Source organism: Dama dama, chromosome 18 (genome assembly GCF_033118175.1).
Source record: "Dama dama isolate Ldn47 chromosome 18, ASM3311817v1, whole genome shotgun sequence".
NCBI classification, from domain to species: Eukaryota; Metazoa; Chordata; class Mammalia; order Artiodactyla; family Cervidae; genus Dama; species Dama dama.
This window is the reverse complement of record NC_083698.1, coordinates 111,240,012-111,361,907: the sequence shown is the minus strand read 5'-3', so window position 1 is coordinate 111,361,907 and position 121,896 is coordinate 111,240,012. Positions and strand designations below refer to the sequence as shown.

Genomic DNA, 121,896 nt, shown 5'->3' with positions numbered 1-121,896 from the left:
TATGCAGGACCTGGGCCCAGACCCCGTCCTCCTCTCTTCCTATAGGCTCCGCGGCCTCAGCTCTCACTCCCCAGGCCACATGGACCCAGTCCAGCTTACTGACGGGTTGCTCTAGGATGGGGTGCTCCCCTTTTCCAAGCAGCTGGGCCCAGGGGCTAGGGGTCCTTGGAGTTGCCACTTCTGTGCTGGGGACCAAGAAGCTTCCCTAGAGGGAGGGGGGGAAATCACCTCTCTGCTCTTTCAGTTAGGGATTTCATTCAGCTCTCTACCAACTTATACTAAAAGTAACAATGGCTTAAACCTGGTGGAAATGAACTTTTCACTTATACTGAGGGAAGGCCCAAAGTCAGCAGTTATGGGCTGATGTGGACATCAGCATCAGGACCCAAAGTCCTGGCGTCTTGCTCTGCTTTCCCACCTTGAGGCTGCCTCAGGGCCCAGGAGGCCTGCAGGAGTTCCAGGCATCAGATCCACATTCCAAAGAAGAAGCAAGAAGAACAAAGGAGAGGCAAGAGGGACTCAAGGTCGCTGTCTTCCTGCTTTTGAGTTTTTCAGAAGTCCTGCTTCCCCCCAAGTCCTGCTATGTCTCACTGGTCAGAAATTAGTCCAGCGTCCATACCTAGGAGCAGCGGAGCTGGGATCTGGAATCTCTAAGCTGGGCACACTGCTGCTCTGTTTAAAGGTAAAGTCAAGGTCCTATTAATGTAAACAGTGTATGTGAGCAAATGGCTAAGTCTCCCTTAGGTGATACCGTGGGAGGGAAAGGTGAATACCAGTCAGTTCAGTTGCCCAGTCGTGTCCGACTCTCTGCGACCTCATGGGCTGCAGCACACCAGGCCTCCCTGTCCATCACCAACTCATGTCCATTGAGTCGGTGATGCCATCCAACCATCTCATCCTCTGTCGTCCCCATCTCCTCTCGCCTTCAGTCTTTCCCAGCATCGGGGTCTTTTCCAGTGAGCCAGTTCTTCCCATCAGGTGGCCAAAGTATTGGAACTTCAGCTTCAGCATCAGTCCTTCCAGTGAACACCCAGGACTGATCTCCTCTAGGATGGACTGGTTGGATCTCCTTGTAGTCCAAGGGACTCTCAAGAGTCTTCTCCAACACCACAGTTCAAAACCATCAATTCTTCGGCACTCCTCCGAAGGTGACTATAATACGAGGCTATTTTTATCAGAACCAAACCCTGTTCCTTGGGCCCAGATGACCCGTCACAGCTGGGGCCAAGCGATGGGCAGCAGGGCCATAAGGTGACTGGATGCTTAGGTGTCCCCCTGGACAGGCAGGGAGCTGAGCCGCAGACACCCTGTGAGGGAAACGGAAGGCGGGGCTCTTGCTGTCGGAGAAAGGATTTGGTAACGCCTCAAAGGGAGAAGGTTATAAAGAACCCGAGGCTCTGGACTGGGTTGGAGGTATGGTATCAACTCATCCGTCTCGATGTAGCCATGGAGACGTGTGTGCACTGGGGTGAGTGTGTCTATATGTGAGCATGCTAACTCTCTTCAGTCGTGTCTGATTCTTTGCGACCCCATGGACTATAACCCGCCAGGCTCCTCTGTCCATGGCATTCTCCAAGCAAGAATACTGCAGTGGGTTGCTGTGCCCTGCTCCAGGGGATCTTCCCAATGCAGGGATCGAACCCGTGTCTCTTACATCTCCTCTATTGGCAGGCGGGTTCTTTACCAGTAGCGCCACTTGGGTGTACACCGATGTGTACCTAAATCTCATCTTTCTTCCAGACAGCCTGGGGGCAGTGACACCCCAGTAGCAATAAAGAGTGAGTACCTCAAATTTGGTCTCCAAAAACGTCTTCTCCAGTCAAGGGTGCCCGGCTCCCTAGAGGAATGGCGAGTCTGCGAGGCGACAGTGTCCCTCCTCCCCCGCCCCTTCCCTTCGCCCTTCTTTTTTCTCTCTCTTTCATCTCTCCCACTCCCCCCATCCCCGCGAAATACCCCCCAGTTTCACCTTCAATGGCCCAGAATCCTGGAGACCAGGTGCTCAGAAGCACACTACAGAGCTGGCATTTTCTGCTCACTCAGAGAAAGCAGGGATCTGGGGAATATGGAGGAAATTATTCAGATTACTTGGAGGAAATTAAAAAAAGCATTTCCCTCACTGAACCAAGGTGCCATCCTTCTTTCTCCACCACACTCTGCCGGCAGCCTGCAGCTGGGTGTGGGGTGACAGGCGGGCAGGGTGTGCCTGGGGCCTGGTTCCCCATGAGACTGCACCTGGCCACTTTTCCTATGGGGTTTGCATGAGACTCATTTGCAAAAAAAAAAGAACAAAAAAGGATGCCCTGCTGATGTTTAAGGCAGTTCCTGTTAAAATGTAAATGTGATGCTTAATTCATCCACCCCTTTCAAGCTTGTGGGGTGAGTGGAGACAAGGTGGGAAGAAACAGGATTGATGGAGGGGACTGGGAGACAGGCCTGGGGGGGTGGGTAGGACCAGTGTCCCCACAGCCTAGGAAGGGCTGGGACACTCCTGGGGCCTTCTGAGAATGCCCAGGAGGACATGCCTTTCATCCGTTGGAGCAGTGTCTGGAGCAAGGCCCTCCAGGGCCAAGTGACCCGGGGCACTCAGGTCTTCGCTGCAGGGTGAGGGTCTGCACGCAGGGGGTGTAAGCACGGGTGGCCTGGCTCACGGGACCTCCTGCCCAGGGCTGGGGCGAGGGGACCCGGAGAGGGCGTGGGGACCCAGGGCTGGGACACAGGTGGGAAGGAGGTGGGACTCCTGGAACAGGACGGGGACCTGGGGTGGGGTTGGAGGCTGGAGCGGGGCTGGGGCGGGGCCGGGGCGGTGGCCCGCCTGGCAGAGGAGGCAGCTGTGTGCACCAGGATGCGGGCACAGGTGTGGCGCCCAGGGGAGGGCTGGTCTCCCGGGTGACTAGGGCAGTCAGGCATCTGCTGGGTCTCCCGGCGGGACACCCAGAGGCCGGAGGGCGCGGAGAGGAGGTGGTGCAGGCATGGCGCGCTCGCTGCGGCCCATGGCCCTGCTGGTGATGCTGGCCCTGCTGGAGGGGCTGCCGGCGGCCCGGGACCCCCAGGAACCGGACATATTCTGTGGAGGTGAGTGTCGGGGTGCGGCACAGGCCGGGCATCCCCGCGGCACAACAGTCCCCCGGCACCCCAACAGAAAGCTCTCTGGGTTCCCGCTGAGCCCTGGCCCGGGCTCAGGTCCAGAGGTTATGGCAGCGGCTGTGTAACCTCTTCCAGCCCCGCTGTGAGCCTGGGTGCTCAGTTCCTGTCTGTGGGCCTCATTTGGGGGCAGTCTTGGGGTATCTGCAAGGAGATCCAGCCAGTCCATCCTAAAGGGAATCAGTCCTGAATATTCATTGGAAGGACTGATGTTGAAGCTGAAACTCCAATACTTTGGCCACCTGATGCAAAAAGCTGACTCATTTGAAAAGACCCTGGTGCTGAGAAAGATTGAAGGCAAGAGAAGGGGACAACAGAGGATGAGATGGTTGGATGGCATCACCGACTCGATGGACATGAGTTTGAGTAAACTCCGAGAGTTGGTGATGGACAGGGAGGCCTGGTGTGCTGCAGTCCATGGGGTCGCAGAGTCAGACATGACTGAGTGACTGAACTGAACTGAACTTGGGGTGTTGGCTCAGCTGTGGGGTCACGCTGGCACGTGTGACCCAGGGCACTTTAGTGACGTCTCTCCTGGGATGACAAGTTACTGGGACCTGTTAGTCACAGCTGATTTGAATACTTGCGTGCCCAGGTTTTGGCTGTATGCTTGCCCGTTGGACTGTAGAACCTGCGGGTGGTTTTCAGTCTTTTCAGGGTGGTCCTTTAGTCACAGCGAGGGGTGGGGCGTCATTAATGAGAATCGGGGATTTGGGGAGGAGCACGTGGGCTTCCACTGGCCATCTCAGTGGGGATGAGACCGTGGAACCAGGAAGCCACTCGTGCCAGCAGAAACGTCTGTTGGCTCCGGTCAAGCATGAGCCCCGCTCTGCTGTTTGCTTCTGCGCGGACCCATCATGCGGCCACTGGTCTCTGGGTGGATGGGGGAGCCACGCCCGTCCGGGCAGTCAGAGGGCAGTCACTGACCTGTTCCTGCTTCCCTGGCTGGGCTCCTGGACGCCGTTGGGGTGGGGGACGGGAGGAGGGAGTCCCTTAGGGCCAGGGCCTGGGGACAGGGTGCAGAGGGACAGGTGGGGTGGAGCCGTAGAGCCCACGGTGGAGAAGGGACCTCAAGCTGGGGGCCATGGAGGGAGATGGGAGAGGGCGGTGTCCCCGAGGCCTGGGGGCAGGTGATCTGCTGAGAATCCCCAAGGACTCACTGGAGCCGTTTCCCGGATCCTCAGAGCTGGGCCCCACCCGCCTCGGGTTCTCATTGCGTGCTGAGTTCCTTCAGTCATGTCCAACTCTTTGTGACTCCACGGACTGTAGCCCACCAGGCCCCTCTGTCCATGGGATTCTCTGGGCAAGAATACTGGGGTGGGTTGCCATGCCCTTCTCCAGGGGATCTCCCCAACCCAGGGATTGAACCCACATTTCTTATGTCTCCTGCATTGGCAGGCGGGCTCTTTACCACTAGCGCCACCCTGGAAACCCTAATGTAGAGAACATGCAAACAATTGGATGTGTCTGTGTTCCAATAAAGCTTTATTTATAACAGCACGCAGAGGGCCAAGTCTGGCCCATGGGCTCCAGGCACCCAGCCCTGCTCAGTACAGGCTCCAGGCCCTCAAACGACTGAATCTCGTGGCCGCCTCCACGCAGCCTCTCTGCTCACCTCTTCGGGTCCCTCCCACTCTTTTGTTTTGGTGGGAGCTCCACCTAAGACAGGTGGATCGAATTATCGCCCACATTTGACAGAGGAGGAAACTGGCAAAACTGAAGTTTTTCTCCCAAGGCCATTCAGCCGGTGGGGGGCAGTGCCAGGCCAGTCCGCGGACCCGGGTTCTGCAGCCTGGATCCCCGTGCTGTCCTGCGTCTCTGAGTGACTCCAGAACCAGTGGACATTTGTACCTGTGAGCTTCTCCAGGGCCCATGGAGAGAGGTTGTGAGCCCTTAGAGGAGAAGCTGTGGAAGCAGCAAGGTGCCTTAACAGTGCCGAGCGTGAGAAGATGGGAAGGGATGCCCATGACGGGATTCAGAGGAGGACGAGTCACGCCCCACCCCCGACCCCCTTGGCAGCGTGGGCCCTCCTGCCCTCTGCCCTCCTGGCTTTCTCCCACCTCCTCTTCAGCTCCTTTGTGGTCCCCCTCCCATGTCTGAATGCTGAGGCTCAGGCCTGCCCCATGGTGACCCCCTGGTTCCCCACCACCCTCGTCCAGGACCTTAGTTACATCCTCCCCTCCCGGCGCCCCTGGAAGCAGAAGCCCGATCCCTCTTTACCCCCGAGAGCAGCTGAAGCCTCGGCCGTGGCTTTGAGATCGGCTGATGCGACTTTACTGCACAGGACAGCGTGAGGCTCGTGTTCGTGTATGTGTGTGTATGTTCTCTGTGGTATGTGTGTGTATTGTGCATGTGTGTGTATGTGTGTGTGTGTATGCGTGTCTCTGTGTTTATGGGTGTGTGTGAATGTATGTGTGTATGTGTGTCTCTGTGTATATGGGTGTGTGTGCATGTATGTGTATACATGTCTTGTATGTGTTTGTGTGTACGTATGTGTGTATATGTGTCTATGTGTCTGTATGTCTCTGTGTGTATGTGTTTGTGTGAATGTCAGTGTGTCTCTGTGTATATGTGTGTATATGTGTGTATGTGTACATGTGTCTGTGTGTCTCTGTGTCTCTGTGTATATGTGCATATGTATATGTGTGTGTATATGTGTCTGGGTATGTGTGTATGTGTATATATGCTTACGTGTATGTGTATGTGTGTGTGTGTTTTTAAATATTTGATGCTTAAATTTTGGCTGCAAGGTCCTAATCCCTGAATGTCAGGCCACCTGTCTGTGAGCTTGGGGAGCTCACCCTGGCTGGTTAGGTGGCCAGTTTTGAAGTCTGGCCCTTCAGGACAAAAGGCAAACACCCAGCTGGCCCCAGGGTGGGAGGGGGCCAGTGGCTGAGGGCCTCTGTCTGTGGCAGCCTGAGTCGCAGGACCCGAGACCACCCTGCTGAGCCTACCCTACCAGGGCGTCGCCTCCGAAATGGACCTCGCCCCACACCACCTCGCCTGCCCAGACCCCTGAGTGCCTCCACCTTCCACCTGGCTGAGGAGCGGAGGACCAGGCTGTACCTTTGACTCCTTCCTCTGCTCCCCGCCCGAGGCTTGCCCGGTGATTCTCCTCCACGGCCATGCGGAGCCGTCCACTACTTGCAGGCCAGGGCAGCCACCGGCACCTCGGGCCTCGTTTATTCCCAACTGGCCCCCACTTCCTGCCTGCACCCTCACCCCCATTCTCCGCACAAAGCCAGCATCTATTCTGTTTTACTACCGTTTCCCCCCCAATTTTTGGCCATGCCTCAAGGCATGTGGAGTCTTAGCTTCCCAACCAGGGATGGAAGCTGTGCCCCTTGCACTGGAAGCTCGGCGTCCTAACCACTGCACCCCCAGGGCAGTCCCTCCTGTCGTAGGACTTCTTCCTTCCTCCACTCTCACCGACCCTTTCTTTGATCTACTGGGCTCATTTGGAGTGGGTGGGAGGCCCCTGCTGGGTGTGGGCCTGCCCTGGCCCTGCTGCACAAGCGTCGGCATGGGGCATCTGGTCCTGACCCCCTCCACCATCACCTGCTATTCTTGGGGCGCCTGTAGCATGGAGACGGTCACTGGGTCCCCCTCCTCTTGCGCTTCGACCTGTGGACTGAGCAGGTTTCCCTCTCCTGGCCCTCCTCCTCTGCGCCCCCTCGCTTCATAGGGGGAAGTCCTCTGTCCTCCGCAACTCTTCACAGACCTTCACGCGTGTGTGTCAGCCGTCAGCCAGCAGCGCCACGGAGGCTATTGATTTAGTGACAACCATCGCTGCTCGGGATTGATCTAATGTTTCCATTACACTAAAAATGCTTTAACAAGTTCATTGGGAATTAGGCAACGGCAAAGAGCGGCTCGGTTCCTGTCAGGTCCCCTGGAGGAGGGGACTTGTAGGGGACCTTGAGGGATGAAAGCCACCTCCCTTTGGTCAGCCTGGTGGCGTGGGACTGCCTGCCCCCAGGAAAGCGGAGCCCTCGGTGTCCCCACCAGGCCTTCTGCTGGGAAAGGCTCGGTGTGGCTTGCTTGGGGCTTCCTAGTCACCATGTCCCCAGGGCCCTGATTCTTTCTTCATCACCACCCCAACCCCCCCAGCAAGTGGCCCCGAGGGTCCTTGTCTTTGAGAGACCTCAGCTCCTCTGTCTGAGTGGGGAGGTCCACGTGCTCCACTAGGCTTCCCGTCCCTCCCGCTCACGTTTTCCCCGTTGCTGACCTCAGTTGGGTTCCTGGGTGCTTCCTCATCCCAAGACCGTGTGCCTCGGGCTCCCACAGGTAGCTGGGTGATGCCACTGGCTCTCAGGGAGGCTGGGGATGTTCAGAGCAGTGATGGGGCCAGGCGGCCGAGTGGGCAGCGCTCAGGGCCACCGTCTCCCGGCGGGGTCGCTGTCCAGGGTGCTGAGACAGCGCCCTGGCCGTGGGGTCCTGTTCGCAGACGGCAGAGCCTCCCCCACCTGCGCCTGGCCTCGATGCCCACCTCCTCCCGAGCCCAGGTCCCCAGCCTGGCATGGAGGGCTGGCCTTTTTGCACCCCTTTCCGAGGCAGCGGTCAGCAGTTGGTCACTCAGGGCCCCGGGCCAGGACCGCTGCCTAATTCGCGAGGTGTGGGAGAAAGGCTGAGGCAGGGCCCCTGTCCACAAGCCAGGGCTTCACGACAGCATGGCGGCCCCACCTGTCGGTCGTCCAGGAGCCCTGCGGGGGCCCAGATGTGGACGCTCTGTAGGTCTGGCTCTCAGGGCCCCCTGTCCCCAGGCCCCAATGATACGGCGCTTCTTGCGGCCCTCAGGATTTGCACTGGGGTCCCCTCTAGTGGGCATCCCAAAACCAGCCCCAGAGGCCCGTGCTGGCCGAACCCCGGGGAGCCCGGGTGTGGGCAAGGTCCCTTTCCCGGGGGGGTGACGTCCCGGGTGGCAGGCATTCAGGACAGGCCAGGCCGCACTGGGTAACACCCGCTCCCAGTGCTTCCCATCGTGAGGTGCTTCTCCGCGCACCAAGGGCCGCCTGGCCGTTGGCAGCTGTCATGGGCGGGCGAGGGCGGAGAGCCCCGGAGGGTCCTGGCCAGCATGCAGATGCCGGGATTCAGCCGTGACTCACCTGAAGCCAGGGTAGGAAGACAGGGGAGGCCAAGCCCCACTTGCCACATGCCTGGGACAAGCCCAGCTGGAACTGTTTACTGAGTGCTGTTGCTAATGCCGTGTTTCTGAAGCTGAGCCAGGCCTGAGCACAGCTCCCTGGGGCCATGGTGATTCACAACAGTGTCATGGACATCACCCTGGGCCCACCTCATTCATTTAAAACACCTGACACCACTGTGGGGTGTTTCTTCACGTGCACTTTCCCCGTGTTGTTATATAACCTACTCGATCTGAAAAGCAAAATACCCAAGCCAGCATCTGGCATCCACCCCCAGTGTCTAAGTTCTAAATTCTTCTTTGATTTGTGTGTACACTGTCAGCCAGCTACTGCTGCATAACAAACAAGTCCTAGTGGCGTTTTCCCCTCCAAGTCTGCTGGTTGAAGGGAGCCAACCGCCTAGAAGGTCTTCCCTTGTAGCTCAGATGGTAAAGAATCTGCCTGCAATGCAAGAGACCCAGGTTTGATCCCTGGGTTGGGAAGATCCCCTGGAGGAGGGAATGGCTACCCACTCCAGTATTCTTGCCTGGAGAGTTCCATGGACAGGGGAGCCTGGTGGGCTGCAGTCCATGGGGTGCAAAGAGTCAGACATGACTGAGCAACTAACTCATGTGTGTAGGCTCAGCAGGCGGCTTTCCCGGGTAATGTGGGTCCAGGTCTGTCCCACACGTGACTCCTCCTCCTCCAACATCGGGCTGGGAGGGACGTGCTCTTCTTTGGCCAGGTTACGGCAGCAGGAGGACCAGTGGAGCTGTGAGATGCCCCGGGAAGCCCGGGCTCAGACCTGGCAGGTTGTCACTTCCACCTCAGTCCCCAGAGTCAGACGGCTGACCCAATGCCCCACGTGGGCAGAGAAGAACTGCAAGGTTATGGTGCAGAGCCAGGGTCGCCATCAGAGTGGGGTGTTCCCCCTCCGTCCTTCTGTAGTTGGGCGTGTGTCTGCAGAGCCTCTGTTCCCTCAGGGCGGTTTATATCGCTGCTCTGGAAGCACCAGCTTAACCAGCCAGGTAACTTCACCACCGAGTGGGATTACCTGATGAGACCCACCCCCACACCCACCTCCCGCTTGCAGCCAGCCCAACCCCACCTGCAGGAACCGTGGTCTTGTTGGAACCGACCTGAGCATCCTTGGGTGCTTTATCGGGAAGTCAGTTTCCTCCTGGGGACAGCAGGTGTCTGCATCCTCTGTGGGAGGCAGGCGTCCTTCTGGCAGGAACTGAGGGACCCCTGATGATGGGAGCGCATCCACCCACCCTGGCTCAAGCACCCAGGATGATACCAGCCTGGGCTATGTCTTCATCAGCTCGTTAGAACTCAGGACAGTTTTGCATTTAAGCTTTCTACAACCAAACCTTTTATGATGGAGATTTCAAGGGCCGTAGCATTCTCTACGGAGCCCTCCCAGATGACCTGGCTCGTGTGAGCACTCTCGCGCTGTCCTTGGACGGCCCCACCTGCCTGCTCTCGCCCGCTCTGCCCGCCCTTGCTGGCTTGATTTACCATCTCTCCACACAGAGGGTATTTGGGTGGGACCATGGTAGGTTCTGGAGATGCACCTGCTTTTGAATCTCTGCCCTGTGGTCCTGTGTGACCGGAAGCAGATTTCTTCCTTGCTCAAGCCTCAGTTTTCTCCTCTATCGAATGGGATGATGACACAGCAGCTGCCCTAGAGCTTCTGTGGGTCTTCATCGTGATGGTGGGCAGAGGCCTCAGCACAGAGCCTGCATGCAGCGGGCCCACCAGTGGAAGCCCCCACACATGCATGTGGTCCCCAGCTCCCCAGACAGGCCTGGGTTCAGTGCCCTAATGGTCTTTTCTAAACTGAAGTATCGTTGACTTACTATAGTTAGTTTCTGCTGCAAAGCAAAGTGACTCAGTAATACATATACATACATTTCTCGTATTCTTTCCCACTATCTCAGGATACTAATAGAGTTTCCTGTGTTGTATAGCAGGACCTTGTTGTCTGTCCATCCTAGATATAATAGCTTGGGCATGAGTTTGAGCACGCTCCGGGAGTTGGTGATGGACAGGGAGGCCTGGCGTGCTGCAGTCCATGGGGTCACAAAGCGTCGGACACAACTGTGCAACTGAACTGATATAATAGCTTGCATCCCTCACGATCTTTAATCACATCAGGGTGTTTTTAATTGACAGGGACTAGAGGGCCGGAAGTCCCACTCAAATAGCTCTGAGTATGTCTTACAGCCTGTTTTATGCTTTGCCCAGAATTTTCTTAACATTCCCAAGTCTCAGAGAAATTTCATACTCAAGACGCACAGAATAAAAACTTTCAGAGTAATCAGTTGAGAAGGACCTGAACCAAAGAAAGAGATTCTAAGAGATTTAAGAGGCGTTTGTGTTGGTGGCACTTCCAGTCACCTGAAGGCTGGCCAGAGACCCTGGTATTGTTAGCACCAGAAATCTTCCAGCGGCGTACCTTCCCATATTTCTCCCAGAGTAAACAGCATCTGCCGGCTGTAATTATCTCTTCCCCTGGTGACCGAAGGCTGCTGTCCTGAACGTCAAGGATGATGGAGTGAGACGAAAGGTAAATAGAATTACAGTGAAGCTGGAACATTCCCTGGGAAACAAACACTGCCGCTGAAAACCCTAAGGTTCTTCTTTCTCTTAAAGGAGTGTGGGAGGAAAATGCCTGTCAGTTTGGGTTGTGAGTAACCAGGGTTTGCCTGTTCGATTAGAAAATATCATGGATCAGGTTTGCCTTTTCTACCGCGCATCTCTCATCTTTGCACACCTTCAGGTAGTTAACATGAATCCTCACAGCGCCTCTGTTTTTAGATCTGGAAAATATAATTTGGGTTAAAACTCGATGGGGAGTCGCTGGGGTGCTGGGTTGCCGTGGTGACGTGCTGGGGCGGGGAGATGCGTGCGGGAGCCTCTGGGTTGGGCTCTGTCTTTGCACCAGCTGGTGGGCCTCCTCTTTCCAGGCCCCGCCCCCACCTGCTGCCTCCCTGACTCACTGCCCAGCACTGAGATGTTCGTGGGGTCCCCGGGAGCAGCGCAGGCTTGCTGGCAGAACTTGGATTTTCTCCATCTACAGAGGGACCGAGAGGCTCCGAGGCCAGGCTGCACCCTTTCTGGCCCCAAGGGGTAGATCTCAGTTGGTCTGAGCTAAACATCATCATTTTATTTCCATGCCAGTGACTGAGCTGGGCCAGGTCACAGGACAGTTCTGGCTAAGGACAGTGGGAGTCTGCCAGGGGCATCTGGAACTTTCCTTACAAACAGGAGCTCACAGGCAAGGAAATACTTGTTCAGACTCTAGGTGTCACATCTGAGGCTTGGAAGCTGAGGACCACAGGTGACACTGCACGCCTGTGCCGGAAAGTCAAGAGGGTGGCAGAGAAGCGGAACCAGAGTCGGGGAGCTGCTGAGACGCTGTGCTCACCGATCTGGGGTGTCTTTATATCCGGAGACAAACTTTATTCCCGAATTGCGCTCCCCTAAATTCATATGTCAAAGCCCTCCCCCCTTGTACCTATGAATGTAATTAATTGTATTTGGAGGTAAGGTCTTTTTAAAAATTGTGCTTGTTTTTTCTGGCTGTGCTGGGTCTCTGTTGCTGTGAGGACCTGCTCTGGCTGTGGCGAGCAGAGGCTATTCTCTAGCTGTGCTGCGGGGCTTCTCACTGCCGTGGCTTCTCTTGTTGCGGAGCAAGGGCTCTAGGCGCTCAGGCTTCAGTAGTTGCAGCAGGCGGGCTCAGTAGTTGTGGCATATGGGCTTCATTGCTGCGCTTCTAAGCCCATGTGGACCTTCCCAGACCTGGGATCAAACCAGTGTCCCCTGCACTGCAAGACAGACTCTTCCCCACTGGACCACCAGGGAAGCCCGAAGTTCCGCTTATAAGGGACTGGTCAAATTGGATTATGAGCTACTGCACGGCTGTTAGCATAATGGACACCATCTTGGGCCCATACACCCCACCTGTGCTTCTACTGACCCCACCCAGGACTCTGCTCTGCAGTACCTTTCTCCTCTGTCATCAGGGGCTTTGTGGTGGACAGGGACTGTGTAGCAGTCGTCAGGTCCAGGTGGCCTCGGGGCTCTCAGCCTCCAGACGATCGCGTAGATGGATGATGTGTTCCTGGCACCCCCGAGACTGGCGCCCCACTCACAAACCTGCCCAGCCCGAGGCCTCCTCTCCAGCCACACTCCTCTCACGCGCTCCTGCTCAGGCATGTGGACGGGCTTCTTTTTCCACTTCCCTCAGACGCACTGACCTCACTCGGGCGTTTCGCGTTTGCTGGTCCCTCTCTCCAAGGAGCCTGGACACGCCTCACCTGCACCCAGCCACCCTCACCCGCCGTGTGCAGCCCGCCCACCCTCAGAGGCCTGTCCGTGAACTGGCCGTGCTCCCGGGCTGGGTAGGCATGGGCTGGCAGCCTCGGGCCCCCCTGCGCTAGCTCGTGCGCCCGAGTCCTGCAGCGGCCCCCAGGGAGTGTCTGGGGTCTGGGTGCTGGCCCTTGGCTTCCGCCTGTTCCCACCTGACCTCTCGGTCAGCGGTCCTTCTGGGCCCTGAACAGGACGGTCAGACATCCCAAGAGGGCCGAGGTGAATGCTCCCGGGCCCCTTGAGGCCTGGCCCTGCACACGTCACTCCTTCATTGCTATTGGCCAGCCCAGCAGTGTGGGAAGACGGAAGGACATCAAAATACATCCTTTCTTAATCACAGAACATCTCAGAGCCCGTGAGGGTCTCCTTTCTGGAGCTGACCCATACTCCCCTGTCCTCTGCAAACCCCAAGTGGCTGTGGTCAGGACGGTGGTCTTCTCTTACCCTCCATTGTAATTCCTGCAGCAGGTACGGGGCCGGAAGAGGGTCAGGGTTTTACTATTTCTTGAATGATCAGATGAATGAGACACAATGATGTCCCCAAGTTCACTTAAAAAGCAGCTATTTTGTTAATAACGATCCTTTGTGAGGCAAATTATCCCCCCTTTAAACATCTGAAATGACTTGACAGGAGCGGGTAGAAGAGTTAAGGCGATTGTGGTGCATCCTCTCGGTGGGATTTCACACGCAGCTTTTGTAACGGTCACCGCTGAGCAGCAAGTCGAGAATATACTGATGGTAGAGAACTGAAGGAGAAAAGCGGGACAAAGAAGTCACAATCGCGCAATAGCGTCATTCCATCGCTCAAATTCGGATACACCCATCGTTCCCCGGCCGATACAGCTGCTCCCGAGGTGGGGTGATCACCCCCTCCTGGGAGCTGGCCGTCTCCGGCGCTCGGGAGGCCCTGAGGCCCAGCCACGCACGTCCCGTGACTCTGCCTGCCCCCGCCCATGCCGTCTGCCTTCCTTGCGCTGTGTCTCTGCCCCTGGCACAGCTGAGACGTGGTGCCGAGGGGTGTTGGGGGGCTTAACAGTAGAAGTGCATTTCCTCACGGTCTGGACGCCAGAGGTCTGAAGTCCAGAGATGTCGGCGAGGCCACATTCCCCCCGAAACTTCTGAGGAGGGCCTTTCCCGCCTCTGCCAACATAGAGCGGGGGCTGATGACCGTCAGCTTGCGAGCGCGTAGCCTCAGCCTCTGCGTCTGCCACCCCGAGGCTCTCTGTCTGTGTCTCCCTCTGGGCGACGGTCTCTGGGTCTCTCCTCTCCTTCCTAGACCCCAGTCACCCTAATGACCTCATCTGAGCTTGACCATCTGCCAAGACCCTGTCTTTAGATAAGGTCACCTCCACCGGGGCCGGGGCCAGGCACAAATCCTGCTGGACACAGTTCTGCCCACGACCCTGGGAGTGGGAGGGGAGGAGGAAGGTGGCTGCAAGATGCAGGGCGCCTGAAGCTGAGGCTCGCTCCCAAGCCCAGCCGGCTTCCCGCACGCCTGGCTGGCACTCATGCCTCCCCTGGGGGCTCTCGGCTGCCAGGGTCTCCAGCCCTGCAGGACTCCCCGGGGGGCTGTGCCCCTCCATGCCCCAGCTCAGGGTCACTGGTGTGGCTCGTCACTGGCCTCTCAGCTCGTTTCCCACCCACCCCTCGTGGAACAGCATCCCCCCAGCCCCCACACTTCTGGCGTCTTGTGGACAAAACATTCAAGAAAGACTTAAGTGCTGGCCACCACGTCCACTCGCAGGAGACCGAGGGTTCCTTGACAGGCAGGGTCGGGGAGCTGCCCTCTTCAGGACAGCCCCCACCTCGGGGGTTAGGGCTCATCTCCCCGGAGGAGCTGGGGCCCCACTAAGCAGAGACAGGTAGCTCGGTGGTGGGATGCAGGCAGAGCCTGGGCCCCTCCTGGGCTGGGACCCGGGTCTGTGTCTTGGCATCTGCCCAAGTGAATCTGCTGGTCGTCCACGCTGGTGCACAGAATTGGCTGAGCTGCGAGCGGCTCTGGGGGTTCAGGTGGCCTCACTCACCTCACTGGCGAGGTGTCTGCAGCCCCCACCCCGCACTGCTCATTTCTGTGCCCCTTGGTGAGCAGGCCGCCCTCCAGGCAAACACAAGCGCCCTGAGGGCCTGGCTGGGGATCTATTCCTGGGACTCCCCTGTTCCTGGCATCACCCTGCAGACCACAGGTCCTTGAACGCGGGTGACTCCTGAGCCTCTAGGGCGTGTGCCCAGCAGGGTGCGGGGTCTGGACCCCCAGGTCACGCGTGTTCTCTTGCGGGAGTGGTGTCAGCAGAGGGGGCCGGCAGACTGCAGGCTCCCTGAGCACTGTCCCCACCCTCAGGGCTGGGAAGGGGGGTGCCCCCCACCTGCCCTCTGAAGCCCCCAGGGACCATCCCGACGGCCCCGAACACCCGCCACGTCTCCTCCCCATTTCCAAATCTCGCTCCCAGAAAGAGAGAGAGGAGAGGCCGGCAGAGAGGAAGAGGCAGACAGAGGGAGGAGACAGGCGGGCCCAGCTGGGGGGAGGGCTCGCCCTCTGGCAGGCAACGTGACCTGCCAACCCCCCCAGGAGGCTCCAGGCCCGCCGCCTGCTCTAATAAACTCGAAACTCCAGTGACTTAAGTGAAGATTTCAGATTAACATTTAAATTAATGCCGGACTAGAAATCTGGAGGCCCAGGTCGCTGATGTGACTGTGTTAACTTGTTCTGTGACCTGGGGCGAAAATGTGAAATGATCTGTTCTGCTCGCGCAGCGCCTTCCCTGAGCCGGGGAGGTCAGGACGCAGGCCTGGACGACCTCACGCCCTCCAGGGCTATCCGGGAAGCCCGGCCTTCCACGTGGGTGGAGCTCACCTCTGCCCTGAGCCACTCTGCTTGACCGGCAAGTCTGGCCCCTGGAGGCTGGGACTCCAGGCAGCTGGTGCCACAGAAGAGAAGGCAGGGCCGGGGGCGTGGGGACCACGGCGTCCCTGCCGTCAACTCCGCTTTCCTCTTCCCGGCCTGTCCTGGTGCTCCCCAGACTTGGCCCGAGCTGAAAGGGGCAGGACATTAACAGGACCGATAGCCCGGGGATAGGCACAGTGGCTAGGTCCGCCCCGTGGGCTCCACAGAGCCTGGAACATCCTAGACCTGCTGGATCCTGGAACATCCTGGAACCCAAGTCTGCAGACACAGAGCAGAGAGCCAGGCAGGACTGGGGGCCCGGGAGGGTTGCCGGGTCCAGCTGAGGGTGGGGGCAGTCCGCTGAGTGGATGTGGACACTCGGTGGCTTCTAGGTTATCCTCACCCCCTGACGAAGAGAGAGCTAAGTGAGTCAGAGCAAGTGAAGCAGGCACCCCAGGGCAGGCTCGGAAGCCCCGGGCTGTGAACAGGGACCCCGCTGCCCTCCAAGCGGGCAGCTGTAGCAGGAAGGGCTGGCGGCACTGCTGGAGCATGGAGCCCCCTGGTCCCCCGGGCCCTGCTCCGTGGGGCTCCTCAGGCTGTCCTCTGGGCAGGGGGCGAGCCACATCACTCCCTGGAAGCCACCTCGCAGCCCTGTGGCCACACCAGCCACTGCCCCTTCGCACTGACCATTCCCTTCCCTGCGGCCGAGAGACTGGTTCCCACTCCCTTCCCCTCCTAGAAGCAAGGACTGAAGGGCATCAGGAGACTCGAGGACATCCTTCCTCACACCTGTCCGTCCCCAGGGATCCTGAGTGGTCCTCAGCTGCAGCCAGCGGTCACCCGCGCTTTGTTCCCAGGAGGCCTCCTGGCCGAGATGCCGGGCCATCCGCCAGCTGCAAGGCCGGTGGGCTCGGCGGGTCAGGGACCCCCCTGGAGACCCTTTCCTGGGACTGTAATGGACTTGGAAGGGCAGCGGCTGAGGCCCCTCACAGAGGAGGGAGGCTGCCATCCAGGGGGCCAGGAGAGCTGCCCCGAGTGCCCAGGGCACTGGTCCAGAGCGACAGGAGGACATCATTGGGTCAAGGGCCTTCAGGAGGGTGCTGGGATGCCTGCTCCAGAGCCAAGTTACGAGGCCCAGAAAACTGGGATGGAGGCATGCGGCTGCAGGCTGGGCATGGAGGAGCAGGCATGCCAGGCTCTCCTGGCATCGGGCAACCGCCCGCTGCCCTTCCAGCTCCTGCTGTCTCCTTGGACTGATGGGCTGTTCTTGGAGGCCTGAGGATGGAGAAAGAGCGGGTGCTGCTCAGGGGGCCAGCGCCTCCATAGTAGGTAACCCTAATGATCAAGGATGGCTCACACTGCCCAAGGGTCACCCGGTCAGCAGCTGGGCTGGGTGACCCACGGCCTGACTCTCAATCACGGACCTGCCCGCGTCCGCACAGACGTGCTCTGAGCGGCCTGCGGAGAGGAACTGGGGAACGTCCTCCAGTCTCTCTAAGGCTCACTGTGACACAGGGTCACTCTCCAGGCTCCGAGGAGTGTCGAAAGCGTGGCTCACGACCCAGCACGGGGCAGGCAGGACGTGTCTGTAGTGTCGGCGTCGGCGAGACTGTGGTTGGCCCTTGCTGCCAGTGACGCAGGCTGAGCCCACGCCATTCCACTCTGGTGTACAGTGGGTTGCTGTTCAGGCGCTCAGTCGTGTCCGACTCTTTGCGACGCCATGGACAGCAGCACGCCAGGCCTCCCTGTCCTTCACCATCTCCCGGAGTTTGCTCAAGCCCAAGTCCATTGAGTCGGTGATGCTAACTAGGAAACAGAGCTAAAACCAAGGTCGGCCGTGCCGGCGTTCAGATTTGGGAATTTAAAGGTTATGCTGTTCACCCCTGAAATGCAGTGCTCAAATCAGACAGAAAACGTGTTCGCGCCTCGTTTCACACCAGGCGAGGGGCTGTGAGCAGCCCAGGCTTTGCTGGGCTCCTCCGACATCCGTGTCAGAATGGGGGCAAAGACAGAACGTTTAAAACCAGCGTCCTGTTGAGCAAAAGAGGTTGATGCTGGAGGCATCACTTCGTTTACTTTTTCTTGCTAAGAATTTTCAGCTGGGCAGGCCTGCCTGGGAAGAGGCACAGAATCAGCTATAGAGCTGGGTAGAAGGAGGTCGGTTTCAGAGGTTCCCTGAGATTTTAAACTCAGCCAAAGAGTGTCTTTGGGAGCAGGGCCCCATTTTGGACAACATGTTTCCTTTGCTGAGGTTCTGTGGGTGTAATGACTGTGACCCAGTGGGGCTTAGGGAACTCTGAAGGATTCGGAGCGGAGGTCTCTCTATTCTTTAACAAAAACAAAAGGTGTGTTTTACATGAAAATGTAAAACGTATGTGGTTTATGAAAAACACAGGGGGCCAAAGGATAAGCAAAGGAAGCCTCGGTCTGGCTGTCTTTGAAAGTTCTGCACGTCTCAGCCTGTGCAGAAGCGACCGGAGGAGGGGAGCCGTCCCAGCCCTGGGGACCGCGGGCTCGTGACTCTGCAGCTGGACGGGGGCTCGGGGCGGGGGCCCTTCCAGGAGTAATGCGCGCTTCTTGCCTTGTTTAGCGTGCAGAGCGCTGATGGACGAAGTGGAGTACGACGTCACCAAGGCTCGGCAGGAGAAGACCAAGGTGGGCTCCTTCCGAATGAATCCTGACGGGACGCAGGAGAGGAGAAAGGTAGCGGAAAAGAAATTATGTCCCCGTGTATAATTGCGGGTGCGGGCAATTACCAGCCATTTATCCAAACAGCAGTTGGTCTTAATCTTCTAACCTTTCTCTTGTTCAGGGTATCAGCTCTAAATTGCTTCTGAGTCCTGGGGGACCCAAAGTAATCTTTAAGCTTGAAATTGAAGTCTCTCTCCCAGCACCTAAATTTTGTGTCTTGTCAAGTCGGAAGGCGTTCTGGCACTATTGCGCATCAGGATAAAAATAGCGCTTCCACGGTTCTTGGGCGAGGCCTGCAGGGGACCCCGAGCGGCTGCAGGGGCTGCCTAGGGACCTCAGAGGCTGAGCACCTCCCCCCGGCTCCCCACCCCTGCCGCCACGATCCGCAGATGATCCTCCTGGGGGTAAGGATGCGAGACCCATCTCTGAGACAGACCCAGTAACTCATCTGAGTGGAAAGATGGATATGCTTCCTCCAGGGATGCCCCCGGGAGGGCCCCCCGCCCCGCCCCGCCCCGCCCCAGCGTGAGTGTCTGATGGCAGGGGTCTGAGGACCCAGGAGGGAGGGGCTAGATGGGGCCAGGGCGAACCTGGGCTCCTGTCTCCTCCCCCCACCCCGCACTCAGGTGGTAAGTGCCCAGACGAGTAAGAGATTTCACAGTCATCCTAAGCCAAACATAGGGCTTCCCTTGTGACTCAGTCAGTAAAGAATCTGCCTGCAATGTGGACGGACCTGGGTTCAGTCCCTGGGTTGGGAAGATCCCCTGGAGGAGGGCATGGCAACCCACCTCAGTATTCTTGCCTGGAGAATCCCATGGACAGAGGAGCCTGATGGGCTAGAGTCCATGGGGTCGCAAAGAGTCGGACACGACCGACCGACTGACACACACAAGTGAATCAAGGCTGGAGAAGGTGTTGCACCACGTCACCCAACGTGCTCTGGGCTGAACGGAAGTTGGGTTTGGATTTCCTGTTGGTTTGGCCCAGCGCTTGGACAAATGGCCGAGGTGGGCCGTCCGCTTTTTCCACCTCTTTCTGGAGCATTTGCCCATCAGAGAGCGTGGGAGTGGGCTGGTCAAGGCCCAGCAGGACACTCTGAAGGGCGTCTTTAATAGATGTGTTGGGTCAGGAGCCACCCCGAGAAGGGCAGGGCCTTCCTTCCCACATCAACCCTTCTCCCATAATTTCGCCAGGTAATTCACCAGAATGATCAGATAATTCTGATAACTCAGGTGCTTCCCCGGGAAGGACCATGACAACTTGTGTCACCGTGCACCCACAGCAGCTCCATTCAGGCCGATTCCCCATGACAAGGTGGCCCCGGCGGCTACAGTGATCTGCGCAGGGGAGCAGCCCTGGCCCCTCCACCGGCCACACCATCTCCCACCATCCAACAGGGCAGCGAAGGTGTGTGTGCTGGGGCCAGTGCAGCCTCTGAAGTAAAGGGAGGGTTGCTACGGTAAAAGGTTAGACTGGGGGTTACCTGACCCACTGCTGGCCGGACGCTCCAGGCCGGCACGGGGAGGCTCCACGGTGCCCGAAGAGGCTGGGCTTCCAGCCATGTGTCCTGGAACCGTGTGGCTTTGGGGTCAGGGCTGGCAGTCAGCCTCCCGGCCTCTGGCCCACATGAGGCCAGTGACCACGGCAGCTCCCAGGCCTCACAGAAGCCAGCGGCCTTCCCTCCCACCTGCTTAGGAAACGCTCCCCGGCTTCAAAGACCTGCGGCCATTTTCTCGGCCAGTCGGACTTGAAAGGCAAGGCCTCGTGCAGTGTGAAGTCGGGGCCTCACCTGCCGCCTTGGACGCGGGCCTGGCGGGCCTGCCAGCGGGGCTGGTGTGCAGCCATCTCTCGGTCCTTCTGCTGCAAGCAAGCGCGCAGCCTATGTGTGCTCAACTTGGTGTTTGAGAAGCGCGCGCGCACACACACACACACACACAAAACAAGCGCCCGGCGGGATTGGGCCTGCGCTCCGCTGGGAGAGGCCTAGACTCAGGGTGCGTCCCGACGCACTGGCCAAGGGCGCGAGCCCCCCCTCCCGCCTGTCCTGCGTTCTCATTTCCTGGTTTGGTCCTGTTTCTCCAAGGACGGGGGAGCACTGACCGGCGTGCTGTGCCCTCCAAACTGAGGGTCTGGGGGTGGCGGGGGCCGGGGGGGGGGCGGGAGACAGGCCTTCGTCGGAGGGAGGGGGAGGGCCCTGCTGAGAGGCCTGAGCTGGCATTTCCAGCGCGGTGTGGACGGTTTATGCACAGGTCCATGCAGCCTGCTCGCCCATATCCAGCCTGGCGCCGGGGAGGGCGGCGTGGCGGGATGGACGTGGCTAGCTGCTCTGGGCTGGGTCACGCGTGGTGAGTGGGCTGCAGCCGGCCCTGCCCAGCGTGCTCCGTCCCCCGTGAAGGTGGGCTCAGAAGACGAGGCGCGGGCGGGGGCAGGCCCTGAGGGGCCACGTGTCCCCCAGACGGCAGCTCCTGCTGCCCCATTGCTGCCGCAGCCCGAGGACCAGGGTGTCCCGCGCGCCTCCCCCACGGCCTTTTCTCCGCCCTCCACACTCTGCAGAGGCAGCAGCGGGGCCTGTGCAGAAATCCACCCGCCTCGTGCCATTCCCTGACTCTTCCCTCGGGCATCCCAGCCGGGAAGCCGAAGCCCCTGGTCCAGGAGCCGGGGGAGCCTGGGAGACGTGCTGGGGGCCCCGGGGAGCCTGCGCTCAGGCTGCACCCGCTCCAGGAGGCAGGCCCGGCTCTGCGGGGCTAGGACCTGCCCTGGCCCCGCCCGCCAGCTGGACCCCCCCTGCTTTGGCTCTCCCGTGCCCCGTGGCCCTGGGTCAGCCTGGCCTTGAGCCCTGCTCCCCGCTTTCCTCTCTCAGCTCCGTACACCCCTGTGCAGGGCGGCCTGCCCTGGAGGCTGCTCGCTGGACCATGGACACCAGGACACGCCCCCTGCGTGGCCACTGTAGGATGCTGGGAGGTGGGGACATCCAGAGGGCCAGCCCTGGGAGGATGGGGTGGGACTTGGGTGGGGTCAGGTCAGGGTTGAAGTCAGGTTTGAGGTTGAGGTGGGAGATCAGGGTTGGGGTGGGAGTTCAGAGTTGTGATGGGAGGTTGGTTGGGGTGGGAGGTCAGTTTGGGGTGGGAGGTCAGTTTGGGGTGGGAGGTCAGGGATGGGGTGGGAGGTCAGGGTCGGGGTGGGAGGTCAGTTTAGGGTGGGAGGTCGGGGTTGGGGTCGGGGAGCTGTGGCAGATGCGGCCTTTCCCGTTTCCCCGGGGGCTCCCACTGACTCCAGGAACCCTGCTCTCTCCTAGAGTTTTCTCCGGTGAGCAGAAAGGGGTAGACTGGGGGTGGGGCAGTGCAGGGAAGGGGTCCAGTACTCCTGGGTGCGGTACCTCTCAGGAGCGCTCCCCCCGCTCTGGACCAGCCCCAGTGGACTTGGGCCCCAGCCACCCCCGGAAGATCCACCTTTACCTTCTGCCCCCACTTCCGCAGACACTGCCCCCACCCCGCACATGTTTGGAGAAGGGAGGGGAGGGGGCAATGACCCTCCAGTGAAACCCAGACCCAGACAGTTACCGTGAGGCCCTCTCAGGCAAAGTGCCCCTCTGGTCCCCCTCCCCAGGAGGGCCACCGGGCCACCATCAGCTCCCCACCCAGCATAGTGGGCCGGGAGCCCTGGGGGAGAGGCCCCATTTTCTCTGCGTGGTAACCAAGCAAGGCCTGGATGGCGTTTTGCAGACTCAGTGGACAGCGGAGCCTGGGGTGCCCAGCCTGGCTCTGGGCCCCGGACCCGGGCAGGCCTGAGGGGAGGGGCGTGCAGTGCTGAGATGAGGAGAAGTCTCATTTGCTGGAACATCCTCATGGCAGCACGGAGGCCTGTTTGCCAGTGAGATGAGAGGCTGAGTGTTGGACAGTCACGGGCCAGCTGGGGGACAGAGGGGAACTCAGTCCCCTACTGATGGTCAGACTGCGGGCTGCCCCCCAACCAGCGAGCCACCAGTCAGCACCCAGGGGTGAGACTGGCGTGGAAACATGTATGTGAAGTGTCAGAGTGCATCTTGACAAAGGAAGCTATTGTCTCCTGACACTTTATGTAAGGAATTGCATTGGAAAAAGTGGGTCACGTCCCAAACATTGAGAGCCACGGCCCCAGATGGCCCTTCTCAGCATGGGACCGCAGCCTAAAGGTCTTTCATTCTGGAGGACTATTTGTACCCAAACAATGCCACAGGAATTGCTATTCCCCATGCGGAAACCAACAGAACCTCTCCTCCAGGGGTTACAGCAGAAAGCAGGGCTGGGTTTTGGTGGTCTGCGCTGTCCGTGGACCCAGGGACCAAGGTGCCCTGGGGGCGACGGTTGTCTCCCCAGCCCAGCGGGGGCCCCGGCAGCCTGGCTCCCAGCTCCCAGTAGCCATAGCTCAGAGGTTATGCTCTGGCCCCGGGGCCACCCTGAGCCAGGACGCCTGGTGCGTGTTCAGCCCGCGCTGGGGATGATGGAGAGGAGGAGTTCTCAGATCTCAGAAGGGAGCAGCGTGAGCACGTGTGACGGCGGTGAGAGACGATCTGGCCTTCGTCCCCACTCCTGGCATCAGAGCTTGATGGTTTCAAGCTACTCATTTCAAAAAGGCAGCCCTGGGAAGCGCTCAGCCTCAAACAACGGGCCAACCAGCTAAAGCAGCGTCTCCTGTCCTACACAGGAGGTAGTCTGCATGCCGGTGGCCCCGGGGGTGAGTTTGGAGGCCCAGGGACCCCAGGGGTGACCGAGCCCCTTTCTGCCTTTCCTGTCTGCCGATCTTGGCAGAAAGAGAGCTCGGCCTGGTGGGCGGAGTCTCCTCGTGGCCCCCAGTGAGCCACCCGTCTCCCCGTGTCACCCGTAGACAGCCCTCAGAACAGAAAAATGGAAAAGTGTTGCCTTAGGTTCCTTTTCAACAAGTGGGGAATTTGTCCAAAAGACCTGACACCCCAGCCCCAAGACAGTCCGGATGGTATCTTACAGTCAGGACACCGGGAGGGAGTCCCCGGGAGGTCAGGCCAGCCCTGGGGTGGGGGCTACTGCCTGAGGAGAGGAGGGGCGACAGAGGCAGTCTGTCAGCCTGAGGGTCGGGGGGCGGTGGTCTTGTGGCAGGTGGCCACCCGCTGGTCCACACTTCTGCCTTGTGCTGTGAGCGCAAGGGCTCAGAGACAGTGTGGAGACCCTAATGTGGCAATGGGACTGAAACGGGGTTGGGGGACAGTCCTGAGTTCTCTTGAATTTTCCTGCAAGCAATAGAAAGAGATGGTGTGGATGGCTGCAGGACTGGAAGCTACACTGGCAAGCAGGAGTTGGGGGACAACCCCAATGTTGTTTTAGGGATGTTGTCAGCCCGTAGTGTGTGTGTGTTCAGTGGCTAAGTTGTGTCTGACTCTTTGCAACCCCATGGACTGCAGCACACCAGGCCTCCCTGTCCATCACCACCTCCCGGAGTTTGCTCAAACTCATGTCCATTGAGTGGGTGATGCCATCCAACCAACTCACACTCTGTCATCCCCATCTCCTCCTGCCCTCAATCTTCCCCAGCTTCAGGGTCTTTTCCAATGAGTTGGCTCTTCCCATCAGGTGGCCAAAGTATTGGAACTTCAGCTTCAGTCCTTACAATGAATATTCAGGCAGTGGTTAACACCTTAATCAATTTATTACTTTGACAACTGAAGATAAAATTATGTTCACATGGACCCGTGAATCAGCATGTAAGAAAATCAGAAAGGTGCAGTGCAGTTTTCAAGTACAAAAAAGAAGTGACTACTCAGTATATACAGATACTCCCCATGAGTGAGCATCTGGTCTTGGGAGACAGGGGCACAGAATATACACCTTGATGATGATGGGGTCATCCTGGCATTGCTGTGAGGCTTCGTTTGTTGTTGTTTTTTTTTTTTTTGCTCATCTTTCTAATGTTTTCCCATCGTGAACAGATGACTACTGTGTAATTTTTAAAAATTGAGTTATGTTGTTTTTTTTTTTTCCCTGAGAAATCAAAAGAACTCCATGTCATTTCAGGAGTTCCAATTCTCAAAAGTAGCCTTGCTCTCAGTGAGGTGGAAGGCACACGTAGCTCTCTGCTACACAGAACACGTGACAGAAGCAGGCAGGTGGCCACCCCCCGTCTGTGTGGCCCCTGCTCCTGGTGGCCCACCTGGTCAGCTATGGGGGGCTGCCTTCCATCCCTGTCCTGTGGAGGTTCAGACAGTCCCGGGAAGGCAGCGCTGGAGTCAGGGGGCTGTCACCTTTGTCTCTGTCGCCGATTCTTCCCTCTAAAGCCGCGGGGGCCCAGGACCCAGTCTCTGAGATGAGCGGATCTCCTGTCTCAGGCGTCCAGAGGACATGTGCAGAATCTGTGTGTTCAGTCCTCGGCAGCCTGGCTGCTTTCCTCCCAGGCTCCCTTTCCCCTCTCTCCCGGAGAAGAAAGAGGAGAAGGAGCGGCCTTTCTCGTTTTCCAGACTACACTTGGGGTTCGCTGCATCTCTGTCATTCGTTTGGTTGACGGCTTTGACTGTGTGTCATCTTCTCTTTTACCTCTCCTTTTATTCTTTTATTTTTTTAAACAAGTTATATTTGAACTTTTTTCTATAAAGAATCCTTTTTTAAAAAATCTATTTATTTTAGGCTGCGCTGGGTCTTCGTTGCTACATGCGGGCTTTCTCAAGTTGCAGCCGGCAGGGGCTGCCCTCTGTTGGGGGCACAGACTTCTCACTGCGGTGCCTTCTCTTGTTGCAGAGCACAGGCTCGAGGCACACAGGCTTCAGTAGTTGCAGCTGGAGGCTTCAGTAGCTGTGGCTCGCAGGCTTTAGTTGCCCCGTGGCATCTTCCCAGACCAGGGTAGAACCCGTGTCCCCTGAACTGGCAGGTGGAATCTTACCCGCAGAGCCGCCAGAGAAGTTCCTCTTTCACTTTTTTAAAAAGAGAAACCCTCTGGCTCTCGTGCTGATTTGTTGATATGGTGCCACGGGCATCTTTTCCGTGTGAGTCCAGGGACAGCTCCCACGATAAGAGCTGCCCTCCTGCCCACCAGCGCCGGTGGGCGGGGGAGGCCGCTGCCGTGGTCATTCGGGGACCCAGTCCTCGGGGTCTGCTGCATGTTCCGAGGGAGGGTGGGGAATTCGGGGCAGGGGACTCCTGGGGGAGGTCCAGAGGGCAGACTGAGAGTGAAGTGTCTCCCTTCTGCCTGCACACCCAGCTCTGTCTTTGGCACCCGTGCTCACCTGATCAGTTTCCAGGGAGCTGGGGTCAGGTGACCACATGGCGGTTCCGCCCTGTAGCCCCTGGGGACAGGCTGTGCTGCGGGGGCTCTCTGGTCACCAGGCATCTAGGGTGTCACCCAAGTGAGGGTTCCTCAAACCAACGACCTGCAGCCCCAGCACAGAGCAGCTCAAAGCCTATGATCTCCCCACACAGTGGGGTCTGTCACCCACCTTGGGCTTGTCGAAGCCCAGCCATGCTCCGCAGACACTAAGGTCCCGGGAGGCCCCAGACGGACGCCACTGCAGGCCTGCAACTGGCAGGGTCCCATTTTACACGTGACACGATCTCAGCGCCTCTAACCGGGTAAGGCCGGCCGGCCCAGATCTACAGATGATCCTTGCACCCATCACATCTCAGCCAGGGTTCTGCTGAGTGTAAGAACCCCTGCGGTGATTTTGAACAGAAAGGAATTGAATGCAGGGTTTCGAGGTTTAGATGCTCCCATGCAGCCGCCAGGGGAAGGAGGGTCTGGGGCCCACGGCTGGGGGGCAGAGGGTTCAGGAAGGTTGGCGCTGAGCAGGCGCACTTGTGGCCGCTCCGGCCTTGGGGCCAGGACCCCGGGACGAGGGTGGGAGTTTGGATTCCTCAGCCATGGGTCAGTGGAGGGCATTGCCTGGCCAGCTCGCTGGCACCTGCCCAGCTGGTGGACGTCTGGGCCCTGCAGGATTGTTGGTTTCTTCCTCCCCTGGGGCTGACAGGCTGGCGTCCCCCCCACTCTGCAGACTCCACACCAGCCCCTCACCCCTGCCAGAGGCCTCGAGCTGTCTGAGTCACCCTGGGCCTGTCCCCGGGGCGGCGCTGTCCCTGGCCAGACTCCCAGGTTGGAACCGCCCTGGATGGCCAAACCCTCTTCCTCTTCAGCCAGAGCCGCCCCCCAAGAGGCCAGGGTGCAAAGGCAAACCTGGGGGGCAGCAGCAAGTGTGTGCAGGTGTGTGTGACATGTGTGTGCACGGACGTGTGCACATGTGAGCATGCGTGCATGCATGTGTGTGCACCGCATGTGCATGGGTGTGACCGTGCGCACACATGCACGGCACAAGCCCGTGAGGGGGCAGTTGCCCATCTCAGAGCAGAGAGGGGAGACTGGGTCGCCCAGCGTGTGGGGCGGTGGGAGGTACCAGGGTGGGCAGGCCTGGCCAGGACCCACTCAGAGGGGGATGCTGGCGGCCCCGAGCGCAGCAAAGACACAGCTCTGCCCTCGAACCTTGAGCCCTCGGCCCAGGCGCTCGGTGCTCTTCCGGGCAGGGCCACCAGGGGGCCCTTTCCCCCAGGGCTTCTCGTCCAGCCGGCGCCTCAACAAGGGTTAACCTCCCCCCACCCCAAACCACGGGGATTAAACATTCACGGCGTCCCCAGGGCAAGCAGGGTAGAGGGGTGACGCAAAATTAAAAGGGAAGGAGATTATTTTTAATCCTCTTGGTAGGTGTTGAAACAATGCAGGGACAGCCAAGCCGCTGAGTCGCCTTAGACTGAGGCTGGAAGGACAGACGTTGCCACTGGAAGCAGGTAATTACAGACTGCCTGTTTTTCTTTCCTAAGGAAGAGAATTGCTTTAATCCCATAGAGATTGCTTCTCCAGTCAAAGGTGCTCAGATTTTCACTGCGCTTGACGCTGTTGGCGAGTGGAATTCACAGTTGAAGTCGACCTCTGCCTCTGGGGGTGGACTGTGGAAGCGAGTGTCCCGTGAGTCCTAAAGGACACCCTGACGCGGTGTGGGTCACTCTGGGCCTTGTTCCGGGAACTCTCTCTTCCCAACTGTCAGCTGAGTGATCTGCAGCCTCTGCTGTCTGGGCACGTACTTAAAAATTCAGGAAACAAGCATTCATTTTGCTTTGAGAGTCTTTTCGCAGATGGCATGAGCTTCCTTTTTTTGTTTAATCCAAATTTTACACTTTTTTTTGGTATTGGGGTATAGCCAATTAACAGTGTTGTGGTAGTTTCAAGTGAACAGCCAAGGGACTCAGCCACACATGTACATGTATCTATTCTGCCCCAAACCTCACAAACTTTCCTTTCTTCCCCCTCTCTCTGACGGATCCGCACGTTCCAGGATTGAATACAGAGCAGTTCCTTTTTATGTACTTATTTTACTGAAGTATAGTTGACATTGTACAGGAGACAGGGATCAAGACCATCCCCATGGAAAAGAAATGCAAGAAGGCAAAATGGTTGTCTGAGGAGGCCTTACAAACAGCTGTGAAAAGAAGGGAAGCAAAAAGCAAAGGAGAAAAGGAAAGATATTCTCATTTGAATGCAGAGTTCCAAAGAAAAGCAAGGAGAGATAAGAAAGCCTTCCTCAGCGATCAATGCAAAGAAATAGAGGAAAACAATAGGATGGGAAAGACTAGAGATCTCTTCAAGAAAATGAGAGATACCAACGTGCAAAGATGGGTTCAATAAAGGACAGAAATGGTATGGACCTAACAGAAGCAGAAGATACTAAGAAGAGGTGGCAAGAATACACAGAAGAACTGTGCAAAAAAGATCTTCACGACCCAGATAATCACAATGGTGTGATCACTCACCAAGAGCCAAACATCCTGGAATGTGAAGTCAGGTGGGCCTTAGAAAGCATCACCACGAACAAAGCCAGTGGAGGTGATGGAATTCCAGTTGAGCGATTTCAAATCCTGAAAGGTGATGCTGTGAAAGTGCTGCACTCAATATGCCAGCAAATTTGGAAAACTCAGCAGTGGCCACAGGACTGGAAAAGGTCAGTTTTCATTCCAATCCCAAAGAAAGGAAATGCCAAAGAATGCTCAAACTACCGCACAATTGCACTCATCTCTCACACTAGCAAAGTAATGCTCAAAATTCTCCAAGCCAGGCTTCAGCAATATGTGAACAGTGAACTTCCAGATGTTCAAGCTGGTTTTAGAAAAGGCAGAGGAACCAGAGATCAAATTGCCAACATCCGCTGGATCATTGAAAAAGCAAGAGAGTTCCAGAAAAACATCTACTTCTGCTTTATTGACTATGCCAAAGCCTTTGACTGTGTGGATCACAATAAACTGTGGAAAATTCTGAAGGAGATGGGAATACCAGACCATCTGACCTGCCTCTTGAGAAACCTGTATGCAGGTCAGGAAGCAACAGTTAGAACTGGACATGGAACAACAGACTGGTTCCAAATAGGAAAAGGAGTACGTCAAGGCTGTATATTGTCACCCTGCTTGTTTAGCTTATATGCAGAGTACATCATAAGAAACGCTGGGCTGGAGGAAGCACAAGCTGGAATCAAGATTGCAGGGAGAAATATCAATAACCTCAGATATGCAGATGACACCACCCTTATGGCAGAAAGTGAAGAGGAACTAAAAAGCCTTTTGATGAAGTGAAAGAGGAGAGTGAAAAAGCTGGCTTAAAGCTTAACATTTAGAAAACTAAGATCATGGCATCTGGTCCCATCACTTCATGGGAAATAGATGGGGAAACAGTGGAAGCAGTGGCTGACTTTTATTTTTCTGGGCTCCACAATCACTGCAGATGGTGACTGCAGCCATGAAATTAAAAGACGCTTACTCCTTGGAAGGAAAGTTATGACCAACCTAGACAGCATATAAAAAGCAGAGACATTACTTTGCCAACAAAGGTCCGTCTGGTCAAGGCTATGGTTTTTCCAATGGTCATGTATGGATGTCAGAGTTGGACTGTGAAGAAAGCTGAGCACCGAAAAATTGATGCTTTTGAACTGTGGTGTTGGAGAAGACTCTTGAGAGTCCCTAGGACTGCAAGGAGAGCCAACCAGTCCATCCTGAAGGAGATCAGTCCTGGGTGTTCATTGGAAGGACTGATGCTGAAGCTGAAACTGCAATACTGTGACCACCTGATGCAAAGAGTTGACTCATTAGAAAAGACCCTGATGCTGGGAAAGATTGAGGGCAGGAGGAGAAGGGGATGTCAGAGGATGAGATGGTTGAATGGCATCACCGGCTCGATGGGCACGAGTTTGAGTAAACTCCGGGAGCTGGTGATGGACAGGGAGGCCTGGCGTGCTGTGGTTCATGGGGTCACAGAGAATCAGACACAACTGAGCGACTGAACTGAACTGATAGTTGATTCACACTGCTATGTTGATTTCTGCTATACCCCAAAGTGACTGAGTTATGCATACATTGATGCATTCTTTTTTGTATTCTTTTCCATTACGGTTTATCACAGGACCTTCTTGTTTGTCCATCCCATGTACCCCTGTGTGTGTCTGCTCACCCCAAACTCCCAATCCCGCCCTCCCGCACCCCCACCCCCTGGCAACCCCAGTCTGCTCTCGAGGTCTGTGAGTCCACGGCAGTTCCACTTGCTGGCCAACTGAAGTCATGTCAAGGTTCTGAGCTGCCAGCCCTGGCCTGTTCCTTCCTCCTGCCTTCCGAGTGGTGGATGGGACGAGAGGCTGAGATAGAGAGGCAGAGACACGTGCTGCCTGGGGCTCAGCCCGTGTGGGGATGACTGTGGCAGGGTGCAATGCTGGGAGACCTGACTCTGCAGTTATCTGCACGTGGTCACGCCGAGTCCAGGTTATCTGTTATCTGTAGGTGGTCACACCAAGTCCCAGGTTATCTGTAGGTGGTCACTCCAAGTCCCAGGTTATCTGTAGGTGGTCACGCCGAGTCCAGGTTATCTGTATCTGTACGTGGTCACACCAAGTCCCAGGTTTTCTGTAGGTGGTCACGCCAAGTCCCAGGTTATCTGTACATGGTCACGCCGAGTCCCAGGTTATCTGTACGTGGTCACACCGAGTCCCAGGTTATCTGTAGGTGGTCACTCCAAGTCCCAGGTTATCTGTAGGTGGTCACGCCGATTCCAGGTTATCTGTATCTGTACGTGGTCACACCAAGTCCCAGGTTATCTGTAGGTGGTCACACCGAGTCCCAGGTTATTGTACATGGTCACGCCGAGTCCCAGGTTATCTGTATGTGGTTACACCGAATCCCAGGTTATCTATTATCTGTATGTGGTCACACCAAGTCCCAGGTTATCTGTAGGTGGTCACGCCGAGTCCCAGGTTATCTGTAGGTGGTCACGCTGAGTCCCAGGTTATCTGATATCTGTACGTGATCACACCATGTCCCAGGTTATCTGTAGGTGTCACACCATGTCCCAGGTTATCTGTAGGTGGTCACACCATGTCCCAGGTTATCTGATATCTGTAGGTGGTCACACCATGTCCCAGGTTATCTATTATCTGTAGGTGGTCACACCAAGTCCCTGGTCACCACTGACGCATGGTCTGTGTGTGGTTTATTCTTAGGTCCTCTAATGGCATGGACGACCCCCAGAGATGTCCTGCTGTCTTTAATCTGTATGTCAGCAGGCTTGAATGGATATCCATTGCAGATCTTTTTGGTTTTATTGCGTGGTAAAGAAGAAATTAGCTTATTTTGTTTTCTGACTATAGACTGAGGAGGAGATGGTTGGTAACATAACATAAAGCCATGGCATAAAAAGGTGTCCTGGTCTCCGAACAGTCAAAGAACCATTTAATAGGACAATGACCCAGAGAAAGAAACAGCCCTCAGGGCCGAGCATGAATTGGCAGGCAGAACAGATGGAACTGTTTTTGTTATAAAGCAGCTATTAGAGAATATCAGGCGAACTTTCAGAACCAATTTTTTTCCCCTTTTCTAAATTTCAACATCATTTTCACTTACAGAGGGTCCTACCAGACGCTGATCTGATTGAAGTAAACTCCTATTTGTGATGTTGAACAGATGTTGACACGCATTCTGCTTTATTCGCTCAAGCTGTCGTTGAGATCCAAGCTGACTTGGGTCTCACACTTTCACACAAGAGTCTCCAGGGAGTTGGGCAATTTACAGTGCATGAGTAGGACTCCTTCTCCCAGGTCTGTCTGATATATCCGGGGAGATGCGGGGCTCAGGGCTCAACCCTCCGGAGACCTGACAGCAGTGTCCCCCTTCCCTGATGACCGGGCATTTCCCTGGATCTCTGCCCCTCTAACCACCAGCCACGTGGCCCTACGTCTTGCTTGGATTCCCGGCTGTGTCTGCCTGATGGACTGTGAGGCGCTGAGAGCAGCCAGAGTTCCTGAAGGCTCAGCTGAGGAGTGACTAGGAAACAGACAAATCAGGAACCAGCCCACCTTGGAGTGCGGACAGTGCATCACCAGCCACCACCCCCAACGAGGGGAGCTGGAGTCCCAGCGCAGAGGGAGAGGATGAGAACGGCGGGATGGATCGGCCGATGAAAGCAGGGGCCCCCAGCCAAAAGCACGCACACACCGCTACCTGGCCATGGGCTCAGCGCATCCTCAGTCTAAGGCTCAAGGAGACCTCCTGCCGTCCAAACGCATCTTTAACCTTTTAAGTGTTATCTGGACCTCCCTAATTCAAATGTCACGGCTAGTCTAATAATGTACATGCTAAGTTCACACGATCTTGAGGGAAAGAAATTCTTTAATTTAGCTTCATGTTAAACAACAGTGGCAAGTGAAAGTGAAGTTCGCTCAGTTGTGTCCGATTCTTTGCGTCCCCATGGACTATACAGTCCATGGAATTCTCCAGGCCAGAACACTGGAGTGGGTAGCCTTTCCCTTCTCGAGGGGATCTTCCCAACCCAGGGGTCAAACCCAGGTCTCCCGCACTGCAGGCAGATTCTTTACCAGCTGAGCCACAAGGGAAGCCCAAGAAGACTGGGGTGGGTGGCTTATCCCTTCTCTGGGGGATCTTCCTGACCCAGGAATTGAACCTGGGTCTCCTGCACTGCGGGCGGATTCTTTACCAGCTGAGCTATGAGGGAAGCACTGGCTAGCGTCCCCCACAAAAGAAGTGCACGCATGCTCAGTCATGTTCAACTCTTTGTACCTCCATGGACTGTCGCCCGCCAGGCTCCTCTGTCCATGGGATTCTCCAGACAAGAATACTGGAGCAAGTTGCCAATTCCTTCTCCAGGGGATCTTTCAGATCCAGGAATTGAACCCACGTGTCTTGCATCTCTTCATTGGCAGGCAGCTTCTTTACCACTGGCGCCACCTAGGAAGCCCTGACATGGACCCCATTCCTTGAATTTCAATTTAAAAACATAAACATGAGGAGAAGGCAGAGAAGATTGATCGTCAAGAATTTAGGTCTAGTATGACCCAATCTTTTTTTTTAAGAGTCTATCTATGATGAGAAGCCTATTCACAAATAAAATGTGAGTGGTCACCCAGTATGCAGGGCCTGCTGTCTGCAGAGACCTGGAGGCTGGTGTGGACCTGCCGGCGAGGCAGGGGGCTGGGGCCGGGCTCGGCCACCGAGGATGACACCACGTGCTGCCCGGGGTCAGCCCGGACCCGGGGTCAGCCCGGACGCCGCCGCCAGCAAGCCCAGGGGGCCAGACGGCCTGTTTCCCCATCACAGTGACTCAGCAGAGGCTTCCGCTAGGAACCTGGTCTGCGGCCGTGGGTCTCTGTTGGGGGCGACCTGGAGCAACACTGGAGATGTGGCTAGTGGGGAAAGTGGGGGGCCAGGGAGCTACCCGGCCTCGCCGGGAGAGGCGGGCACTGCGGGCACAGGACAGCCGCTGCCACAAAGGATTCGCTGGTCTTTGCTGTCCCCAGCGCGGAGCTTGCGAAGGCCTGTTCAGTAGGAGTCGTCTTCTCCCATCAGTTAGTCGGTGCTCCCTGTTTGTGCGGGGTCTTGGGTGCTGCGCCGGCTTCCCGCTTGGGGCGAGCTGGGGCTGCTCTCCAGTTGCAGTGTGCAGGCTTCTCACTGCGGTGGCGTCTCTTGTTGCAGGGCACGGGCTCCAGGGTGCATGGGCTTCAGGAGCTGTGGCTCCCAGGCCCTAGAGCACAGGCCCAATAGTTGGGGTGACCCAGCCTAGCTGTGGGAGCTTCCCGGACCAGGGATCGAACCCGAGTCTCCTGCATAAAGTCAGTGGATACTTTACCACTGAGCCACCAGGAGAACCCAGGAGTTTTAGTTACTTGGACTTGGAATTCCAGTGTTTAGAGAAAGCTGGGGCTGTCACTTTACAAAGGATGGCCACCTGGAGTTGCATGGCTCTCTTACGACTGAAACCCCAGCTGCCGCGGTTGGACCTCAGCTGTGGTCAGGTCCAGTTTGGAAGGAGTGACACCCCTGCAGAACACACAGGGTGGAACGTGCATGGAAAAAAATCACATGTGAATCTGGGGATTAGCTCTGGGCTGAATAGCACCCCCCATTCACACCCACACAGAGCCTCAGAGTGTGACTTTACTGACAACAGGGCCCTAGGAGGTGTCTGTAGTTAATGAGGTCATGCTGGACCACGACGGGCCCTGATCCGGTGACTGGAGTCCTTACAGGGGGACCAGCAGAACCGGAGATGCTCAGAGGGGAGACGCAGGCGGGACACCCGGGACAGCCAAGGGCACCGAGGCTGGAGCAGGGGGAGGAGGGACTCTGCTCAGAGGCACGGTGTACTCCTCTGTCTCCCAGGCTCAGAGGCCAGTATTCCCCGCTGGGGGCAGTCACTTCCCTGGCAGGTGCAGAATCTTTGCCTGTAACTGGGTCTCTGACAAAGGAGAGACAGACGCCTGGAGGAAGCGGAGGACTGTGCTTGGAGGGCGGAGGGCTGCAGGGGGCTCTCGGTGGGCGTGAAGACCACCTCCTCTCCTGCGGGTTCAGCTCTGGATGCAGAAACTGCCTCAGCTTGCACAGCCTTCTGGGGGGGTGGACGGGGGGCTCCAATGCGTGGTTTTCAAGGGCTGGACCCCAACACCCCTTCTCTCCAGTCCCATGTGATTTCTGCAGTGGGGACAGCCCCTGAGTCCCCCTGTCGAGCTTGACGTGGGACAGAAGGAAAAGTCGGGCCCCTGCTCATGATAAGAGGAGAGGCCGAACGGAAGGGTTGGGGTGGACACAGCACCAATCGAGAAGCTTTAAAATTTATATGAAGAGAGAATATACTCCCCTGTCCACTGTTGAAGTTCAGTTAAAAAAAAATAATTAGGCTCTTTGGGCTCTTCTCACGCTCTTCCTCCCGAACTTTCTGGAACATCAGAGGGAAGGAGGCATCTCTGGCCACTCGACTGGTCGGAGTTCAGTCTGTCTGGAGAGCTCTACGGAAAATGTGGGGTAAGGAGTTGCCTCTCATGGTCCAGAGGCCGCTGGGTCCACTAATAAGCTCCCCCGTGGGCACTCTCCCAGTGTTTCAGGGGAGGAGTCGAGTTCTCGATGGAGGGTCAGGCGATGCTGCCCAGAGGCTGGGTCTCCGGGGGCTCCTGGGGGTGGGGTCTCCCAGACAGTGGGGAGCAGTGGGCTGGGAGCCCCTGATGGGTGTTCAGCAGTTTACAGGTGGTATGGGACGCACTTGTGTCTGCTGACTATTTGGGGTTTTCAATTTTTTTTTCTTCATTGAAAAACTTAAATTACAGAAGTAATGTGGTAATTTTAACTTAAGATCCACACCAAAAAGTTTGTCAGTGACCCTTCCAGTCCCCCCTGCTGGCTTCCCACCCCCTCAAATAATCCAGGGTGAGGGCACTGCGTTTTTCAGCATCCTCCACGCTCCTCAAACCTGTACAAACATACGCATCTCATACGGATTCATTTTTGTCTTTTTATCATTTAAAAACAATAGTAAAATCACGCTATATATATATTCCCCTGAAGGGCGTGGAAATGTTAAACTGATTTAAATGTTAAGTTTAAATGCGTTCCTAGCCCTGTAGACTGGATGGTTTTCCACCGCCTCCCCCGCTTGACATGGCAAACCCTCACCTCCCCCCAGTGTGACCGTGTTGAGGTCTTCGAGGCGGGGATTCAGGTTAAGTGAGGTCATAGGGTGGGGCTCAGTCGCATGGGACTGGTGTCCCCGTAAGGACAGACAGAGACGCCAGCCCTCTCTCTGGGCCGTGAGAGGTCACGGAGAGGAGTGGCTGGGGGCCAAGCAGGAGGGGAGTCCTCAGACTCAGCCGGGCCCTGGATCTCGGATGTCCAGCCTCCAGAACTGTGTGAAAACACTTCCACTGTGTGACCCACCCAGCTGGTGGTGTTTGGCTGGTGGTGGCCCACGCTAAGACACTCACTTAATGAGCGTCCGTCACGGACGGCCTCCAGGTCAGTGGACAGAGACCCAGCCTGGCCGCTGGGACTGTTCTCCTACAAACGCACACACAGGCTGCTTCCAGTCTGTCGCCACTACAGCAACAGTGCAGGAAGCCTCCTGATTACGTGTGTGTGTGTGTGTGTGCACGCGCGTTAGTCGCTCAGTCGTGTCCGACTCTTTGCGACCTCATGGACCACGTCCTCCAGGCTCCTCTGTCCATGGGACTCTCCAGGCAAGAATACTGGGGTGGGTTGCCGTTTCCTCCTCCAGGGGATCTTCCTGACCCAGGGATCGAAGCCGGGTCTCCTGCATCGCAGGCGGATTCTTTACCGTCTGAGCCCCCCAGGGAAACCTGATCACATATGTGTGGTTCCCGTGATTTCTGCAGGACAGACTCTCCACGTGGTAGGGCTCCCAGGGCACGCACGTCTTGACTCGAATCCTTGCCGCCAGCTTTTCTCCCCACAGGTTGTTGCCACATTTTGTGTTCCTGCTGGCCACGCGTGTGAGCTCTTCTGTTTTTGCCAGGACTGGATGATGTCATTGTTTATTTCCTGGTAATATATGAAAAATGGCATTTCACTCCCATCTTAATTTCCCCTTCACTGGCTCCCAGGATGTTAAGCAGATTTCCTGTGCTTCGAGTTGCTTCTTTGTGACCTTTCCCTGTGTTCTGTGAGACTGTTTGTCTTGCATGTTGTTACTTCCCGGGTGACTGTGCAGGGCGGCTGGCTCCATGCCACCCACGCCTGTTCTTGGTGGCATCTGTCCGAGGCCGTGGCACCTTTGCCCCACACACGGTCTCTTTCCTTGATGCTTTTGGGTGTCTCATCTCGTTCAAGACTGCGTCCCCATCTTTGTACTGATTGTTTTCTGAATTTTCTTCTGATGGTTTGTGCTTTCACGTTCCAACATTGAGTCTATACGGAACTCGGTTTTTGGATGTGGTGTGAGGTGTGGTCCAGCTTTCTTTCCTTCTGGCAAGTCATTTGTGTTAGCACTGTTTATTAAACAAACCACACTCCCCCTCCCTGTTGCATTAGAATGACACTTTGTCAGCTTTTCAAGGATGCATTTGTCAGAAACTGAAATACAGGCATTCCCTCGCAAGATCCGAACATCCAAAGTATTTTTGTAGCTTTTTCAGAGCATTTATTAAAGCCCGTGATTTATCCTAGTTACTTGTGTTCTATCATACCTCTCTGACCTGAAGGACATGCTTTATCTTGAACTCATGTTCCCTATACCTCATAGCATAATATTTGGCTAGTAGTGTGTTCATTCTCAATTTCTGTGAAATAAAAGAATAACTGTTTGCTTGACAGATATGTCACTTCTCCTTTGGTTCTGTGAGGTGTTTGGGGACTGTTTCCACTATTTTGTGAAGATCCTGGGAAGATGATAGAATGTCAAGGAAAAAAAGAGTATCTGAGGACTTCCATGGCAGTCCAGCAGTTAAGACTCCCAGTTTCCACTTCAGGGGACGCGGGTTTAATCCCTGGCCAGGGAACAAAGATCCCACATGCTGCACGGTGCGGCCAAAGAGTTTAAAAATGAATAAATAAAAACTTAATAAAAGAGGATCGCCACCGGTAAGCGTTCTGGGCGTATGATCTGATGATGTTGTGAGTGTGGTGTCAGGCGTGTGCTGAGCAAGCGCAGAGGGGCCCAAAAGGAGCCTGTGACGCCAGCATCCGCGTCTGCAGACCTGGGAGGGCCGCCCTGTGCCGTCAGCCCTGCGCACCCCGGGGCAGCCACGCACACGGCCAGCCCCTGGCCCTGCGTCCCCAGCCCCCGCGCCCGTGGCGCCCACGTCCTGTGCCATCACTGGTACTGCTGGACCGTATACACCACCTGGACAGAGGCACCGCGGTCCGATTAGGTCAAACATTCTGGCTGAGCGAGAAAATGCTGACGTTAGCATCTGGGCGTATAGAACGCTTCAACGCCACACTGTCCTTGGGGAGAGGAGATAAAACAGATGATTCAGTAACCATGGACAGATAAAAATAATAGAAAGTGATGGGAGAGAATTAAAGATTACAGTAGCTTAGCACAGAATTAAGGTTAATTAACCAAACTCTGGCCACGCATGCGTTTCAATTGATCAGTACAAACAAAAGGAGTGATACCGACTCATGGTACCGGCTAGTGGCCTGGTGGCTGCTCCCTCTGCCCGGCCTGAGTCCTCCCGGGCCCCTGAAGACCATGGGAACGCCCCCCTCTCCCACTCGGATCCCGGAGGGAAGCTGGGAGTGTGGCTTCCGCAGCGCCTCCGTCCACAGCTCCCCTCCAGCCCCGGGGCGTCTGGACTCACTCAGTAGCTCTTCATTTCTGAGACTTGTGTCGCAAAGCACCACAGATCGGGCCTCAGGGACAGACTGTCTCCCAGCTCAGGAGGCCAGAAGTCCAAAACCAAGGTGTTGGCAGTAGGTTCTTTCTCGGGGACTCGGGGAGAAATGGATTTCCTGCCTCTCGCCGCTGCAGTCCTTGGCGTTCCTCGGCTTGGAGATGTGTCCCCCCTGGGTCTCTGCCTCGGTCAGCACGTGGCCTTCCCCTCTCTGGGTGTCTGTGCTGTCCTCCAATTCCCAGCAGGGCATCAGCCGCCCTGGATCAGGGCCCACCCGAAGTGAATACGCCCTCATCGTATCTCCTCACCTCTGCAAAGACGCTCCTGCGCTCACAGGTGCCAGGTGTGTGGACGTGCGCATATCTTTCCGGAGACAGTTTGACTGCTGCAGGTTTAGACTTGGCGACCCCGGGGCCTCCCAGCCCTGTCTGTCTTTCTGATTCTTCCAGGCTGAGTGGGCTTGCCTTCCCACCCTGCCCTTCTGCTGAGGGTCCTCAGGTGACCAGGGTGCCGGAGGGTGGGTGGGGACCCTCTACAGCCCCTCCTCATGTTCGTTCACAGGGTGCTAAGGCCGAGGGCAGCGGGGTTGGGGCTGGGGCGTCCCACCCCACATAGAGTGGTGGATGGAATCAACGCTAAAGACTTTAGGGGAACAAACCCTGACCCTGACCCCCATGCCCTCAGGAAGCTCAGCCCCCTTCCTGGCCTCAGTCTGGGCCTGCAGCTGAGCGCCCTGTACCTCTTGTCTCTGATGTTTGCATTCATTTGCAGTGTGTGAGACTGTTCTCCTTCTGGCTGGTTCAGACCATTTGGCAAGAATAACTTCACGAGCCTGGAATTAGACGCTGCACAAAAGTCTAAATACATAATGCATTTTGTAATTCTGTCACACTCAAAACAAGCTGTCAAAACTGTCTGGCATGACTTATCCTTAATAAATCCCTCGTCCCGTTAATTGCTCCTTATTCCACTGAATCGGAATTGTTCAGCTCCACAATCGGGGAGGGATAAAGGGATGCATTTGGAGGATTGCGCCGTTTTCCCAGCGCAAGAGGAGCCAGGCCTGGCAGTGGGCGCCGGGCAGCCCTCAGCGAGGGAGCTGGGTGGAACGCAGCACGACTTTGCATCTGCGCTTTCAAACGGTTCTCTCCTTGGAAACTTTGGAGGGAAAGCAACTTGCTGATGGTCATGAGAAAGACAGCTGAGGTGTGAGGCTGAGTCCGCTGACACTGGTTGTTCTCTACAAACAGTAGCTTTGGGTTCCCCCCATGGTGCCAGGGCAATGCACTCCATGAAGGCTCGGGAGGGGTCATGCCCTCTGGCCCCCCACACTCAGAGAAGGGCTTTAGCCTCAAACGGACCTGACTAGCTTCTGGCTTCAGCATGTACCCAAGGTCTGTGACCTGGAACAAGAGACCAACTTCTCAGTGGTGTGTCTGGGGAAGTGGGATGGGGCCCCTAGCCTTGGTGAAAGGAGCCCGGACAGGGGCAGCCTTATGGATGGAGAGGAGGGCATCTCATTGGGAGAGGCCCCAGGCAGCAGGCCACAGGAGCCACAGACATTTGCTGTGTCTGCTGTGGGGCCGGCTGTGTGGTACCAGCGGGAGAGGCAGGCCTGGCCCCCTGAATTCACTGAGTAAATCTCTCAAGGCCTCCATTTCCTGGCCTGCAATACCAGACAACAATACCCACCCCAGCAGTGTGTGTGTGTTGGGGGGGGTGGTTCCTATATCAAAGCATGCAGTAAGCTCCACAACTGTAGTGACTGTGGTGTCACCGTGGGTGGGAGGAGAGCAGGGCCTGGGTAGAAGACGCTCTAGGCTCCCTGGGGGCCATGAGGCTCACTCAGTATCGGCATGTGTATCCACGTGTGTTTGCACACGTGTGTGTGCAAACACATCTGGAAGACCTGTTGTCGGGTCCTCCGGGAGAGAGGCACTGCGGGCCGCCAGAGCAGGGAGGACGCTGGGGTGGTGGGAGCTGGGGAACCTGGACCACATCACTCAGGGGGCGGGGCCGGGTGGGGATGGGGCAGCGGTCAGGAGCCCACCAGGAACCAGGGCTCAGCGCACCAGAGGGCTGGGCAAGAGTCTTCTGGAAACAACCAGACAGATTTAATGTGGACACTGAAATTCGAATAGCATTTCATTTTCACGTGTCACAAAATATTCTTTGGATTTTTTTCCCAGCCATTTGTAAATGTAAAAACCGGTCTTGGCTCATGGACACAAACCTCGAGGCCAACATGGCCCTGTGTGATTTCAGGTGGGGGCCAGACCACAGGTTTTGGGAGGACAGGGGCCACCTTAATTTTGTTCACTGCTGTCTCGTCACATCTAACCCAGGATCTGGAACCCAATAGTTCAGTTCAGTTCAGTCGCTCAGTCATGTCCAACTCTTTGCGACCCCATGAACCGCAGCACACCAGGCCTCCCTGTCCGTCACCAACTCCTGGAGTCCACCCAAACCCATGTCCATCGAGTCAGTGATGCCATCCAACCATCTCATCCTCTGTCGTCCCCTTCTCCTCCTGCCCTCAATCTTTCCCAGCATCAGGGTCTTTTCAAATGAGTCAGCTCTTTGCATCAGGTGGCCAAAGGATTGGACTTTCAGCTTCAACATGAGTCCTTCCAATGAACACCCAGGACTGATCTCCTTTAGGATGGACTGGTTGGGTCTCCTTGCAGTCCAAGGGACTCTCAAGAGTCTTCTCCAACACCACAGTTCAAAAGCATCAACTTTTCGGCACTCAGCTTTCTTCACAGTCCAACTCTGACATCCATACATGACCATTGGAAAAACCATAGCCTTGACTAGATGGACCTTTGTTGGCAAAGTAATGTCTCTGCTTTTTATATGCTGTCTAGGTTGGTCATAACTTTCCTTCCAAGGAGTAAGCGTCTTTTAATTTCATGGCTGCAATCACCATCTGCAGTGATTGTGGAGCCCAGAAAAATAAAGTCAGCCACTGCTTCCACTGTTTCCCCGTCTATTTCCCATGAGGTGATGGGACCAGATGCCATGATCTTAGTTTTCTGAATGTTGAGCTTTAAGCCAACTTTTTCACTCTCTTCTTTCACTTTCATCAAGAGGCTCTTTAGTTCCTCTTCACTTTCTGCCATAAGGGTGGTGTCATCTGCATATCTGAGGTTATTGATATTTCTCCCTGCAATCTTGATTCCAGCTTGTGCTTCCTCCAGCCCAGCGTTTCTCATGATGTACTCTGCATATAAGTTAAATAAGCAGGGTGACGATATACAGCCTTGACGTATTCCTTTCCCAATTTGGAACCAGTCTGTTGTTCCATGTCCATTTCTAACTGTTTCTTCCTGACCTGCATACAGGTTTCTCAACAGGAACCCAACAGGTGCTCAGTAAACATCGGTCACCTGATAGATTTCACCATTTGGGTCTGTGGGCCTCTCCTCAGAACGTTCTCCTTGGAACGTTCTCCCGGCTTCCACAAGGGTAGGGAACTTGCCCTGTCCTCAGAGGAGTCCACTCGTCCTGCTTCCCAGCACCGCGCTCGCTGAGTGGAATTTAGCCATGCAGGTGGCCTCTGTGATCCTGGAGCCCCGTGGAGAGGTCCCGAAACTCTCACTCCACCCACGGCTCAGGCCCCACCCACAACACAGGCCCCACCCACAACGCAGGCCCCACCTATGGCCCAGGCCCCACCCACAACGCAGGCCCCACCCACAACGCAGGCCCCACCCACAACGCAGGCCCAACCAAAGGCCCAGGTCCCACCCACAGCTTCCCTTTGGAAGCGATAGGGGAACTTTCCTTACTCCCAATTTAGAAGTATAGAATATATTTAGAAATATAATCCTCCTCCAAGATCTGGGTGTTAAAGAGCAGAAAGATAACATATATCCAGATGCACAGAAATCAGGAAGAAAGCTTTCACTTTACCTCTTGGAATTGTTCATTTTTATCCAATAGTGAAAAAGAAAGCTCGGCTCAAATGGAACAAAATGACCTCAGGCTCAGCTCCTTTTGGAAGCGTCAGCAGGGGGCAAAATGGAGACTGTACTGTGACCGAGCAGAGCCCCCTGGGCGCTGAGCAATGCCGCAGGCCCTGTGATAAACCCCAGCCGTTCATCCTCTCACCGTTTCCCTGGAGCAGGTTTCCGAGGAACTCGGCACACAGGCTTGGAGGGAGCCGCTCCTCTTTAGGGAAACTGCTGAGGAACTTTGCCCTGACTGAGCTCGTAGTTTATTTTCACAGGTGTCTCTCTGTTAGGCAGACTGGGGTTCGTGGTCTGACCAGAAGCATCAGTAGATAAAACCAAATAGGACTTAGTTAGCCTACATTATGGAGAAGGAAATGGCAACCCACTCCAGTGTTCTTGCCTGGAGAATCCCAGGGACAGAGGAGCCTGGTGGGCTGCCGTCTATGGGGTCGCACAGAGTCGGACACGACTGAAGTGACTTAGCAGCAGCAGCAGCAGCCTACATTAAGGAACACGGCCTGAGAAAATAATCCAACAGGAGAAAAAGTACCTCATGTGCAGAAATGCTCAGAGCAGAATCATTCATCTCGTTTTAAATGTGGGCAACTCCCTACATGTCCAAAGTGAAGGGGCTTCGAGGAGGGTGTGGATTCTCATGGGTGCCCACCACCCGGATGATCGGACGATCATGGGGCTGGGGGCTCCTGGAAAGGCCTGTGATGGGGCAAGGGGGCAGTGGGGACGCAGGAGGGGGCTGGGGCCAGGGCTGGGCGGGATGCTGAGATGGTGGGCAGCTCCCCTCTTGTGTCTGAGCCCGGTTGCTTGAATGTAATAGCACCTCGTTGCACACTTGAATGAACAGCGCCTCCTCGCACACTTAGCTTGTGAAGGCGTTGGTTTGCGGAGACTAGAGTTCACTGGCGGTCCTCAAGGAGGAAAACCAAACCAAACAAGCCAAATGTTCTCTGGGACAAGAACAAAGCTAACTTATGAACCGTCTCTCTTTTTTTAAATTAAAAAAAATTTTTCTTGGCGGTGCTGGGTGGTTTGTTACCACGGGGGCTTTCCTCTAGTTGTGGCAAGCGGTCACGACTCTAGTTCCGGTGTGCAGCCTGCTCATTGCGGTGGCGTCTCCTGTTGCGAGCACAGGCTCAGCAGCGGTGGTTCACGGGACCAGCTGCTCCGCGGCTGGTGGGATCCTCCCAGACCAGGGATGGGCCCGTGTGCCCTGAAATGGCAGCTGGACTCCCAGCCACTACACCCCCAGGGGAGTCCCCTCTCTGTCCTTCTGTGGAGAGAGGGGGGGGGGGATCTCAATCAGGCCCATGTTTTGCACCCATTCTTTTGAGGTTTTAAGAGATGCTACAGACCTAGAACCCAAGAATTAGCAATAAAGCAGAAACACTGATGACCCTTCTCCCTGGACAGGGGGTGGTGGCTCCCTACACACTTCAGGAGTTTACTGATCACTGGCCTCCATTGCACCTGAAGCTACAGCACGTCTGGTCACCACCCCAGGACTCACTGGCTCAGAACTGGGTGCTCCTTTTTTCTGTTTTTTGGCATTTCCCTGCAGCATGTGAGATCTTAGCTCCCCAACCAGAGATCAAACCCATGCCCCCTGCATTGAGAGCTTGGAGTCTTAACCACTAGAATGCCAGTTCAGTTCAGTCGCTCAGTCCTGGCTGACTCTGCGACCCCATGGACGGCAGCACACCAGGCCTCCCTATTCATCACCAACTCCCAGAGTTTACCCAAACTCATGTCCATTGAGTCGGTGATGCCATCCAACCATCTCATCCTCTGTCATCCCCTTCTTCTCCTCCTGCCTTCAATCTTTCCCAGCATCAGGGTCTTTTCCAACAAGTCAATTCTTCGCATCAGGTGGCCAAAGTATTGGATTCCAGCTTCAGCATCAGTCCTTCCAGTGAATATTTAGGACTGATTTCCTTTACAATTGACTGGTTTGATCTTGCAGTCCAAGGGATTCTCAAGTCTTCTCCAACGCCACAGTTCAAAAGCATCAATTCTTGAGTGATCAGCTTTCTTTAGGTCCAACTCTCACATCCATACATGACCACTGGAAAAACCATCGCCTTGACCAGACGGACCTTTGTCGGCAAAGTGATGTCTCTGCTTTTAATGTGCTTTCTAGGTTTGTCATAGCTTTTCTTCCAAGGAGCAAATGTCTTTAATTTCATGACTGCAGTCACCATCTGCAGTGATTTTGGAGTCCAAGAAAATAAAGTCTCTCACTGTTTCCATTGTTTCCCCACCTATTTGCCACGAAATTATGGGACCGGATGCCATGATCTTCGTTTTTTGAATGTTGAGATTTAAACCAGCTTTTTCACTCTCCTCTTTCACTTTCATCAAGAGGCTCTTTAGTTCTTCTTTGCTTTCTGCCATAAGGGTGGTGTCATCTGCATATATGAGGTTATTGATATTTCTCCCAGCAATCTTGATTCCAGCTTGTGCTTCATCCAGTCCAGCGTACTCGGCATATAAGTTAAATAAGCAGGGTGACAATATACAGCCTTGACGTACTCCTTTCCCAATTTGGAACCCGTCTGTTGTTCCATGTCTGGTTCTGACTGTTGCTTCCTGACCTGCATATAGATTTCTCAAGAGGCAGATGAGGTGGTCTGTTATTCCCATCTCTTTAAGAATTTTCCACAGTTTGTTGTGATCCGCACAGTCAAAGGCTTCGACATAGTAAATAAAGCAGAAGTAGATGTTTTTCTGGAATTCTCTTGCTTTTTTGATGATCCAGCAGATGTTGGCAATTTGATGTCTGGTTCCTCTGCTTTTTCTAAATCCAGCTTGAACATCTGGATGTTCTTGGTTCACGTATTATTGAAGCCTGGCTTAGAGAATTTAGAGCATTACTTTACTAGTGTATGAGATGAGTGCAATTGTGCGGTAGTTTGAGCATTCTTTGGCATTGCCTTTCTTTGAGATTGGAATGAAAACTGACCTTTTCCAGTCCTGTGGCCACTGCTGAGTTTTCCAAATTTGCTGGCATATTGAGTGCAGCACTTTCACAGCATCATCTTTTAGGATTTGAAATAGCTAAGCAGGAAACTAGGGAAGTCCCCAAACTTTTCTGGGGGGGTTTCTGAGACAAAGGAACTTCCGAGCCAGGAGAGATACAGGATCTCAAATGTCGTGTTAAAGCTGTTTTAAAGCGGCTAGCGTTGGGTGACCTGAGTTTGGCGCATCAGAGAAAACACGACCCTTTTCTGTTCTACTCTTTCTTACTCCACAGCCTGGGCGCCGGGCTGGGGCAGGAGGGTGTGCCCTGACGTGGACTCCCAGTTTGGGACGCTCGTCCTGGCACCAGGACCTCCCAGCAAAGTCACACTGGGGACCTCACCCCTGCCTGGTGTGGGTTTGCAGAACTGCATGAGAGAAAGATAATGCCACGGAGAATGGGCTCATTGTTTGCTGTTTTCAGTGTTCAGCCTTGTAATCTCCCCTCAAGCCAGGGGTCCAGGAAGGCTGTGCCCCTCACTGTCCTCCGTGGCCCCTTCAGTTTTCTCTACTTGTGCATGAAAGATCTGTGCCCTGGGTCTGCGTGTGCTCACTCATGAACTGCTGTCTCACTCAGCTCAGCGCTCGTCATGGTAATTGGGGGGGGGGGGGGGGGTGAGGTCCACCAAGAGGTGCTGTCCGGTCTGAGGACCCAGGCCTCTTTGCGGGCCACCCCACACGTGTTTCTAAGGACGAGCCTCTGGCTCAGTCTCTCTGTACAAATGGCCCTTCCTCCAGTCTCTGCTCTTTCTTAGGCAGAGCACAGAAGCAGAAAATAGAAATCAGAGTGGGCAGCCCCTCTTGCCACCGCCACCCCGAGCGTCAGCAGGATCCTAGGCCGTGATGCCCCTCCCCGTGCACACGGCACCCGAGGGGCTCGGGGACAGGGAGAGTGGCAGCAGGTCTGGGGGGTCGTTGGGTCCTGAGGCCAAAACTGCTGGGCCTCGGACCACGCTTTGAGTGCCACGGGTCTGGACGCCCGTGGCTGGCCGCTCTCAGATTCTGAGAGGATGGGAAGGGACGAGGACAGTGAGAGGTCCTCAGGCTGGCTTTTCAAGGCACTGCGTCGGAGTCCCAGGACTGTCTACTAGCCCACCGGTAGGGAGGCTGCAGAGATGGGCCTGTGAGCCTTCAGCCTGCTTCACTTGTAAGGCAATCTACATGCTAAAACAGTCGGCGTCCATCCGAGGGAAGGAAATCAGGTCCCTTCACATCTGTGGGGTGTGCCAAACTCTTGGAGGGTCTTCCTGCCAGTTACCTTCCCTGGTCAGGCACACGAGAACAGCTGGCACTTCCACCCCAGGTTTAAAGGCCAGGCCTCCGGCGAGCGAGGAGCCAGCGTGTGGTCCAGCACTCCGTAGGTTGTAGGCGGGGCCAGGCCAGGGTGGAGCTGTTTGGGGGGCCTGTGTAGGGTCCCCCTGGCTCAGACGGGATCACAGCACACGTGCCAGCCCACGGCGCATGTCCCTCTGTGTCCCCTTGTGACGGCAGGCACTCGAGCAGCCTGGGTCACCTCTTGGGTGTGAGAGGTGAGACTCGCAAGACCTCAGGCCGGGACTGAATACAGTCTGGGACTGTGTTAGGAGGTCAGCGGCCAAAGTCCCATGGACCAGGCAGCTTAAACAGCAGAAGAGTATCGTCTGCAGTCTGGGACTGGGAATCCCAACCAGGTGTGGGCAGGGCCGGTTCCCCCCAGGCCCCTCTCCTGTCCGTTCAATGCCCTCGTCCCCTCCACCCTGCTGTGTCCGCACACGTTGCCCCTTGGCGCCTGGCTGTGTGCTGAGCCCGTCTCGTGAGGACGCTGGTCAGATCAGGCCATCGGGACTGGTCACCTCAGCTTACCTTGCTGTTGCCGTTCAGGCGCTCAGTCGTGTCCGACTCTCTGTGACCCCGGGGACTGCAGCATGCCAGGCTTCCCTGTCCCTCACCAGCTCCCAGAGTTTGTTTGATGTCCTCTGAGTCGGTGATGCCATCCAACCATCCCATCCTCTGCCGCCCCCTTCTCCTCCTGCCCTCCGTCCTTCCCAGTGTCAGGGTTTTACTTTACTCACCTCTTTACCGGCCCCACCAGCTGAGGTCTGGGGGAGATGGCCCTGCAGGCCACTCGGTGGGAGGCAGCACGGGGTGCCGACTGAAACGGCCCCTGTGGGGCCCCGGCAAGTCGCCCCTGTCGGAGCCTCAGTCTCCCCACCTGGGAGGGGGTCTCCAAGGCCTTCCCGCCCCCGGTGTCTGCGCGGCTGAGTCCTCAGCATGATGGCCTGGCCGCGTCATGGCCGCAGAAGGAAGCCTCTGGGCCGGGGCTACTCATCCAGGACAGGGGGAAAAACACTCACGTCACCCCCTCGAAACTATCATTTCAGGATAGAATAAGGTAAGATGTGTCCCCAGACTGACGTTTAACAAACAATCCAGAAGGATTTGGCCGTAGCTCACACTGGCCAGGAGCTCCCTTTTGAACCGGTCCTCAGGACACGGGGCGTCTTTGAATCTGCACAGGTTTAAGTTTAGCCGCCTCCACACTGCGTGTCCTTCATCTGAGGTCCAAGGGGAGACCATCCTCAGCCTTTTGGACGTGTCTGAGCCCTTTTATCCACAAGTGAGAAAGACAGGGGCTGTGCTGGGCTTGGATCCTGTACAAAGAGGAGGACGCTCAGAAGTGCACACATGGACACTCACATATACACACATGCACATGGACACATACACAGAGACACTCATGCACATACACACATGTACACAGAGATACACTCGGACACGCAGACACATGTGCATAAGACCCACGTGCACGCACACACATGCACACATAGACACACACAAACACATACATACAGACCCACGTGCACATACACACATGCACACAGAGATACACTCAGACAGAAAGACACATGTACATAAGACCCACATGCACATACACACATGAACACATAGACACACATGGACATACAGACCCATGTGCACATACACACATGCACACAGAGATACACTCGGACACGCAGACACATGTGCATAAGACCCACATGCACACACACACATGAACACATAGACACACATGGGCACACACAGACACATACATACAGATCCACATGCACATACACACATGCACACAGAGATACACTCAGACACACAGACACATGTACATAAGACCCACATGCACACACACACATGAACACATAGACACACATGGACACACAGAGACACATACATAAGAACCACATGCACACACACACATGAACACATAGACACACATGGACACACAGAGACACATACATACAGACCCACATGCACATACACACATGCACACAGAGATACACTCGGACACACAGACACATGTACATAAGACCCACATGCACACACACACATGCATACATAGATACACATGGACACACACAGACACATACATACAGACCCACATGCACACAGAGATACACAGGGACACACAGGCACACATGAGAACAGACCCACATGCACATGTGCACACGCACATAGACATACAAAGACACACAAGCACCCAAGGACACACACAGACACACATACATACAGACCCGCATGCACATGCATACACACATTCACACACATGCACACATATTCACTCACATACACACAGCCGTGCACCAAGAATGTTTCTGGAGGATGGAGAGCTGGGCTTTGGGGTCTGGGGGAGGCGTTCTAGGGGAGGCATCAGTCTTACTTTTTACTCTATGCTTTTGTTCCTTTCTGATTTAAAACAAAAATCAAGTGAATGTTTTACTTTTTCTATTTAAAACTATTTTTAAAGAAAGGCTTTTCTTTGCGGCCAGCGGGAACACATCTGTGTGCTCATGTTTCCACAATGAGAGAGATGAAACACCTCGGGTTTCTGAACTGATCCCAGTCTTCGTCCTTTTCCTCTGAGAGTGCTAAGACTTTCAAACGAGATTTCACAAGGATGACGCAACCGGGAAATGCCACAACAGAGTTCCCGTAGGTGACTTTTCACTTCTTTTATTCCAGGAAAGCAGTTTGCAGAAGTGGTTAGAAATGGATTCTTACTGTGTTTTCAGAAGCAAGATGGTGAAAGACCGGCAGATTTGGGAGGTGGGGGGCAGAAAATTGTAACATAAGGACACGGGTATGTATTTATGTGATCTTTAGCTAAATTGATAGACAAGGAGTCATATTATCATCCACTGGGATTTATTGGCTCTCTTCCAGGCAGTCTTTTTCAAGTATTTCTTTGTAATTTTTTTCAGAATCACAGGAAAGTCCCCTTTAAAAAGCCTGAATTAGAGACGTAAGTTTGTCTGATACGGAGATGGAGTTGAATAAATACTGTTGACTGAATGAACACATTCCCATCACCTCTATCACTGCTGCAGTTCTTACCGCCTTTGCCCTTTTAAGCACTGTCACTTTCTTCTATTACTTTTTTTCTAATCTGCAAAATCCTTCCGGGGTAAGCCAGCAGAGGTCAAAGCTCAGAAGCAGCGTGAAAAGGTCGCCCTAAATCCTCTCTTAGAGTGATTTTTAACAAAGATTGAAAAATTGTAACATTTTTCACATGGATAGTTGTATTTCAGTTCACCTAAAAATGTTTGAAAAGTAAACTTTCTTAAAAGACTAATAGAATACTTTTTAAGATGAGAAATCAAATGGCCCTGCCAATTTTGTATTTAATAATGAAAAGAAAGTATATATTTTTTAACTTTAGGAAGTCGAATTGAGTTCAGTGACCCCCATTTGGAGTTCATTAATGGTGATCCATTATGTAATTTTTCTATACTTTCAAGTTTTCCATATTGTTTAGCTGAAAATAGGCTCCAGAACTTTTAAAAAACGTGATTGAAATCTTAATAGTTTTGAATTCTAGGAAAAATTTCCCCCCAATCACATTATTATTTTATTACTTCTATTTTTCTCACAATCTGAGCGTATACTTTATGTTGACATAATATGTCCAGGAATAAAAATAGGAAACACTTGCAAAATATTTATTTCAAATAATGACTTTTTCTCAGTATTCAGATTAAAGGAGGCAAAATTTTTGATGTTTTCATAAATTTATTGTGTCATTTGTGGTAAATTGTGCTGCAGTCTTTGTATTTTTGCCCCCAAGGTTTTATTGATTGCACAAATTCACCTGTTTTAACATCAAATTTATGTAACTGAAAAAGCTAATATTAATTCTGTTATATGTTGCCTGGCTTTGGCTCTCTGAACAAAGGCTGCTTAAAATCTCTCTTATTGATTAAGTCCAGATGGGATTCATTTTTTTCTGATATACAGAATACTGGAAAATTTATCAACCTTTATTATTCTTCATCAAAATGAGCTTCTTTAGGTTTCTAATTATATTGTCCAATAAAACTAAACAGTCAATGCTATTTGCATATTATATGAAGAAGTGTCACACAACAAACTCATAGCAGTCAATTAACATAAAAGCTAATTATATATCTCATCAACTTACAAGAGTTTCTGAATTCATGCTCTCCCTGTTGTAGCCTAAAGCAAAGGAGGTTTGAATTTTCACTCCTAAATATTGACTTTTAACTAATATCAGAAGTGATTTCAGTATATTTATGGATGAAAAGTTAGTGATTAAAGTAGATGTAATATTTGCTGTAATGCAATTAAAATTTTTACAATAACGAAACCTCTAGGAAGAAAACCTTTGCAACAATGTGAAACTAAGCAGGTTGAGTGTTGGTTTCCTATCTCAGGGACCTTCCAAAATAAGCATCCAGATAAGTAAGATTTATTTGAGATTGTCAGACTGTTACGAAGGAGACAGTATACCACAAGGACAGTTTTCATGTCCGACTGTACACTGTAACATAATTGTATTGCTGCCTGATTGTGATAGCTATCAAGCAAGAAATTTGCTACAAGATTAACAGAGACAGTAATGAACGAACAGGGAAAGCACCCTGTAATTGACTGTTATTAAAGTGTTGCCATAGTGGTCCGGAATAATTCCCTAACTCCAGCTTTCTAGAGAAACTGAAGCCAAAACTTTCAGCTACCTTTTTCTGTTTTCAAGTCAGAATATGAGTACCTCCTCCCATCCCCATGTCATTGCTCACAGAACAAGCACATGGTCAGAAGGGGCCTAAAGGAAAAAAAAAAGAGAGAGAGAGTCATAGCTAGGTTTCAGAATGAGAAAACTTAGGATTTTACTCTGAGGGTGCACTGAGACAGTAACGAAATCGAAACGGATGGTTTTTGTATTTGTAACCGATACCAAATGAGTCCATGTGTAAAAGTAATGGCTGGTGAATCGGTTTTCTCCCGATACAATGATGGCGGCCTTTTTCATTCATATTTTAATGAGGTTAGTATCTCTGAGACCCTCCTTCCAGGACGGAGGCAACACTCCCCTAAGACTACAATAGGAGTTGCTTTATTGACAAGTACTATTCAAAATCTTCATAGTATAGAAAGAAAGCCTCAGTTTTATTCCACTTGTCTCAATACTTATTGCACTCTTAAAATCAAAACACTTTGAGGGGAGAAAAAGCCTCAATTATTCCCCGAACAGTCTTTAAATTTAGTGAAAGTAGTTCAGCTAAGTGGAATCATTTAAAACCCTAATTGTGTGCATTTTAATAAAGGTATAAATAGCTGCCATGCATAAGTATCTTTTTCTTTAAAATTTTCTCGCAAAATCAGATGCTTTGATTGGGATTTTAGGTCAATTTTTAAAAAAATATTTCTGTAGAGTGAACTGTACTAGTCTCCTGCTGTGTGTTTTTCTTTCTTGCTTTCAGTGAAGACTGTAAAACAGCATTTTCTGAGCTCTCTGCCAGCAACATTTCCTACTCTCTCTATTAAAGAACGTTTACTAGAAAGAGCCAGCTAATTACATCAAAAAGCCAGTTAGCCTTCAAAGATGTATGAAATCCACAAAACTCACATGTTGATCCCTGGATATAACATATTTGTGTTAAAATTGGTGCAATACTACTCTATTAGACATACAAAATCCCACTTTCAAAACAGGAAAAACAATCCTGTTTCGTAGAAAGTTATCACATGGCGATGATTTTTTTTGTTTTGTTTTGTTTTAAAGCGCCAACCGGGAAATAAATAAAATGGCTCTCAAAAGTAAGTTGTGGAAGGTCTCACGTTATTAACACTCTGATCTGTTCAGATCTTATATACTCAGGGTTTTTGCACGCCGCTCAGAACGTCAGGTCTGTTTTAAAATACGATTCCGAAAGTGGTCTCGGCGCCTCGGGAACTAGTGTGGTGTATTCGTCCAGGGTTCCAAAAGCACCCTCCAGCACGCGGAGCCTCTCTTTTCAGTGACAGCGTCTCCCCAATGCTTGCGGTGAGACTGGGGACAGGGCTAGGGAGGGGCAGAGAGAAGGCATTCCCGATGACAGATTTCTAAATGAAAGCGCCAGCTCTTCACTTGGAGGTTAAAGTGCCGCTTTGTTGACATCCAGAAAGTGCTAGGAGCCTCTTCATATGGACCAGACCGGGAAATACACAGCAGCACTCGCCTGGCAGAATGAAGACCATACTCATTCTGTTCACGATCTGCTTGACTAATTGTAATTTAAGAACCGACTTCTCTTTTCTAGCTTTTAAGTCCCAACACGTATTTAATCTTTCGTCTCCGTAAATCCATAAAGCAGATTCTGTCGGTTAACCTATGTTTTTGGTTGTGTTTACAACTTAGGAGGCTTACACGGCACAATTAAAAGTGTGACTACATCGTATTCATTGTGGTTCGATTGTGCACTTTCATCTACTTTTTAAGGGTCTTCTGATTGTAGACATTAAAATAAATCACTCATTAAAAATAAACAAACGGTATTTTAGAGAATAAAGGATGTTGCAGTAGACTCCAGCTTAACAAACGACTTAATTGCCAAGTTGACCGCAGGGGCCTTGAAGGCAGCTCGGAGTCGGTCTCCAGGTTCGCCAAGAGAAGGTGGGAAATTTCACCCCCACGCCCGTGATGGGGCCGGTGGAACGTCCCCGCGCTGCCCTTTCCCTTCGCACAGAGTTGGCTCCTTGCTGAGACTGGGGGTGAGCGCAGGGCCGCCGGCGCGGTCGGGGCTTCGAGCAGGTTTGCGCGCAGGGGCGCGGGGCGCGGGGCGCGGGCGGCGGGCGGGGCGCGGGGCCTTTGTGCGCCCGGAGCGCGCCCGTGAGCGCCGCGCGGTCGCCGGCACCGGAAGGGTTCACACTGCGTCTGAAAGGGGGACAATGGAGGCGCGGTATCTGCACAGCGCCGAAATCGAGTTCATTTGTGATCCGGCCCCTTTCACCCCGGTTGTCAGGCAAACTTCCTACTTTGATCAGCAGAGGGTGGAGAGGCAGAAAGGCCCGCGGAGGCCGGGGCCGCGGCGCGCCCGCGGCGCCCTTGGCGGGTCCCCGCCCCCTTCCGGAAGGAGCCGCGGGGACGCGGCCTCCTGCACCTTGACCTGTCTAGACGGCCCCCGAGTTGGTTATTTTCTTTTTTTGTCACGGTTACCAAGGGCGCGGGGTGCTCTTTGACCCCCGTGCGGGGCGAACGTGGTGGTCACAGGGTCCCCTGAATCCTCGTCGGATTCTGGAGGGAGAGGGGCGCGCGGACCCCCGCACCGGCTGCTCCAAAGACAACGCGCCAGCGGCCGCGCCCCGCGAGCGGGGACACGCCGTCCGCCCGGCTTCTTCCCGCCCCGCGGCCCCCGGCCCTGCCCCGGACCCCGGCGGCCACCGAGGGTCCAGGAGGCTGCGGAGCGCGAGCCCGGGCCTGGGCCCAGCTCGAGGGGTGCGCGGCCGTAGAGACCCCGCGCGCTCCGGCTCCGGTCTGTCGGTTTCTCGCAAGTAAATAGATAATCTAACAGCCCTTCTGTGTGGCTCAGAGCCTTCTTCTGCATGTTCCGTGATTTTCAGAAATTATCTCCTGTAGAAGGATAGTTGCTAGTTTGAATAGAAGTTTTTCTTCTGGCCACTTTCAAACATAGGCACCTGTTAAAAACCGGAATTTAAGCTAACCTCTTAAATGATGTAAATAATACAGCTGGGCAGTAACCGGACAGGAAGACTGTTTGCCCGCGTGGGGGGTGGGGGTGGGGTGCGGCCACGTGCGTTCGGGGGAATGGCTCTTGAGTAACACTAACATTAAGTCAAGTGTCCTGCCTTTTTCGTTTTTGTTTTTTCCTTCATAGATCCCCTTAGCCCAGTCGGAGGCATTCCTCACAGACCTCCTGGACAAAGTGTGCGAGCGGATGAATGACTACAGACTCGAAGAAGACCCCGTGACGAAGGAGAAGAGTTTCAAGAGATTTGCTCCGAGGAAAGGAGACAAAATATACAAAGAATTTAAAAAATTCTATTTTTATTCAGATGCTTACAGACCTTTGAAATTCGCGGTAAGCTCTTTTTCCGCAGAGGAATCCTATGCTCCGTGAACGTGTTTTTGGTACTTTAAAGAAATTTCTTGCTCTTTGGGATTTTGTTGAGTTTCAAGACAGGCCCATTAAATGTTGTTTGTTAGCGTTGTCGTCCTGCTGCTTTCTCGGTGTTAACCAGGCGCTCAGTGACTTGCCTTTAGCATCACTGGGAGGCTGTGGTAGTTTCATCTCCATGGAGACACTTAAGTGATATTTTCCAGAAAGTGTGTTACAAGGCCCAGTGACTTGGAGGCACCGTTTGCAGGTTGCTTTGCTCCCAGGGACGGTGGGGAAGGGGACTCAGCCAGTCCCATTGGCGGGCAGCGCTTGTACAGGCCCCCGTGTCAGGCATCAGGGGCCATGGTCCTGAGATTAAAACCTAAATTAAAATGAGTGCTGTTTTCAAATATGGATAGCCACGCGATGGAGGGAGAGTGACGCATGTCACTTTTTTCTCCTCTGGCTTCACAGAAGAGGGAGAATTCTTTCTCCTCCGGAGTTAATTCAACTATTTTAGCACAGACTCGGTTAAACAAAGGCTTAGGGATGCTCGTTGGCCTCGTGGCACATTTCCTCCCTTCAAAATGTTTCCTTTACGTGGACGGTGGCCTCTGACTCAGAATGTGCCCACCAAATATATGGCAAGAGATTTCACTATACTTATGCTGTTGAGTCAGACCGTGATGGGAAAGCCTGTTTAAGAAATGTCTGTGGTTCACACGGTGGCCAAAATGTCAGACATGCCGACCCCCTGATAGAAGGGCTGCAGCTGACTTTGGGCGATTTCGTTTTAATTAAAAAGTCAAGGCAATAATTCAGGGCTGAAAATACTATAGCATGGGGACTGCAGAGAGGAAGTGTGCTTATATTTCACAGGTCTTCCATAAACACGTGATAGTGGAAGTTAAATATTTTAAAATGCCATTTAAAATTTTTTAGAGTCTCACTTAATGAACTCAGAAAATGAGTTCCAAGTCTCCAGTGAACACCCTTTAGCATCACGGTTCCTAAGAGTGTAAGCTTGTGTTTCCCCGAGGCAGACACATACTCTAGTCAGAATTTAAGGGTTTCAGAGGCATGGGTACCTTTGAGCACCCTCTTTTCAGAAATGTCAGATTTGTGGGCAGAGGGTGGGGGGAGCGAAGTGAAATTATAGATGGATCTCTAACTGTTAGGAAAAGAAAGTTTCCCGAGTGACTGACAAGCCGTTATCCAGAGTGCAAGGGAAGAAGCGTTTGTTTTCACTGCTGAGAAAGCGTAATTGTTTTCACATTTCAGATCCTGTTTTAGAACCGCAAAATGGATTGTTATGTTAAATATAAAGGAAACTGGTCTAACCATTTTAAGGAGCCATGTTCTTTAAAGTTTCCAAAAAACAAAATAACAACAACAACAAAAATAACCCACCAAAAAAGCGAAGACTTTTCAGCTCCATAAGTAGGAGCGCCCCCCCTTCCTGTTCCTTGCATTCCATTCCAGTTTGAGGAAGAGAAACAAATACAAAGAACCATTTTCCTGCCTTACCCTCGTCTTTCAACACGACTAATCAGTCAGCTGAGTCTCGGGGAAAATGATGCAATTAGCATTCTGGGGAGAGGGTTAATCCAATGCAGTGATGTCTTAAACCAAAAGGGCTAATAAAAATGGACCACCTTGGTAACATGATTTTCTGTTTTTAGCTAATAAAACTGTGACAAGTCCTTCCTAGCAAGATGTCCTGTGAGCGCACATCTATCCACGTCTGTTGTTGTTCTGTTTCTGCAGTGTGAGACTATAATAGAAGAGTTCGAAGATGAAATATTTTCACTTATCACCCAGGAGGCACACCACCTCGCTGACACGCTGTGCGGTGGAAAGTCAGGTACTGTGTCTGATGTGGCGTGCGCCCTCTCCCAGGCCCACCCCTCTCCCGCTCAGCAGCTTTTTTTCATTTTTTTTCAAACCGAGCCTGTCTGGTGAGGGGAGCAAACAAACCCACCTCGGGGCTGTGTGGCCTTGTTGCTTGCACTTCTGCACCTCGGCGTTTTTAAGTGAATTCACACATGCTTGGCTTCCAGCCGGGAAGGAGCACAGGCTTGGTCAGCCCTGCCCAGGTCCAAAGCATTTCTCCTTTTAAACTTTTAGAGCTGGGTTCTCCACCCTGGACCAGGGAAGGATTTCTTTATGACTTGCCTGCTCACCTGCACCAACAGACAGTGGGGTCTCTCTTTAGTAAGAAATTTCTGATGTTTTCCTGTTGGTTTATTTGGGCTGGAATTTTTTTTTCAAGTTCCTTTCCCCAAATATCTACTTCTTAAAACTTTTTTTTTTTTCTGGTGTGGAAAATAATATTTGATTCGTATTCTTAAACACACGCATACATACAGAAAACCAGAAGCTAGAAAACACTGCCAAAACTTTATTTCCTATATACAGAGTTGAAACACGGGATCACCCCGGCCCTCCCTTCTGCTTAAACACAGGACTTTTAGTCTGTGTCATTTTGACACTTTTAAAATAGGTTTATAAGAATGTGGTACAGGTTGTACATTGTTTTCAGATATCTTTGAAAAAATGAATGTGATATTTGGAGACGATGATTGAAAGCTGGGGAAATACTTGTATGCAATTATGGAAGCCTCAGATGTCTAGCATTCAGCAGTTGTTTATAATAAAATATGATACACCTGCATCCATAGAGTCAAATTTAGTGCCAAAGTCCTTAAAATAATAGTTACTGTGATTTGAAGATAAATATTTGTCGTTCGAAGTTATTGAACAAGAAAGTAATAGATTTCCATTAACATGACGAAGTTTTCTTACTGAGTAGATAATGGGGTTGTTCTCTGTTTAAAATCCAGTTTGGTTGGGAGTTTGAAGACCACAGTGAAATAATATAGTCAGAATATAGCCAGGAATTCCAGAGCTTTTTCCATTGATTTTGGATATGTACTGTTGTAAGTGGTGAACTTCACATAATTGAAGTGAACTTCACATCATCACAATTTCCCAAAGAAATTATTTTTGAAGGTTTTCAAGCAATTCAGAGATGAGAATGTGTGTGTTAGGATGTAAGCAAAAATGTAATGAACAAGATTGGAAATATTTATTTTTCTGTTTTTCCTCAAAGGGTTTGGGCTTGTCATTATCATCTTTGCTATATGAATACCTGCTCAGATATTATGGAAGTCTCTAGAAAGTTTCGCCAACTCTTTATGGCAGGAGTTGCTTCAAATAATAAGATTCTGAGGAAACGCTGTTTCCAAGTGCAGCAGTTTGGCTTAATTTCAATTATAGTAACTATCTCTTTTCATTCCTTCCGTATGTTTATAATTGGAAATAAAAATTAATATTATCCTAAAGAAAATGCAGTGTAAAGCATAAACTTAAGATGTGTGCAATATCACTAGTGTAAAATAAAACATGATCAAATCATTCTTAATAGCATTGATTTTTAAAAGACTGATTAAGTGTTTACTGTAAACATAAGTATCAGTGCCCCAGACCTATTGAGAACACACGGTAACCACTCCAAAGGCTTCTCCGCCACATGGCTGCTACCTACTGAAGTGGAGTGAGCTTTTTCAGGCTGTTTCTTTGTGAAACATACTTATGGGTACTCTAAATGATTTATAAATTAAAACTAGGAATCCATTAATCCTAAAAAGAGGCAAGAGTCCCTGCCCCTCCTAACTGCCTCCCCCTCCCCATCATTGAAGTATGTAAACCACACAACAAGGTCAAGGGTTTTCCAAACTTAAAAATTATTGTCAGGAAAAAGCTGAAGTGACACAGTAATGAGAATAATCCTAAGTCATGACTGCAGCCAACAAAGAAATAGTATGTTTTAACCTATCAGGATGGTTTTAGAAATCTGTGTAAAAGGTGAGGCTCTCATATCATAGAGAAACTCCAGATGCTTTTAGTGTAATCTGAAATACACTCACAGTGAGTTTTCTATGGCAGCATGAGCATCAGCCTCTGTTCTGTAAAGATGAGGCTTTGTTTTATCCTGTTGTGCCACCGCTTCGCTGCGATCCCTCTGCATGTCTAAGTGATGTTTTAGAGAGATGACCGTGTGCGTGTGCGTATGTGTACTGGAGGTTATGAAACTACATTAACCAATACTTGACCTATATCCTATGAACAGCCACTATACTGAGGGCTCATAAAATGTCTACATTGCTTTTAGGGAGATTAATAATCTTTTCAAAGGTAGATATTTTTAGAACTAGAAGTTTGGTTGGAAGGTTAATATACTTTATATACACCTTATATATTTGTGTGTGTGTGAGAGAATTTTGCTTTTTTTCTAGTTAAGGTAGACCTTTTCACTTTATTTTTAATAGTTAGCACGGGAGCAGATCAGTGCTTATTCACAGACTTCAGCATTTTAGCTTTAGAGGTATAAATGACCTAGAAAATTTCTGTAAGATATTTAAAGTGTATATCATGCTGATTTGATATGTGCATCCATCTAGTTAATTAACACAAGTATGATCATTGAAAATATAGGAATCTAAGGCCCACCCCTACACACAAATACATGGGGAATAATGGAGAAAACATGTTAAATTTAAGATGACTGTGTTTGGCTTTAAAAATAATACTTCTGTGAGATTTTCATAAACGTGTTATCTTTTCAATGAGTGAAAAACATCTCGGTGAAGTGCTATGGGTTTGCAGGTAGACCTGCAGATGCCACTGTAGTTTTATTCAGTGGGTAGAAGAAAAGTTATCAAGTGCACTCTGTTTTAGGGGCATGAGACAGCAAAAGTGGTAAAGGGTTATTTCTTACGTATCTCCTTTTTTTCCTAGGCAGAAAATAAGAGTTCATTAGATTTTCCTAGTTGAATGTTTTGTGGCACATGACCCAGTCTTCTCTAGATTGTCATTTTAATGTCTTGAAGTAAAAATGGTATTTTAAAATCTTAATAAGATACAAGGTCATGATTAAAAAGATGGCTGTATTTCACTCAAGGTTAAACATGTCACTCTAGATTATGGATGAATGGATTCTTTTGGTTTGTGGAGGTATTCATTAGGAAGAGTGAGTTTATAAATATAAATACATAAATATGTTTTTTATATGTATCACTTCTGCTTTGGTATCAAATCTTAACATTTGTAAAAACATGAGACCAATAAGAATTTGTGACATGGTCATTTTGAATGGCCACCTAAGGAATAAGGTCTCAAGTATTCTGAAATAGTTAGCCTGCATTTAAAGTAAAAGCATTTCGACCTTTCTGTGTAGACTTTCAAGCATTAAAGAGAGTGGTAAATTCTAATATTAAAATAATTACTTTCAAAGCAAACACATGATACAAAATAACACAAGGGCTAGCCTATTTCCTGTTTTAAATAAATTGTGTTGCTGGAATAATCCATAGCCCAGTCTAGAGAGCTGGCATTCATTGCTTCCAGTGGGAAATGTACTATGTATCCAAGCCTCTCCGCACCTTGGATTAAGTGCCCAGCACACTGATTCCCTGTCTGGAGTTTTCCTTAAATACTCCCATGGCCACAGGCAGGAGGACACAACCCATGGGCTTTGTTTCAAAATGCTCCAGGAAAAAAGGCTGGCAGTACCAGTGGAATAGCAGTGGTTGACCAGTCTGCAGCAGAATAAACTCATTCTTCTCTCTGCTTGTGTGTATTTGAGAATGTCCATAAGGAAAGTTTTTGGGTTTTTTTTTTAAATGTGCTTCCACAAGAATGTGCTTTTGCAGAAAGTAAATGACTTATGGGCTGATGTTAAATGTGAGAGTGATGCCATCTAACTTTTATCCCCCAGGTCTGTGTGAAACTTCCACTAACCACACTGAACTCTAGGAATCACGGTGCTACTAGCAGAGAGGAGTCATGTCGCGGCCCCCAAGGTCAATGTCTGCGTTTCTGTCTTCATGTTTCTCCACGAGAAGAAACTATGTGTCTCTTTTTCATACTGCAGGGTCTCCTGTTTGATATTTTATTGAAAATCTCTTCTTTGGCATCATGACAAGTCCCACTTCTTTCTCCAGGTGCAGTTGAGGAGTACATGAAGCAAATTACCTGTGTGGATTTTGATATTTACAAACAGTCTTGGCAGGAAAGCATTTAGTAATAGGACAAATGTGAAGACATTTCATAAATGAAATAAGGATTTAATAACACGTACTGCATAGTTCATGCACATATACAAGTATAGTGTCCTGTTTGATAAGGACTTGATTTGATTTCATAAGTACTTGATTAGTCATGAAATTAAGAAAATACATTGCAAAATTCCAGGCTAATTTTTCTGGACTGTATGGCTATCACCAAAAGAAATGAATTCACTTTATGTCAGGAATGAAATTTAAATTTCTAGAAACGTTAAGTTTAAATACTAATTCCTAAAATTTAACCAAATGCATAGAAAGCAGTGAACACTTTTATAGTGAACAATTTTATTGGCCTTTCTAATGCATGCATTCTGAATTGAAATGATTTAGAAAGTTGATTTATTATTCGTGTATTTATTATCATGTATTCTTACAGGCTGACACCAATGGACTCGTTTATTTTGGTGCAAACTCTCCTGTCATGCTTTGTTTTTAAAGATTTTCACCTAATATTTAGCATGTAGATTTTACTACTAACCAACTATTTTTCTGTCTATGGATGTTTTTGTAGGTGTGGAGATGAAAGGAGAGATGGAAACTTACAGAAAATTGCCTTTTGACCACCTTAATAATGGTGTGTAGTGATCTCACTCTTAGAGATTTCATTGTCTTGGGGATCTCATTTCTTGGAGATTTCAACAGAGATTATTGTCTCTGTTGAATTTACATTTAGTGGAATAAAACTTTAATTGTTTAAAATGTCAGGGCATGCTTCATACACACATGTTTTAAAGAAGAAATTCTCGTTGCTATCTCTGAGAAATTTACGAAGTGGCTTGATGTTCCGCCTCCAAAAGCAGAAAGTATTTGCCGTGTGTTACAAGGTTACCTAGAAAGCGCATTACTTACACCGTTCAACTGACGCTTAGGGAGAAAACAATTTGTAAGTTTAGAAAAATTTGCCACCATGGAGAGAAAGAAGTTCCCTTTCTCCGTCTCCCACCTCAGCTTGTGTTAAAGTCAGGCTTCTGTGTTAATGTCATTCATTCACTGAGAAAGTTTCTGATTTTTTAGCTGATTCAGTAGTGTGGCGCCTACATATTATAACCCGATGAGTCTGCACTGCCTGCAACTGACAAAAAATGGAAACGGGATTTAAGAATCATTAGCCTCATTTTTCAGGACGGTAGGAAAACTGGGACTTAAAACATAGTGCCTAAACCTTTAGTAAACTTACCTATTTAAGTTTCGTTTCGCATATCAGATAATAAGCCGTAAACATTTTCCTACCTTTGGCTTCCTTGGTAAGCACACTGAACTATTTCTTCACGGGAACACAACAGAGACACTGGCTTGAAGTCCCCGTTCAAACCATAACACTTGTGTCGGTGACAACCCCCCACATACATACAGTGCTCTTGCCAGTCGTAGAATTTAAGGGAATGTGGGCTTTGGTTTCCACCCTGAGTGACTGTGGGGAGGTCTGCCTTCACTCCATTGATGGTGTTTCTCATGGATGTTGGTGCTTCCACTGTGACAAGAACCACACACCTCGCCTCGGATGGTGAATATCTCAAGGTTTTGCTCAATATGGCTATTCAGTTTTTTCTTATTTCCTAGTAAAAATAATCTTGTCTCTTAGCAAGATTTTCAGTATCTCATGACTTAGATATTTTGCTTTCCAGATCAAACTTGTTAAACGCATGTAAACGTTTGTGATTGCTGATTAAAACTACATTTGAGTCCTGGATATGAGTCACTGCGTTTCTTACGGCTGCGACGACTCTTAGGTTTCCCTCCGGGTCGTGGTGAGGCTGCGCTGCTTTTGCTAATGAAAAATAATGAGAGAGGAGCCGCTGGCTCCACCGTCCCTCCAACCACATTCCTGCCTTTTAATGACCTTTATTGACCAAAAAACCAAACAAAAGCAAAAAGCCTGAAAAAAGGAAAAAGAAAACAACACCTAGGCTGTAACAGAAAAGTTTCTTAGAGTCCCTGAAAAGCCACCTAATACTGAGAGAAATTCCCAGAGAAAATGTTGGGGGGAGGCTTACATTACTTATTAGAATAATGAGGAGAGATGTGTTTGAGGTGGATGGTTTCAAATCGCACTTTTATGAGATGATTTCTCTGGGTCTCCACGGAAGACTCCTGTGAGCCTCTTCTCATAAAGAAAAAGACCAAATTGGCTGAGATGCACAGCTTATATTTTGTTATGTGGATTACTATTTGCAAAGAATAAGCCAAGACCAATGAATCTATTTCACTGAGGAGTGGAGAGTAGAATAGAGCAAAGTCCCAAATGGGAGCGATCAATACTTGATTTACTAAGACAAGCCCTAAAAAGATAGAGTCAATAGCTGGTTATATTTTTTATACCTATTTCTCTGCTTGGTTGACATTTATTCATATATGTAATAGTATGATCTAAATAAATATTTTAAGCTGTATACCAATCTATCTTAAAATTCATGTTGTAATGAATATGAGAAAATGCCAGCCTTTGATGTGATTGTATATCCTGTTTTAAACTCTAAGGCAAATCTTTGAGGTAATCTTAAATCTTGACACCCAGTCCATAGCATATTCCATAGTTTTATACCAAAATGCAATTAACAATATTATAAAAGGATAAAAAGGATACCCATTAGATATGTGCATTTTTTATTGTGATCTTTAGCCTATAATTTAATCCCCTTTATAAGTTTCTTAAATTCCTCAGATGATTTGCTTTTAGAGCAAGGACTTAAATAAATGAAAGGTCAAACACAACAAATGAAATTGAAATATGAAAGTTGTAGAAACTCGTCGCCTGTGAATTACGCAGAAAAAGAGGCAGGAGATGACGTGCTTCTCTCTGGAATCACGCTTGGGGCCTCCTGCCTGAAACGTATTTGCTGGAGAGGAAGGATCCACCCTTTTCATCTGTTTTCAGGACCTGCCCTGCTCAAACAGATGATGATTAAACTGAATAGGATATGGGCTCATTTGTCTGTAGGACCATCACCTGAAAGAGCAAGCTTTGCTTTGTAAGGACGGTTTGTGGAAGTGGAGTCTAAAGCATCAGATACAGCTCTGTGCCCTTGCCAATCCTAGGGGGGACTCGGAAGATGGATGGGTGGGTAGAAACCTAGGTTCATAGATGCAGCCCTCAAACCTATGTACATAGATAGGAATCAAGTCAGGACTCAGAGAGGCCAGCTACAACTCTGACTGCACCAGGGTGATCCCAGAGAAAAAGTGCCCAGAAATTTCTTTAATTCCTTAAAGAAAAAAAAATCTTTGCTATACTCGCATCTTGATTTTCGAGAAAGAAAAAAGATAGCCTGTACCATGACACACATAGAAAATATTCTACCCCACAACAGCAAACTGTTCATGAGACACGTTTGATCTGTTAAAAGGTTAGTGGGAAGCGTACAGTGACAAATAGGACAGACTCCATGATTTCAATACCTTGAGACCATGGAATTTTTGCACCATGGTTTATGTCCCTGGATATGTTCCAATATCTCCTAGTTTATAGTCTATGAGAACTTGACTTTGTATCCTAGTGTTGTGTGAAAATTATATAAATCTTAATTATGTTGAATTGGTTCATGGTGCTTTTCAGGTCTACTATATCCTCCTACTTTTCTGCATAGTCATTCTGTTAATTTTTGAGAGTTTGATACTGAAACTCCAGCTAAAACGCTTCATTTATTAAATAATTGTCATACATAGTGGAACTATACATGAAGGACTGGGAAGCCTGGTGTGCTGCAGTCTGTGGGGTCACAAAGAGTCAGACATAACTTAGCAACTGGACAATGAACAACAATATGTAACTTTGTTCTGTATTTCCTAAGCCTCCTGTAAGTGTGTTATTATACTTTCATAATTTAAAAAAGAAAAAAAGTTACTAGGAAGCAAAATAAGCCCCGAGGTTACATGGAAAATGTATTTGAATCTTATAATATGGCTTAGTATTATGGAACAAAATTTCAAGGAACCACGGGTCAAAATTGTTTACCTTCCCCCAAACATAATAGCACAAAGCAGAAGCCTGATACAGCAGGGTAAGCCATTCGATTAGAATAGAGTCGTGTTCTGTTGAACCGCAGTGTAGGACCAAGTTCCCTAAGTGCAGACTTGGTTGATCTGTGATGCAGCTCAGAGGCACACAGGTCTTTTCTTAGAGCAGAGATTCTAGCAACTTCTTTCTCCTTTCAGGATTGTTACTAAACCAATATCTAAGGAATGCAGGTTACATAATGAAATGTTGGCAGCCCAATGTCAGCTAATTAAGAGCCTGCCTGGGAGTCAGAAAGATCCTGTAAGTGATAAGTGAAAATGTTAATACCGGTCTCAAACTTCGTGGGCAGAGAAGTTGACTACCAGTGTCCTCCGGCCATTCCGTGTTCGGGGTTTGCCCCAAACTGCTCTCTGAACCAGTGGGGATTTCTCTGCTGCGTGATCTGATGGCGGCCGATGAAAGGTGCTAATGATCCCGGGGGGACCGTTGTCCACAGAGAGAGAAGACTGCAGTCAGGTGATCTCCACTGTCTGATAGAAATGATCTTTATGGCTTTGTTGTTCTTCATCAAAGGACCTTGATTAAGCACCTTCATGCCCTGTGGTTTGTAGAAGAAAGCAGAGAACCAAAAAATAGACTATTTGGTCCCCATTAAAAATGGACCCCATTTAAAGCAACATGGTATTAAAACAGAGCGAGATCTAATACAAATGCAGCTTCAATAAGTGTTATTAAATTATTAGACCTTTAGGTGAAAATATACCCGAGAACTGCCTTTATATGCAATCAAAGCCGTGATTAAATATTAATGCCCTAAGATTAAAGGGTCACTTGAGTAGGTTTTTTTTAAGCAATACCCCCAAATGGTGAATAGGAGATGTTGCTGCCTTTTGTATACTTTGTGGGCGCTAAAACCTGGACCAATTTTGCGGGTGAAAACCGCCAGGGTGTGGTCCAGCCGTGCATGGGCTGAGGCCCTGTGTGCTGGAAGTGTGTTCTTTCCTGTCAAACCACAGAAGGCTCATCCGGCCTCACACCTCCTCCTGTTGCTTGTAAGGTCCTCTGGCAGGAGGAGAAGCGTCAGAAGCAGCGTTTGTGTTTTATAAAACCCGAGGACGAGCTGCTGACTGTCCGTAGGAACTAAGGATGTGAGACCTTCAGCCTTGAGAAAGGAACATTTGCTTCTCGCTCAGAAATCCTTTTCCTTCTCCCGGGAGTCTGGGGTCAGGTCCAGCAAAGCCTTGGTGCCCGACGACACAGCCGGCGGCGGAAGCTCTCTCCTGCGTTCCCACGATTGCCGAGGGCCCGCAGTCACCGCTGGCTCAGGGGACGGAGGTGGGACCAGAGATCCCGCCCCGCTCCGGGCAAGGCCATCACGTGGCCCAGGCAGGGCCCCCCCAGGCAGGTGAGGGGAGCAGGCCCGGGGGAGTGGCCTCTCTGGGGGGTCCTGCGTCCTTGCCCTGAGCTGCCCCGGCCCCTGAGCCCAGCTGTCCTTGACCTGAGGCCCCGGGGAGCAGGCCCCTCTGCCGGCCAGCCCGTGAGGCTGAGGGACAGCCACGGGAGTGGAGGGGGGCCCGCCAGCTTCTCCGGCTCGTTCTCGTTGGTCTGAACCCGGGAGCCAGCCCGGCTCACGGCCCTGCTCTCATCTGGCTGAGAAATGGAGCTTCCCGGTTAGACCTGAGTGCGCAAGGCCCCGGGCCGTCCCCGACTTCCCCTCCTCCGCCTGCAGCCCGGGCCCTCAGTCCAGGTGGCCTTGGCAGTCAGCACGGCGGCCGGACGCCTGGCGCCCCGTCCCACGTGGGGTCCCTGGCGGGTAGCCGGCTCCTTCACGACACCCCGCCCGCTCTCCACACGCCTGGTCTTGCCCTGCCCGTCACCGTCCTGGGCCCAGCGGGCCCCTGGGTGGAGCGGGCACCGAGAGGCATCCAAGGAAACATGTCCCTGACCGTGGGCACAGTGCCCTCCAGCCCGACGTTGGGGGGTGGGGGGGGGCATGTGCGGAGGGAGACTGCGCCGGGGTCTTCGGCTTGAGCGCTGACGTCCCCCCGGGTGGACCCGGGCTGGGCTCTGTCGTCCTCCCGCGAGGACCACCTCTTCCGGGGTGACCGGCCCCCGGGAGCGGGGCAGCTGGTGCAGAGAGGGTGAAGTCCCGGCTGGAGGCTGGGGAACGCCGACGGTAAAGACAGCCAGCGACAGCTTTCGGAAGACAGGTTCCCTGGGCCGCGGCTTTGGGTAGGCTTGAGAGAAGGGGTCTGGTACGAGAGCATCTGAGGCTGAAGAAGCAGAGACGCTGAGGAGGAAGCTGGAGCCCGGCGGGCGGGTGCCGAGGATGGAGGTGTTCTTGCCCCGCTGCCTCGGGGACAGCTCCGTGCAGGGGCCTCCGCGATCCTCAGCTAAGGGACAGAGACCAGCCCGACCTCAGGCAGCTCTTGGTTTTGCAGGGGGACCAGCAGGAAGTGTGGGGCCCCATTCTGGCCCCAGGGCCTCCACTCTGCACCCCCAGGGCCAGGCAGGGCTGGGCATCTTAGGAAACCTGCCCTCCGGGCTTTCCTAGAACTGCGACCTCCTGGGCTGTGCTGGGGCCGTGGGCACTGCTTGAGTGTCAAACCAGGCGCAAGCTCCGATGGTGGAGCCGTTTCATCTCCTTTGGGTAAATTTCAGTAAGGGAGAGGGCACTTCGTTTTTATTTATTACCTTAGGTTCTTGCAGAGCGGAAGGTCCAGGAGGAGATGGGCGCTCTCGGATCCCCTTAGAGTCTCTGTGTCGGATGATGCCCCTGGACCAGCCTGCATCCTGGCGGCACCCCCAGCCGGGAACCCTCCCTTATCCGGAGGTGGCGGGGTGGACCTCTAGCCTCGCTCTGCTGCTCTATCTGCTGGCTCCACGTCTGTGCTCGCGAGCCCCCGAGTGGACCTTGCTGGTCTTCTCATCTGGGAGACCACATTGGAGACTACCTAAGTGTCCTGCCGCGCACTGGCTCTCCCTTTCTGGGGTCCACGGGGCCCACGCTGAGGGAGTCCTCGGTCCTCTGAAGGCTCAGAAAGTATGGTTCAGACCAGAGCAGGCGGGGCTGGGGCAGGCGGGTGCCCAGGGTCACCTCAGTCTGCCCTGCCCAGGGCAACTGCAAAGAAAGGCATTTCTGCCTCTTTAACTTGCCTTTCCTCTTTTAAAACCAGACAAGACAGGGACTGCCCTGGTGGTCCGGTGGTTCGGACTCCATCCTTCCACAGAAAGGAGTGCAGGTTCGATGCCTGATTGGGGGAACTATGATCCCTCGTGCCATGCGGCCAAGAAAAAAAAATCCAGACAAAACAAAATGAAAAACACAAAAAATCCCCTATGTTCATTCTTATAAATAAAAAGAAATACATGTATTTAGAAAATATAGATTAAAAAAATAAGAAAATAAAACTTTTCTCAGCTCCATCACTCAGCTAATTGTTCATCTCACATATGTATGTCTGTGTACACATGTGTGTACACGTATGTGAATTGGACATCATCCCTCCTGCTTGTGAGTGGCCTTTGCCCTAACATGCGGTGCGCTCCTTTCCCTGTCGTCTCATCTCCTTCAACACCATGACTCTGACGGCTGCCAAGTGTTACCTCGTGTATCACACACACCACATTCATTTAGTCTCCTGTGTTAGGTCATTTAGATTATTTTCAGTATTTTTATCGTTGTGAAAAAGACGGAGGTGAGTTTTGGTAGCTGCACGCGTGTGTGCTGTTGTGTCCGACTCTTTGTGACCCCGTGGACTGTAGCCCACCAGGTGCCTCTGTCCATGGGATTCTCCAGGCAAGAATACTGGAGTGGGTGGCCATGCCCTCCTCCAGGGGATCTTCCCGACCCAGGGATCAAACCCACATCTCCTCCTGCCTCTCCCGCCTTGGCAGGCTGTGGCTTTACCACTGAGCCACTTGGTAGCCAAGTCTTTAGCATATTCAAGGAAATTTCCTGTGGATGAATTTCTGGAAGCAGGATTTCTGGCATTAGCACATGTGAATCGCCAGGGTCTCTGTGTGGCCCTTGCGAGGCGGGCACCGTCCCCATCAGCCTGGACCAGGTTCCTCGTGGTCCAGGGAGGCCTTAGGGAGTCTTGAGTCTCTTGTACCCACGATGCCCTTGGAGTCCAGGACAGTGCTGTCCTCCTGGGGAGATCTGGCGTCCAGGAGCGCCATGCCCTGCTTGGCAAACTCCTGCATCTTCACTCCAAAGACAACAGGACCTGCCTGACGAGGTTCCCAAGCCGTGGACTGGAGCCAGTCACCCAGAGTCGGGCTGAGCCCTGCCACACCCCACCCCATCTGGCCCCCGGAGCGCTCCGCTGCTCTGGTGACTGCAGTCCTGGTGATGCTTCCTGACCCTTCATGGGCACTGGAGGTGTCACCCTCAGGCCACCTGGTTGAGAAACACAGTTACCGCCTTCACTTGAAGGTGAAGCAACCAACGTCTAGGACCTCCTTGGTGGTCCAGTGGTTAAGACTTTGAGCTTCCACTGTAGGAGGCAAAGGCTCGATCCCTGGTTGGGGAAGTGGGATCCCACAGGTCGAACAGAGAGGCCTAGAAATAAGAGAAAGAAACCAGGGTCTGGAGAGACACTGTGACCAGGGTCAAAGACCCAGGTGTCCCTACCGCAGGGCCAGGGTGTCTCCCTGGAGGGCCCCCCGTGTCAGACCCGGAAGCAGGTCTGGGGCCCCTGGGCAGCCCCGCCCAGTCATCGGCAGGAGCAGGACCATGGGGGCAGCCCCGAAGCTTGCCCGCAGGCGACATCTCCCCTCAGGACCCCACAGCAGGGGCGTGGTGCCAGTGAGAGGTGGGCAGGCGGCAGCCGGGTGGTGAGCGGGGCCGTGCCATCCCGTTCAGGTTGCCGACACGGCCGGGCGCTGTTGGTTGATGTGCCCACTGGTGCCAGCTCAGCCAGACCCGGGAGGAGTGGCCCAGACACCATCCTGCAGGAACCAGCCGCTCTGAACACAGGCAGGTCACGAAGTCAGCCCAGCTCAGCCCTTCAGCCCTCAGAGTCATTTCCCTGATTCACCGCTGCAACAGGAGCACTGTCAACTTGCCCCTCTTTTGCCCTAAAGAGCTGCTTGTCCTGTAGCCAACACTCAACCCCCTCAGTACCCCTCTAGGCAGAGCCTATTAACCTTTTTTTAAATGCCATGGAAGCCCTGGGAGCCCTCCTTAAGCAGAGATGTTTAAATGCATAAAGCGAAATACACAAGACCTCTAGGAAACCAATTAGATTTAAAATAGTTATAAAATACCCTTGTGATGTATGCTTCTTTACCTATAGGTTAACTAACGAGGTCTCATCACCGATTGTGAAGCAGCAGACACAGCAGAAACTGCATTATTATCTGTAACTGTAGCGCCATACAGAAGTGTCTGTGGTTTATGCTGCAACAATGTCACAGGCGACGCAATCCTTGCCGTAGCATCATTATGCCTATTTCATAATGAAACCACCTGGTCCGTTTTAGTTAGAGATAGATGAGGAGAACAAGGATGGATTTTTCCCACCCAAATGCACAGAACCCAGGTGAGTAACTACTGCCCTAAAGGAAATAGAAATAAGCAATCTTGTTGAGAGGACAAATGAGGAACGGAGGGTCTAAGTGTTTAGTCCAAGGCCACACAGCAAGTTAGACCCCACTCCTGGGCTCCTGCCAGAGGTGCTGACCAGTTGGTCTGGCTCAGCCTCTCCCCGCCTTATCCTCCAGTCCTAAAGTGATCCCAGGTTTCATCCTGAAATGCTTCCCAAAAGATCAGTCAGCTGCATTTACTACTATTAGTAAAGGTACAAAATGGTCTCAAAAGCACTTTGTCATTCAGTCACTCAGTCGTGTCCGACTCTTTGTGAACCCATCAACCGCAGTACATCAGGCTTCCCTGTCCTTCACCATCTCCTGGAGTTTGCTCAGACTCACGTCCATTGAGTCGGTGATGCCAACCATCTCATCTCATAGGAAAAACTTTATGGATAGTACAAAACCCAAATCCGAACCCCATAAACAGACTTGTTCGATCCAGGGGGAATTAGAAGATTGATTTCATCTGAGAAACACCTCAAAAAAGCCAACCACCAGTGCTTTCTTTTGGGAGTACTCAAATCAGTAATGAGACTGCTTGAAGAAATCATTCAGACCAGTGTTCAGATTTAATGGAAGTATTTACAAACAAGTCAATGGTAAGCTCCGCTTATTATACTTTGGTGGCAGAGGGCGATGTGACCGTAAGGTCTTTGGGTCTTGTGCTGCCAGAATGCTTTACAAAATGAAGCACATTCGGGGACAGTGGGCCCCTCAAATAGACTAACCTCATACATTTCCAGAAATAAATACCAGAAAGGATGGGGACTTTTCTGGTGGTGCAGTGGGTAAGACTCCGCCTGCAAGTGCAGAGGACCTGGGTTCCATCCCCGGTCCGGGACAATCCCCCATGCCGCGCAACTAAGCACGCACACCACGACTGAGTCTGTGCCCCAGAGCCCAGGACCCGCAGCCACTGAGCCCATGAGCTGCAACTCCTGAAACTCACGGGAGCCCGTGCCCCGCAACAAGAGAAGCCACCAGAATGAGAGCCCTGCACACCGCAACCAGATAGTAGCTCCCACTCGCCGCAGCAGCCACGAAGACCCAGCACAGCCCCGAATTTAAAAACAGGGGGAATAAAGAGAGTGGGACAGGACACGGTGATTTCCTCACCTAACTGACCATTGGAATGAAAAGCGGGCAGTTGGACGTTCTCCCTTTTCATCCATCAACCGTAGGACTTTCCCCCCAAGTGTCCCTTCTGGTCACGTGTTCCTACCTCCCAGGGCAGCAGAGTTACTGACTGATGGATGGTCTTGCGTCCATCGCCCGGGATGCTCTGAGGGTCCCAGCGAGCTCTCAGGGAGAAAGCTGACACCCGTCTGCCACTTCCTTGAGGGCATCTTCCCCTGCGCTACCACCCCCTGCCGTTTGCATCTCCGCTGATTCACCTGTCACCATACTCACTGCCCCAAACCTGCCACCTCCTGCCCAATTCCTGCCCTGGGTCCTCCAAGCTTCATGGACCAGGAAGGCTCCTAGCCTGCCTCCAGCCGCCCCCCATCCTCCTCTCTCAGCCCGAGTCCGGCCCCTTCATGCTTCTCGGGTCTTTCTCTCCAGCGTTGACCCGTCCGGCTCTCTCTACATTCTTCCTGCTCCTCCGGGGCGTCTGGATCCCTGTATTCGGGTGTGGCTCTGTGTTTGAACAGCAGGCTGACTATACTGGGAAATGCTCGCCATGATAAGTCTAGTAAACCCGCCTCCACTTGTCGCCACATTTTTTTCCCATCGTGATGAGGATTCTTAGGCTTGCTCTCTTGGTCGCCTTCCCCTAGGCAGGGTTGCTCGCTCTGGTCACGAAGGTGTACACCACGCTCTTTCACGATGTGTTAATATCGAGTCTTTACACCGTACACCCGAGGTGAGCATAACGTTACCTGCCAATTATATCTCAGTCAAAATAAACGCATGATAAACAAGAGGCAGGTGACGGGTGCTGGAGAGAGAGCTTGCAACAGAGGGTCAGACCCAGCAGACCTCGGCCTCCGAGGTCGTCTTCGGTCCTCCCTGGGCGCAAAGGCCCGGCTGGACGGTGGCTCCGCTCTGCGGTTCTGTGAATTACGCCCAGTGTCACGCAGAGAAGTATTTGTCGTCGCGGCAGCTTGCGGTCCTCAGCCTGGCCTGTCTGGTCTGCTCGTCTCGGCCGTGTTTCTGTCCCCATGTCCCCACATCGGGCGACCTGTCCTCCTCCAGGGCCCACCCCCACGTCCGGGGAGCCCCCAGGCCTAGCAAGGCCTCCCCCGGCCGGCCCTCGCCCCCAACTCAGATGCTAATCGGTGGCCCACTCCTCTCCCTGCGCCCCCTCTCAGCCTCTCAGCCCCCTCGGCCCTTCCGGGCTTTGTTGGGTTGTCTCCTCTTTTTTCCCTTTGTTGCTGTGGGTTCCCCAGACTGTTTGCACAATAAAAAAAAAATTTCCGTCTTCCATGTCAGCGCGTTCCCTCCTGCCTCATCGAGGCCACAGCCCTGTTTCCGGCAAGCGTGTGGATGCCTGAGGCCCACCATGGCAACGTTGGAAGGGACCGGAAAGCGATGCCTCGGATCAGCCCCCAGGCCAAGACTTCCCCTCCTTGTTAGAGGAGGAGCCAGAACGAGCAGCCGGACTCCGGGGGTGGGGGGGCGGGTGGAGAAGGTTCTGGACACCCAGCCCTGAGTCCAGGTGCTTAGGTGGCCCTCCTCCGGGCGTGCTGGGCTCTGGGGCCTGCCGGTGGAGAAACAACGCTTTGCTCTTTGTGTACTGAGTCAATTAGGTCGTGTCTGACTTTTTGCGACCCCATGGCCTGTAGCCCGCCAGGCTCCTCTGTCCATGGGACTCTCGAGGCAAGAATACTGGAGCGGGTAGCCATTCCTTTCTCTAGGGGATCTTCCCGAGTCAGGGATCAAACCCGCATCTTTTATGTCTCCCGCATTGGCAGACAGGCACTTTACCCCCAGTGCCAGACTCTAGTGTTGCTAAAAAACAACAACAACAACAACAAAATTAGCAGGCAACTGGAAATACCTCCTTTATGCCACGGAGTGGTCCTGATGCGGCAGCTTCGGGCCTGGCCCAGGGCCCCGGCTGCCCTTCCTGCAAACACTCCTGACAGTCCCCCTTCGGGACATCAGCCTCCTGACGTGTGAGCCCCCTGTAGCCTCCGGTGCCCGCCCTGTCCCGCGGCTGGGGCAGGGCGCGTCCTGGCTCCGGGTCCTGTTAGAAATGTAAAAGGAGCAGCTGCCCGTCTCTTCGCAGGGTGCACCCCGTCCCTCCGCGGGCCAGCCCCTCCCACCGCGCACAAGAGCAGGGCAGCCAGGCGTGCCGGGGGCGGGGGCCCGCCAGTGGCCCCTTCGCCCTCTGCCTTCTGGTGGCTTCTGAACCATGAAGTCCTGGTCAGCGCTGCTCAGGACCATCCCTGGAGTGGGAGTTGGGGGAGGGGGGCAGGGAAGGACCTGGGGAGGCAGCTGGGGGGGCAGGTCCTGGGCTCATGTTTCCTGTTTGGACGCATCCCTCCTTCCCAGGGGCTTGGCTGCTGACCCAGGGTTGGGATGGAAGGGCCGGCTGAGAACACAGCGACACTCAGCCAGAGAGCGTGGTCCTTGACCTGCAGGGACGCCCGCCTGGAACCTCGGTCCTCCTGGCCTGTGCCGGGTGGGGCAAGGGGAGGGCTGCTGTGTGGGGCCCCTCCGCCCGCTCCAGGGAGGACACTCCGGGTCCTGGGGCGGTGGAGAGATAAAGGCCCGAACGGGGGCCAGGCTGCCCCCGCTGACCCCGCTACCTCTTGGGCTCCTCTCTCGGCATTCGCCCCCCAACACCCGGGTGCAGGCCTCATGTCTTCTCTCCTGGCCCCTTGGAGGCCAGCCCCCTGCAGCCCACCCTTCATCTGCTCCAGGGACCTCTCACCACCGTCCCTGATGCTGCCCCCCCGCCAGCAGGCCCTGCCACCCCCTTCAGCGTCGCTTTCTGCGGCCAACCTCTTGGCCCTGCAGGTGGTTCTGACTGCCTGGGCACGCCCGCCTCCCCCGCCCCCGGCGTCTCTGACCCCACTTCTACACGCACGAGTTCTCACACAGCTTCCCTGCCCAGGATCCTGGCAGTGGGGCGGTCGCCGGGGGCAGGACAGAAACACAGACAAAGGGACGGGGGCGCGTAGGCTGGGGCTGGACGCCCGAGTCCCAGGCAGCTTCCATCGTAGGAACGCGTGCCTACATGTTCTGGCCCCGCAGGGGTTGTCTGTCTGTCCAGCGGCCCTCCCCGTCCTGCCCAGGGCTTGCGCATCAGGCCAGGGTTGGCGTGGGGCTGTACCCGTCCTCAGTGTCCCCCTCAGGGATGCCGGGGAGGTGAAGTGAGACCAGAATCATCAGAGCCCCGCCGACGATGGAAGCACCAGCAGACGGGACTGTCGCGCTGCTGGGCGGAATGTGACTTGGGGCCACAGTGCCCAAGGCAGCTGGAGCCCGGGGGGCCGGGAGCCCAGCTGAGGGGGTCGCAGACAGGCCAGTGACGGGCAGGCAGGGACCCCAGCCCAGCTCAGAGCTTGGGCTGGCTGCATCGTGTGGGCGGGGAAGGACCTGAGCTGGGGGCTGAGCCAGCACGCTGGACCACCCCTGGGGGATGCCGTGACTGCAAGGGGCCTCCAACCCGTCCTTCACCGGTTAGTTCTACAGACAACATGCATACTACGGATCCGGTGTTAGTAGCACAGCGGAGACCCACAACCGTCCCCTGGAATTCCTTCTCCCTTCACAGCCCCACCTCCAACCCCAGCGAGCGGCTACCCCCCAGCCCCCCCCCCAACCTCCTGTGAGAGGAAATCCTCTAAGGGACTGTGAGCTGGAACCCTCGGGCCACCTCCTCCAGGCTGTCCTGCCACCTCCAGCATCGTCTACACTGGGAGGCCACGTGCAGTCTGGACCAGTCAGACAGCGGGGAGGCCCCTGGCGAGGGCAGTGTCCAGCACAGAGGGTACTGCCCAGCGCAGCAGCCAAGAGCTCTGCAGACAGTTCCCGTAAATTAATTACAATTAAATAAAATTAACATTCAGGTCCTCCGCTGCCCTGGTCACATTTCAGAGGCTGGACAGGCACGTGGGCGAGTGGCTTCCACGTCGGCCAGCATGGGAAGTCCTCCTGGACCGCGCTGGTAAGTAGCCTGGGTCTCCGCATGGCCCCTGGGGACAGAGCTGCCCGGGGATCTGGGCCCTGCTGGCGGCAGAAGGGTGTCTGGAGAAGTGCCTTCCGCGTCCTGTGCAGAATGCCCTGCGCTTGGGGGCTGCTTGTTGTAACGCTCTGTCCTTACAGAGGTAGATACGCTGCTGGGAATGTATACACGTGATGGATGTATTTTTGAGCGGATACATGTGTACACATACATAAACTATGCCTCAGATGCATGTGGGTGCTGATGTGGTTGATAAAATGTCATTTAAAAGCCCCACGGAGGGCTTCCTTGGTGGCTTGGGGGTGAAGAATCTGCTTGCCAGTTCAGAGGACACAGGTTCGATCCCTGGTCCGGGAAGACCCCACGTGCCTTGGAGCAACTAAGCCCATGAGCCACGACTGCTGAGTGGAGCTCTAGAACCCTGAAGCCATGAACCCCGAAGCCCACGCGCCCTGGAACCCGAGCTCTGCGCCAAGAGACGCCCCCGCGACGAGAGGCCCACGCACGGCAGCTAGAGAGAAGCTCGCACGGCGGTGAAGGCCCAGGATGACCAAACATGAATCAACGTAAAATTGTTTTTAAAAAACGCCCCATGGAGCTGGAAGCTGTTTTTTTTCTGTCTATGTTTTCTCAGAAAGCACTACAATGGTAACAACCATTAGGCTGCGGATCTAATCTTCGGGTGTTAAAAAGAGACCTTTTTGCCTGAAAAGGCCGGGAATCACTGACCCAGATGAAAGGGATGGGTCGGGCTGGAAAGGAGGAAGCCGGGTGTGAGTTCCTTCGAGCCGACGTGAAGAGCCGTGTGGGCACGACCAGGCTCTGACCGCTGGTCCTCGGTCGGGGGACAGGCAGGCCCGGACTGGCTCTCGGGGCAGACGTTCCGGGCATGGGAGGCAAGCAGGGCGTCTGGCCTGGGCGTGCAGTCGGCCATCCCAGAACGGATGAAGAGAGTGCCATCAATGGGGAAACCGAGGCACAGACCGAAGCCCACCGGCTCCCACACTGGGCAGTGAAGGGGCTGAGATCCAAAGCCAGGCCCTGCCCGCGGCCTCCGCAGAGCCTGCCTGACGGGGGAGAGGACCGTGCCGTTCCCCCAGGAGTGAGACCTCCTGTTACCCAGGTCTCCCGGTCAGCCCCAGCCCCCGGTCAGCCTGTCAGACTACAGGCAACCGTGCTCCAAGTTCTCTCTGATGTGTGAACACACCCCCTGGGAATTCACAGCCGCAGCCAAGAAATTAATTTGCAGAGGTCACCCAGCACCCTCTGCTGAGGGGTGAAAGCTCCCGGGCCTGCCCGGGGCCTCGGTGACCGGGACCCGCAGAGCAGCACGCTCCCCCCCGCAGGCCTGGGACCCCAGGAGCAGGGTCTCTGGGTCACAGCACCTGGCTTGTGACGAACAGACTCAGAAGACCCCTCCTTGACCCCCATCCAGGGCTCCACCTGACATGCCTGGAGCAGAGAGCAGCCCCGGAAGGCCTCTGGGAGAGACGGGAGTGGGGCCCTGGTGGGGCTGGGGGCCACTGGTCAGGTGAGGGTTCCGGGGAGTCCCTGAACTTCTCAGAGTAATTGTGAGCTTAGAAGACAGACAACCCAGCAGGGGGGTGGGGGGGCTGTGATGGAGGGGGCAGGGAGGGGGCTTGCCAGGAGGCAGAGCAGCCCGTGGGGAAAGCGCCAGCCCCAGGGCAGGAGGGGACTTTGGAGGAAGCCCAGCTGTGCTTTGGGAAAGGGACAGCTGGCTGCAGGAACAGCTAAGGAGCCACCGGCTTCCTGAGCCGAGGAGACCCCAGGGGTCATGGCAGAGCGGCTCTGGGTGGCTGGCTGTCACAGGTGGGCTGGGTTCCATCACACCTGTGCCCAGAGGCCGCTGTTGGCCCTGGTGACCGGGGATCCAGACAGCAAAAGGGCCATGCTCCCCTGTGAGGAGAAGGGTGCCCCCGGGGACCCGCAACAAGGCAAGTGACCCCCTGGGTCGCAGCTCAAGAAGGAGCTGGTGGCTGGAGCAGGGCATACGGGAGACCAGAAAGTCACCGTCAGGCCAGCAGAGTTGAGTGAACGGAGCCCAGAGCACAACTCAGCATGTCTCGTAGCAGGAGGCATCATGCGTTGCAGTGAAAAGTGGCGGGGCGGGTCCTGACCTCAAGTGGGGCTCACGATGGACATGGTGTGGGGGGGCGGCGTGGCCAGGTGGAGACCAGAAACCCTGGAGGAGTTATCTGGACACTGTGCTAAGTCGCTTCAGTCCTGTCTGACTCTCTGTGACCCCACAGACTGTAGCCCACCAGGCTCCTCTGTCCATGGGATTCTCCAGGCAAGAATACTGGAGTGGGTTGCCATTTCCTTCTCCAGGGGATCTTCCCGACCCAGGGATCAAACCCATGTCTCTTACATCTCCTGCATTGGCAAGCGGGCTCTTTGACCACTCGCACCAGCTGGGAAGCCCCTATCTGGATACAAGCATGTCCCAAGAGGAACAGCTGACAAGCTCTAATTTGGCATTAACCTGGCCGGTCTGAGCCAGGTCTGCGGTGGAGAGGGTGGAGGGGGCAAAAGGACTTGGAAGGGCCGGGACGGTGGCCTGCCTGCAGCCCCACCCCAGTGGGCCCCTCCCACATCTGCTGCCCACACACTTCCTTCCACCCGGGACCCAGGTTATCCGTGGATGCCTCCTGGAAGGGGCTGACCCGCCCCCAGCTCCAGGGAGGGCTCTGATTGGGCAGGTCAGTCACCATGTCACCTGGTCATTGGCTCAGGAAAAGCACAGAACCCGATGTGAGCCAGTGAGGCATCAAGATATGTTCACTGGGAGCCTCTGGGAAGGACCTTCCCTTTCTCCAAGCACGGGACCCAGGGGTTGGAGTCTTCTGGGTATGAACCAGGAAGCTTGAGACTCCCATTTTGGCCAGAAGTCAAATTGTATCCATGCAGAAAGGAAGCATTAGGATGAAGCCAGCAACTTGGAAGTCAAAGTGGGAGACAAAGAAAGCCAGCCCTGGTGACGTTGGTGAGCTTTGGTCAAGCCTCACCTGAAGCCATCTTACTGCTGGATTTTGGGGCTTGTGACTGAAAGCATCATGACACAGCTATAAATCCATTTTATATTAAACAGTGCTGAACGGCTGTTCAAAAAATTAAGATCATGGCATCCCTTTTAATCACTTCATGGCAAATAGGTGGGGAAACAATGGAAACAATGATAGACTTTCTTTTCTTGGGCTCCAAAATCACTGCAGATGGTGACTGCAGCCATGAAATTAAAAGACGCTTGCTCCTTGGAAGAAAAGCTATAACAAACCTAGACAGCATATTGAAAAGCAGAGACATTAATTTGCTGACAAAGTTTTGGTTTTTCCAGTAGTCATGTACAGATGTGAGAGTTAGACCATAAAGAAAACTGAGAGCTGAAGAACTGATGCTTTTGAACTGTAGTGTTGGAGAAGACTCTTGAGAGTCCCTTGAATAGCAAGGAGATCCAACCAGTCAATCCTAAATGAAATCAACCTTGAATATTCATTGGAAGGACTGATGCTGGAGCTGAAGCTCCAATACTTTGGCCACCTGATGCAAATAGCTGACTCATTAGAAAAAACTCTGATGCTGGGAAAGATGGATGGCAGGGGGAGAAGGGGACGACAGAGGATGAGATGGTTGGATGGCATCACTGACTTGATGGACATGAGTTTGAGCAAGCTCCGGGAGTTGACGATGGACAGGGAGGCCTGGTGTACTGCAGTCCATGGGGTTGCAAAATTGGACACAACTGAGTGGCTGAATTGAACTGACAGGCTAGATGAATGAGGGTCTTATGTTTACAACAATATCTGAGATGCTGTTGTGATCAGTGCATTTAAAAACCTTACTTCATTCATCGTCTAACTTTCCCCCTGTGGACTATCTCAGTGAACGAGTAGTAAATGACAGTGACCATCATGCTATGGCCCTCACATTTGGATGTTTAAAAGGCCTCCTGTTGCTCGTGAGAATCAGCTAGACCAACAAGGACAGTCAGAATTTGCATAGGAGAGGGGGGAAAAAAAGTGATAGTCTTTGGAATCATATCCTGATTTGGTTTCTTCTCTCTTTCCCAGATTGGAGGCCCAGAGCTGGGAGCAGGACTGTTTATCCTCCTGCAGAGTCTGGATTCTCTTCCCAGGCCCATGGTGGGAAGTCAGGCCCAGACTGGTCAGAGGGTCCTGGGTGCCCCCATGACCCGTTCTGCCTTGATGCCTGGTTCCTGTCCTCAGGCCTGACACCCCCAGCCCCAGGCGTGCCTCTGATGATGATCCGGCCCCGATTTGAGTCCTGAAAGCAGGGAGCTCCCCACATCCTGCTGACAGCGAGGCTCTAACCTCAAATGCTCTGAGCAGATGCCCAGTCAGTCCCCAAAAGCCAGCAGGAAAAGACTCCGACCTCCAATTCACTCCATCACGGCTTGATTTCAGGTCTGCAAGCAATTAGCATTTGGCATCAAACACAGTAACAGACAGAAGCTGCCCCCCACATACACACGACTTACATAACACACACACACAATCAGGTATACGTGTGAGTGTGCACCAGTGGATGTGCACACACAAGCACCTGCATCCACACGTGGGCGGGCACACACAGGTTCACATGTGCACACACACGCATCGCATGGGCTGCACACATGTGCACACATACAAGACTTCCTTGTAGGTTGCACACTCACACACCACATGGGTGTGCATCTCACTCACAAGCTTGCACACACACCATACCAATGTGGGTATACACAGCCTCGCACGTGCACACCTGGGTCAGCCGTCCACATGTGTGGGATGCAGGACGCTTCTCCGCTCACCCCTCAAGATGCCTGCACCCACCCCCACCCACCGCCCAGCTCACACACCAGATAGAAGGCTATCAGGCCCCCAGTGAAAACTCTGGTATTTCCTCTGCCTCTAGGATATTTTTAAGTTTTCCAAGAGACAGTATTCTTGTATTGAGAGGCTTGAATTAGACTTGAATTAAGAAGTGGAAAACCCAGCCGTCCTTGAAGGCCTTCATGGGTGGGGCTCCCCAGGCAGCGTTGCTGAGCCGGGCGAGTGTCTTCCAGCTCCGGGGTCTGCGTGGTATGAGGCTGGGGAGCGGCTGGGCTGTGGGGCAGCCACCACAGTGACCCCAGATGACCCCCGGGGGCTCTGGAGCCCAGCTGGCCCTTTGGAAGTGCCCACGTTGCAGAGAGGGCTTGCGGATGCTCTAAAGCAGGTACGACTTGGGGGATCCATCGGCTCCCATCTTAGGGAGCACCATCCACAGAGCTCAGCTGAGGCCGAGACAGACAATGTGGGTCACAACAAACTGTCACCGCCCAGAACACAAAAGGGTTTCACAGAGCTGGTTCCCCTGCCCCGGGCTCAGCCCTAGGACGTGGGAGTCACCGCAGTGACTGTGGGGGTCGCATCTTGACAGATGTTCTCGGAGACCACATCAGCTTTAGCCAGCCCACAGAGAACGTGCCAAACAGCACAAATGGATTTTGTAGTGGGTGAGGGATGGTGAGATGCCTGGCGACTCTGAATGGCAGAATGGAAACGTTTAGTTCAGTTCAGTTGCTCAGTCATGTCCGACTCTTTGTGACCCCGTGGACTGCAGCACGCCAGGCTTCCCTGTCCATCACCAACTCCCAGAGTTTACTCAATCTCATGTCCGTTGAGTCGGTGATGCCATCCAACCATCTCATCCTCTGTCATCCCCTTCTCCTCCTGCCCTCAATCTTTCCCAGCATCAGGGTCTTTTCAAATGAGTCAGCTCTTTGCATCAGGTGGTCAAAGATTGGAGCTTCAACTTCAGCATCAGTCCTTCCAATGATGCTAGGAGGACTGATGCTGGAGAAGGACTGATGCTGGAAGGATTGATGTAAACATTACCAAGGGCCAAGAATTTAAGTAGGGCTCAGGCACGTGCCTTACATGGAATATAAAATAAACACCAGAACAGGGAGATCAGTGAAAACCCTCCAGAAATGGTCCCCAAATCTCAGATGTGGGCAAGGAAGGAACCTGAAAGGGGCCATTTTCACGGACTATTTTCTATGCAGTACACACAGCACCCCAGAAATCTGCAGGACTCAGCGGCTCCCAGGAGAAAGCATGTATCCTTCTGCTCCTCAACCCATGACTCAGCAGCAGTTCAGCTGCCCAGGGATGCGCTCATTGGGGCGGGTCCAGGTCTGCATCACACAGGTCCATCTGGAGTCCAGGCCACCTGGAGATTCAGAGTGCTGAGGTAAGCCAGCACTCTGCAAACATTTCACATCCAAAGCTCAACATCGAAGCAGTGGGCGTGCACTCTATGCGAGGAGGAGGGGGAGGAAAAGTGAATATTTACTGAGAAACAGTCCTAACTATCAACAGACCTAGGCAATGCTTTCTGTTGCTACGATTTTTGTTTCTGAGTCTTGCCTTGTTTATGTTGAGATAAACTTAAGGTGCTGGCACTCCTGTCTTGACCTGCAGAGATCATGTTTCCTTTACCTCTTCTTTTACTGAGATCTCCTAGACTTTTCTACCAGGGCTGCCACTGCTCTCTGTGTAGATTAGAGAAAGGCTCCCCCACTGAGTAGAAGCCTTGATGAGTGGGTGGCACCTTTTTGCAATTTAGAAAAAGGCACCCCTTTCTTGAGGTGGATCTAGTTCTATGCCAGGACAGAGAGCTTGGCAAACAGAATACAGGTTGAGTTTTAACCCAACCATCTCAGAGGCTGTCCTTGTGCAGTGAGCAACCTGCTCAACTGTACATGGCATCCTGTATCTGTAGCATGCTTCTAGCTCTGTGCTGGCAAATAACACGAAATTGCACATGTAGGTCAATGCACGCCCTCTGAGAAACAAGAAGGAAAAGACTCCCGTTGCTTTCCACATTCAGCAGTGTGTAAACACTTTATATTTTGGAGTGGAGGGCTCATACAAGCTCAGTCAAGGAGATAGTTTTCTCTTCCTGAGATAGCAGACATGAAAGTGTAAATTTACTTGAGTTGGACAGTGTGACCCAGAGTGATCACAAAAGAGGGTTGGGAATAGCAATATTGACATTAGCCTTGAACATTTACTGTACAAAGAGTGTAAGAATAGTGCCAATATCAATACATCCAAATGCTGTTAGGTGAGAACGTCCGATGACAGGGCATGTGGCACGGCTCAGCAGCTTTGAACCCAGCAGCAGATGAGCCTCTGTGCCAAAGACATTACATCACAATATCTTTAACCTCATTCTTAGCTTTGCCGTCTCAGCTCTGCAACTAGATGTCCACATGGGCCCTCCTGCCCTTTCAGATCCTCCAGGGGATCTTCCCAACCCAGGAATCAAACCCAGGTCTCCTGCATCGCAGGCAGATTCTTTACCAGCTGAGCCACCAGGGAAGCCCAAACTGTAGATATTAAACAGTTAAAACAATGGACACGCATCCTTTAGCATCCCAGGGGCTGTCAATGTTTGCCCTTCAATCTTCCTCCTCATTCTGGGCCGATGCCCTCAGAGGGAGAAGTGGAAAAGGAAGAGGAATGAGAGGTAAAGGGTCACAGGCAGGGAGACCGTCCCTACTCTTAGGACTGGCCGGCCCCAGAGTCAGGAAGGACGGGCCGCCGTCACAGATAGGACACATGGGGTTTCCGTTTGGTCGCTGGCCTGTGCAGCTCCGACAAATTAGCTGCATGTCTCACTGTCCTGTTGGCCTAACTCTATGGGTCCAAAGTGAGTTGGCGGGCTGTGATCCATGGTCATTTAGGGGTGCAGGTGGATGTGGGCTCACTGCCCCGTGAGGTCATGTCTGACCTGAGGCATTGAGAGCTGCAGAGATGGGGAAGGAAGGATGGGGGTGTCTCACAACTCATGAGCCTTGGACCTGAAGTCCAAGTGGGTCACTTTGCCCCAGGACCATTGGCCAGAGCTACTCCACTGTCCCCGACCTGCCCACCGGGAGGCTGGGAGATGCCAGGTGTGCAGAATGTCTGGGGAGCCATCGCCCCACGATCCTCCCACACTCGTCCTGTGCCCCGGTGCCAGGCATCCAACGCCAGGGCTCCCTCCTTGGGAGCAGCCGTGCCTCTGCCTGCCCAGGACCCACTTTAAAAACGCAATCATTGCTGGGCTGGAAAACTCAGCTCTGCAGTTGCCAATGTGGCAGCTTTGGGAGGGTCACCTGTGCCCTCCGGGCCTCACGGAGGCCTTCCCAGAAACAGGACTGTGTTCCCGGGGCTGTGGGACAGGACCGCAGGGAGCTCCCAGGAAGGTTCGTGCTGAGATAGATGGTTGGGCTCAGGGTTCGGCAGGCCCCGGGGTGGTCAGAGGGTGGGACCTGGGTGAGTCGTGCCCAGGGAGGGCCCTCCGCCTGCCTTCATGGCTTCATCATGCACAGCCAGTCTTCCAAGAAAGTGCAGGATGAGGGGCCTCCATCTAAAGCTTCCCCCAAGTGTTTCCATCAAACAAGCGTCTGTTCTCTGCTGGAAGCAGAATCTAGAACACAGGGTGCTGGGTTTGTCACATGAGAGCAATGTGTCCCCTCCTTCCCTGTCCCCAGTGATGGTATTCTGCAGCCTCATCAACAGTGATGCTTCTAGTTTGAGAGGCTCAATCCTGACTCCGTGGATCCACAGCAGTGGACTAGACTCACTCCCCCGGGAGTTGGTGAGATGGTGGAAACATCAGCCATGATAACAGCTCCATGTTAACAGGGGTCCTGGGCACCCAGCGAGACTCAGCGCCCGCGGGGTGCCCAGTGGTATCCAACACTGCAGGGCCCCCTGCAGGACACCCTCGACGTCTCCATCAGGGCCCTGCATGTCACCCCCTTGCTCCAAGCACCATCCTGAAGGCCTCCCGGGGCGGCTCAGGGGGACATCCCGAGAGCCCGCAGGCAGCTTCTCTGCTTCCTTCCCTCCTGGTTTCAGAGGAGGAGACCGAGGCCGAGAGGGGAAAGGAACACTCTCAACAGGATAACTGTGTGCTGCTCCCTGGAGAAGGGGCTGGAAACTCACTCCTGTATTCTTGCCTGGAGAATCCCATGGACAGAGGAGCCCACGGTCTACGGGGTCGCAGAGAGTCAGACATGACCAGGTGACAACAGCAGCATGATGCAGCGCCCACGGGAGACAAAGCGACTCTGCCTGGATTGTTCTACAGGAGGGACAGCGTCTCGCTGGGTCAGACGGATGCTAAAGTCGAGGAGCTATGTCACGGATGCCACGGACCAGCAGAGGAAGCTGAGGACCAGTGACTGGAGGATGAGGGCTCACCCAGACCCACCTCGTGCTCGCCGCCAGGGAGAGCTCCACGGCTCAGTCTCCTGACCCTTCCATGGTGAGAAAAATGGAGTCCACTGCAGGGGCTTTACTGGGAGATGGTTTAAGAGAATCCAGGTTACTTGTAGAGTACTGGCTGGCCTGGGCTGAAGAGTGTCCCCCCAGAGTCACATCCATTCATGAACCTGTGAACAGGACCTTATTTGAAAATAGCATCTTTGCAGATGGACGTGAAGGTGAGGTCATGCTGAATTCGGGTGGGCCCTCAATCTGATGTCACTGGTGTCTTTGTAAAAGGGGGATCTGGATGCAGACCGGCATGTGGGGAAAAGACCGTGTGTGCCCACAAGCCAAGGACACCAGGGGCTGATGTACCGAGGACGGCAGAGATGAGGGACAGACCGTCCTGGAGCCACAGGAGGGAGCAGCCCTGCTGGCACCTGGCACCGACTCCTGACTTCCATCCTCCAGGACTGAGACAAACACCCCCAGTTTGCGATGCTTGGTTGGGGCAGCCGCAGGAAGCCAGGCCCCGAGAGGGACCTCAGCAAGCACAAGGGGTTCCCTGGTGGCTCAGACGGTAAAGAACCTGCCTGCAATGTGGGAGATCTGGGTTGAATCTCTGGGTCGGGAAGATCCCCTGGAGGAGGGCCCGGCAACCCACTCCAGTATTCTTGCCTTGAGAATCCCATGGACAGAGGAGCCTGGCGGGTTACAGTCCATGAGGTCGCAAGAGTTGGACATGACGGAGCAACTCACACTGTCTTTCCAGCAAGCACTAGGTACAGTCATGATTTAAGACAGAAACACAATGGACCAAAAGGTTAGGTAGCCTGACTGCTGGCATAGGAAACCAGAAGGAAGAGTGGGATGTCTCCTAAGGAAGCCTCCGGCCGAAGGACACGCTCACAAGGAGCTGAGAGAGACGGGAGGGGAGGTGCTCGGAAGGGGCTCCCGGGGAGCCCCTGGCTGCTGGCCACGGTGCTGCTCCCACCTGTACCAGCTGTGGGCTTATAGTAGCTGCAGTGTGGGCCACTAGCCTCCTAACTCAAGGGGCCTTGAGAGAATCGCGGCGGAAAGCAACATTCCTCAGTCCTGGAAACCAGGGGGCAGTTTGCAGGGTAGAGGCTGCGCCTCCCCCAGTCGGCAGCCAGCCATCTCCACTGGGGTCCGGAGGGCCAGGGAGGGTCTTTCGAATGCAGGGCTGCAAGGCGAGCTTCAGCGAGAATCAGGTTTGATGCCTGATTTGAGGCAGAGGAGATTCTAACACACTCTGGAGCAGAAAGACAGGGAGAGCCTTGCTGATGGCTGCCACGGGCAATATCTGGCAGGCAGGTTCCTTGGGGGAGTTTAACCTTCTGCGACCTTACAGTGAGCTCGCTCAAGCTCTGTCTGTTTCACACACGCAGTCAGAGGCACAGATACGCCTGCGATCATCTCCAAGTTTTGCCAGGACGGTTTTATTTGAGGCAGCCCTACAGGCTGACACCCCTCCTTCTCACCCCACCGAACATCTTACATACGCACGCCTGCACAGCTCAGACGTCGAGCAGAGGCTGAGACTTAGGCAGCCAGGAACCTACTTCCTTGCTGCTAACCAGGGCAGTAACGAATGTACAGTCGGAGCTCGGCAAATAATTAATAGTAATGAAAATTGACGTTGTAAAAATTAAAGGGAGAGGGCTGATGGAAAGGAATTGGTTTGGTTGTCAGACCCCAAGCCTAAAGGGAAACACATTGCTTTGGAGAATCTTTTAATTAATTCCAGAGTCGCCCTGTTTCTTCTCCGCCAAATGAGCTGAGTTCCGTTCCTGGGCAGGAGGCTCTGGTGCAGATGCAGGGAGGGACAGGGAGAGCTGAATGGTTATCAGGGATCATCCCACCTCCATCCGGGAGCCTCCGAAATTTCCCCGCCCTCCCGGCCAAGAAAGCTCAAGGTGGGGGTGACCACGGAGTCGGCCCGAAGAGGGGTTCGTTTTGTAAATGTACTTTTTACTACCTATGAATAAACCAGGAGGTCTACCTCATTCATAGCTAAAATAAAAATGGATCTCTACAGTCTGACCAAGTTCAGCCACTGAGCTGCGGCATTAACTTGTATTCTAACAAGATTAAAATATATTTGTCCTGGGGATTAGCATACTTAAGTCCCCTTTCCCCTTTGGAGCGGTGGCAGGGCACTTTGATCTGCCTTGCGTGGCGAGAGCGCGGCTTGGGCCCAGCTATCCGACTGCCAAGTGTGAAATCGGCCTGATGTCATCCTCAGTCTTCATCTTTTACATCTTCCACCAGTTTAATTATATTTCCGCCACAAAGCTCCGGCGCCTCATTGCATATTCAAGTTTGACTAGGAAGCATTTAAAAAAAAAAGGTGCGAATGAAATACCCCTGTAGGGGGAAGGGAGGGAGCCACACCTCGCGGTGCAGAGGCAGCGACCCGGCCCCAGCCCTGGGTTTGCCCCAGACGCCCTCACCTGCGTGGAAATGTACGTCCACCTGGCCAGCTCTGAGCTGGGCCGGGCGCCCTCGTGGGGCTCCAGGCGCAAAAGCCATTGTTACACCCGCGCGTGGCGTCTGGGGTTACTGGCTTGTGACTCTGTGGGTCTGTGTTACATTCACTCTCCCGGAGCTGGTTCTGTTCCCCTGGGGCTCGAAATCCACCGGGGTGCTCCCTTTGCTGCGTAAAAGCCACCTTCCTCTCGGCAAGCGAGCTGACGTGTCACCCAGGAATCACCCACTTTGAGGCCCTGTGCAACCACCAAAAAAAAAAAAAGAAAGTTGAGGGCACTCTCAGTGCCTAAAAGGGCCGTGTCTGGCTGACCTCTGACCACCTCAAAGGAATCAGATTTGAACTCTGCATCCCTATGCCAAGTTCTGGCCCTCAAGTCCTTGGTGAATTCCCTGGAACTGCTGGGAAGGCCAGCCTGACTGCAGGACAGTCCTTGACGTCCCGGGGGGGGGGGGGGGGGCGCCTCCTAGTACCTCCACCCCAGGGCCACCAGGGGCGGGCTGGGGGAGGGGAACCTGGCCAGGCCTTGGTCCCTTGGTCCCAGGGGCACCCCTCCGCGGGCACTCGTGTCTGGGAGAGGAAGTGAACCCCCTGCAGGCGTGGCTGGCTTTTGACCTTCACCCCAGGCCGCCAGGCTCTGCGCACACCCCTGCTGGAGTGTCTCAGAGATCCTGCGCTCTGCGGGGTCGCCAGTCTTTGGGTGTTACTTCCCCAAGCCAGCCGGACAGAATAGAAATGCAGATGGGCTTCCTGAGCCTTTGAGAGCAGATTGGCCCTGGGCCACCTCTCCTCCTCGGACTGACCCCTTTGTCCGAGATCTCCCACGGCCCCCCACTCCTTCTGGGTTGGGGTGTACGCAGGTACAAACGGTAGATAGACCGAGTTGAAACTCACTTTCTCCATGTGCAGGAAACCAAGATGCAACCCTGATACTTTTTTCTTTTAAGGTCTAAATTTAGGACCATCTTTATTTTAAATCATCAGTCTTGTTGAAATGGGAGGTTAACAACATATCACTTCTTCAACTGAATGATATAATTATAAAATTATCTCCACATAATTAGCTCAGGATTATGTTTCATTCTGGTTAGCATGTAATCAAAGCCTGTTATGCTTTTAGCTATAGGAACAGCAATTAATTTCAAAGGGGGTACTTAGACCCTTCACTATTTAGACAAAATAGCTCATCGCGCCAGGAGCAGGCGGTTCGCTCTTGGAGGAAGAACGGTGGTTGGGGCGGCTGTGATTCGAGGGTGGGGTGGGGTGGGGGGGACTCCCAAGCCTCCTCCCTGCCCCCACGCTGTCTCGTTGGGCGCCCACCTCCTAGGCGCTGAGTCCACCCATGTCTCATGGTGACTGAGGCTCACTGCTCAGTGCGGTAATTACCGGCTGGAATGGAGAGGGGAGTGGTGTGTGAAGTTGCTGAGCCTCCGTAGGAACCCAAGGCACGGCATCTTGCTCATTTTTGGGGGAAAGCCTGGGGAAAAGAGCCTGATACGAATGGAAGTGCCTATGTGTTTGAGCCCTGTGATCACAAAGTGCACACCTAGCCATGTTTGGAAGGAGAAGGGACTCCTGATTCTAGAAGTGCTAACGGAGTCCTGCGGCCCTCTAGTAGGAGCGCTCCCATCACTGCTCCACTTTTCACAGCCACGTGAATATCTCATCATTTCCCCCTTCCCCTCAACCACCATATAGATGTGGTGGCTTTACCAAAACCAGGCCTTGGGCTGGCCGGGCCCAGGGGGCTGAGTACGAGTTTCCCCTGAAGAAGGAGAGTGGGACTGCCCACCGAGCAAGTGCTGTTCTGTGCCACATGCTTTCTGTTCTTTTCCTCATAAACACCCCCTTGCAGGGAGCCTGCTAGGGAGCAGTTCTTTCTGCCTGAGACATGAATGATTGGGCTTCGGGGCACAGGACTGCCTGTTCACAAAACTCAGCCCCATCCTTGCCCCAAGTTTCTTTCAGTGAGAAGAAATGCTGTTGTGTAAGTACCCACATGAAAAAATATGGAAGTCCATATGCTGAGCCTGCACATGGCGGGGAGCTCAGCCGAATGCTCTCTTGGCAGGCTTCAGTCTCGCACCAAACAAATTTGCTGTTGTCCAGTCACTAAGTCGTGTCGGACTCTTTGCCACCCCGTGGATTGCAGCCCTCCAGGCTCCTCTGTCCCTGGGATTCTCCAGGCAAGAATACTGGAGTGGGTAGCCATTTCCTTTTCCGGGAGATCTTCCCGACCCAGGGATTGAACCTGCATCTATTGTGACACCACGGAGCCACCAGGGAAGCCCTAACAAACAGGTGTCTGGAAGTCAGCATGCCAGGCGTTCCTTCTAGAGACTGAAATCTGCCCGATTTAACCCAAATGTTTCGGCACTGGGGGCAGGAGAACAATCTGAGGCTTAAAACTGACAGCCTCTGAGTTACTTATCCGGCCACCTTTCTCACAGCAGCAGAGGCATGGAACCGGCCTCGACAGGAGTACATTCTGCAAAAGGCTGCTGACCCTGCCGTGTCCCCCCACTGCCTGAATCCAAAGAAACGCCAGCTTTCCGGATTCACATTTTGTTGGGGGAGGGGGGTAGGAGTGTGAGTCCAAGTCCTCGGGAGAAAGTTGTGGCCTAAAGGGGAAACTCGGACGGACCCACCACGGTGGCTCCAAGAGGCCGGAGAGCCGGGGCCGGAGTCCTGGCGAAGTTGGAGGGGGCCGGGAGGGGCGGCAGACCCCCGAACCGGGCAGCAACTCCTCTTGTTGCGCCTGGCAGCTGGAGCCTGTGATTACCCATCCAGAGAGGAGAGAAAAGCGGGGAGGGGAGAGAAAGGGCAGTTAGCGGAGGGGGTAGGGCCGGGGGAGGCGGAGGGCAGAGCCCGGCGCAGAGCCTGACTGTCCTCTCGCAGACAAAGGACTTGGCGGGAGGAGCGAACCCCGAACGCGCCGGCTGAAAGGCGCGGGCCGCGCGCTCGGACCGCGCGGCCAAGTTTCTCAGCGCGACAGATGGGGCCGCGCGCCCGCCCGGCCCAGCCCTCCAGACGGTCCGCGCTGGCAGTGACCCCCACCCGCCCTCGGCCCCGGCCCCACGGAGAACCCCGGACGGGGGCGGGCCCCTCCCGGCCGCGCTCCCCACTCGGGCCCCTCCGCGGGCGCAGTCCACTGAGGCCCCGTGCTCTTTTTCCCCTCCCCGGGTGTCTCCGGGGAGACTGGGCTGGGGCTGGGGGGCTCTCTGGGACACCTTCCAGCCCGAGGGGGCGAAAAGGCGGCGGAGCAGGCAGGTCTCCACTACTCTTTGTTCTGGGCAAAGCTCTGGGCTCGGCCCTGGAAGGAGGGGTGGGGAGGGACCGCCAATGGGGCGAGTGCGGGGCCCTGGTCCTAGCGTTCCCCCCGGGATGCGGAGCGGGTAGAGGGTCTGGGGACTCGCTCCCTCCCCCCAGAGGCGTTGCCGGGGCCTGGGTCGGCAGAGCAGCAAGCTGGGCCACACCTGTTCCCGAGACTCCTGGGGCCCCCCAGCGCCCCTGTGCTGGCCTGAGAGGACGAGGCGGTCAGTCACCCCGATGGCTAAGCAGGAGGCGGGCAACAACAGCGACAATGATAACGCGGTCCTCCTCAGCCTCCCCAGCCAGGCCGGGGTGCGGCGGGCCACTCGATTAAATCTCATAGTGAGGGGTCACTTTAATGACTATTACTACATTTCAGGCGATTTCAAGAATGGCTTTTTATTTGCTGTGGGCGGGGAGCAGAAACAAAATGAACTATATGAGATTAATAATGAAAATATGAATGGCCTGCTCGGGCTTGCGCAGCCCGGCTCACGACGTGCGCCCCTGGAGCTCAGGGCGCAGGCACCGCGCCAGCGCGTTTCCCCCGCAGAGGGCGGCCCATGGGGTCGCGGTTTTCAGCGCAGCGCCAGGCCTGCCTGCAGCCGCCCTCGCCCACCACCAAGCCCACCCCGCCCGCTGCTCTTGAAGCCAGAGGCCTCGCCCTCGGCCCTGATAGGAGAGAGAAGCGAGCGCAGCAATGGGGTCCCCACCCCGAGGCCCGGCGCGGGGCTGCAGGGCGTGCCTGGAGGCGGCGTGGAGTGCCGGTTGGAGGGTCGGCCTCCCCGGAGGCCTTGGGCGCCAGTCGCCATTAGTCTCCCAGGGCACGGCGGCTCGGCCTGGCAAGCGGCAGGTTTCGGCAGAGCCGGGACCTTCGTGGGGGCTCTTGGGCAGCTTCCCCGGGCGGGCAGAGGCCGGAGAGGTCGGATATTAAACCAGCGGGAGACAGAATGACTTTTAGCCGAGACAGAGCGAGCAAACATGGCCTCGCAGCTGGCCCTGCGCGGCTGGCAGGCGTATTTGCATATATAGTGTATGATGTTTGCTGTGCCCACCACACTCCCGGGCACACCTGTGCCAAGCGGTTCAGAAGCCCCAGCGATTTGCCCTTTTCACCCAAGGGAAAACAGGAACGATGGAACCTTCTCAGAGATCAGACTGGTGGCGCCCCGCTTTTGCCCCCTAAAGAAAGCCCTTGGTGGTCCACTTCCTGCGACCTTCGCCTGCCGGTGTTGACCCTCGGATTCTGACTCCAACCTGAGGGTGGGGGCTCACTTATTCGACCCCATTGGGCAGCTGGAGGAGGAGCTGTCTAAGCACCAAGGAATCCTGCTGGGTCTTTGATCCTGCACCTTTGGGGAAGCGTGTTCCACTGGCCTGGGGGTCTGCGACCGTCCACGCTCAACTCCCAGGCCTCAGCCCAGTCTCTGCGCAGCTAAGGAGGCCTGGGGAAACAGCCAAGCCTGAGGGTGGGGGCTGTGCAGCTGCAAGCCGCAAGGATGTCCTTCCTAAAGGAGCTTTCCTCCGAGCACATTTAGGAAACCCCACCTGCTGCGGGGGCGACAGTCTGGTGAGGTGTCACCGGTACTGCAGGCTGGGTCCAGATCCGAGGTGGGCAGAGCTGTGGGGGCCCAGGTGGAACTCAGTGGCGGCCGGACTTCACGAAGGGGCATCGCCTGTCCTGCAGCCCGACTCTGGTCTCCACTGTCTGCGCTCAGTCGCTCCATCGCGTCCAACTCTTTGTGACCCCATGGACTGTAGCCACCAGGCTCCTCTGTCCATGGGATTCTCCAGGCAAGAATACTGGAGTGGGTTGCCATTTCATTCTCCACGGGATCTTCCCCACCCAGGGATGGAACCCTTGTGTATCCTGCATTGGCAGGCAGATTCTTTACCACTGTGCCACCCAGGAAGCCCAGCTCCTAGTGAAAGCGGCTGGTGTGTGCCGAAGTGGCTCTCCATGAGTTATGAGAGAATTTAAAAACGTGTAATAAACGTAGGAGCAAAACCAGAATTTCAGCATTTGGGAGGTCTGAGAGTTCATTTAGTCCAATCTCCTACTGGAGGCCGGGGGGGGAAGCAAATGAAAAACCTTATGCCACTGTAGGCCTAGTGTCTGCTTGTACACCTCTGAGGATGGGGAGCTCATTACCTTGCAAAACCATACACTGCCCCTTAACAGCGCTACGATTTGCCAGTGGGATGAAAGACAAAAACTAAAAATGATTGCTGAATGTTGCTATTCATCTTTTTATTGAGAGGAAGGAGAGGCCAATCAGGTAATAGAAGCTGGGCTAGCGCGGTTTTGTCTTTAGGAACCCCCAGATCAGCACAGGGGCAGGGTAGTGGCTAAGGAAGATGTGATCCCGCCCCATTAATGCCCCTGGGACCAGGCAGTGGGACCAGGCTCCGGAGCCTCTGCAGCGAGACCCCAGAACGTGTCTTTGCAAAACCGGGAAGCAGCTCAGCTCCTAGCCAGAGGCCCAGCGTCCTTCCCCTTGGGAAGCCGGTGTGGAACGGAAATGCCTAAAAGGTCGCCTTGGGAACAGACGATCCTCTCCAGTCTCTGAGCTTCTTTTACTGGGAGAAGAAAACTGTAGCCAAGAGAGTTTGGAAATAGAGCAGTTGGGTTCACAGGGCCACATCAGTTGTCCTCTGAGGCCAGGTGAGTTGCGGGTCCCAAGACCAAAGCTCCCATCCATTTCCGGTCTTTTCCCTGCATCCGCCTTGGGATGCCACCAGTCCGTGTCCTCTGCTCTGGGGAAAAGACAACAATGCAACATAAAGAAGAGCCTCTTTGTCTCAGGTCAAGTGAGAGCTCCTCTCTCCAGGGGCTGAGCGCCTCTGTCGGCTCGGGGAGCAGCCAGGGACGGAGACCTGTTGCCTTCTGCAGGAGTTTAAATATTTATTCAAAGAAAAAGCACCGGACTTTGGAACACTTCCTTCTGGTAAAGAAATGCGTCCTTAAATTCCTTTGGTTGTCCTATACTCATACAGGAGACATCCAAAGTGTCTTCATTATTTAAAAAAAAAATTATGCCTCTGGCTACAAAGGTAAGCATGTGCACACCTCCCGTGGAGGGAAAGACCTGAGCACCTGAGCACTGAGGTCGTCCTCGGCAGGTCAGCTGGGCTCAGAAACACACTTTAAAAAAAAAAAAAAACTACTCATTCCATCTTGGACAACTGATATTTTACAATAAAGTGGTTTTTTTTTATTTAATGTAACTTTCAAGAATTTCAACACACAAAAATGCAGGGGGAATGTTCACAATTTTGATAACCACAGTAGTAAATAGAAACATTCATTTATTATAAATATTTGCTACTGGAACTGTAAAATGCACATGTGTAATAAACTAAAAAATAAAAATAAAAAAATAAAAACCCCAAAACTTTGCTTCCTGCTAAAAAGGCATATCATTTCATTGAGTTTCCTAAGCAGCAGATGGTTATTCACAGAATTTTAAATTACAACTTTTGCTTTTATAAGTTTCTTTCCCTTAAAAAAAAAGGGGGGGGGTTTACACTAGTATGTACAAAGGGAAACTATTATCGCAGTGAAATAAAGAGGTTTAAGGCAAAGAGAGAAGTTCACCCTCAGTCCTCGGGACAGGGCCCGGGGCACCCCCCAGGCTGTCCCGGCACAGACGGACATTTGGACACAATTCTTTTTCCGTACAATAAACAGAAGACAGTGTGGAGCTACAGATATAGATATAGATAATGTGTTTGTTTATATATATGTACTTGGTGGGGATATATTGAATATATTTCATTTACACTGTACCACACTTCAAAAAATAAAATGTATATTTAAAAAAAAACAAGAAAAGACAAAAAGTGATAAGAAATGATTATTTACACATTTTCTTCTTTCCTCTATATCCTGGAGAATTCTGAGTTCCTTTAAAAGTCAAGGTAGCCACATGTTCTAGAACTGTGGACTCTTACACGTCTGCTTCTGTGTGTGTATATGAGCACACACACAGATATATGTACACATGCACACACATATTTACCATGAAAGAATGCTCTCTATAGCAGAAGCGGCCACTTAAAAAAAAAAAGGAAAAAAAGAAAAGAAAGTGAAGAAAAAGAAAAAGGAAAGAGGGGAAACGCCAGCTCCTTCAGGCCTCCACAGCCCCGGAGGCACACCCAGCAGACCTTGCCTGCGATTCTGGCCCCCCCCCGCCCCATATTGCCTGGGCAGCTGATGGAGCCGCAGGGGAGCTTCTCGGCCCAGGTCTGGGGGGACAGGGCGGCCCCAAAGCCTGTGGGCCTCCAGCCACTGGCGCCCTGAGGCCCGGAGCGGGTGCTGGAGGTGGGACACTCCAGCACTGGAGGCGGGCGGCGGCTGGAAAGGGGACAACGACGCAGATGCAGACAGAAGGATGCAGGGAGGCTCGAGCCAGGCCTCGGCGAGGAGACAGGGAGGGAAGGCAGGCAGAGGGGGGCTGGCGTGGGCCCTGCCCAGGCAGCCCCGGGGAGCAGGGCACCAGACAGGAGACCCAGCCGCAGCCTCGCCTCCGGGACCCTTTCTCTGCGATGGCCACGGCGGGCTTGGGCATGCAGACCCTCCTGCCAGCCTCACCAAGCCCACACAAACAAAGTGGCAGAACTCATAGACCAAGTAGGAGCTATTTATTCGGTTCACAGTCGTGTGAAATGCAGCAATAAAAATCTTTGGACTTCAGCAAGTTGTTTTAATTTTTTCATCTTTTGAAATTAAAAAAAAAAAGTGTCCGATGTCCCATAATGGAACTTAGGGGATTAAAAAAGATGAAACCCTAAGTAGCCCCCTTTGCAAAAACCAAAAACCCAACATAAAATTAGCATAATCTCATAAACATAAAAAAACTCAAAAAATATTTTATAGTCAGATATTTTGGATTTTACACCTCCTGTAAATTATATATACATAGAATATTGCAGAACCATAGCTAATACAAGATATCTTCACTATGAATGCTGGTATAATCTTTATACACTGGCCCTTCATTTCTGATTTTAAATTATTGCATCGTTTAGCCAGGGCGGGCCGGGACATGGCACCCGCCCGCCCTACTCGCTGTCCGACTTGCCCTCCTTGGCGGTGGTGGAGTGGTTGTACAGGCCCTGCGCCATGAGGTGCACGGCCAGCGTGTTCTTGCTGCCCGTGGCCTTCTTGATCTTGGCGCGCTTGTTCTGGAACCAGATCTTGATCTGCGACTCGTTGAGGCTGAGCTCCTGCGCCAGGCTCTGGCGCCGCTGCTCCGTAAGGTACCTGTTGGTCTGGAACTCGGCCTTGAGCCGCTGCAGCTGCTCCGCCGTGAAGGCCGTGCGGGGCCGCTTGTCCTCTTTGTTGGGGTTCTTCTTCTTTGGTTTGCGAGACCTGGGACCTGGGGAGGCGCAGGGGACACAGAGAGCGCGGGTTAGGAGGGCTCCGGGCCAGCCTGCTTGCTGGGGGAGGGGGCGTCACCGCCCCCGCACAGGAGGCTGCCCCAGCCGGTGGCGGACCCCGAGGAAAGCAGGGCTGGGTTTGGGGTGGCCCGCTGGGGCGGAGCTCTCATGGAGGGGGCGGGGAGGGGGCTGGGAAGTCTGCAGGAGCGGTGGGCTTGGGGGTAAAGGGCAGGCTTAGCGGAAAGGTCAGGACAGCAAAAACCCCAAAACTCTGTGGCCAGGCCTTTTCGAGTCCTTCCTGAGGTTCCGTCCACGAATGGGAACAGGATGGGGTGGCTGCGGGGAGAGAGCTGAGGGAGACAGACTGGAGGGGGTTGGGCCAGTCAGAGTAGCAGGGGGAGCCCCGGGGTGCAGGGCGGACTCCCCACAGACCCGGGGGCCCGTGGGAGCCAGCGTCAGGTGGGTGCTGAGAACAGGAAGGGTCTGCCTCCCCCAGCCGGCCCGGTAGGTCCACGTTCATCCTTCCCTTTAAGGGCCAGAAGGAGCAGGAGCTTCCCACCCTTCACCCCACCAGGTCTCTCCCAGTCCCCTGTTCAGGAGAGGGGACACACTGCCAGCCCCGGAGCTGAGGAGGCCACTGGGGACCCCGCTGACCTTGGGCAGAAGGCTCACACTTCTCACCCCGACTCTTCCCGGTGGGCCGCCCAGGTTGGTGCGGGGCAGTGGCGCTGGGAGTCCTAGGACCCCGGCAACAGAAAGGGCCTGAGAAAGGCGACCAAGTGTTGTCTTTTTCTGGGTTTCCGAAGGTCAGATGGGACGAGGGGGTCAGAGAGGGAAGAGGCCTTTGCAGGAGGGGGTGGTGGCTGCGGGTCTTAATCTGTGAAGTGTGTGAAGTCACGCTGGGGGTTGGCTCCCACTTCTTCGGAGGAGCCCTGGCTGAGAGGCCGGAAACGGCTAGACCTCCGGCAGCCGGAGCACCCAGGTGCCCGCCCCTCACCCCATGGGACTCTGCAGGGTGAGGCCCCGGGGGGCACTCGGAGCAGGAGGGTGGATCATCACCTGGGCCTTCCCTAGCTAGGGATCTGTGGCGGTCCGCAGACCCAGGAGGCCCCGGGAACCCCCTCCTCCGCCCACCGAGCCTTGCGCTGTCTCCGGGAGCCACGACGGGAAAAAGAGGGCCGGGCCCCGTGGAGAGGGGGCACCGGACTGTTCGGCTCAAGCCTGGGGCCTTCAAGATTGGAAGCACACCCAGGCGCACCGCGCCCCCTGCCCCCACCGTGCGCACACTCGCTCACAAGCCGAGGTCCCCGGCTGTCCAGCCTGGCTTTTTCCCTGAGGGTGCCCGCGTCCAGGGGGCGCCTCGCGAGACGGGCAGGGGGCAGCCCTGCGAGGCTTCTACAGGCCGGCCTCGCACGGCACAGCCCGCCCGCGGTCCCCATCCGCAAACTCCCCGGGGTCCCGGGGCACTCCCACAGGCCAATCAGCCCACAAAAGGCCCGGGCCACTTTATGGAAAGGAAATCTCCCTAAAATAAGAGATTTCAGTTCCTTTTCCTTCTTGATTTTCGTTCAAAACGCAAACTCTTAAGGAGTCTCGGAAAGACCAAATCTCCGCAAAAAAACAAAACAAGACAAAACTCGGCGTCGCTGCTTTCGTAAACGCCCGGAAACACATCTTATCTTACGGGGCTTTTTTTTAAGTCCAGTTAGACCAGACACTGAGCCAGGCCCGACTGCCGGGCTTCCTCCGGCCTCTGGGGCCTGGCGCGGCCGCGACTCCCGCGCTGCACAAAGCCGGGCCGAGGCTCCTCGCCGGCCGCATTGTGAGCCTATATGTTAATTAAATATTAACAAAGGAGAGAGGCGAGAACAATGGAGCAAATTTCAGATCTAGCTAGAGAAATTGGGGTTTCAGCAGAGATACACACAGACCGTTTCTGCGGGCAGGCGACCCGGGGGTGACTTAGTTGCGCTGTGAGCTGTTTAAACGACCCCCGCAAAACAGTTGAGGGTTCGGGAACAGGGGGGTCCGGTCTGCGCGGCCGTCTCGGCGACAAACGGAGTCTCCGCCTAATGGCGGTTCGCAGCCGCAGACCCGCATTTACTGCGGCTCATGCTTCTATGGGGACGTGGACTCAGCTTTTAAAAATCCCGGGTCTATGAAAAAGACGCCCAGAAGCTCTGCACACTCTCGCCGGCTCCCCCGCGCACTTCCTCTGAAATCTGCTCCTTTCCTACCCAGGAAAGCTCGGTAAAGATCCATTCTATCCGGGGACAGCAGGCCTTCCTCTTCCAAGCTGTGTGCGCACCTCTTGGCAAATAAAACGAGGCACAGAGCGAAGGGCTCCTCTGTCTCCCTTCCTTCCCTCTGCGGATCCCTCCACCGGCCCCTGGTCGACCCCAACTGAGAACGAGCAGCGAGCCTCGCTTTCTTCCCCGGACACATCTGGGAAACTGGGGCGGCAGGATAAGACTAAGTCTCGGGGCGGGCTGGGCGTGGGTCCGGGTCTGGACCGAGTTGGAAGAACAAGCGAGGGTGTACTCTTCCGGGCCTGTTTTCCAGCCACCCGGATTCCCACCAAATAAACTCCGGCCAGGGCAGGGATGGGCTAGGGACTAGGAGAGGCCCCCAAAGGCAAGAGAGAACGGAGGTCCTGGTACTTTTCGCCGTTCTAGGAAGTCTGTAGCCCCGAGTGAATCAACCCTGCCCCTCTCCGCCTTGCCGCGGCCCGCGTCAGCGTCGGCCGCACACAGTGTCGCTGTGTGCGCGTCTTTGTGTTGGGGGCGAGGGATGCTCGAGTCTTCTTCCTCCCGGTAAGTTCCCGCCCCAGCGCTGCCCCGCAACCCCGCCGGCCTCCCCACGGCGGGTCGGGGCACGGGTCCCCAGGGCTCACCTGAAGAAGGTCGGTCCGAGTAGCGCGTGCAGTAGACCCAAGCCGGCCAGAGCATGGGCTGCGCGCCCAGGTTGGCGCTGGCCTGCGAACTGTCCGAGTCTGAGCTCACCGACAGGTCGCCGCCGCCCAAGCCGCGGGCCTTGAGCGCCCCGTCCAGGGGACCCCCGGGGTCTCCTCCTTTCTTGGCGCCGCTGTGAAGTGAGAGCGCTTTGGAGCCGCCTTCGCCGTCACCCGGAGAGTCGCTACCGCCACCGCCGGGCAGCGGCCCGCCCGCCCCGGGCGCCCCGGGCGCGTTCTGCCGGGGCTCCCGGCCCGACACCAGGAGCTGCTCCGCGCCGCCCGCGCCGCCGCCTCCCTCCAGGCCGCCTTCGCCGCCTGCCCCGGCGCCTCTGCCTCCTCCGGCGCCGGGACAGCACGTCCCTGCGTCCTTTCTCCGGCCGAACTCGGGTCGCAGGATGTTGTCGATGAAGAAGTTGGTGATGCGGTGTGGGTGCTGGTGGTTGCCGGGCGCCTGCAGGACCGCAGGCAGCATCAGAGCCCGCCGGCGGCCAGTGTCCGCCTCGCCAGGGCTGCCGGCGCCGCCGCTGGGGCTGGATTCCGGCGGCCGCTGCCCCTCCGCCGCCGCCGCTTCGCTAGGCTTGGGGTCATTCTCCTCCATGCTGCTCGCAACAAATCCCGAGTCGATTCTCCGGGGAGACCCTCCAGTCAGCCTTCCGCTTCTCCGCTCCGTACGCGGAGACTTCCGAAGCCGGCCGGTGTCCCTTCCCCGCCGACTCTCCCGAGGGCGAGCGCGGCGGCCGCAGCCAGGGCTGGGGTCCTACACGTCGCCAGCCACGCTCAGAGCCAAAGCCACGTTCAGATCCACAAGTTGAGTTAGAAAATACCAAGAGTCGCCCCACGCCCAGACGCCGGGAGATTCAAAATAGTCCGGTCCGAGTCTTCGCAGCGCACCCAGTCGCTAGACGGTCACAAGGGTCCGACGCGGACCCGGGGCGCCTCGGGGCTCCGCGCGCCTCTCCACGTCCGGCTGCCTCCGGCTCCGGCGCCGCCGCCGCCGCCCGGCCGCCCGGGGCTGGAGCTCCGCGCATGCAGGCAGCGCGCTCGCCCGCGCTCACGCCCGCCGGGGACCGCTCGGGCCAACGCCGCCGCCGCCCCCGCCCGGCCGCCCCCGCCCGCGCGCCCCGGCCGGCCCTCTAGGGTGCGGGGCGCGAGCGGTCAGCGCGCCCGTTGCCGCCAGCACGCACATGGAGGCCCACGGGCCCGCGCTGCGCTCGGCCGGCCTCCGGGCCCCTGCGCGCGGCCGCCGCCCCGCCGCGGGCCGGGGCGCCCCCGCCGAGCCCCGCCGAGCCCCGCGGCCCGAGTCGCATGGGTGAGCGGCGGGCCGGGCCGGGCCGGGCCGGACCGGGCTGGGCCGCCCGCGTTCCCTCGCCGTCTGCGCGCCCTCGCGCCTCGGCCTCCGCGCGGCCAGGAAATTTCCAGGCCACTCGGCGCAACCCGAGACACTCGGACTCTGGATTTTTGTTCTTATTTTTAACCGAGCCCCCTCGAGTGACGTCGCGGGCCGGTCTCCTGGACACGTGCCTCGGGCCAATGGTCGCGGCGCCGCGCGCCCACGTGACCGGCTCGGTGACAGGGGCCGCCCGCCGCCCCGCCCCCGCTTAAAGGGGCCGCGTCCCTGCGCTCCGGGTGCGGAGCCTGGACCCGCGAGACCGCCGCCGTGTTCTCTGCGCGCGCTCGCGCGTTCGCGTTTTCCCCGCGGCTTCTCGGCGATCTGAGAAAAGCCCGCGACAGTCCCGCCGGGTCGCCCACACGCGGACGGGGACAAGCGCTGGAAGGGTGCTTTTTTTTTTTTTAACATTTCCATATTGTTTACCGTGGGGAAAAAAAATCCCACAATTCCTTGCACAAAAATGCATAAATAACATTAAATGAGCTGCCGAGATACAAAGAGACTTCTGGAAGTCCGCCTTGCTGGAAAGGGCAGTTGTCACTTACATTTGACTTTGGTAACCCGGGCAGCTTCCCGTCTTTAATGCAGAGCTGAGGCGCAGGCCCCTCTTCCTGCAGACACTCACTGTAAGTGTGCGCGCGTGTGTGCGCGCGAGTGCAGGGAGCCGCTTGCATGCGGTCGGATCCCACCCTGGCCACGGATCCTCCTGAAACGTGCATGCAGACCCGGAAGAGCTCAGGAACGCGATGTGGAACTCCGTGTTGGGGAAAGAGAATAAAGGAGCACTGCGCATTATAACCGAATCTTCTTTCTGGAAGGAGAAGGGAAGCGGATGGTTCAACCAAGCCTTCAAATCCACGTGGAACAAACTACTCCCCAGCGGCTGCCTCCTCCCAAGTCCTCACCCTCATTTCCCACCCTCCAGTTTTTACCCCACCGAAGGTCCGAGGGGCTACAGGACATTCACCTCTTTTTCTTGTCTTAAAATCTTCTAAATTAATTTTTCTGGAGGGCCCATATGAAACGGAAATTAGAAATCAAATGGTGGGGTGGGGGCCCCAATTTGTTTCCCCTCTCCCCTCCCCTCCTTCCTTCCAAGATCCCTTCCTAAGCTTCCTTTCCAGCTGCTGACAGAAAGTCCAACTGGAGTTTGTTTTCTCTTCGCCTCTTACTTGTGGCTCCTTTCTGTTCACTCCTCTGTCCTTGACCCCACCTGCAGACATCCCACCAAACACCTGTTGTGATCCGAGGCACGCCTGTCCATCATTTAAAAGGCACTTTCATGGAAATTTTTGAAGTTCGAAAAACATCCAGAAGGGCAACTCGCAGGGTGTTGGATCACTGGCACGATTAAAGTACATTGGAGAGGATATGGGAAGGATGGGGAGAAAGGGAGAGCCCACGTGGCTTCAGGGTGCCCAGCAACAGAGCCCAGGCCCAGGGTTTTTGGTAACCCTGGGCCTGGGCAGCCAGCAGGAGGCTGTCAGGCTGGGAGGATGGAGCAGGTCTGGCCCAGCAGCCCTCCTGGCAATGTGACCGCCAGGCCACCTTGAGGCTTGAAGGCGTGACTTGCTTAGCTTTTCCTCTGGTCCCCATGCAGGTCCCATTGTCTCTCCACCCCAGATCGGGTCCACCCACTGCGGGCTCCAGGATGAGGCCTGGGTTGAACTAGAAGCAACAGTTACAAGGTGCCTCTTGGGGAATTTAACCCACGGAGGAGAGGCATAAAATGGGTAGCAGGAAGTGCTGGGCTGGGTCACCTGGCTGTTAAATGCAGGTAGTGGCTGGGTGTGGAGAGGCTCTGGAGGCAGGTGGTGAGACTCTGTCAGGAGGGGAAACCCTTTCCACTGGGGTGACTCACATCCCTTTCCCTCCCTCCCCCTCCAGTGGAGGGATCTTCACCAAATTACCTGGCTAGGCACACTCCTGCCAGCAGCCCTCCCTGGGTCTCAAAAAATGAAACCCATAGTCTGTCTGCTCCTGGAAAAATGAGGCTGGTGAGGTTATGGCAACACTCTATTTACACATGTTTAGGGTTGCAGGGGAGTTTTCCTGCAACTCTGGGGACCCTTAATCATCAGGGAATGTCCAATTATTTGGGGTCTCCTGATCAAGGAATGGGGAGGAGGAGGGCCCAGGGCTGGCTGGTTCCTGCAAAGCCACCCCAGGTTAATTTCTCCACCTGTCCCCTGAAAAGCACTTAGGTTGGCTCCTGAGAAATACTTCCTAAAGTCACGGGCACTTTTGCCTCTGATTGCCCTGGCATTAACTGAGCGGGTGGTCCAGATGCAAACTACTGGCTGCAGCATGAAGTCTGCAAAAGCATCATCTCCAGGCTGACCTCGTTTACTGTGGGGGAAGAGGGGGGCAGCAACCTGCAGACACTGGTCTCCAGGCTGCAGGAGGCTGGTCTGAGGAAGCAGGACAATTCCTGAGTGATGGCCTGCTGCCCCCCTCCAGTGATTAGAGGGGAGTCCTGCAGGAGAAGGAAAGAAGAGGGAAGGAAGAAGTCATTAGAGGTATCGGGCCACACAAAGCCAACTCAAACCTCAACATAATTCCACAAAAGAGCTCCCCTTGAGCGTGGACACCATCCAAAGGTACAGCGTGGCGGATGGGAGAATCTGGGTGGAAGCTGCAAGAAAGTTAATTTGCTCCTAGCGGAGGGAATCCTAAATCTTAGAAAAATCGCACAAGCCGTTTCTGAAAGCTCTAAAACATGCTTGAGGCCCAACAGGCCCGCCGGATGTGGGACCCCGCCTGGCTGTGCTTTCTGTGGTGGGGGGTGGGGGGAGACGCGGGGAAGGGGGACGGGGAGGGGGAAGGCACATTTCCAAGTGTCCGCTCCCGAGGTGCGGGCCCTACGCCGAGCCCGCCATGCCGCTTGGCTTCTCCACCCACAAGGCGGCCGCCCCGCAGCGGGGAACTTATCCGCGTGACCAGACGACCCGGTACTGGACATCTGCTTCTCCCTAACCTGGTGAGGCCGCGATCGCCTGGGATCCCCGGTCTTATCTCGTCCCGCCAGGCCGAGAAGACAGTCGGCAGCACCCCGCTTCCGGAGAACCGGCCCCCCTGCCCTCCCCAGGCGGAGGCACAAAGGCGGACCTCGGAGCACATCAAGGGGAGAGGCGGCTCCCAACCCTGTGTGTCCCCAGCTCCGACGCTAGTCCGACGAAATCTGCGGCCACAGCAGATCCTGGGGACGCTGGCTGCAGATCCGAGCCTCCCGTTTTTTTCTTAAAACGAGACCAGAGGTGGCTGACTTTTCCGGTCGCTGTCCTGTCCCCTTACTCCCCACACTTCTCTGGGTTGACGTGGGGACACTGAAAAAATAATTAATAATAATAACCAATGTAATATGAGCGGTGTTGGTTTTCAGGGTCCCTGTCACTCGGTTGGTAGAGGTGCCCAACAATTCCCGAGAGCGAAATCTCACCCCCCGCAAAATCAGGCCGGGGAGCAGCACGCCGGTGGCCGAGAGCCAGCTCCGCGCGGCCGGTCCGGGCGCCTAACTGGGAATTAGGGCCGATCCGGGAGAAAGGGCTCGACCTGGCAGAGAGCCCCCCTCGGCCCTCGGCTCCTGCAGCTGCGGCCGGCTGAGGCCCTGGCCTGCAGACAAAGGCCTAAATGATGGGGCAGGTGGAGGAGGGGGGTGGTTGGGCGGGGCCGGGGGAGGGGGCGCAGAGGAAGCGCAGGTGTCTTACCTCCCAGCCATGCGCCAGCCTGCAGACACACCGGGCGACCTTGGGGGCCTGGGTCAGGGACCTCGCCGAGTAGCCCTGGGAAGGGTTAAGCGTAGCAGTGGAGGGCCTGGAAGGGGCCTGCAGAGTGGTGAGGGATGGGGCGCACCCGTCCTCGGGCTCCAGGCCCCGCGCCTCTGCCTGCCTCTCCCTGCCTGGGGCGGCAAGCGCCAGGGAAAGCCTGGTGGGTGGGTCGGCGCTCGCTGAGGCTTGGCTCAGGAAGGGGGTGGGCAGCGAGCCGCACTGCTTGTCTGGACCCTGCCGCCAGAGCTGGAGAAGTGATTTGTGCTTGGCTAAAGGCCCCTGGGAGCTGGGGGCGAGAAGTGGGTGCCCTCCTGTCCAGGCCACAGGGAGAGGGCCTACTTCTGATGCTTAGCCTCAGTGCCAGCCTGCGAGAGCTGGGGAGACGGGCAGAGGGCTGGGGCAGTGGGCAGAGACCTGGGGAGAGAGCCAGAGGGCTGGGGTGATGCCTGGAGGGCTGGGGAGATGTGCAGAGGGCTGGGGAGACAGGGGGAGGGTGGGCAGTTCTGTGCTGGAGACTAAGGTGCAGAAATCTTCCCTAACCTGACTTCTCAGGAATAAAAGAGGCTTCTAAAGGGAAATCATAGGATCGCCCCACTTGTGCTAGGAAACCCATACCCCAACTTATTCCTCTGCCTTGGCACACCCTCCACTGGCTTTCTCCAGGGCCAGGCGACTCTCTTCTCAAACGACCTGCACTAGGATTGCTTGGGAATCACTGTGCACTCTGGGGGCCCCTTTCACTGCTGTCCTCCATCCCAGTAAAAGGCGGATGCCTCTGGAAGCTAGGCCTACTTCCACTCACTGTCCTCACCAAGCTGACGGAGCAGGCTGTGCAGGGTCATGGCTGGGAGTCACACAGACTGCTCCCTGACCTCATGCCTCCACAGTAAGGAAAATGTCCCCTCGGAATTGCGGCAACCCAGAAGAAAGTGACACAGTCCAAATAATCCAGAGGCCAGCCAATAAGTGGACTTGGTTGGGATTCGAAGAGCTGGGTAAGCACACGAAAGTGAGAAGAAAAGATATATAAACGGATAATGAGTCGTGAAGATAATCGGCCACCCTCTCTAACTTTACAATTACGTACAAATAGTGGAAGAAAGTCTAGTATCTACCCACTGTCTTCCTTTTGATCTTTGCAAGAAAAACAAGACCTTCAGAAGGAACTCTGGGAATAGCTGCCTCCTTCATGGGGCGAGAGAGGTTTCTTTTCTTCTTGTTCTTTCCCTGAAAGCCACAGAGAGTGTAAACTCACATATGCTGACTTCACACTATTTTTGGAAGCAGGATTTGAGTGGCTAGAGAGTTCCAGAATTTTAGGCAAATTTAGGTTTAACTTAAATGACCTGGATCCAGTCCAGCCAACCTACCGACAGCTCGGGAGACAACTCATTAGTCCAGATTTTATATCAGCAATAAAATATCTAAGCCATCACCCCAAATGTCAGCAACTGAATAGAGCTTGGGGGGGGCACCCTCCACACAGAGAGTTATATACCTTTTGGTTAAGTTGGGGAGACGGGTCTTTTTAAACCTATGTTCAAGTTAGTCTTGAAATTAATTTTTTTTCTCTAACAAATAGAAATATTAAAATTTATAGTTTGATGTAAAAGAGTGAAACTAAAGTGTGAATGAACTGAAAACATTTCCTACATTGGATTCAATTACTGATCAATTCCACTGAGTTGAGCAAAGCTGGTCGTTTCTCCTCATGGGCCTGGGTCTTGAAAGGCTCTGCATTTGGGGGCCTCAGACAAGAAGTGAAGGCTTTCACTCAGCAGAAAGTGCATAGAGCACGGAGGGTGTTTCCTCAGTACATTCCAGGACCAGGGAACACTCTTGGGGGATTGGTGGCCTTTGAGGAGCACGAGGGCTTGGTCACCACCTAGTGGGTGCTCGCTGGCTCCCTCCGGGGCAGCTCCAACTGTTCTGGTCAGGACCCAGGGCCAGGGAATTGCCCTCAGTGGTACCCTCAGCCTTTGTTTCTGCTTCTGTGCCTCATCCCAGCCCACCTCGCCCACTCAAGGAAAGCCCACTAAAGCAACATTTCAAAGTCAAGACACAGTAAGGAAGCGCTCTTTCTCCTCCCACCCCAAAACTCTTCTCTTCAATCCCTCTTTAAAAATCTCCTAGTTTTCTGCAGGCAGCTCTTCCTTGCATCTTCTGTTTCGGAGTTTCAGGGTTTTGTGCATCTCCTCTTAGTTAATCCCCTAAGACACAGCAGCTCTGTGAAGGCGGCAAAGTTCGGGAACTTGGTCCCAGCTGGAGCATAAACACAGGCTGGTCGGAGAGGCGGACGTGCAGGCAAATTTCCCATGTGTGTAGCTAATGCCCCTACATTCCTGGGGATTTTCACCTCCCCAGCTACTGGGAGCCAGAGAGGTGAGCTGTCCTAATTAACTACCTGGCTCAGCTCTCCCTTCGCAGGGCCAGGGCTAACTTTGGTGGCCAGGGGCAGCCTCTGAGTTTCAGATGTTGGGGGCCCCCCGGGGTCGAGGATATGAGGCACCGTTGGGGACTTAAGGTTTGGTGTCAAGGCGGGTAAAGCGCAGGCTCTCCCGAACAAACGACACCTTCAGGGCGATGCTTTTCTCTTTTTTTGCACAAGATGCAAATTCAGCTGCAGCTGGTGCAAAGCAGCCAGGCAAAGCTCAGCCTTGAAGGTAGAATGTGAAACCAAGACTCGACTGCCAGGTGGCCTCGATTCGGGGACGTTTTCCGAAGTCGGAGGCCAGAACGGATTTCGGATGGAGAAGCAACCCAGAGGCCAGGCTCCGTGAGACTAGGCCGAACGCCGGCCAGCAGCTTCACCGCTCGGGGCAAACCAACTCCTGGAAAGCACGAAATCGAGCCAAGAGAAAGCGGCACGCCCGTCACAGCCCGGGAGCGAGCAGAGCCCCCTCCCCGTGAACCCAGGCGCCGCCGAGCGCATCCGGGCTGGCGGGAGGCGGGAGGCGGGAGGCGTGAAGGCCCCGCCACCTTGCTGGGCCCCCGGGTGGCGGGGCAGGAGCGCCCCCAGCACCCGTGGCGGTCCTCGCTGCTCCCCAGAGCGGGCCAGGGGAGGGGCTCCGCGCTACCCGCCCCACCCGGTATGGCCTAGACTGGTCTCGGCCAGCACCCAGCTTCTCCGCCCAGGGGGCCGTGGTTCCCCTCGTAAGCAGGGACGGGGCGCCCCACGCCGGACTTTTCCCTTCGTGCGGGGCCGTATTTGCTGTGCGGGTCGGGGCGCGGTGTGACCCGGTCTCCGGCTTCCAGAACTGGCAGCTTCTGCTGGGGGAGCGGTTTCACTCGTCTCCAACTCGCTTCCCTGTCTCACTGCGCCTTCGGGTGGGTTGGTTGAGGGGATTCCTCGCTGGAGTTCGGAGTGCGAGAGCCCCCGGGGGGGCCCCCCGAGGGCGGTTTCCTCAGAGAGTCTCCCTCCCCGTGTACATCTGAGTAGGCTGCGAACCCGCTTAGTTTTAGGAGGGATTCCTAGAGACCAGCCGGGTGCGCCGCTGCGCCCGCAGAGGGAGGGAGGGGGCGCTGTGGCTCTGGCGCCAGGCCTGCCCTGGAACCTGGGAGGGTCTACACGCGCGCCCTCGGGCTCCGAGCGGGCCCCTGGGGATGGATGCCCCAGGGCCAGGCTCCAGCCTTCTAGCTAGGAGGGGACCCCGGCCCAGTCGAGACTCTGGGCTCCACCACCCAGCACCGAGGTCCCAGGAGTCCGAGCCCGGGCCCACGAGGAGGAATTCTAGGCCACGAACTTTCCACCAAGGTGACAGCCTGTGCCTCCAGACCCTCAATTCCGAGCCTTGCGAGACCCACCGCCCGCGAGGAGGAGAAGGGCGCGCGGCTGCAGCGCGGCCCCCTCCGCGGCGCCCAGCTCGCCCGGAGCTCCGGGCCCCGGGCTGGGGCACCGCGAGGGCCGGCCGGGTGCGGATTTGTTAATGAACCGCAGAGCGCTTCGCACAGCTCACAGATCAGAGAGCTGCGGTCGCCCCACCGACGTGGTCCAGTGACCTGCTGCAATAGCGCTTAGCGACAAAGCCGGCACGGCCCGGACTCGGCGGTCCCGCGCAGCGCCCGGCGGGGACGCGGGAGGGGCGAGCCAGGCAGCGACTTCAAAGCCGTTCGTCCGGACTCAGAGAAAGGGTGGCGCTCCAGGGTGGCAGGGTCTGAAACTGCGTTTCCCCCAGCCCGCCACTCCCGAGACGCCCACAGGCAGCCCTGACCCGGGTGACCCGAGCTTCCGGCGTCTCCAGCCCTCCCCGCGCGCTCCCTTCGCGTCCCCCGGGGGCCCTGGGCGTTGTCTCATCCCCGAACGGCCTCGCAGGTCTGGCCACACCCGCTTCCCTAAGCAGCTGTGTGGTTCGAAACGTTTCCTCACTGCCTTCTCCCACCCAAAGTCTTTGGATGCCTCCCTCCGGTTCCAGCTGTTGGGGGGCGGGGGGAGACCCGCGCGCGCGCCGGTGTCCTGCGGAGTAGCCGGGCTTTTCCGCTTGCCGGTGGAGGCGCCGGGAGAGCCCCCCGGAGAGGAAGCGGAGGGTAAAGCTGCACGCCCCGCCGCGCCCTTTCCCAGATGGCCGGGCTATGGTGCTCCAGGTGCGCGCGCCTTCAAGACAGGCCATCTCCGCGTGCGCTGCCGGCCTCGAGGGTCCCAAAGGTGCGCGCTCTTTTTTTCTGGATTGCAGCGGGGAAGGGCAAGGGGAGGGGGAGGCTGGGGCACGGGGTGGGGGGTGGGGCTGTGGGGAGGTGGCAGGGAAGTTTGCTTAAAGGGAGGGAGAGGTCAGAGGTTAGGAGGGATTAAGGCTGGCAGTCCGGCTCATCCTCGGCTCCCAGAGAGGAACTGCCGGAAGCAGGGGATCCAGACATCTAAGAAAACGGGATCGGGAGGAGGGCGTGGTCGCAATGAAGACCAAAAGATCCCAAAAGGAAGCGCGCAGAGGAGCCGGGATGTCGGGGTGCACAGCCGCGGAGGAAGAGAACCAGGAAACTAAGAGGGCAGGGCTCACTGTCGTGACTCAGCGCCCCCCGCCTCCCGACCGTGACAAGGCGCTCTGGGGAGTCTTTCTGCGTAGGGGCAGAGGGCACGTTCTCTCTGCACCATCTCGGCCCTCTCGGCTTCCACCCGGGCAATGCGAGCTCTTCTATCAGGCCTGCCCCCGCCTGGCCCCTCTCGGTTATCTGCTTGGGAAGACCTCCGGAAGGGCCCCCCTCTGCTTCCATCCACCTCCCCAGATCCCCCAGAATAAATCTGCCCTGGGGTGAACTGCCCCCAGCCACCAGAGGGGCCTTGACGTTTGGGAACTTCCCAAAGCTACTGGAGCCAAGTGTAAAGGGCTATTTCCTTCCCCACTTAAGGTAGCATCGCTGCCCCAGAACAAGATTCCTCCCCAGCTCTGAGCAGGAGACCCAGGCACCCGACTGACCCCTGGCCGCCTCCACCCCAGTTCTAATGGGCATTTCTGACTCAACCGTCTGCCCTGGTCCTCAGTCTGCTCCTTCCCAGTTTCCCCATCCCCTGGTCTCACTGGCCAAGACCCTGGAGGACAGTCCAGGTTCCTGGTCCCTCACAGGCCACACCCTGGTCTTCAGCTAGCCTGCCGGCTCTGCCTCCGGCCTCCACCCCACACTTACCCGCCTCCACCTCTCTGTGGCCATTTCCACCCCGCCTGGAGGGCTGGCTGGTCTTCCAACTTCCATTGGCTCCTCAGTCTCTTCTCTCTTCACACTTCATCCACACCAGTGGTTGCCAAGAATGCTGAGAATTAGACTCGATCCTGAAAGACACCTCGGGGCCTTGTGTGACCTGCCCTGGCCACCTCTGTCGCCTGGGGTGATAAGGCTGGCCTCACTCGGCAAGTTCCTGCCCCAGTTATATTTTCTGCAGCACTCATGGCTACTTTGGGTTGTGAGACCTTAGGAGCTGTATGTATTTGGGATATGCCTGTTGAAGATCGATTCACATATAATGACAATAAAAACCCACTTTATGTATACTTAAACCATATATTTTAATGACTGGTTACTATATTTCCTCAGTGACTCCCCTATAGCTCAGACAGTAAAGAATCTGCCTGCAATGCAGGAGACAGGGTTTGATCCCTAGGTCGGGAAGATTCTCTGGAGAAGAGCATGGCAACCCTCTCCAGCATTCTTGCCTGGAGAATCCCATGGACAGAGGAGCCTGGTGGGCTACAGTCCATGTAGTCGCAAAGAGTCAGACACAACTGAGCGATATTTCCTCAAACAAAGCAAAATTCAGAAGAGTCGTGTTTCACATTTTTACACACTTCTTTAACCTCTCGCTTAAAAGTTAAAGGTGGCTGGACCCTCATTTCTGCCATGCAACCTATTATTTTGGTTCAAGAGTATAAAGAAAATGCCTCCCAGAGACATGTAGCTGGGAATGGAGGAATGTTTTATTACCCTTGGCATATGACTGGATCTTCTTCCTGAATATTAGACAAAATTCAACAGGTGGAAATTTCTGGAAGATTAGTTTCAATATGGAAGCTGAAACCGTGTTAACGATTGCTTCATACTCTGCTATGTTAAAATCCATTGAGCTATCTTATGCGTTGAATGGATCTTTTACCCACATCATTCATTGGTCATTTGGAAAATAGTGCTTCTCGGGGTTATGCCGTTCTCCCAAGGGTTGACAGATTTTCTTAAACAATATCACAAAATCACATTTGTTAATATCACCTCCGAGTTCATCAGAAAGGTCTTTAAGTACTGGGAAGTTGTCTGGCTTACAGTATTGGACACACGTTTTCCAGAATTTTCCTTTTCACTTGAAAACTCAAATTTTATCCCTGGCCACAACGACTCTTTTCCTTGACATGACAGCCTCATTTCATTTACTTTCGAGAAAACATCTGAACAGCTCTGGCGTGTCTGCCAGGTGCGTTTTGTGTAGGATGGAATTCCTCGGCAGAGGGCTGGTTGGCCATAGCTCACCCACAGGGGCTCCCCTGAGACAGCTCCCACCCTTGTGAGTGCAGCGCTCTGAACACGACCCCTCGGTTCCTTCCCCCCGGAACATTTGAAGGATAGGTACTCAGGGGCCAAGCTTTAATAAAGCTCATACCTTCTGTGCTTCTTCAGGGCCATTGTTCAGTGAAACTGGCCTCTTTTAAGCACAGTTCTGAGTGTGTGGCTGCTGGGCCGTGGCCTGCCTCAGGGGCGGGGGCACTCAGCCTTCTGCTCACCTGTGTCTGTGCCCCTTGCGCCAATGTCTGGGCAGTGACGAAGATAAACGATGGCTCAGCACACCTGTAACGTGGCTGGTTGTGGACCCTCTGCCCGGGTCTTGAGGATCTGCAGACCACACTCAGAACTGCTGTGTGCCCAGGGGAGTTTTGTGAAGGTGGCTTCCAGAGGTGGATATATAGTCCTGACCCAGAGCTCCTTTGACTTTGGAAGGTGACCGGGTGTGCGCAGCATGTGTGACCTAGCCCCGCGGATGCTGACGACTCCCACACTCGGATACACAATGGTCTCCGTGGTGAGAGCGTCACAGGAGTCACGGCCGTGGGAGAGCAGCGGTGAGAAACTGCACCTCCGTTCAGATCGCGTTTTGCCACCAAATAGCTTGCACAAGTGCCTTTCGGCTCCGGTTTTGGGGTTGGTGACCTCTGTCACTCCACTCACCGAGGAGCAGCCGGTGCACAGAGGCTGGCCTGAGGGCCAGCCTGGAGTCCCCTGGGGACGGATGGAGGTGCGGCCCCCACACAGGGCTCAGATCACAGACATCCAGGCCGGGGGGGCACTCAAGCCCCCTCTCCGCCTGGCCCTGGGCCTCTCCCATCCGCTCAGGCTGCGTGCGTCCCGCACGTGCGGCCCTGCAGCCTCTCAGGGCACTCTGAACACTCCAGACGCGTTCTAGCCTGCAGACTTGTCTTCTTGCAGTCTTACCCGTGAGAATCCAAGTTCCTCTAGGTCCTCACTGGTGGACGGGGAAGTAAAGGTGATGGGGGGGGGGTGGGAGACAGTTAGGGGGCTGGGGGCTATCCCCACCCTCTCCTCGGGGTCTCTTTGCCCTGTGCTGCAGCCCCCCGGGACCTCCGACTCCTCACCCATGCTCACAGTCACTCACCTTTAGAGACACCCCCTTGGTGTCTGCGTTGGGCCCACAGACCCCGGTGTGGTTGCAGAAGTGTGGGCCATCTCAGGGAGATGTCCCCAAGGACAGAGACCATGATGGCTTGTCCCCGGCACAGGGCAGAGGTGACAGGTCCCGGCTGTGGAGCGATTGCTGTGTCCTTGGGACTGTTCTAGAACCTTCCTGTGGGACGATCTGTTGAAATGCCCAGTAGCCCCCAGGCTTCTGTACCCGTCAGCGATCTCCAAAGAGTACGCAGTAAGAGACTGGTTTGCAGACTGGGGCTGCCACATCCAGAATCCTGGGGGCCGCTGCAGTCTGGATGCTCAGGCAGGAGCAGAGGCCATGGTCTCCAGCAAGGTTCCTTCTCCTCTGGGAGACCTCCACCTTTGCTCTCAAGGCCTTGAGCTGGCCAGGTGAGGCCCACCTGCGTTACGGAGGGTCATCTCCTTCACTTAACGTCAGCTGATTATAGGTGGTGATCACCTCTACAAAACGCCCCACCGTGGCCTCCCGGGAGGCTGGTGTTTCCAGACCAGGTCCAGGAGCCTCACGAAGTGACCCCGAAAACCCAGCATTCAGGCTCAGAGTGGTGTGATCAGATCTGCAGGAAGGGAATTGAAACGCAGGCTCCCGGAACCCAGCCTGGGCCGGACTTTCAGGGCGAGAGATCAGGAAACCTTCTTTTTTAAAAAAATAATTGTTATTTATTTACTTTTGGCCGTGTTGGGTTTCCATTGCCACGAGGGCTTTTTCTCTAGTTGTGGCAAGCGGGGACTACTCTCTAGCTGCGGTGTGCAGGCTCCTTGCAGCGGCTTCTCTCGTTGAGGGGCTCCCAGGCTCCAGGGCATGCAGGTTTCATAGTTGGGGCTCCCAGGCTCTAGAGAACTGGCTCGATAGTTGTGGAGCACGGGCTCAGTTGCTCCACGGCGTGTGGGGTCTTCCTGGAACAGCAATGCGTGGTCCCCTGCCCTGGCAGGGAGACGGATTCTTTACCTCTGAGCCACCAGGAAAGGCTGGAAACCTTCATTTCAACTTAGGTCCCCGATGACGGAGGCCCACCGGGGTCCGGCTCCGCTGGTGGGGGTGAAGCTTCGGAAGGGTGAGCCGGGCAGTCTCTCCCTTGCCGTGTAGCCACATCGTCAGCCACGGGCCCTGTGCTGCGTGACGCGGACTGTGGCCCCGCGGTGGGCAGAGGATGGACAGGAACGAGAACCAGCCGGCGAGTCCTCCTGGGTGACCCTGTGGGCGTGTGACAAAGAGAAGAGAAGCAGGCCCTGTGCGGCCCGCAGGGTCCCAGACGGGGCGGCCCAGCCTACCCACTGGGGTGCTAGCCCGCAAGCCTGAGACAAAACGGGGTGTTGGCGTTCACGCTGGGGGTGCACAGACTGCCCCTTCCAGTGCCCTGGCCCCGCCCTCGGGGCTCCGGGTCCCGTGGGCACCTTCCTGCCCCTCTCATCCTGGGCTAAGACCGTCTCCACGTGGTCAGTGCCTGCCCGCTCCGCCCGCCCCACCGGCCTCGCGATTTCACAGGGGAAGAGTTAGCAGCTCCACAAAAAGGGCTGACTCATAGACACGAGGGTCCTAGGAAGAGGGGGCAGCCCGGGGCTTGTGAATCTGGGGACCTTGGAAGGGTCCTCCGGCTCTGTCCCCATCTGCCCGATGCCTGCTGCTTGGCCCTAAGGGGACAGAGGGGCTGACTGCCTCGGAGGCCGGGTCAGTGAACTGTCCTAAGTCCATCCTGGCTGCTATAATAAAACACTGAACACAGAGCGGCTGAAGCACCATTTATCCTTCAGTCTGGAGGCTGGGAGTGTGAGATCCAGGGCCTGGCAGATTTCGGGTCTGGTGGGAACCTGCTTTTGGGCTCACAGACGGCTGCTTCTCGCCATGTCCTCACTTGGGGAAGCGGCAGGGAGTTTCTGGGCTCTCTTAAGAGGGTGCTGATCCTGGCATGAGGGCCCCACCTCCTGACACCAGCACCTTGGCAGTTAGATTCCAACTCGTGAATCTGGGGGTCGGCGGGGACAAACGTACAGCCTGTGACTGTAATACGTTCTCAGCTCCCGGGGATTGGGGGTGGACATCTCTGAGGGCTGTGCTGTCTAACACAGCCAGTCTGAGGGGTTCTGCAGGGGTGTTCCAAGAACCACGCGTCCTACCAGACGTCAGAGTGACAGGTTAGTATCTCGGAGCCACCCCGGCGTCTCTGTAGATATTGGACTGGATTCTCTCTGGACTGGGGGGTTCCTGCAATGCAAGATCGCCTGGGGGCTTGTCCACTGAGCAGAGCCTTGGTCTCATCGCGTCCTCCTGAGTCAGAAGCAGCTCTCTGCAGTCCAGGCTGTGGCTCTGGAAGCTGCATTTGCAACCAGCCGGGTGGCTCCTCCCATACTCACTAAGATTTAACTCTCTCGGTCCAGACCAGAGGAGGTGTGGACCTGTCAACCGGGGAGCAGCGATGCCCAGGCCTCCCCTCCCCTCTGCATTCACCCTGAGGGCATCAGTGGGCATCCTGTTTCCCTGGCCCCCCGCCCTGTGTGTGTTTGCCTGCCCGATTGGACCGTGGGTTTCAGGAGAGCAGGGTCCGTCCAGATAGCTGGCTGCCGCAGCGCCTGTAAGTACCCAGTGGAGGAGCCCAAGCCCCTGGGCACCCTCTGCAATGTTGATCAGCCAGGGGGCATCCTAAATGCCCACAGCCCACTCACCCGAGGGATTTAGAGAACAAACACTGACCATGGCGCCTATTCAGAACTTCCCAAAGATCAGAATGCAAAGTAGAAGTCATTTTTCTCGAGTAAGCTCTTGGACTCTGTGCCTCCAGGGGACCGGGGCCTGGCTGGGCGCTAGAAGGGCTGCCGCTCTGGCTGCTGCTCTGACCGCCAGTCAGTGACCGAGCGCTGTGGGCAAACCCTCACGCTCCTGTATGCTCCCAAAACAAGGTTTGGGGAGACTCCCTCTGCCACCATGCTTCCGCCTGAGACAGCTCCCATCCACAGGTGGCTGGGTGGAAGGGATAGTTTCTAGGCTAATTGAGCATTGCCCCCAATTCCACTCTCTCCAAGAAAAAGGCTCTTGATTATTCACGTATGAGAACGTGGCTTTAAATAGCACCTCAATTTGCTTCCTCACCCATCCAGGGGTCTCTGTGGAGAGCGGGTGCCCAGGGGAACAGGTCTGCCTCCTAGAAGATCTGGAGGGGGGGTGGGGCGCCGTCTCCCCCACCAGGGAGGAGACCTGCTCCCATCTCATTTCCATGGGGCAGAGCTTCTCTTGCTATGACAATTAAAAAGATGGAGAAACCATTTGCATTTTTCCTGGGTGTTAATGACCTTCCAAACCAGCGTTCAATTGTCTAGTTTAAAACAGCACGGCTCACATTGCATGAATAATTCAACTGCCGCTGCGTTCTCCCACGCACAGGGCAAAAACCTCATTTTTGACCTAGTTCCTAAAGTTGAATCCATTCACGTAATCTTTTTACACACACTTGGTTTCCTCTTTTTTTTAAGGTACATGTTATTTTACTCACATCCTAAATAAACTTAGTGCCAAGTTTCGGGGGCTTATACTGACGATGTGGAGACCTAATTTGTTTTATATCACCTGAAGCCTTGAATTTAATTAATTTTCAGTCTTAGGCACAGAGGCACCCACCGCCTCGCTGTGATCTGGCTCAAGTAGGCACTGTAGGGACGGAGAGAGAAGGAGGCATGGGAAGACCCGGCGTTCAGGGAGGCCTCGAGGTGGTCAGAGGTACTTGGGCCGAGGGCTGGGGCCCAGGCCGGGGGGTCAGGTAGAACGAGACCAGGGCGAGGCTGCAGCTCACACGGGGGCACTGCCTCCCTCCCCAGGAGCCCTCCACCATAGAGGGTCCTCTCGCTGACCACATGGCCTGCAGGAAGGCTTCCTCCAAGAGCGGAGCTCCGCTGCAGAATTGTGAAAACCTAGGGTCCTGGCCTCACCCTGAAGCTAGGAAAGCTGCCTTTCTGGGACAGGCCTTGGGTTTCAGAGTTGCTTCCTGGCTGTTCTTAATCGCGTCCTGAGACAAAGGGCCACAGCTTGTTGCTGTTGCTCCATAGTTCAGCTGTGTTCAGTTCTCTGTGACCCCGTGGACTGCAGCACGCCAGGCCTCCCTGTCCATCACCAACTCCCGGGGTTTACTCAGACTCATGTCCATGGAGTTGGTGGTGCCATCCAGCCATCTCATTCTCTGTTGTCCCCTTCTCCTTCTGCCCTCAATCTTTCCCAGCATCAGGGTCTTTTCCAATGAGTCAGCTCTTTGCGTCAGGCGGCCAAAGTACTGGAGTTTCAGCTTCAGCATCAGTCCTTCCAATGAACACCCAGGACTGATCTCCTTTAGGATGGACTGGTTGGATCATCAGACTCTGTAGCTTAGAACAACAGAAATGTCTCACAGTTCTGAGGGCCACAGTTCTGAGATCCACAATGATGGAACGATCACAATGGCTGTTCCAGGGATGCTCATTGAGCACTTAGTTGTGCTAGACAACAGCATCATCTTACGTAAAATGTTTAAGCCTTGGGGCCACTCTGCTGGTGTTCTGGATTTACAGACAGGGAAACGTAAGTGACTCAACTACTGTTACACAACCAGGGTCCTGCTTAGTCGCTCGGTCGTGTCTGACTCTGTGCGACCCTGGACTGTAGCCCGCCAGGCTCCTCCGTCCATGGGATTCTCCAGGCAAGAATACTGGAGCAGGGAGCCATGCCCTTCTCCAGAGGATCTTCCCGACCCAGGGATCAAACCCAGGTCTCCTGCATTGATTGCAGATTCTTTACCACCTGAGCCACCAGGGAACCAGGGAGTAGATGTCCGCGTAGGTTCTTCTCGCTCCGGAGCTCTGGGTCCCCACCCCTCTGTCGACCTCAAAACCACCTGGAGCCTGAGCGCGGCACAAACTGCCCTGCATCAAGAGAGGCGCACCTGCTTTAGTCTTCAGCCTCCACTTGCCGATCTGACGCCACCCTGTGTCCTGAAGTGACCTGAGCTGCTTGAGACGCGTGGTGGGCGGTGGTTTGGAGAAGGTCTGGCTGAGAAATGTTAGGACAAACCCCCACAGGCCGGGTGGCTTCCACACAACACAAGTTTCTCTCTCATGGTTCTGGAGGCTGGTGGCGTGAGATCGGGGTGTCACATGGCGGGGTCTGGTGGGAACTCTCTTCTGGGCCTCTCACTGCGTCCGCACCTGGCGGGATGGGTGAAGGATCGGGGTCCCTTTTATGAAAACAGGTTCAGTTCCTGTGGGCTCCACCCTCATGACCTGGTCACCTCCCTAAGGCACCCCCGCCCCCCGGCCTAACACCATCTCCCTGGGGGTCAGACTTCCCAGCGAGAGTACTGGTTTGGAACACAGTCACTACTGGGGATGCAGCATCTCGGACAAGAGCCAGTGGGCTCGGGGACCCGCGGAGAGGAGGTGCGGAGAATGCCGCGGTTTCTGGGGTTGGCAGAGTCCTAGGAAGAATGGGGACGAGGACCTAGGGCAGAGACACGGCCTGGTGGCCCCCGGCCGGCCGGGGGGCTGGAGGAGGACCGGGAAGGAAGGCCCCCGTCAGGGACCTGAGCTGAGCCTGTGCCGTTTGCTGTGCTAGATGTGAGACGTGCCCTGAGAACACACCAGGGAGGCGCACGGTGGGGCTGTGTGACCACGGACATCCCTGAACACAGTGAGGATGCCGGCAGCCGGTGTTCCTGTGATCAGGGGTCCGCAGGGGGCCGGGGGACTCTCCCCCTCCCCTTGGAAGCCTCCAGCCTCCTGTGCCTTCGCTGAAACTGGAGGCGCCCTCCATCTGGGATGCTTTGCTTCTAAACCCCTCCGTGGACTATCTTCCCGCGGCTAATTCTCCCAGGCCTCTCCTGGCTTCTCGGAGCTCCCGTCCACCCCCAGGAGCCCTGGAACCTGGCACTGATGAATCCATCCATCAAGCTCTCACAGCCAGGATTTCGGCCCCTTCTCAGAGGAGTAGCAAGTCCGTCACAAAGCCCTCTGCTCTGAGCCTGCTGCGCTTAAGGTAAGCCCTGGATATGTATTAAACTGGAGGTCTTATAGGAAAAAAAAAAGCCTTTTAATAAAATGCAGTAGCATTTGCTGCAAAACATCCCCTGTCCTGGTTTGCTGAGCTCCTAGAGACCCCGCTAAGGCAGCCGAGTCCGTCAGGCCATCTCGGCTTTTGGAATTCCTGCCGACCCCGGGCATGAACCCTGGTCTCTCTGGAAAGCCCTCGTGTTGAGTTGCTTTGCTTGTCTGGGCCTTGAGGGTCTGGGCGTGTGTGTGCCCGTGGGCGTGTATGTGTGTGCGTGTGTCAGAATAGGAGCAAGGGGCCCTCGTGAGCCCCTCGAGGTGGTAGGGGGCGGGGACCGGCTCCTGCAGGTCTGTCAACCCCAAGGGGTTTGGGAGATGCCTCTCCTGAGGGACCCCGAGGGCACAGACTGACCGCCCCCTCCACCGCTCACGGAGCCGAGGCTGGCCTTTCTCCGGGGCGGGCCTCCAGGCAGCGTCTGAGCAGGGACTGTGAGTCCCGGAGCCCGAGCCTGCGGGGCCCCCAGGGCGGGCCTGGGCTGCTGGTAGAGGGGCGGCCACATCAGATGGCCTGGGACCTCACCTGCATCCCACCTGGGATGGTCCTGGGGTGACTCGGGCTTCGGGAGATAAGCCTGTCCTTCTCCCCAGCAGGCCAGATGGCAGGGACCCTCGAGGACCACTGAGCCAACGTCGCTGGTTCAGAGGAGGAGACACCCATACCCCGACAGGTCACAGAACTGGCTTACAGGCTCATGGGCAGAGCGTGGAGAACAAAGCCTCGAGCCATTAGTTACTGGTTTTTAACACAGACCACGTTCAACCTAAAACTCAGAAATGTGAACGTGAAGTTGCTCAGTCGTGTGCGACTCTGTAGCTCACCAGGATCCTCCATCCATGGAGTTTTCCAGGCAAGAGTCCTGGAGTGGGTTGCCATTTCCTTCTCCAGGGGATCTTCCTGACCCAGGGATGGAACCCAGGTCTCCCACACTGCAGGCAGATGCTTTACCGTCTCAGCCACCAGGGAAGCCCTATTCAGAGCAGGTTGCAAATCCTAGTGAAGATGAGGCTCTCACTACACATCTTCCAGGGCGGGGCGGGAGGAGGCGGCCCGCAGGCCTCAGAGGGGCCCTTGGGCTGACTCACCTCCTCTAGGGTCAGCCTCACTGCACGCCCTTCCCAAGGGGGCTGCTTGTGGCACCAAAGCCCACGGGTACACCTCTCACAGGCCACACCGCCCCAGAGTCCCCCGTGGCTCGGGCAGGCTGTGTCCGAGCTCTGCCTCTTCCAGCCCCTTCCCTGGGCTGGATGCTAAGAAGTGTCCAGCACTGCAAGCTTCATCTCCGCACAGCCAGGGGCCGGGGCTGGGGCCGTAAGGACAAGGTCAGAACGGTAGGGGCAAGGACTGGGGGCTGAGTGCAAAGGAGGAGGGGAACGTGCCCAGAGGTGGGGGGAAGGGGAGGTTCTCGGGAGCAGCGCAGGGTTGGGGGGGCAGGTCAGGACTGGGGGCCCTGGGCGGACGGAGGCGCTGATTTCTAAGCAGAACCGTGAGAGGCAGGAGCTGGGCTGGGGGTTAAGGGAGGCTTCCTGGTGGCTCAGATGGTCAAGAACCTGCCTCCAACGCAGGAGACCTGAGTTCGATCCCTGGGTGGGGAAGATCCCCTGGAGAAGGGGATGGCTACACTCTAGTATTCTTGCCTGGAGAGGAGCCTGGGGGGGGGGGGCGGCGTGGGTACAGGCTTTTGTGGTCACAAAGCGTCAGACACGACTGAGCTTACATTTACACTTTATACAGGCAGTGGGAGCAATTCTAACGCTGACCCCCAGGCAGCAGAGAGGGCACCTGATGCTGGGCGCCCGTCAGCCTCCCGAGAGGACTTTCTGACTCTGAGAAAAGTGACGAGACGTGGGTTTTGGCCCAACAGGCTGACTGGCATCAGCTGAGAAGAGCCTACCCACTGGTAGGAAGGAATTCACCTTAGTTCGTTAGACGTGTTAACGGGATAGTCATTCTGTTGCTGAGATGTCTTTGCCCGTTAGACATGCATATGGACGTGTCTGGGTACGATGCCTTGATGACTGAAATTTGTTCTAAATGTATTCCAACCACAAACATGGCAGGGGAGACAGACAGAATACAACCAGCGAAGACTGGAGGGTTGTTTTGTTGTTTTTCAGTCGTTAAGTCATATCCGACTCTTTGCGACCCCATGGACTGCAGCACACCAGGCTCCCTGTCCTTCACCATCTCCCGGAGTTTGCCCAAGTTCATGTCCATTGAGTCAGTGAGGCCGTCCAACCATCTCACCCTCCTATGGCATGGCTCATAGCTTCATTGAGTTACTCAAGCCCCTTTGAGATGACAAAGCGGTGATCCACGAAGGGGTTGTTAAAGCCGGGGTGGGGGGTGAGCATATTTTGATTCATTGTTCTATTCTCTGGACTTTACCATGTATTTGAGATTTTCCTTAATGAGAATTTAAAAAGGATGAGGGCAGAACCTCAAGCATGTCTGGTGAGAATGTGGGGACCGGGTTCTCTCAGACAGTCTAGGGCAGGTGACTTGAGGTTTGGGGCAAGCCATCTGGCATCTTTAACAACAGAAGTGAAAACACGCATGACCGTGAGGCAGGTCACTTCTGCGTGAACAGGCGCCAGTGCCTGATGGCTCACACATGAGGAGCAGGGACGGGTGATGCGCCGTGTGGCCCATCCCGCGGCGGACACAGGTGAGCTGGTGGCAGGTGTGGGCTGGGGTCCGGTCGGAGGGCCAGCTGCTGTGGCCCCGAGCCAGATGTCTGACCCCCAGAACCTCAGAACATGACTGTACTTGGAAGGAAGGCCTTTAAAGGCATAACAAAGTTACAGTGAGGTCTTTAGGATGGGCCCACACCCACGATGACTGGTGCCTTTATGCCAAGAGATGAGGACACAGACACACACGGAGGGACGATGGTGTGAGGAGATGGGGAGGACCACGTCCCCAGGCCGAGGACAGAGGCCTCAGGAGGACGCAGCCCTGCTGACCCCGAGATCTTGGACTTCCAGCTCCCGAACCTGGGAGACAGCCCAGTACCTTGCCAGCCCTAGCAAACTGATCCACTGACCCCACTTTTATAAAAATAAATAATAGCAGAAGCCCCTCTACATGTACGTGCTAGTGGAGAGCGTGTGCTAATGGAGAGGCTCCTAATGTCCTGGGTGGGTGGGGACCAGGGAAAGTCAGCTTGCTTTTGCATTTTCTGCATTTCCTCATACCAACCTAACCTTTGCCATTGAAAAAATAACAGCTGTATTGTCAGAGAATTAAAAAAAAAGAGAGAGAGAGCCATAGAGAAAAAAGGTTCTGAACCACGTATCAGGAGACTGGATTCCATTGAGACTGTGAATTTCCAGAAATTCTGCATAAAACTGCATTAAAAAAAAGCCAGTTTAGTTGGGTATGGGAAGTAGAAATTTGGAGAAAAAGGTCAGACGTCCCATTTCTTTTGTTGATGCTTCCTTCAGACCGAGTAAATCTGTGTTCGTCGCGCTAGGATGGTGACACTGTGTTATTTATAAGGTGGTCATAAAATTACCATATTTTGTCTTTCAGTAAAGAAGGACACTTCCCGGCAGATCCTCAGAGAATCTCAAGGTCGCAGGCTTGAGAGGAAGGCCGTTCTCACCCCAAACCCCGGGACCATTCTCATCCCCTTGGCCTTGACGCCCTGTGGACGTCTGGCTTCCTCTCCCACTGGAGTGACCCCAGTGCCCTGCCCAGCCTGTCCAGAGGCGGCCCCCAGGCAGGGCGAGGCTGGCCCCTCCCTCACATGGAGGAGTGGGGTTCCTCTGTCCGTCTTTGCTCACACACTCTAACAGCACCCGGACTCTTCATTACAAAGAGCACAATTTTGCAGATCATTTTAAGGCGTTAAAGGCCCAGACACAGGGTTCCCCTGGTGGGTTCAGTGGTAAAAACTCTGCCTACCAGTGCAGGAGACATGGGTCCGATCCCTGAGTCAGGAAGCTCCCACATGCCGTGGAACAAGTGGGCCCGTGTGCTACAGATACTGAGCCTGTGCCCCAGAGCCCAGAAGCCACGACTACAGAGCCCACGAGCTGCAGCGACCAAAATCCACGTGCCCTGGAGCCCGTGGTCCACCAGAGAGGCCACCGCA

The 121,896-nt window shown here is 54.6% G+C and overlaps 2 protein-coding genes across 5 annotated transcripts; one reads left to right on the top strand and one right to left on the bottom strand.

The window, feature by feature from the left end:
* Positions 1–2,331: 2,331 nt before the first annotated feature.
* On the top strand, positions 2,332–61,976 carry CNPY1 (canopy FGF signaling regulator 1). Of its 4 annotated transcripts, none has more exons than XM_061166198.1 (5): positions 2,332–2,391; positions 18,113–18,225; positions 53,991–54,194; positions 55,980–56,076; positions 59,992–61,976. In XM_061166198.1, exons 2-5 carry the CDS (start codon positions 18,127–18,129, stop codon positions 60,027–60,029), a joined length of 438 nt encoding a protein of 145 aa, XP_061022181.1. In that variant the 5' UTR covers positions 2,332–2,391; positions 18,113–18,126; the 3' UTR covers positions 60,030–61,976. The 4 variants fall into 4 exon arrangements, with proteins under 4 accessions (XP_061022181.1, XP_061022182.1, XP_061022180.1 ...); XM_061166199.1 differs by having other exon boundaries at positions 2,335–2,376; XM_061166197.1 differs by lacking the exon at positions 2,332–2,391 and adding an exon at positions 2,796–3,072.
* A 33,199-nt stretch (positions 61,977–95,175) lies between these two features.
* Positions 95,176–99,044, bottom strand: EN2 (engrailed homeobox 2). The gene is made up of 2 exons (XM_061166507.1): positions 98,387–99,044; positions 95,176–95,492 (listed from the first exon to the last, which is right to left on the bottom strand). Exons 1-2 carry the CDS (start codon positions 99,042–99,044, stop codon positions 95,176–95,178), a joined length of 975 nt encoding a protein of 324 aa, XP_061022490.1.
* Between the last annotated feature and the right edge of the window lie 22,852 nt (positions 99,045–121,896).

Excerpts from the sequence above, each read along its gene's own strand:
- CNPY1 (XM_061166197.1), top strand. The coding sequence starts at position 2,970 with ATGGCGCGCTCGCTGCGGCCCATGGCCCTGCTGGTGATGCTGGCCCTG. Across the intron at positions 54,195-55,979 it reads ACAGACCTTTGAAATTCGCG|TGTGAGACTATAATAGAAGA; the intron begins GTAAGCTCTTTT and ends CTGTTTCTGCAG. Across the intron at positions 56,077-59,991 it reads GCTGTGCGGTGGAAAGTCAG|GTCTGTGTGAAACTTCCACT; the intron begins GTACTGTGTCTG and ends TTTATCCCCCAG.
- EN2 (XM_061166507.1), bottom strand. The coding sequence starts at position 99,044 with ATGGAGGAGAATGACCCCAAGCCTAGCGAAGCGGCGGCGGCGGAGGGG. Across the intron at positions 95,493-98,386 it reads CTCGGACCGACCTTCTTCAG|GTCCCAGGTCTCGCAAACCA; the intron begins GTGAGCCCTGGG and ends GCGCCTCCCCAG.